The sequence below is a fragment of the Anopheles cruzii genome, chromosome 3 (genome assembly GCF_943734635.1).
Source record: "Anopheles cruzii chromosome 3, idAnoCruzAS_RS32_06, whole genome shotgun sequence".
Classification (NCBI taxonomy): domain Eukaryota; kingdom Metazoa; phylum Arthropoda; class Insecta; order Diptera; family Culicidae; genus Anopheles; species Anopheles cruzii.
The window spans coordinates 71,066,165-71,187,989 of NC_069145.1; the positions used below are offsets into that span (position 1 = coordinate 71,066,165).

Genomic DNA, 121,825 nt, shown 5'->3' on the forward strand with positions numbered 1-121,825 from the left:
CATCACCGTCGTCATCCTCGCTGGAGCTCTAATGTGAAGAGCGATTTTGGAACTGACCGGCACACAGCGAGAATGGGTGTTGAGGATAATTAAGTCAAACGGACACGGTCAGCCGGAAGTTTGCAGTGCCCGTGACCGGGACTTACTTACTTTCCGGCCATTAATTATCGCCCGGATCGTGTTGTTGTCCGTTTTTTGTTCCTCAAACTATTTAGCCGCGTGCGGCCGCCGACGATGTGAAGCTCACTCCCCATGGAGACGCCTGGTGGCTGCATCGGAATTTTATAATCGAGTGACGTTACATAATCGGAGTGCTTTATTAAATCGAAAAGCGGGCGGCTTTATGACTTGCAACATCGAATATTATCGCCCGTAATCTGTGCCTAGACGGAGCTAAAGTAATTATTAATTGACGACCAAGGGGTTCTGAATAATGCCGTAAAGTTAAACTGCCTCGGCCAGACACTGAGCTGCAACTTGATCCATCATGAGACGACGTCCCTGAAGCGGGATGCTGGCCAAGCGAAAGGGCGGTATCGTCCGTCGACCGGGTCACACGTTCAAGCACGTTCGGGTGTCGGAGATTCTGCCAAGGATTAACTATTGAGCGACTTGCAAAGTTAAAGTTCCCGGAAGGGAAGCACACACCGGCAGCGATGGTGACCCGCGCCTGGAATAGACTCGAAGATTCCGGTTCCGGGGTGAATGTCACGAAAATGTTTGTTAATTAATTTCAAATTGATTTTTGACAACCATTTGCATTAGCGCGACATTCGGGTGACAGCCCAACGATGGTGGATGTTGACTTTTCGGATCAAGGCCTGCCTCGAGAGAGGCGCGAATGAATATTTAACGAACTGTGGCGTTCCGACGACGGTGCTGCTGTCCCGAGAAATTTAGTCGCGTAATTCGCTTGGCACAGCGTGGTACGATCACAAATTGCGACCCCGCGTTGAAAGCGACCCCCTGGCAGCCGGCCAAACTTTGGCCCGAAGCCATCATAAGGACGTGCGATCGGGCGCCGAGCAACAGATTTGCAAACTCTTTTTTTTCTTGTTTTTAGGGCCCGCGTCAAACGATGCCAACGGGCGGCAATTAGATGGAACAGTTTCATGACAGACGGACGGCGATCGGTCTGTGCGGCGAAGGATTGCCCGTCTGCGCCAGGGTCAGACAAGGCGATTAACTGTTGATTTATGGTAAATTATGAAAACTGTTTTGCACAACGCCAAGTGTTTTGAGTATTGGCCTGGGAAGGATTGATTGGTGGTGCAATTTGTTTAGAACGATGCGCCTGGCGAAGGTCGGCCAGAGTGTTGGAACAATGCTGGGAATATGAAGCCTCATCCGAGGGATCTGCGCGAAGAATGGATTCCTTTCCGGGTGATTTTACGAAACATTGACAGCGTTGATTACAGCATGGAATAGCGACGCATAAAACAGAGTGACACATAAATAATGCGACAGATGTCGCGACGGTGTTTCACACATATCTTTTCGTAGTGTATCTGTCCTGCGCCCGGAGTTTCACCTTTCCAGCCGTTCCTGGCGAGGGTTTGCCGCTCGATTTATTATTCATTCGCCGCCCACAGCTCTGATGTGGCATAGTTTTTCATCACAGCTGCGACCCGCTTCTCGCCAGTCGGATCAATTGGCCAATGAATGGCCTCGCACAGCCTCGATACTTCCGCCGGACAGATAGGGTTCCCTCGGTGTCATTCAATTTTGGCAGCAGTCCATTAGCTTTTTTATTCCGATGTCCATCAAATTTCCGGCTGATTAGCCTCTTCGAGCGCCACCACACCGCGTGGTTTCACCATTTATTTATGATGCTCTACTTATGCTCTACCACCGGTGGCTGGCCAACCAGCCAGCCAGCCAGCCATCCGTCGCCCAGCGTATCGTTACGATAAATTTATGAACGTCTCCGTTGTGGCGCCCGCTACGGTCGGAGTGCTGGTGGTGGAGCGTGTATTTGGCCAAAATATATTGCTTGCATAAATCTGCCGGCTAAGCCCGTTGCTCCGTGGGTTTTCGGGGAAAAGAAGCGACGCTGAAAGCGAAACCGCCAGTCAAGATGACCGGCGGGGTTTGGGGCACCGAACAAGGACTCGCGAATCGCTCGAGCTCACACAGACAAAGTTTTCCCCAAAAAGTCGCACCGTCCCGTCAGCGTCATCAACGACTTCACACCACGGCCACCGCGGTATTCATCATGGCGTCGCGATGCTTGTTGAGGTTTGTTTTTTTGGTGCGCTATCTTGGCCCGTCACTTTTGGAGGTACTTTTGGGGCTCTTCGGTCTTTCGGGCACCACAGTGAGAAAGAGAGAGGGAGATTGGTCCTTCCTTTTACTGTCGGTCCCAGCGGGGTTTTCCTTCAGTTCGGAAGGACGACGATTAAAATGTTCTCAGGAGCGACCGGGAGGACAGCGGGCGAACAAACAAATCAGATAATGGTTCGGAATTATTGATCGGTGTTAAATCGATCCAGATGAGTGATCCCCGGACCGCGCTCTCTCGGATCACCGGCCCCAAAAACAGGCGTCGCCCGCCAGCGTCTGTGTTCGTTCTGGAGCGCGAGTTTTCGTGGTAATAAAATTACAACTTATTACTTTCCAAAAATTCCCACCATTTCTTGTGAATCACGGGCAGCCAACTTCGGTTACGGGCCCCGCACGATGGAGCAACTTTGGCAAAGTTTTGCTTTTGCGAAATGGATTACAACGCATTTCGGTTGCCAACGACCGGCGGGGCACAGCTTTAGTTGCTTACGGACGTCATGGCAACCGTCCCGACGCTGGAGATTCGTTCCTTCGCTGGCTGGCTGAGATTGAGACGTTGGGAACACCGAATTGTCACTTAAGCGGGAAAATTGATTCAACAAAATTTGATTTTCACTCAAACTCGACGTTCTGGCCTGACATGGAATGGCCTGACCGGGACCGTCACAACTTAAACGCAAGCTCTATTTTTTTTTAACACAAAAACAACGCCAATCCATGCGAAGGACGAAAATGAATTGAGTTTGAATCGGTGGTTGAAAATCACGCAAAAAAACCCAAAACAAAAATGGAGCACAAATTGTTGGCCGACGTGTTAAGCCACATTTTCGATGTGGTCGGAGCCTGCTCTGCTTCGGGGCCGTCCGCCTGAAGCACGATCGGTTTCCCGGGTAATAGTGTTGTCCGTTGAAAATTCGTTTACCGTCCCCGCCGGGTGGCGAACCTCGGACACACGGGGTGGGGCAGATTTGTCCGGCTGTCGGAAGGACTATGCGATGGTTGTCTTTGCAACGAACCGCGGACGAAAGAAAGATTTCTCTCTCTCTCTCTTTCGCTGTTCCCAAAATGGGTTTCGGGCAGACCACCGCCAGTTTGCCACAACGAGAGGTCGAAGAGGTGGTTTCAATTTCCACTTTGCACGGGCCACTTTCCTGTGGGCCACGCCGGTGGGCGAAAGGTTTTGGCCGGGTTAAGCTTCGTGTTATCGATACGAAAGCATTACACGTCGTTCGAAGTAAGATGGAATGGTTTTAAATTCGTTCCGAAATTGGTTCCAATTTTCCAGTCATCCGCACTGTGCATCGTCGTGTCATGCTCGGCTGAATGTGTTTCTAAATTTTATTGATCGGTTTGTTGGAGATCAAATTTTCGTTTGTAATAATCAATTTCTGATGTTGCAAACCAACCGTTTTTACCGCTAAATGCAATTCGTGTTGTTCGAAAATAAATAATTAAATAAACGTTCTATTATTTTTCGGTTATCCGTTTCGGTATCAGCTGCCGTTCGGTGCGGTTTCAGGCCGCTTACCATTGAGTGATCCACTTAGTGGTCCACCACAAGAGCCCCTGCCTGCGCTGTGCCCTACGCGTGTTGCAAAACACGTGTGATGCTGTGATTTGGCTTCAGTGACCGAGAAATCAAGTTCCGGGCTGTTGACATCGTATTCACCTCACACACACACACACACTGACAGGAGCCATTTTGCCTGCCGGCAAGGATTCACAACGATGGCGACGACGACGACGACGACGACCAACAAATCTTGTTACGTCAATCAATATCGGGAAATTCACAGTGGCACCGGTGCGCAGGTTCGTGTCCTCCGTGTGCGATCAAAAACAGATACATTTTTTTCCCAAACGGGTTAGTTTTTAACACAATTTTAACGATTATTAAATTGCTAGCTTTTGATGCAACGTTGTCGGGATGGTAAAATTTAGAATCAAGCAGCTTTCGCAATCGTTTAAATCTTAATTCAATAACAGGGAACGCGCAAATTTAATATTGTTTAAACTCTCTTCAGCACAAAAAATAATGAGAAATAACAATAGCTGGCTTCATTTGGTTACAAAGGGCAACATGAAAAATTCGGAGCCACTCCGTTCCATCCGGTCGATCACATTGGGAAAATTTAATTTACAATTAAGTTCGCTGCGTTCGGGTTATGAATTTTTTGCCCCTGTTTACGAGTGTTTTATTTTTCACGGTCAGCATTTCCCGTGCAATGGCAAGCTGAGTGATTCTCGGGACGCGCCCACCCCTGGAAACCCGATCCCGTAGCGGTGAGCATCGTTTTATTTTGAAGCACATCAGGATTTCGATTGCCATTCGAATGGCCAAACAACATATCCAAGCGCCTGGCCCGAGGGTGGCATTGGGATATTTTTATTGTTCAACCAAGCTAACGGGTTATCGACGCCAAATCCCGAAATCCCACCATTTTCGTTTTTCATCCTCCCGAGCGTGAGACGGCGATTGGTTCGCACCGGTTTCATGGCGCCACATGGTTTATGTTACATTGTAGCGTGTTGCCGAGTAACCGAGATCCAATCCTTCCCCGAACCCGACTGCCGAGCGGAGGTGTTGAGTAACCAAAAAATCTTCTCGTCAAGCGTGTCCCATTTGTCATTTTTGTCTTGTTTTTTTTTGGTTTGGTTTTGCCAATTGCGCTGGCGTACGTAAAACTGAGTTTTATGATTGATGGCTTATCGATCGTCGTGGAGCACTGTACGCGGCATAATGGTTTTCACCATCATTGTACCACGATTACGGTGGAAAATTTAAATTGCTTTTCAATACAAATGGCACTTTTCAACGGTAATTTGGTATAATTTTGGGGTGCGCACAAAAGGCGTGCGCTGTTTTAGAGAGGTGCAACAAATGTGAAGCCATCCCATTGAACGGGGACCCCTTCCAGGGTCCGGCGTAGAATAATTTAAACATTCGAAAGAATCGTCCCAGGGTTTATCGAATTGGTGGTGGCTGTTAAAATGCAACAAACGTTATGGTTTCCTCTGAACGGGCCGCGGTTAATGATGGTCGAAGCATAACCGACGCTGAACCGGACTACGCCGCTTATCGCCTATTTTTGCAGTAATTTATAGCGAGCCACGCCGGGGCGATAATTCGCGCGCCCGGCACGAAGTGGCGGAAACAGCGAAACATCCCGTCAGCCGGAAGTTTACGATGGCGGCGGCCGTGATTGCCGATGCCGTAGTCGATTAACCGCCGACGCATGGGGAACGGAACCGGGATGCGCCCACTCACTCACACGGGCGGGCGTCATCAAATCCGAAGCCGAAGCAAATCAGAGAACAGACGCTACCGAAATTGGTTAAATTTATCGCTGTCATTGTGCATTGCGTTCCCAATCAATAATCCGACTATTATTAATGATTGGCCATTTCTTTTTCTGCTTTATCGCCACACACACACTCACGGGAGGGCCTCGAGGATGGAACGGAACCTCGTGGCCCCGCGAACCACCGACAGCACTTGGGACTTGCTTGGGTGGCTTTTGTCCCGGGCCGGAGCTACTGTACGCCAGGAACACAAACTCCCGATGGTCGTTCGAATCGATAACGGTCACGTTATCGGACACCATCGCGTACCTTATGCTTCCGGTTGGCCGGCCGGCCGGTGGCCACCGCTTCACTGGTGGCCACTGTTTGGGATATGCTGTCGCTGTCAACAGTTATCCTGCCCGATTTACACGCATCGAATGACCGACCGATCGGTCCGGTCCGGACTATTTGAGATGTTTTCTGTTTCTTTGAACGGATCTTCGCGGCGGCAGCGTGGCTGGACCGTTCGACGCACGCCGCCGCCGAGTCATACATATTTATGTTCACTGGCTGTCAGATAATTTCAAAATCTCCGCTCCTTAGACATCCTCCAGCTCCCGCCCGATGGGTCGTTGTTTATGGAAATGTTATGGTTATTGGAATTTCCCAAGTAAATTGCTCGGACCATAGCAACTCCACTCAAATGGAAACTTTCTTCGGATGAAATAGCAAAAACCCAGCGCAAAACGGAGCCAAATCGGTGCCGAAGATTTATCGCGTGCACTTTCGCGAACGCGGATGCTTTCCCTGTTGGTTGTGGTAAAGTGAAAAGGAAATGAAATTTTTTTTTTCAAGGAAATTAAGGATGCAGCACTACAACCGGGCATTGTCGTATGCAAAAGGGTCAGGGACTTATTTGCTTATGTTTCATAGTGTGGGCAAATTAACGGTCTGGTGTTAACAACCATTGTTAAGCGTGAATTGAAAAATACCTGAATGAAAATAAATAATTTAAAATAAAATCAAATTCTTACACCTAAGCTTTACTAGGCATTTGATTGTTTGAATTGTTCACACAGCAGAGTCGAGCAGTTTGATTGAGCTTCATGTCAATTAATTCGATCAGTTATTTTAAAAAGATTCGCGTGGTTACTATGAAGATATTTGTGGGTAAAATGGCCCTAACATTTATCCATGATTTCCCGATAGTAACATCACTTATAGATCACAATTAATTGATCCGCCCACGGGGCCTTAGTTGGTAATAGGTAAGAGTAACGAAAAACATAAATTAGATTATAATAAATAGACTGTTATTTTGTACTTTGCAATTCCTTACCTAACTGTATTCTTAAATGCGTAAAAAAACCGTTAATTTCTGGCAGAGTTAAAACATGAAATCAACAAGCCAATACGCCAACCACTGGAAGAGTCAGGCACAACCAGCATCTCCCAATAAAGGTAGCTATTTTCTGCAAATCAAAAAGCCACACACCTCATCCAGCCCCTAGCCGGCCATAGAATGTTTAGAGAAAGTCTCTCGGGCAACTCACACGCCGACAAGGTGGGTAACCGAGCTTGGACCATCTAAATGCTCTAATGACAACGGTTGATTTGTAATACCCCGAACGGGCCACCGAAAGGATGGTATCCCGTCGGCACAAATTAAGCTACCAGGTTTTGGGTACGGCCGAGAACGCCCGGACCAACTTGTCGTCGACGATGGCACCGAAGCGAAGGATTACTTGTAATCTACATGTAAGCCTTTCTGGGTTAACCCTTCTGTCCTCGCTTTTATGGTGCGCCTCGGATGTCCGTTTAAATCGTGCAAATGGATGCTGGTATGCACAATGGTGCTGCTGCTGCTGGTGCTAGCCCCGATAGTGTCCTCAATGTCAAGTGCAAAAGATGGAAAATGTAAAACGATGCAACGATCAGCCACAGCTACAGGAACCCGCTGGTTATCGTGCCCATTACGCTTCCGGCTGGACGGTGCACACCATCGCTCGGGTAGCATAAGCAGCATAAGGTCGATTTGTGGCAACACAATCTCCGACAGCATCGCACCGGACGGCACACTTTCGCTCCAACGAATGGTGCCGATGGCTATCACCTCTTTGTGCTCCGGAAGGATCGGAGTCCTGGACAGTTGAAGCTGCGACGATTGCACTTTTATGGTACCCCGAACGGACGCATTAACTGATCGACCGTCGACACGTTGGTGCACCGATTGCCGAGAAAAAGAAGGAATGTAACGCATTTGCATCGCATTGCACGACCCTGGCACGGTCGCATCGACCGGCTGCGTCGGTGCAGTAATGCAATTTCGTGTGCAATCTTTGTTTTCATCCCCACGTACCGGGCTGCCGGGTGTAACTTTTAAATGAAATAACTTATCACGGGCACGGCTCTCGAAGGTGTGCAAAAATACACATCCTGTCCGGGATCCGGCACGCCTCGAGCTCGCGCCATGGTGCGTGACACGAGTTGTAACCGAACGATGCCGAACGAAGCTTAAAATGCAACGCAAAGTGTAGATACTTTGCTGATAGTTTTGCGCCCTTTAGGTGTCCTTCCCGCCGTCGGTGGTGTGCACCAGACGATGTTTCCTTTTTTTCCAAGAAAAGCGAACCTTTTTTGCCTCACGAAAAGAGGGATTATTGCGTCTGCGGGACACAATTTGTGGTGTGCACTGGCGTTGGCCGCAACACTCGCAAAGAGTTGCACATGGTCGAGTCGAGACAAATAGAGTTGCACACAGTACAGTAAGCTAAAGTAATTACACTCAAAGCTCATCGGGACAAGTGCCGTCCCTGGATGCCGTGGCTGGATTGAATGGATGAACGGTTGCGGTTTTTAATGAGGTTAACTGTTTCGAATGGTTTTAATGAGATAATGTCTTTAATAAGGAAAAGAGTGAGACTCACGTGCTGCATTCGGTAAAACGAATGAGTTTCTTTATTTTAATAGCAGATTTTTGAGCAGAGAACCATTGACAACGGAATCGGCCCACACTCAGGGTAGCCCGACAGCGGGATGATGCAGAGTGAAAAGAATTACGAGAGTTTTGTGAAAAATAAAAAAAACCTCTAGTATCCAAACGATAATGTGGACAGCTCCAGTGGTTGAGTGACGCCAAGCTAGAATGCATTAAACGAAACTTATCCGACACGTTTGCAGGAAGAGAAGCGATTCCGAACCGCCGGTGCAGCTGGACCATGTTTCGTTCCTGGATAGTGACAAAAATGTCTTACCCGGACACGACATGGTAGCGTTGGAAAAGAGAATTTGATTTGGGTTTTCGCTTGGCTCGAGTGACACAGAATGGGAATTTTAGTTTCTTATACGGTGTTCATATTTCGTGAGCAGTATTTGAGAGGCGAACAAATTCACCATAGAAAACAGCTTCTGTTCTGTTTGCTGATGGATTATTAGTGATACAGGATACTGTTTTGCTTGGCGGAGTAATCTGCAACCTTATAGCAACTAGCCATGCTTAATACTCATTGGCTATTTAATTAATGTTTTAAAAGAAATATGGTACACCGAAAAGTATGCCATCAAATGCTTGGGGAAAAGATGAATATGAAGCCACAAATGTGGGCTGATTAGTTTATCACTAAGTGCGATGCTCGTTTCACTTATGCTACTCATGCCATCAGCTCGATTATAATTTCCTGCATTTCACAAAACCATGTTCCCGATTCGCCTGACTTTAATTAAGAAAGTTTTCCATCCCGACCCACTGATCGCTGACCGAGGAAAAGGCACCCGATGGAGAAGTGTGTTGGCCGCAAAGCTATCACTAGCTCCGTCGAGTGTGCTGCTCGACGTACAAGTGCCTCAAACATCGTTCGCTGACACTTTGCAGATTGTTCTGACGCCCGACCGGGTGCCGACATCCTTGGGTGGTGGAAATTGGCGATACGTGTCGCCGCTCGAGAACCCCGTTCGCAGATGCACTTCCCTGATGCGCCCTGTCTCCGTGACTCTTTTCTCTGACTCGTTGCCGGTCCCACGACACGCAACAAAGAAGAGAAAGATATAGAGAGAGAGCGCGAGAGAGAGAGCGAGGTTTTGATGGAGCGAGGCAAGTGTGCCAAAGTTTTGCTTCGATTTATCAAGGGCCATCATCTAGTGGAACTAACCGGTGATTGGATTTTTCTGTGGCTTGTGGGCTAGTCTGGCGAGAAAAGTAACACATTGTCCTTGGGTGCACGTGGGATGAACGAACGAGTGTACGGAGTGAAGCAGAAACACGGCGACACAAGGAAACCGGAAGTTGTTGGGATTTGTTGCAAACATTGATTACGCAAAGATACACACTGCGCTGTGCAATTGCACGGGAAATGCAATTAGCTCATGGCTCCAACTCACGAAGTCTGGAGAATAGTTTTTTAAAACACGCCACACAATGTTAGGAACTTTGAGCCGATCTCAATCTGGACTGTGTTCATCCGTAAAAAACGTTCGATTTGTTTCTAATGCTAGCCCCGAAAGGCCAGGCGTTATTCTAAAAACGACTCCCACAACAGGATGTGCTTAAGAAAAACTAAAACCTAATTAATTACGGATGATATTATTACTGTGGCCGGTACTTTATGGGCGACGGCCTTGCCAGTTCTTAGTCCTTTCAAAGTGAATGTGCAGATGATTACCCTTTCTCGGTGCTCGTCAAAACTCTGTGCACCCGAATCCTGTGAGCCACAGGCTCCCGATAATGATCAGCTCACCGCATCGGAACCGATGTCGACCACAAATCGTACTCAGTCGTGCCCAGGAGCCCAGGACCCAAACTCTGACGCTCTGCAATCCGTCATAACCGTGACCTCACCGTCAGCAGGATGGCACCATCATCATCCTGGTACAGCGTGACAGCGTGAGGTCAGCTAACGAGTGGTCGTCGGGAGAGACAACGGCACGGACGGACGAGGATGAGGACCACAACAAAAGTTTTTTAATTAAAATTCCTTCCTCCATTCATTAGCCATGCAGGGAGCCCCGGCCCGGAACGCTGCTGGCGTGGCACTGCCAGCGGCACACCACGCAAGGACATCCCCGGGCCAAAGGTTGTGTTGCTTTCCGGATCGTGATAATGAAATTAAAATCAGCTCTGTGGGATGCGGGATGGTATTTGCCTGAAAAATGTACTGCACTTTGAATGTGCGTTTGTCCCCGTGAGCCTGTAAGGCGGGTTTGGCCGCAAATCGCGTTGCGTGAAGCAATAGAACTATTCCTTAAGCCTTGGGCCTTCGAGCAGCGAATCGCTCGTGACGCAGATCGGAAGTCGGATGTTTCGGCATACTTTCCAATGCTGATTTCACTCGTCTCATTATGTTCAAACCATACTTCACGGAACGCTCGTCGACAATTTGGTGGGTGACATAAATTGGGCAATTTTCCGCATGAGGTACCAGGATTGTAGTAAACGTACCTCCTGGGACCATTGTGGGAATTCGCCCAAAACACGCTCATAATTATAATACGCTCGGTGCGTTCAAGCAAATATGTTGCAGTTCGCCAATATTATGCTAATTGTTATGCTAATAGTATCTGGTTGCGACCTGCGAAGAGTAATGAACGGGACTTCCGGCTGCAGTGCAGCACAAAACGCGAACCCAAAAGTTGTTTCATTGTTGTTTCTGCGCCACTACTTCGCCAACCTGCCGTAATTAAGCACTGAGCTTAAATATTGGAGCCTGGCGCTGTGTATTCATCGTTCAGGTAGAACCAATTTGAACTAAACTGCATTAATTCCATTATACCGTTACCGTGGAATGTGTCACCTTTTCGGCTGAAGCACTCTCTCTCTCTCGCTCTCTCTACGACTGTTCATTAAAATATTCAATTTCTCTGCCACGGCGGGCATAAACTTTTTCCCTCGTTTGCATCCCAGCACCGCACAATGTCATTCCCAATGGGCGTAATTTGGCAACGAAGGGGCCGAGGACCGGAAGGTCCCAAAGTAGCGTTGGTAAGGATGGCACGTGCAAAGTAAGACGGCGACCCGACGACGTGAAGGTCGTCCTATTGGGAGGTATTTCCTATTGAGCGTGAGCCACATTCGTTGCGTAAGGAAGAGCAACATTCCTGGCCGAGAACGACACGGAACGTATCGCGCGTATCGTGTATTACGAAATACGTTCCATTTAAATGCTAATTAGAGGGCACGGTACTCTCACCGGGCCAGGCCCGCTGCTGATAATGGGCATCATATTTAAGGGGAGATAAGAGAAAATCAAAAGCTCCACCACCGAGAGAGTGTTCGTTTCCGTTTTTCCAGCATTCATTTCCACTTCATGGGAACGCGGAAATTAAGGTGACATCCGGTAGGATCCGGCTCACCCGATGAGCACGACTCACGTTGCTGGCTGCCACCGGTTTTCGGGGCGATTTTGCAGCCATCAACGTCAGAATACGTTTGCGCTCAATTGTCTCCCAAATTGGCGACCCCAGGATCTCGAAGGGAAGTTTGATTAATTAGCATCATAAATCGCTCGTTTGTTCTAGCATCCGGCGAGCCGGGCCCGCCGTTTTATTCCAACCGCGTTGCAGCGTTTTATGGAGATGACAAGCAGACGGCGACGGCGAACGGCGACGAAAAAAAAGGAAACACCCAATTGTTTCCACCACGTTGTGCAGCTCGGTTTGGTTCGTTTGAAGTGAAGCAATGTGAGAAATAACGGAGCACCGGCGAGTGTTCCGCTTCATTACGGCGTGCGAAACATTAAGACACCAGACCGGCAGAAATATGATCATTATTGTAATGCTGCTCACAGGGCTCTCGCCCTGCCGATTCCTGCGCCGGTTGACGTAAGGTCTTGCTTTTTCTCACTCTTACGTCCACCGTACGGAAACTTACGCCACAAGCACAGCCAGTACGATTCGATGCTGGACGGGCTTTTCTAGGTTTCTACCTAGAAAAGCCCAAGGTATTACGCGAACGGAAGTTTAACTTTGCGCGGCCAACCCGTGGCTGGGAGCGTTTTTCTGTTTTCCTTCTTTAAACAGGAACATCGCGCGGTGCGAGTATTTTTAGCCTTCAACGTAACGTAAATCTGTAGCAGCAGAAGTCGACAGAAAAAGAATGTAACTTAAATTAACAAGAAAGGAAAAAGAAAAAAAACCGTAACACTTTTTACGCTGAAACCTTTGCCGGGTTTGTTAACAGTTTTTATTCCATTACCTTAACACAAACATAAAAGCACAACACTCGAACCTTACGCACGGCTTATGTTTCGGGTAGCGTTCAGGCTGCAATCGCTCGCAAGGGAAAACCGAAGGAAGCTTTCGCTCGGGAAGTACACGAAGTACGGGACAATGCTAAGTCGCAGTATCGCGTTGCCGCTGCCCATTTTGTAATGCCCCCAAGACACGATCCACGCTGAACGCAGCCAAAAGCATGCTGCACTTGCTCACATCATCCTTGAAAGGCGTGCGCGTCGAGGGAGTTCTGACGCGATAGAGCTACTACGACACGGCTGAATGAAGTGTGCAGAAGATGTGCCGGCAAAACTAGGATCGACCAACGGGGGCGAAGCGAACACATCTTCCGTTCGTTATCTGCTAAGCCCGCCACCCGGTGGCAGGTTTTGTGTTTTCGACGCCAGTCTTTGCGTGCAACTTTACCCCGGGAGCCAAATCCGCAATTCCTGTTTTCCATATTCCATCGAGCCGGAATGCAACCGAAGCCGGACCCGGAAAAGGGTACATCCGTATGCGGCCAGGAGCAAGGAAGAAAGAAAAACAAGACAGAACTTTACTTCACTCCATTCTTGGGGGTGGCCATTCTTATTTGTTAGCCAAGCGTTACGTCATGAGAAGCATTTTCTTGTGACTCGATCTACTCAGCCCTAGGTGGTGGTTTGGGGTTAAACTTTTTGCACTCCTTGTGGCGCAAAAACTATGTTTGAGACCCCCTCTCCGTTTTGGCAACATTGCCCAAATAGTTTACGGTGCCGGTTGGCACCGACTACCGTGGCTTCCTGCTAGCATTGCTATTGGCCATCGATAGAAGGAGTGCAAAAACTGTTCCTGAAATGCCCGTGGAAAACTGAATAAAATACCATCGAAAGTAAACAGACAATGGAACCGATAACGTGTCGCCGTGTTTTTGGATGCTCGGACTTGCTGAAAAGAATGTGGGTCAATCGTTTTATTGTTTGGCATCGTCCAACGGGCGTTTATGTTGGATGGCGTTTATCATATGGATGCTGACAAAAAATTGGTCCAGTTCCGTTTTTTTTCTTCGGTGGGCTAACTGAAGGAATAGTTTATCTTCCGAAAATTGTTTTGGCGTCGGAAAAACGGCTCTATCCCGAAGTCGGAGCTGTTTTCGCTATGGCACATCATTTATGCACTTTCTTCTTCCGCCGGCCGTGAAGCACAAGGAAGGAAATTCTGCATGCTGCTGCAAGTGGTTCAAAGGCGCACAAGGACTGCGGACGGTTCGGCCCAAAAGAGCACGCTTATAACACAAGAAGCATTGACAAGTAGGCGAGGTGCAAGGTGTGTGTGGCATGTTAGGCAAAAGTTTTGCCTCCGGTCACAGCAGCATGCGAAGAATGTTGTTGCTCCCAGTGTTCGCCGTTGTGGTGCGAGTGGTTTTTCTAAAAATGTTAAAGTATCTTCCTGCCACACCCGCTCTGTCGCTGTGTTGTGGGCACCCAAGGATCCTAAGTGCAGTCAGAGGACGCAACGATGCAACGCCACGGAGCGTGAGCGGGTCGAGTTTCGCTTCCATTCGACCTTCGACGGTGGCCGGCTGTTGGTTCAACATTTTCCATTCCATGAATTGCATGTTTACGAAGCATTTTGATCCTTGAGCTCGCACGATGCCAACCGTCACCGCTAGCACTAGCTAGCAGCCTACTTCGTCGGACGGGGGCTGCACTTCAAAACCACGAGCTGCCGGAGGCTCTCCGGTGGCCCGGCAGCCCCCGGGCTCAAGTGTGTAATATGGGTAAACATAGCATTACTGTTTGTAGCCTAATACCTGCCAAACATCATTGCATTGGCGCCGGTGTTGGGGCGCCCACGGCACAATAGGACGGTGTATTGTGAAGAGGACGTAAAGAACCACCTTCCGTCAACTTCTTGAAGGCTTCTTCTCGAAGATACACCGTAAAACTTGCCGTGCCGGCTCCTTCAGGCGGACGTGCTCGGCTGCGAGATTTCTTGCGACGTTGATGGGTGCTCGAGTGCCTCGGATGACGAAGCCCTTCATGAATGGTGAGCAAACTAAATTAATATGACGCCGTCCGCCGGTGGTGGGTGGTGGGTGGGTGGTGGGATTTGGTCGTAATTTTCGTAAGGAGCACATAAAGAGCGCCAAAGTTGGCGTGTTGCTGGATGCCTCAATTTTGTTTCCGCTTATTTGAAGGGCACCCGGAGAGGCAATAAGAGAGGCTGCATCTCGCGTTATGTCGCCGCCGAACGAAACTTCCAGCTCTCGGTTCCAGCCAGTGGGGGATTAGTCTAGCCCGAGGACAAAATTGCGCCCAAAATTGATGAACTAAATTAATTCGTTCCAAAGCCCGCGTCTAGCGGCGGGTGGGCGAAGCGAAGTTATTGACGGCGTCCCTATTTTTAGTCATAATTCTTTCCTTTCCCAGACGTTCGTTAACGATCCACCCGCGGTGCCACTCCTGGCACTCAATTACCAGCTAATGGTATGTTGCTGGACAATGGATGATATCGAAAACCATTGTACCGTGCTGATAATGTTGGTGACAGATTTTGTTTAGGCGCAGTCCGTTTGGAGCAATGTCTTTCGCAAGGTCAACAGTATTCTAACGTCAACCATATAATCCATTCTAGTAACAGTATTCGTTCAAGAGTCCTACATACTAAGGAACTCATTGATCTATCGAAAATGTTTTTAAATTTGCTATAAAATTTTATTTTTCTAAACTCCTCTCGCAATTGTACTCCATTTTATCATTTTCGTATATCAAAATCCATCACTTGTGTGAAAGTGAAGTCGAACTTTACTTTTAACAGGTTTTTCGTGCTAATTCATAACCTTTAAACCTTATAAACACCAGCTGAAAAGATTACAATAACCTCCACGGAATACCATCATATCAAATGTACCATCTTAACACACCAAAATAGCTAAAAATATTAACAAAACAGTGTCAGCAACAAATAATGACGATCATGAGGGAAACAGAATAGATCCTAAAATCAACGTAGCTGACCATATAATTGGTTTCCTATTAATAATCTAGTAAAGTACCGTACACAATGAATTCGTCGGTACAAACTAACTCACAGGTGCACAGGACCTTTCGTTCGATGCAGACAATCAACTAATGCATTGCTTTGCGGAAACAGAGAGCTCCCGGAACGCAATATTGTAAAAATAGCATTCCAGCTACTGCAACTGCAACGCTTTGCATGTTGGCAGCAGACTTTTGCTCTCCGGCGAAGCTCCACCGCAGACGCGTAGCTCGATGATTTATCAATGACGACAAGGCAAGTGCACGTAGGAAGCGCCGGGTATGAATCGTCGGATCCCCCCTCTCGGTTCGACTGCACCTGCACCTCCCGCGCACAGGACGGCTTTTGTGGCACAGTTTGTCGCCCACACGGTCGGTGATTTATAAACATGTTTACCAACAAACATTTTGCTGGGTCCGTGCTATCGGAGTGGAACTTTTGCGCAAGTGCGACAACTCAACAACAGGATGCACCGTCCCGGACACCGGGACGGTTCCGCTTCCCGAGAATGATGCTTAAAACTGGACTGGGTAATCCTTCTTCGCTGCCCGGCCTCGACGACGAGCGTCCGCCGGACGTGCGTAGTAACAAATTGCGCGACATTCGATCCGGTTTTCGCGCGAAAAGTCTGCCACTTCCGGTGACACCCACTGGCCGTGACTATGTTCTCTCTCTCTTTCTTTCGTCCTCGTCGGCTGTCTGCCTCGGGCACGGGCTCACTTTGCATACTGATGTTTAATTCATTAAACGATGCGCTTTTTTCAGCCGCCCCTCGGGGGGCTCAACCATTTGCATGGTTATGGTTACTTTTGCGATGGCTTCTTGATTTCCCGTCGCTCGCTGCTGCGCCGATCGGCTGACGCTAATGCCACCATTAGTTTTTCCGGCTTTTCCTCGGCACGCGCGTGACCGTGGCTTTCGGCTGTTCACTCACCGAAGGCGCGATGGCCAGACCGGACTGACCTGTCGGACTTGGTCGGCCGAGTGCGAAGAAAATGCACACAAAGAGAACAGGAAAACGGCTAGGAAATTGTCGGAAAAGCTTACTTTCGCAAATGGCCCATGCAGTTATGTAAACTAAATACCACACGAGAGGGGGCCACTCGAATCGCGACTGGCTGGCTGGCGGGTCCTGGATGGGATTATGTATCAACGCGGCACGCTACATAAAACACAACGACTTTGGTCTGGCCGAACAATGGACTTTGTCCATTTCTACCGCACTTTAATCACCAGCCATTGGCGGACGGTTAGTTTTGGCCCAAAAACCATTGAAAAGCCGTCCCCAGGCCGCAAGAAACGTTATTTCCATTTGGGTGTCGTTGGTTCGTTGTGTTGGCCGTGCTGATAAGTTAGCTGTTAACTATCGTTCGGTTGGCCCAAAGCATGTCCTTGTCAGCTAGCCGCAAGTCCGCCGGTTTGGATTACATTTTGTAAAAATGTATCAACATCGGCACCGTCACTGCCTTGGCCGAGACGTGCCACTTCGAAATCTTGCGCTTGTAATTTAAACATCAAGCTCCCGCAGCCATTTACCCAGCGTGGCGTAAACAATTCGTTTTGCATAAAACTCGGCGAGAAAACAGATTAAATTACTGCGAACCATCGAGGCCATTCTTTGTGTGGCCTGCTCCCGGTGCCGGGACGTTGTTTGACTCACATATCCTGCCCTTTATATCGTTTTATGCCATTCCGACCGGGAAGATGCACCGGGAACCGAAATTTAATGCTGGCTACCCGATGGCTGCAAACGGAGCGGAATCGGGCTACTCGCTCACTGCTGCCCTTTTTCTTCTCCCGGCCAGCACACCCGACCAGCAAACGGCCCCTGGGTGGTCGGTCCGGAATATTGATGTTTTTCGGTTCCAAGCTAATGGTTTGCGAAATAACTTTTATCGTCCGAACGGGAACTATGGAACTATGCGGTTCAATCTGGGACTGTTTGCGAGAGGTACATTTTGATTTAATGAACCCTAACGCGGCAACGGTAACGTTGCTATCTTATCTCGGGTGGTGATGTGAACCGTGTCCGGTAGCTTTGCTGGCTGTTACTATTTATTGTTTTGCATTGAATGTCCTCGAACGCTGCGGCAGCGCGTCACAGTGTGAGGCTTCCTCGGAGAGCCATAGGTGCCGTTAGCGTTTCCCGGCTGAAGGGCCCATTCGGGCGGTTTTGTCATCCATTATCAATTCAAGTAAATTATGTTTCCCTTATCGCTTCCATCGGGACACCTCGCTTCTGTCAAAAGACGCTCGCACCACCTCGTCCAACTGCATTAAAAAGTCTTTAAGAAACAAAAAGTTACAAGAAAAATAGACGTCAATCTTCGGCGTGTCATTTTCAGCGCTTTCCGCCGATTGGCCGAAACTTCTCCGAGGCTCATTCCGTCTCATCGGGGCCGCATAGCAACGGATGATGATTTTGGTTCCGTTTTGTGGTATTTTTGTGTCCAACGAAATTTACGTACGTCACTTCCACTTCGCCGGCTGCGACACCTGGGGCCGCTTGGTCGAGCCGCTAATTTGATGCATCGAAATTTGTTTTTTTTTTATAGCAGCGGGCGCCGTAAATTGAATTTCACACCGGAATGTTTTCGCCCAGTGATAAGTGAAACGGAACGTATTTTCCAGGAACCAGGCGGTGCCTGTTTCGCAAACGCCTAAGCCCGAAACATCCTGCGCGCGCGTTGAAGCCGCGTTATGCTCAACGTTCTGCTGCTCGACGGGATCACTGGTTAGCCTCGTGTCGCTGGTGCCGTTGTGGGCGATGATTTAATGGCGTATGTTTTCAATGGAAAAGTCCGGAAAAAAACCCTGCCAGCGACGTGGCACTTGTCGCCGGTTTCAAAGTGTGTCAAAGAGGATGATTTCAGGAAATTTAAACACAAGCAGTGCTGCGATGCTGAGTGGGCTTGACAGTGGCACAGTGCCGTTTACGAGTCGGCAGCTGCCGGATTGCTACCCACCATCCAAGACCTTGACGCTGCTCATACGCAGCGGTGCAGTGTGCTGCAGTCAATTGCATCTCTTAGATATTCTTTTCCGAACCCCGTCAACCCTGGGTTGAATGGGGTTGTTGGCGCGCAAATCCCGTCCTTCCGCGCAAAATGTACGCATTTTATGCACTCCAGTACTTTGCCAGCGACAGCAACCGCATCTCCGCGCTGGTATGGCGTCATTGGTTATGGGGGCCATTTTTTGATGAAGAAAAAAAGTCTGTAGTATCTTGCGCTCCGAGTCACTGTTAACATAAAGCTGCTGCTGCAGGCGACAGCCTCGCCAGATTCAAGGGTGACTTTTATGAACCGTCTTCCAAGCGTCTCATTGAGTTAGATTTGAATGGAGCATCTTTTGCACATCGATCACTACCGGGGCTCCCATCATCGTTTGATCAAACGTGCACACCCGATTCAGGTGGTTTTCCCCGTTTTTCCGTTCGCTTCCGTTTTCCGTATCGGTTAAATAATCTGTTATTTTTGCGGGCTTCGTAAACGCCCCCCGGTGGTTGTTTTAAAACTGGCTCCCTGAATGCACGTTCGTGACAACTTCACCAACACAAATTATAAAATGGAATACAACACACACAAAAAAACAATTAATTTATGCTGTCCGACGACTAATTTGTCAATAATATCACACCGTTTCCCGGACTGCCCGGTCCTCGCGGTGTGCTGGCGGCGAGTTTGAAGTGTGGCATAAATTTTCCACCGACCGGCCACCAGTCGCAATTAACTTCTCGTTCATCCGAGCCCACCACGGACCCGGACCCGAACCCGGACCGCGGACGCAAATACATGTACACAATCTATATAAATATATTCTTTCACTCACGGCACGCTGTCGCCAGTCGAGAGTGGCGCCCTGTGGCGCCATTTGCATGCAAATGAATTACACGCTACAAGCATTAAATTAACTCGCGGGCAGGCGCGGGCTGTGTTCCCAAACCGCCCCCCCCCCCCCCCCTCGGCACTGTCTGGCGCTGAAGGCGCTGATGGAACTGTCCGCCAAACCCATACTATCGATCGATTTCTCTCAATGCACTTCGCTCCATTCCTCGGTCGGGTCCGGGTCGTCGGAACGGGTGGGCGCGTCGGTATCAATTGCATAACATCCCACCTTAACGCCCTCCATTCTGGCCGGCCGCGAAACAATGTGGAGTGTTGCTGGCCTTTCCACGTGGGAAGGTGTGGTGGCTTTCGGCACCATGTTTTCGGAGTTTTCCCGGTGTATCGGGCAGATGTTGCCACGCGCTTTGAATTTCAAGTGACCGCCGTGAGTGTGAAGCACGGAGCGAATGTAAAGCACGAGGCACAGCTTTCCCCATTATTTGTTTCACACCGGACACTGGAGGGTGTGTGTTCCTGACCTCCCTATCACTACTAACGAGCACCGTTGCGATGCTCGCTCGCCAACAATGATTTAACCCGTGTGAACCCCGTTGATTTTCAATTCACCAAATGGAGGTTAAACTTTGGCCCGGGAGAAGACATCTTCACGGTGGTGGACCTGATTCGAGCAGAAGGCACTTCAGGAGGTCCTATTGTGTTTCGCACGCCAACGGTCAACCGCCGGTGTTTGTTGTTTCGAATTCGCTGCGCTTGACCGGGTCTGGGCAGTAATTTGAATAATTTTCTCATAAAGCTCGCACCTCTACGATGCGATACTGGTCGATAAGTTCCTGGAATAAGCAACCAGTAACTTTCCGAAGCAGCACACACTATGGCTCTGGGCGCTGAACAATAAAACTGGGCGTATTATTTTTTGAACGAACCTTTTTGTGATTGAATTAAACGGTTACCGATGTCGCCATACGCTTACCATAACTTATCCAGCAACCCGGGCCGGCCAACGTGCCCATATTTTATTCCTTTCGTGCAGTGCCTAGAAAAGATATAAATGGATCCGGCCAGTGCGGTACGTATGCATGGGTTATGCTCAGTGATTTGGCGAGAAAATGAAATCGATCTGTAGCTGGGTCGGGAGGTCGTGATAAAGCCAATCACGGGTCGCTCGCTAAGCCGGGGGCCGACAAATGAAAATGGTATGCTGCGCGAGATCATTCGCATTGCAATCAAAATCATCGACCTCATCGGCGTCCCTTGGCGTCCTCCGAATCCTGCCCGCTACCTTCTGATTGGTCGTCGCCGTCGGCCTTTGGCTCTCTCTCTCTCTCTCGCACGTCTACATGTAGGGAACGAGGCACTTTGTTTTACTTTCAAACCGTGAAATCTGACGGTGCGGCTGCAAGTGGCACATTAAATTTTCATGACCCACAAGGCTCCGGTGGAGGCGCCCGGTGAGCTTCGGATGGAGGCGCCTGGTGCGCTTCACTTTTGTGTCACGTCCCGCCCGGGGCCGTTCCGAGGAGCCTTTGCAAAATTCAATAAACGATTTTGATTACCATCAAATCAGCCGTAACAGGAGCCCCGTTACCGTCCTTGCGGCCCGACGACTGGTGTGCCGAACTGGCCGAGCTACGAAGGGTGGTTAAAAGTCGTATGCCCATTGACTGACTTTCGATTAAGCTCTGCGGCGGTTCGTTCCTCTGCTTGTGAGAAGAACGGGCCAACCTGACCTAGGGTGCCCGGTTTAGATTAAAGCTGCAGCACCGTTCAGCAGCCACCAATCTTTTTGATTGGTGCTCCCGTTTACTTCACTAGATACGCTTTTTCATAGCAGCTCGTGCGAAAGTGTTGCTGCCACCTGCTGAGGCCACCTACTGAGAGCTTTTTGGGGTTTACAACGCCTAATGATCCAGTCGCTAACGAAGGCAAGCGATGTTTGGTGGCTACTTCCCGATAGGATCCGAGTTGTGCCAGGACCTAAGTAAAGATAGTCGTAACACGTACTGAGAGAACCGCAAGATTTGAATTCTTCTGCCAATGTAGAACTAATGAGTTGTTAGTTGTGACACATTCAATTAATCCACAATTTGCTACATCATTGAAAGCAAATATCCATCGATCATATCGATGTATGTGATCAATCAATTAGAAGAGAACATTAGAGAGAGCGTGTCTGAAATTGTCTGATGAAGTTTGCTTAAAAGCTCATAATTGTGATTGAACTGAATCCCAAATGCGACAAATGCCTCGTGCCTTGTGGTCAATTTCCCGATGTAATGTATTAAAATCTAACTCAAGGATAAATAGAATCTTAGCACATCGTTGCAATATTGATTAAGCCTTTAATAAATATAAAGTACAGCAAAATCTTCTTCTGCCTTCAAAACCATACCGCTGTACGCGCTGCTTCTAGAGCTTTCATTCCATCGTCCTTCTATTTAGTTCTCAACCTCGAAACGACCAAACCTCCAGAACGGTGGAGCCCGGTCACGGTCCACGATAAAATCGTGCACAAAAATGCATTTCTGTTTCCGTCACATTCCATCAGGGAACTGCCGGAAGCAGCAAACTCGGTCTGCTGCTCGGCCGAACGAACGAAACGACACACAGCACCGGGATCAACCCGTTTTCCCCGTTCAGCCTGATTTGCTCAATGACCCGTACTGCCGCGCGCGTTTGGGAATGGTGCATGGCAAACCGTGCTGAACTCCGCACCCGCCACCCGTATAATCCCTTCCCCCGATTTCCGGCGCACCATCATTGGCATCATCCGGCAAACATCCGGCCGGAAATGAGTTGATCGGCAACCGCTAGGTCTAGCAAACGAGGTTTGAGACCGATCATTACGTTGGCCGGACGAACCGAGTTCGATTTCAGTCCCCCCAGTCGTATCGAGGAATGTTAGTTATGTGACGTTTAATATGGCTCCACGGCATTCGCGGCAAAGATCGTTGAAAGCAGGTGGTCAGATAGTGGAAAATCAAGGCTCGGTAAACTATAAGGAAAAGCAGAAAACATCCATCACACTGTGCGTCACTATTCCCATCTGGTTAGCATTCGTCCCCTCTTCGGTGTGCTTTTATGCGCAGGATGGTTTTTTGCCGGTTTTGAAAAAACCTTATCTTGAACTGATCTGTACACCAAAAATCGCCCACAGTCCGATAAGGCTGTTGTTTGTGGCAAACGATAAACTGAGCACCGCGACGCCACATCGTAACAAACATTATCGACCACAACCGGCCACCAGCACACGCCTTTAAATGGTCGATTTGTAACGCCAAAAAACATCTTTTGTGTCCCCAAACACAGCATCGACGAAAAAAACCAGGTCGGCCACCCAAAGAAGTCCTGTGTTGACTCATCTTATTACACAGTTTTCCGACTGGACAGTTCGCGTTGATCGCGTCTCGAGAGGAATGCGAACACAAAACACGACACAAACAGAGGGCCGGTGTGTTGAGGTCACCACCAAACAGGCCCAAGGGGGGGTGGGCGACCTCCGCCAGTATGTCAATAGCTGCGGTACGTAGACCAAAAACACGGCCGAAAGCAAACAGAAAATTTGTTACTCCAGCGACTTGCCGAAGGACCAAGCAGCTGGGGCGCCTTCCGGAGTGAAGCATAGAACAAACATACGAAGCAAGCGTCTGTTTTTGTTTGCGGACGCTGCTCCCGTCTCGGAGGTCGGGCCCGATCAGACGCACACACACACAGGTCGCTTCCGGTCAGCGGCGGCCGGCGAACGAAATAGACCCAATCGACCCAAGAGAAGATTTTCTTACGACAACGACGCACATTAGCGCGACCGAAATCAATTCCACCGGGACCGGACATTTCGTGACCGTGGTCCGTGACAGAAACAATGGGCCAACATTATGATGGCCACCGTCGCCGATCATAGCCATCATAAAGAAAGAGGAAGTCGAAACGCTAGGGCCCAGCCGGGCGAGTGGTCTCTTTCTTCGGTGGTTGCTTCGTCCTGTCACGGTTTGGCAATCGGCCCGATCCCGGATCGCCGAATAAGCGGTGGCGGCCAAAGGCGATTAATTATGTTTCATAAAAATCATAAAAAAGGAGCAGATCAGTAACAAAAGTTCCGTGGACACCGAAAACGACCGGCGTCATCTTCGGGAATTGGGAGCAGTTCCGGATTCGGACGGACAGGAAAAAACACATATTTCACAATTGAATTCGCTCAACGGGAGGTCGATGATGGATGGTTTAGTTTAGAAGGATCAGGCGAACTTGCTTATGCTTTTCCCAGTTCCAGCAATGGCCTTTTCAATCCCGAACTGTGTAATGAAGTGAATCGGAAGTAAGCTAATAAATCATCGTTTTTTTATTACACAAAAAATATTAATCAACACAATAGTTTGGAATTTCGGAACTGGTAAAAGGGATGGATTGGACAGCAAACTATTTGAACAAAGTCTAATCATACCGAAATTAACCCATCGTGGAACACATCAATCCGCATCCAGCAGCACACAACACACTCGTGCACCGAACTATTGTAGTGAGGATTGGTTACCGAATCCGGACCGCAAACAACGGTGGCCCGAAGCAACAGGTCGCTGGCACCCCTTTTCGGCCCCGGGTGGAAAATTCAATTTCCTCGCAATTAGGTTAATGCGTCCCAGTCGGGCGTAACCAAACGTGGCCGGAGGTGGCTTGCAGCCCCCAGTCCCAGCTACCCATTGCACTGCACGGCCCACTTACGGCACCAGCCAGCCAGCCAGGGGTTTAACGATCGACAAACTGAAAACTTTGTCCATTTGTTACACGCCGTTTTTTTGCTGCCATTATCCTCGCCACCCGAACCGGGCAACGTGCAACTAGACAGCGTGACAGCGAACGAAGGAAAAAAAACGGACTGGGCAGGTGGGAACAAAACTTTCCAATGAATGGATCATCGATTAAGCACAGGATGACAGAGCGCCGATCCGTGCTGCCTTCCCCCCTGGTTCGGCTTCAGTTTCTGGCGCGCACTCGGGTGAAAGCGGGTGAAAATTGGTTGCTGGTGCTGGCAGTTTGAATAATTGCCTGCCCGTTGGTGGCTTCCTTCCTGCAGTAAAAGTTTTGCGTCACAAAGTATTAAAATGGCAGGAAGTGGTGCGACCGATGGCGGATGCACCGAAGGAGGACACCGATGGCGATACCTTTCTTCTCCTTTGTGATGAAAGACGCCGATGAGCTACGGGTAACGGAGCTACGGTTGTTCGGCAAGCTAATATTGTAGCTGGTTCCGTTCCGATCGTCTTCCCCGTAGCTATCAATTCGCTGACTTCAATCGAACTTACAAGAAAGAGCGATCAAGTTGTTTGATGTGCACGGACAATCTCAATCCCGTTTGCTGCTGGTGACAAGATCCTGTAATAAAATGTGATGCCTTCCACGTTTCACTGCAACTCTTGTAGGTTCCACCGTTGCTCTGGCACAAACATAAACTTATGCTCACATTAACTTGCACCGGATTCACTGGTTTTCCAAAATTCCAAAAAGCCCCGAATCAACATTTCAACATCAACAGTCAACATTTCAGCGCACAACCCGTCAATCCGCAATTTCAACTGCAACCGCCCCTTTTACGGGTTACCATCCCAGTGACTCCTGGTCCCACAATTCAACTTTTGTGGCGCAAAAAATGAAGTTACCCAACTCAGTCAAACCCAGCCCGATCGGGGGCCGGTCATCGTAAAACGTCTCCGTACTTTCGACACGCAACGCAACGAAAACATCCCGATCCCGGGATGGTTCGGGGATGGACGGCCAACAATGAAGACCGGGTTATCCTGGGCCCTGCTTTATGCGTTCTGGACGAAAACAAAAGACGCACAAACATTCGCGCGCAACCGAGCGCAACGAACCCTTTTTCTTTTCGACCCGTAACGCGGGCGGGTTTATCACAACTCAAGACGGAAAGGAAACGCCACACACACACACACACACACAGAAGGGCGGTGGGAGTGATCTTTTCCGCCCGTTGTTCCGTACTTTACGGCGAGTTGAAGATAGTTTTTTTTGTCGTCCATTTCCACATTCGCTCCATCGGTGAAGAAAGCGAGGCGACAGTGAAACAGTGGTTTACGACCGATCTTACTGACTCGCCCCGGTGTCGGAGAAGAGGAAACGCTTGGCAGTTTATCCTCCGAGGTTCACCGAGGTTCGGGATTTTACTTCCTTGTGAACCTAACTTTTCGGAATTTTTTTTAGCTAAAATAAATTACTGCAGCCGTTTTGTGTTAACACTGGATAATTTTCCTCTTTAAGGTCTGGTAAAACCTCCGATCAAACACTTGTGTGCTCATCAGCTCAACAGATTTCTTTCAACCTTTTTCGTCCAGCATGTTGACTGACGGCTTTCTGAGTCTTACTGCCAGTGTCCTCCGAACCTTCTTTCTACGTTAAGGGCGTTAACCGAGGCGCTGATTGGGATAAATCATCGTTACGTGCTATCGCCACCATCAATAAATGAACCGTCGACGAACTGACGTTCGAACTGGATCCCTAATCTTTTTGCCCGAATCTAATAATCCGTCCCTTTGCTGGTGGGGAAAATATTTTTACCAAACACAGCGACACCCGTGTCAACAGACATTTGGCCCCCTGGCTGTGGCTGAGGTGTTGCAATTATCGGCCTATCAGCGCCTCCGCGAGAATCCTTCACACCATTTCTTTTTTCTCACGATCTTTACGGCTGATCAATAACTCACCGTATATCGATTTTTCTTCGTCGTTACAGCCACCAAGCGCTCGCCCGAGGGCTGGAAAACTCGTCGCCAAATTGACACGCTCACTGGGACGGCACGCGCTGCAAATTAGTCACAAATTGGAGCGCCCGCATCCGCAGCTACACCGTCGCTGCTCCAGAACCTTGACCTAGTGTCGAGCCCGCCCAAGAGATGCTGGTACTTGACGGTGGCCCAAAGCGGTGCCATTAAATGGGCACCCGCTAAGGGCCTCAACATCCGGGTGGTAGATTGCGCACCGTGAATTGGAAGCCTCCAGGGAGCTCGCTTCAGTCAGTGTCTGACAGCCCAGCGCCAGTGTCGCGCGGATCCAAAGGGTCCAAACGGTCTGAATCGCCTCGGAAGAAGCGTTCTTTTGCACCCCCGGCCCGAAACCCGATGAAATGAGCCGCTATGTGGACCTACATGATGGCAGCGGCCCGAGGTGACCGGGCAATGTCATCGATATCGTCACGTCATCAGAGCAATCGGAATGAGTTTGATTCGCCAAGGTAAGTGCACCCGAGGCGTCGTCGGGCGACCGACCGACCGGAGAGAGTAACGCCTAAACCCAACTCCCCTTCGACAGCATCTACCACTTCAACCGAGTGCAACGACCACTGTACAACACGACGCACCGCGCACCCCAGCTTTCCAATGGCCCCGTCAGCATCAGCACGACCCCGTTCGGGAGCAACACGATCTACCAGAGCTACATGCCGCAGACCGCCTCGCTGGACAGCTTCAACAGTGTGGCCACGAATCCGCCCAGCTTCTCGACCACCGGCGGCACCCCTCCACCACCGGGCGGGGCCCTTGGCCGGAGCGGCGTGCCGACCGGAAGCGGCAGCAGTACGACCGGGGGCGACGCAGCAGCGCCGCCCAGGGTGGCGTCCCACGCGACCACCACGCTACCGTTCACGACGCGCAACCGGCTCGAGGTAGCCACCGACCGTCCGGCCACCCCGAAGAACAACCATCTGAGCCAAGCTGTGATAGAGAGCGAGCGGAGCGACTTTCAGGTGAGTGCCGTATTCATTGCCACTGGCCACACTCTCGTTGTGTAACGTCGGCCCGGTGGCCCAAAGCCCTGACGCTACACGAATTTCGCACAAACGGTCGGCACGGATCGTCACGATCGGCGTGTGGTGGCCGATTAATTAGCAGTCGATTGAGCACCGCACCACGCATGGTCACCGCCGAAGGACTAACCCGAGGGCCGGTCGCGCATCAGCACGAATCAGTGGATTCGCCGATCGTTGCCGATGCACCGCACGGACCGGACTCGAACTCCGTGCGCTCTCGTCCGAAGCGATCCCGACCTTCGCCAACGTGGCATGGCGTGGGCACGTGCGGTCACTCGCCGGGGTCGATCGCGATGCCAGGCTCTGATTAGGTAATTTGCTTACCCATCCGTTCGTTTGTTCGAGTGAGGCCACCGAAAACGATGTGGCGTTCAGTTCGCGGTTAGGGACGTGTTTCGGGTTGGCAAATGGGAGGCCGCTTTCTTCCTGGCCGTGAGCTATGGGCTGGCTGGCGTGGGGTGTTAAATTGCAAAATGTCATTTGCAGCCACAACACGGTCCCGACCCACGAGCGGCCGAGCACCACCAAACCGGCTTTCGGACGAGTTGCAGTTGCAGTTGCATTTCGGTTTGCTTCTCACTGTCTGTATCCCTCACTCTAATTAACGCTCTGTCCGACAGGTAATTTCAAATAATCACAAATGCTGCAAACGAATGAGTGACGCAGCGACACTCCTCCTATCGGGGCCATGAAGCACGATTTAGATAATTTAATTTTAATTGGAATTTCATAATGATGACTGACTCCATAAATTAGCAATTTTTTTTTCTGGGTATGTTTTCAAGCGACTGAACTGACCCCCGGCTTTTCCTAATAACCATTTAAATCGATTTTGTAATAGAATATTCTGTTTCGCGCACCGAATTCAACAAAATGTTTATCGAAGCCTGTAAAATAAAATACTCATTAGGCCAGCGCTTCAACATAATTCCCAACCGTTCTCGAACGCGTGGCCAAACATCGACACACACTCGAGCCACGAACCGTCAGCATAGTTGGTGAAGTTAACATCGAATTGCATGTTGAGCCAGCACGAGCATCCAAATCCCGATAAAGCGTGGTGCTGGACCTTAATGGCCATGCATTTTGTCTACGTAAAGCCCTTAAGTACCTATTCGTTGCCTTTACCGTTTGGTCTCTCTCTCTGTCTCTTTCCCAATCCCTTTTAGTCGATGCCTTTAATGGACAGTGGCCAAACAAAATGCCAACAAAAGTGGTTTGAATGATTCACCTGCACTTATCAGTTGCAGTCGTTTATGATAACCATCAACGGCCATTGCACCATCCATGTCGAAATCGGGCAAAAACAAGAGGCACTGGGTCCTATTGATTGGCGCTGAAATTGAAGCATTTTTACGCATTAAACGGAAATAGTTGCTTTTATCATTTTTTGAAAGATAAAACAGATTAAATGTGGCGAAAGTCACAAAAACGGGTCGTAACGGGTTGCCTTTCGGCTCACCGATCTTCTGACCCCGTTCACGACTCTCCGATGTTTAATGTTTCCCACTCGCTTCGCCAGATGACGTTACGGAGCTTTTTGTCGAATTCTTCGAAGCGGGACGAAAAACGAACCGAATGATGGCTTACGGGCATAAAATTTCCAGTTTCAGTTTTGTGACTCGTATGCGATCTATTAAATTCGATTAAAACGTACGCAGCGTGATAAATAATATAAGGATGTTTTATTTTCACCACATTCAATGATTCAGAAACCGAACGCCCGAGTCAGTTGGTCACGACGGGGCCGTTCGGCAGGGCGGGCGACATCCGACTGGATCACGAGCAAATTTGCTCTTCACTTTTGCAACCCCCGAAAATCCACAGCGCAAATAACAATGGCAGTGGCCGAAAGGGACCAAGAGGGACTTCCGTAACTCGAGGGTCCAAGGCAGGGCGGCCACGCTATGGGTGATGGAAGCAAGATGACAGCTGCCATCAACATTGACGAACTCGTTAGTGTCCATCAGTGGCAATCAGTCGGCAACCCGTAAGGATCGCTTTCAGTAGGAAAGCACGCTGTTTGCTCTGCGTTTTTGTGTCGGAATTCGTCGAGCGAAAAAGAGAACACTCCGAAGCGCAACGATGAAACTTTAACCTCACCAAAGGCTTACCATTTCACTCGTGTCCACTGGTTCTTCGTCGGTAAACCTGATTAAATTCGGTTCATCAGTTGGAGGTCTGGGTTACGTTAGCCCTTATTTTTGGTGGCTAACGGCTTCTTTTTTCTGTGCACCCTGTTCAAGGAGAACACTGACGCAAGTTCAAACAACCCAAAATGGAAGATAATTTCGGGATGAAACATCAACAGCTGCCAGTGAGCTGTTGTGATTCATTATTCATTTCAATTTCGCGATGATAAAACTTACAAAAAGTTGTTTCAAGGACACGGTCAATGAACACGAACATCCGGTCAATGCTATCCTGCCCTTGAGAGGCTTTATTAGATAAATCTAAAAACTATTTCTTTTGGTACTACGTTTATGTACCGCATTGAATGGCTTCGCTTCCTGTAAGTAAGGCGAGCAAAGGCGACGCGAAACGAATGGTTCGAACTGATTGTTAACTACACAAACAATGTGTTCAGTAGATGCTAATCAGCCTGATCGTCGTTGGAGTGCCCTTACGCCTTCTCGTGGGTCCTCCGCTTTCACGCGCACATGCGTCATCACACCTAGGCGGCCTTCCGAAGTACGAGCTGCTCCTCGCTCCTCTGGGAACATGGTGTGATTGGAAATGTTGCGGAAACTGTTACACGGTGTTTCTGTGCCGGTGCCGAAGGCGATTGATTTCCTTGCCCACCCCGACCGCAGTGCCCGTGCCGTCGTTTTCACGGGCCACCAGCGAAAGGGAGCCGAGCCACCAGCATTGTCGTACGGCGCCGACAAGGACAACGGTTTCAATTTATGCTCCATTGACAGTTTCATTCATCATATTGTTGTGGTTTCGCTAAGCCGCTCGGCGAGCAATGCTGGCCATATTGCGAAGCATCCGGGCCATGTTCTACGAATTTGTAACTGTGTCACCATCGAACCAAAGGAACGACTCCAAGGTGCCCGCGGTACCGCGGGGCTTCGGCGACGGATTTGGGGAACGGAACGACAAGCGTCCGGGCATCATGAACGCTATATTAGCTGTCATGTGTTGACGAGCCCGTGACATTCATTTGATGAACATTTTGTGAATCAGAATCTAAATGAGCAGAGGCGCACTGGCCACAGTTATGATTCCTGACCAATGTAAACGTTTAATTAATGTTTAATGTAATTGTTTAACCATTTACGGGCGTGTCTTGTTGCTAGGCATTGTTTGACCCAGCCAATTGGAGCATAAAATTGACCACAAAATCACCTCAGCAGCGCTCCGAGTGCCATTATTCTCCACTGCGGTACAACATGTGGGCCATCTGTCCTCGACTATTAACGGTGAATTATTTCATTGCTTTGAAATGAGCCTTTTGTCTAGGTGCCATCAGCCATCAGCAGCCCGGTTGCAGTGCTCTTAGCAAGTGCGCCTCCTAATCGTCTTTATCTAGCTTCGCACATACTCCGACGTCAGGGCACATCCGGGTCTTGTTGGCATGTTCACTTAGCCCGTTCCGTGCCGTGCCATCGTAATTACCATCATATTCAGATGCCGGGCACCGGGCTTTTGGGCCTTACAAAGGCAGCTTAATTGTGAACTCATAACTTGCGTACACCTAGACATTACAACACCTTGCGCGTTCTTCGAGTCGAGTCGGGTCGTAGCCCATCTTTCGGAAAGGATCCACCATCCCCACCCTTCAATAACGTGTTCATCTTTCGGCAAATGCATTCGTTAGGATGCTGCTGTGCAAGTCGATCTGTGCCGTCGCTTGGTAATGAACCAAATACTCTCTTTCTCACTGGATCTTGTGGTGAAGTTAAATAATATATAGTTCAGCCATGTCCCATGTCAGGAAAGTTTCCTAGCACAGCCTCCGGGCCAAAGCCACGACTTCGAACGTAACGCGCGCAGGTCGTAAAGTGAAATTTCAATGGAGCTCATTTACGATCGACAACATTTTCGTAGGATTAACGCACGGCCGACGACGGTTCCTGTGAAAACGGGTCTGAAATGTTTCCGCACGTCCGTGTAGCGCACGAACGAACGCCATCAGGCGTGACATCAAATTGTGCGTCAAAATCGGGTAAGAAGATTCTCTGGTACTCTCGTGACTCGAGACACCTTAGGAGAATTTTTAACCAATCTATTCACAATTGTTATAAATAATGTTCTCTAGCAGCACATTCTATAAATGCTTTGCTTAAAAGCTTCATCATCAAGAGAGGAAAGCCCCCGAAAAGATCCAAGAACGCCTGAAGTTATGCAATAGTTTCAACAGTTGATCCCCTGTTATTTTGAATCAATTTTCTGCTAAAAACATTTGGTGTTTCGGAAGTTCCTGAAAGCAAATCCAACCCGCGCACAGCCGTTTGGAGCTGGGAATGCGAGCGATTCAGCGGCCGTCAGAGCGTGAAATGTTGTAGGTTTCTAGATAAATGCCATTCAATTAGCGGCGAATCAATCTTTCCTTCAAAGTTTCTACCTTCCAGTCGTCATTGATTCGCCAGTATATCGTATCCGTTTGGCAGCGCGCGATAGATATCCGATTTGCCGCCATCTCTCGAGGTACGGCGGCTAGGTGTCGATTCCATCCCCGTCCATCCGATAATAACATAATTTCACCCACGTCAACCCACCTCGGCAAGGATCCGTCTGCAAATCAGCAGAAAGAACCCCGCTCGTTCGCTCCGAAGCGACCGAGGCACTCGATATGGAAGCCAATGAATGTTCAGCTCCGAAAGTTGTGGCCAACCGGAAGTCTGAGCTTTCTCTCTCTCGTTCGCTGCCACTTCACTACTAATCTCGGCCGAGCCGTACGATCGGTCCGCAACCACCGCTATCGCCGGCGAGCAGACTTTTCATTTTCCCTGGCAGCTTCCTGGCCCGTGCACATACACACATACCTACACACACACGCACACTTAGCAGCCAGCGAAGGAGAGTGTAGCTGATCCTTTCTGATGAAGATTAATGTTCCGCTGTTTGCGACTCGGCTTTGGTGGCACCCCCCAAAGACCCCGTTCCAGTGGGGACACGCGCAGGGACACGACGGGGAGGGACAGTGAACTTTTGCCACCCTCGCACCCACCCACGGGGGGTGGCCACACTCCGGCTGGCGGGCGGGGTGGGTAGGTTGGAAATTATTTCGAGCATCGAGTGCGAGACTTTCGGGCGTCTGAACGTCGCCGTACTCCGGGTCGCCGTGGCTTGTGCTTGGGCCGTGGCCCAAAGCCAAGCCTAGATATAATTCGTCCGCAAACAAGCACCGGGCGGGCGTAGGGAGTGGGCTTTCGTCGCTCGCCGCGAATCGATGAAATCAGTTCGTGCGTTCCGTGCCGAATATTGGTAGGGAAATATTGGTCCAGTCCCGGTTCCAATTATTTGCCCACTCGCTCACCTCTCTCTCTCACTTTCTCTCCCTCTCTCACTCGCGTCATCATTCTATCCGTGTCTCTTCTCATTTGTGTCACCCGGCGGGAAATTTGCGCAAACAAATCGGTTCCAATATGTCGTCCGGCGTTAATTGTGTTCGAGTGGACACGGAGCAAATAGTACCGAAATCGACGGCGATGGTATCGGTGTCGGGCAAAAAAGCTGTGGCCACCACCACCACCGCCCCCACCAGGATGAGCGGATTCACCGGCGGTCCGGAAGGGAAGGACAATTGTTTGCGGTTTGCTCGTCACCGGCGGTTTGTGCCGGCGACTTGCGGTGAATAAACTGCGCGCTTGGAACCGGAAACGCGCTGGTCATCGATTTTTTGGGCGCCAAAACGGCGCCTCGGGAGCGGCGACGATCGTGGCTTGGGGGCGTCCGCTCCACGGGTGGGTGGTTGGCGTTGAGTTGAAAGCCCTAGCCATCGCTGCCACCGGACGGGTGATGAATTGGATCTCGGTCCCGAACGGTCGTCGGGCGCTTCCGTGGCTTTGGTTTACTGCTTTTAATTGAACGTTTTTAACGGGTTTTTTCGCTCGGGTTTTCCATTTGATCGAATTCGAGTGGCGTGCCAGTTTTCATTTGGTAGCTTATTTTGAGTCGACTCTCGACGTTACAACAATTTTCCGCGATGATAAACAAGTGATTAGAAATCTGAACGGAAAAAGCTCTGATATTTGTTTCAAAAACAGAAATGGAGCACCAGGAAGCTTCACGCTAAAAGTGCCATCGATGCGGACTCGAAATCCGGTGAGCAAATAAAGATTTACTTACGCCTCTGCCGCGGTGCGGTGCTCCTGTATCAACTCTAAAATCAATCTCTCGAACTACGGCGGCCGGAATGGTCAACAATTTGCCGAGTGGTTTTCAATTTTTCCCGAATACTCTCCCTTGCACTTATCTCCGGCGGAAAAGCTCTTTGGAAAACAACTTTTTTGCTCCCCTTTTCGCTGTAGTGGCCGATTGGAGAGCTCTCGTCCTTTTGCTGGTGCTATCGGGCCACTTTGGTCGGCCAGTTTGGCATGCTCTCGATCGAGACGCGATGCATGAGTTTTTGTGAGACAACTAAATTCTTTATGTTACGAAGGGTCAAAAAGAAACACATATCACGCGATGCCACCGCCTTCCACGGGCCGATTGGCCGAATGTTTCGAGTGGCCCCCGAAAAACGATCGAGCGGATACAGGCAGAAAAAGAGGGCCTCGAAGAAAACCGGGAACCGCTGGAACCGAACGAAAGTAGAAACTATGGTCCATCTAGGATTGGCCCGCTCCCAGACGAACGGATTGGCCGGGCCAACCGACTGACCGGGAACCGACTGGCTCGCCATAATCGTAAATCATTTCAAATTTAACCAGCTTCGAACAGCGCCAGCGCCACTCGGTGCGCCGCTCATCTCGCTGCACTTAAAAGAGATGTTTTGTTCCGGCATGCCACCGGATTTTGCCACTCCTGCGGATGACCCCTTTTTACCCGGTCCATGGGCGTGTAAAAAGTTTCCCGCAGGACGCCACATTTTACAGTGAATTTACGAATCATGCCTTCGTGCTCGAGGGCGAAAATGTGACAGTAAGGATCCTGAAATCTGCCGCCCAGAACCGATGCCGGAAGTGCTCGGACCGACCGCCTTTCGGACTGTACGCGTGACGGTGGCAGATGAGATGTCAAGTCATCATCAGCGGAATCGGAAGCGGGCGGTGGCTAAAGTATGATCGTTACGGGTCCGAGTCGAGTCGGGTTATGGCAGTCATTGCAGTCACTTCCAGCTGCGCTCTGTCGGGCAATTCATTTCCACCGAAAGGGACGTTCCGCAGTCGTGTCATGATCCCAGCGCCCGGGATTTTATTGTTTCCCCCGATTCGTGCAAATAACATAAACAGCCAACGTGCAACATTTCTAACCTCTGCAGACACCTCTTTTTAGGGGTTATTTCATGCGTCCATTTTTAAAAGCATTCCAACAACTCGCTCTCAAATTAAAAACCGAAAGCCCGTAATCTGGCGTAACCTGGGACCAAAGTTACTCGCATTCATCGCACAGTTCCCACAGTGTTATGATTCTGGCGCAAAATGGGGAAAACTATCCCGGAGCGGTGTTCGAAAAGTTTTCTGATTCAATTAGAAGTTTTGCCTCACCATGGCTCGGGCTAGCTTGTGGCCGGAGTGTGGCGCCCTAGGCGCTCACATATGCTTATGACACGGGCCACGGTTATTGAAATGACAGGCCCTTCGAAACTCCGCGATGCAAATGCGCCCACGGTAATCGAGCGAACGACCATTCTAAGGAAAGGTGGCGTCGACTTTCCATTCGCCGAGTTTCCGCTACGAAGATTCGGGCGACGGACCTAAGGGAAGTGTTCACCGCAATTTGAGCTCCGTGACCTCATGAAACTTTAATGTTAGCTGCGCGTCGATTTAAATTCCTAACCCCCTGTTGGGTTATTACAACAAAAGATGAATGGTACTAAACTCTGATTCCCGTCAAATTAGTTCCTGAAAGTTATGGGATGGTATGCGGGCTTAGTTGCACTCCGTTGCGACTTTAAAACTGCGCAAGCTGCCCCTAGCCAATGGGAGGGACACATTTTTTATCGCCCACCCGACAGGGATTGGTGTCATTTTTCAATTTCAACCATCTCATCCGGCGCGTAAGTCTTCCTTTGTTTTTCCACTCACCCACCGGGTTTTTTTTTTGCTCCATTTTGTGTGTCCCGCGTTTTCCACCGGATACGTGGCAAGATGGTACCATGGTGGTGGCTATAGTGGCTTAAATCAAAAATGAGGAAACGCGAGAGAATGGCCACAAAAAAAAACGGAGAAGGCATCAAAAAGGACCGTGCAGAGGCACTGTTTGTGCCGCGAAGCCACATGATCAGCCGACGGCTGCCGACAGTCAACCACCGGGGCCACCGAGGTTCGCCCTCGACCACCGAAGGACACATCCGGACGGACGGAGCGCACGCAAACATGGGATGGAGGCAAAACTGTTCGCGCCACACTCACTCACTCCGTGCTCCGGGATGCTCCGTGCTCCCATTCTTGGGCGGGCCCCTGATGCGGACCGTTGTTGTTTTTGTGTCCTTCCGACAATTTCTCGCCTTCACGCGCGCACACACACACCGAAGGGGGGCCGTGCAAAGTCAAGGGCTTTATTTGCATTTCCAAAGCCCAGGCCGGGCTCTCGGGAAGCGCGCATTATTTCCATAATAATCGATGAGCACATTTTTCAGCTTCACGCGTAATAGGAATTTTCCGGACGAGGGCTCCGCTTTCGTGGAGGCCATTTTTCTGCTTTTCTTCTGCCGTCGGCATCGAGCGCTTGATCCTTGACGGCGGCCAACAGTCGAGCGGACCCGAGCTGGGGTTGTTGCTTTCGTTTTCGAGAAACTCCAGCATCGAGGGATCGAAATGTTTGTCTTACATGTTTCGCACTTTTTTTCCTGGAGTTTGGTATCATTCGCCTGGTGTGGAAATGTATCTAACTTTGTTTCATTCGCCAGAAAAGACAGTCGCATTTTCAATGAATTTCTGATGTTTTTATTACACTGAGCTCAGAATGGTTGCTCTTAAAAAGATGATCACATTTAAAAGCTAAATCCTTATTAAAGTGAATGAGCTGAATGACATTGGAATGGACGAAAAGGGGTAATCTTTCGTGGTGTGATTGAAAGCGAAACATGGAAGCTCATTAATTCCGAACCAAACCGTCGCCAAGCTGCGGCCCCCGGGAGGGGATGTATAACAAAGCACGATAAGCCGTAACAGTCGTGCGCAAATTATGCACACTTCGTGGCAAATAAAACGGCAAACGGTTTGCATTAACTTGGCAAAGGCCACCGGCGCCGCGTCACGTGTGCAGCGATCAGCATAAATTCAAGAGCTATCGATCGCCTGGCGCTGACCACCTCCGTGGCCGGTGGGCCACCTGTTGTGGCAGCGCGTGTATGCTCGTTATGCTCCGATCGGGTTGTCGCATCGGAAGCGTGCCGTGCCCGCCGTGCAACAATTTGTAATTTATTTTTACGACCTTTCTAGCATTGAAACCAGTCACCACGCTGGGCCCGTCGTCGGTCGGACGGGCCATGCTCTATGGGCGCAAATAACGGCAAACAGCGAGCAAACACACCGAGCTGGTTCCTTCTCTCACTCACTCTCGCACTCTTGACGGCGCAGTGGCCTAGTGTGACCCTCGATTTTGCATGACACTAACAGGTTGTTGTCGTTGATGGTTGATGAATTTATAGTTGATTGCCAATCAGCTACCAGCGCCTCGTTTCTGCTTTTTTCATTTTTCGCGCCTGTCCAGTGACGCCTGTCCGAAGGTCAAGTCCTCGCGCTGGGTCCTCGCGCCGGCCGAAGGTAAATATTGACCGCGCGCCGCGGGAAAACCCTTTTGCGAGGAGTGGCCGATCCGCTTTGCACTGGCGCGAAGCGGCCAGTTCAAGGCTTGGCACTGGTTTCGTTGAACTTCCTTTCCGCGACTCGCCCCGAAGACGCTTCCCCGAAGACGAGAACCGTGTTCCGCGCCCCGGAGGACCAGTAATTAACTTCCTGTTCATCGCTTAACAATTGGTTTTTCCCCCGAGCCCGAGCCGAGCGCCGCCCAACACCTCCCCCCAAAACGATCGTTTGGCCTAATGACCCGACCTCGACCCACAGCGACTGGGTGGGGGGGGGGTCGCTGGGGTTACAAATAAAATGGTCATTTTCCCCCTTGCACCACGAAACCGGCGGTCCTCGATCTGCGGCCGACCGTGCCGTGAGCACAAGGGTTAACGTTCGGTTCGGCTGGGTTTGGGTGTTGATTCAATGGCCGCAGGGAATGCAGAAGGACAACACTGAGGGACCACGGGGCGCGGGGGGGTCAGTGTGCGTTAGACACCCACACCCTGGCCAGTGCCGCCGTTGAAGCCGTTTGTGGCTTAATTACTCCCCGCTCGGTAGCTTTGTTTGTGCGCTGCGCTGTGCGAGGAGTGTCCCGGTGTTCGTGTCTCAGGGACTGCACGATCCGGTGGGACCACCACTACCACCCCCGGTGGGGATGATTGGTAATGGTTGGCGACGTTTCAATGTCGTTCAAAATTGTTCCAACCCTTATTCCTGGTGGAATGTTTCAATGTGGCCGCCATCGGCTCAGCTGATGCCGAGTTATGTGTTGTTCTGAAATTAGGATTAGAAAATTGGGGAAAAACAGAACATAAGCAAATGATTCCTAAATAAATAAATTCTGTTACTAAATAAAGTAAACGAATGAAATTGTAAGCTAAATAAGGGAAATCATCATTAAACAGTGATAAATATTATAAAACAAACGCAACGAGAAGACTGTTTATGATTAAAAAAGGTCAAATGAAACATGTTCAACACAGAAAGCCCACATACGAAGAGATAATAAATTAAAGACCCATCAATGGAGCGTGTGATAAAAATATATGCAAAATGCGACATATTTTCACACCTGCCGTGTAGAACTCGCATCGAACGCCAATGCCAAAGATGCCGATTCGTCGTAAGACAAATTAACTCCCATCACTCCGATGGCTCCATTGCGCTTATGCAAATTGCGCAATTTGTTGGCCCAACATGCTTTTCTATCAAAACACAACATTAAGGGCCCTGCGGCCAGTATCTTCATCGCAACACTCGATACCGGGGTATCGGGGTCCGACTAGGACTAGCTCACCCTCACCGAAATGTACGCGCTCGATCGAAACGGTGTTCCCAGAAGACCCAGGTCCCACTTCCTTCCGCCGCGGGTGTCGACCCGGGTCGTCACAATTTATTGGATAATTACCGCCGCCACCGCTGCCGCCGCCGCTCCGTTCGTTGCCAGTTGCCTGCTTTCTTGGCCACGGCCAGTGGCTGCCGGCTGGTAAACAACCCCCTGGGCGCGCGCGCATCCGTTTCTGGCGTTCGTTCGGCCGGCCGAAGTGTGCGTCGTGCTCGGCGGACGTCACCCACCGCCGTGGCTTGGCTTCTCGCGTGGCTTCCGAAAGTCACGCGCGCCATTTTTGTTTGAATTATTCGTTCGAAGATGGCACGGCTGGAGGACCTGTGTGTCTTCCTGTGGGAGGGGCGGCCGGATCGAATTGGAAGGCCCCCGCCCATCGATTCGCGTGCTAGAAGTGGTGCTCTGAATGCGGAACACACTCAAGAAAGCTTGGCCATGATAGAAGCTTTCAGACGAGTAAACAAAGCTGACTCGAACCTGAAGTCCACCTGATTCTTAATTCAGGAATCTAAGAACCAGGCTGGGCTTTTGTCAAGTAAATTGTAAATTGTTACGCGCGAGTCGCGCCGTTGTGTTCCACATTTAACCTCCCGAGCACCGGTGGCCTCTCCGTTTTTATTATCAATTTGTATTTACATCTTCGACTATCAACCGAAGTGACACTGAAACGAAGTGCGGGTGGGTGGGTCGGCGGGTGGTTATGGGGGTAGTGGCCAAGGGGCTTCCGATTATGAAGCATCGGGGATCGGAGCAACACCAACACGACTGCGAATAGTAGCAGCACCTGCCTGCCTAGGCAGCTTACCTCGCCGGCTTATCGTTGGCCCACCGTCGCCTGCCGACGATCGTGAACCGACCACATCAAGGGCATACCGGCCCTCGCCCCCCCTCGGTGCGGTCACTTCCTCTTGACGGCACGCCGAGCGATGTGCCTTGAAGGCAGGCAGTAAGGCAGGGCGCTCTGCCGCGGCTGAAGACGCACCGCGGATGTGAGTGGTCGGTGGTCGTCGCTGAGAAATGCCGCTCCCCCACCAATTAAGCTGACAAAATTATGGTATGCAAAGTGAGCCGTTGGGCCGTGTTAAAATTAAACAAATTTATGCTAATACCGTGTTCCGATGGATGGATGTTCCGCCCGTGCACGCTCAATGAAAGCTGTTGCTGGACAAAAAACAAAACTGCATCCGATCTGCGCGTTACGGAAGATCCCGTCTGTTCTGTCCATAGTAAATGGCCACCGGTAACCGGTAACCCGAGGTTTGCCACCAGGTTCCCACCATCAGCCCGATCAATAACTGCGAGCTTCAGACTCGGGCTCGGTCCCTTAATGCTTTTAGTGCTTCGGTTTGTATCGGTTGTGTAACTTTTTGTTGTTGTTTCTGTTCGCCAATTTTTGGCCTCCGTCGCTCGAAGAAAGTTTGACCGGGTCGGGAAGTTGCGACTTCCGGAGAAACTTTCTCGCCGATGGAGTTCAACCCGGGTTTCAATTAGCGCACAACTTTTCGCGCCATTCTCGAGAACCATTCTTCAGCTGCTGCTTCTGCTGGTGGCCGAGAAGCTGGTGAGAGACCCGACCACTCCATAATGGAATATGGTGGGTTAATGAAATGTTTATCACACTAAAATCACTTACGCCCGGTTGGATAATGGTGTCCCGTCCCGAAAGGGGGACACTTCAAAGTGAAGAAGTAAAATTACAAAAAAAAAATTGGAAAGGAGGTCCTACCTCGGGTACCGCGCAATCGGCTTCCGAACGCTACCTGTTCCGAACGAATCCGAGGAATCCGTTGGACGATCTTAACTAATGACACTAATGAGGCGCGAGCAACTGCTTCGCTGCCTTTTTTTTCGATCGACTCACTTCGGTAGTCTCGCCAGACGACTCATTCGCAAGCGTCTGGTCTGTCTACTCCGATGGTCCAATGGAACGGCAAGGTAATCAAACGTTATTGAGCGTACCTAATCAAGTGATTGCGATGGCCATTAATTCATTGGAGTATCCACACCTCCGCAGAGTGCTAGGATAGTAAAAGTGTCCGTCCAAAACATGCTAAATATGCTGCTAACTAATATTAAAGCAAACAGTTTTCCTGTTTGAACCCGTTGGCTGTATCAATCACCGACGAGCGCCATTACTCATCGTGAAGATACTGATTCCGGCGCTAATGGAATCATCAATCAAACGTGTGCATTCCTGCAGCATAGTTTGAGTAGCACCGTGACGTGGCTCGTGCATTCCTCTCGCGCCATGCATGCATAAATTCATAAGCTTCGTGTCGGGTCGACCCGACACGGGACCCGCCTATTACTGAGACGAACACTGGCCGATTGCGTTAGCAAGTGAAGCAAGGTGAAGTAATCACCCCCATCGGCATCGTGTTTTAGTTGCCGTCAGGCGACAAACCGAGGTCTTCGCTACCTACGCTCCGATTGAACTTGGTCTCTGGTGCTGGTGACGGATACCGTCGTGGTGTGGTTTTTGAAGTTCAAGACCATTTATTCCGAACACGTCCACATCGATCGCCGCGTGGAGGTCACGAGGCGGGCGAGGCGGCCGAGCCAGGCCGCAAGTGGGACGTGCTGCGTCGGAAGAAATTTATGACAAACCTCAAGCCGAACTTCGGGCCGGTGTCAGTGCCGGCGGTACCCTTTCTGGGGGAGGTATTGACAGGCACCGACAGGTGCTCCGGCCCACCATCTTCGACATGGAATTAAATTATCGATTAATTTTAAACTCAATAACTGGGTTACCCATGGTCCGGCCAGTGGCTTCGATTGGTGTTTCAATATGTTGATCCCTACGGCACTGACCGGAACGGCACTCAATCGAACTTATAACAAAGTTGCTTTGCTATAAGATTAAAGAAAAAACTGAGTCCAATTAAATAAAATTGTTTCCTTTCGGAAAACTTTGCCACGACATTGTCTCAAAACTCCGTAACGGTCAAGAACGGTTTCCACGGGAATTAGTAATCCCCACAGTTGCCCATCGATTAATAATTGATCCACCATCGCTCCACCAAAGTTTCCGTCGCCGGATTTCCCATCCGAAGGCTCCATATTTTATTCACACCGCAACCGGTGGAAAGCAACGAAACAACACACTTTATGATTCAATTGGCCACCGGAAGTGGTGCGGCCACATTGCGGCCATTGTTTGACGATAAATTTTCCACCAACAACCCTGCCCACCGCCTGCGCTCGTTCCTCGGTCGCCGATTAAAAGCCGAACCAACGGCCGCGCCCGGGGTCGGCCCCGGGGGTTACAATTTACTTCGTCACCATTTTCCGTTGACCGGAAGCGCACACTTTCGGTCCCTTTGTTTTCGCTCGCTTCGGATTTTCACTCATTTACTACCGTGTTCTTCCATTCCCAGGAACCGACCGCCGGACGCCGAGGAAAGCTGTCGTCCTTGCGCCGTTCGCTGAACGCGCTCCGCTGTAGGATATCGAAACGGGGCCGCTCGAAGCCGCCCGACCAGTTCCTGGACAAGTTCTCCGCCGCGTCCGCCACCTCCGACACCCGCTTGCATCAGGCCGGCTGCGTCGCCCCGCAGGCCGTCCCGTCCGACGGTGTCTGCAGCCGCCTGTCGGTCGATCCGTCCCTTCCGTCGCACTATCGGGTAAGTAGCTGGGCCCCGTCCCTCTCTTTCTCTTGCTCTCGCCGTGTCTTCGTATCCTTCCGGAGGTCGTATCCTTGCCGACGGGCCGTCGGCTCCGTTGTCCTCAGCGGGTGCACCGGGAAACCCAGTAGGACATGCTGTGGCGCGTTCTTCGCAAATGAGCAGCAGCATCTGGTTGCAGCTTGATTGCGAGCAATTTGAATTTGAAATCGTGGTAATTGGTTTGCCATTCTGCCATTCGGTTGAACTAATTTCGATTAATTGAAGCGGACGGTGGCGCTTTCTCTATCGCCCCTTTGTCGCCCCTTGGTGGGTTTAATATTTTCCGCCCCATTACCACGACGTTCTACGGTTCCAGCCGGTCGGTTAAAGTGTCCATCTTGGCAGAAAGATCGTGAGCATGAATTATGTGTGCGCTCACGCGCTGATAGGAACCGATGTGACAGCGCAATCAGCATTTCTCCGCCGTCCGAAGGCTATCCAATCAAAAACCACGAACCACAGACAGCCGGCTTCCGGTACGTTACATGGCTCCGCACGTCGAGATTTCAAATTCATGCGTCCGCTATGTCAGAGGCCGGGCAATGTAAAACTTTCGGTGGAACACCAAAACCACAAAAAGGCCGGTTATCCGTTTCGTCCTGCTCGGTTAATCCTTTATGAATTTGGGACGCAGATCGCAGCAGATAAAAACAGCGTTCCCCGGTTTTGCCCGTTTGACCCAAACTGGCCATCGAACGTTACGCGTTGCAGTAGTGGTGCGACTCACACATTGTCAGTCACTGTCGATATTAGTAATGTGGAGCCGAGGCGAAAGTATGGCCGCCCGCCAGGTGACGCTATGCGCCGGTGCACGTGTGCTCCATCGTTATATGGCTGCGAGCGGGTTTTAATCGGGAAAACGACAAAACAAACCCAACCCAACCTAACCCCGGAACGTATCACGGCGCGCGCGTGGGCAAAGGACCCTTGGGTGAGCCGCGAGCTTCCGACTTCCGAACCCGTACGGGTTGGTACGGCTCGGTAGCAATCGAATCGATTGACGGCTTTGTCGTATCCATTTCATGCTCGCCTGACTGATGACCCGTTGGTGAGCCGAGACATGTTTTTCAAGGTTCAGAAATCGCGCAATTTCGATCCTTTCGCAAGGAATCTTGACCAGATTTTGAAAAAAAACGTTAAGGACAGCAACAAACCAAGATCGAGATCGCCCAAATGACTAGGGTGCCAAGATCACGGACGGAAGGAACCCAAGGATAGGTACGATAAGGACGAAGATTCATGACGATAACGATATGTGTGTGTGTGTTTGTGTTCTTCTTCTTATTTGGCTCTACAACCGCTGCGCGGTCTTGGCCTGCACCAGAGACAATGTTAATCTCTGGTGCTCTCTCTAACATTTCATTTTTACGGGCGGGATTGTTAGCCCCGCGCCAACCCCCCTGTCACGCCGGTATCGGAAATCGAAACCATGGCCGGTTGAGTGACAACCGATCCCGGGATTCGAAACCCAGGCCAGCTGCGTGACAGCGAAGAGCACTACCGACTGCTCTATCAGCGGGGGTTAAGGGGGTGGGGGTGTGTTTGTGTTACACTATAAATTTTTAATTATGAAGTAATATGTCATCATGTTTCTTGGGATTACATTTTGATTATACTTGTATTTGTAGTCGCTAGGGACGCGGTAGGAATGGACACGCCACAGGGACACGCTTGGAATGAATAGGATTCAATTATATACAAATACGAGCTGCTTCCGGCGTGCCTCATCTCATTCTAAATTTTCCGATGATTTGCGCGATGATCCGGGTCCCATCTGCAGAATTTGGTGAACACGTTCGTGGTCAAATGTGGTGAAGAACCTAGAAAGGCTAGAAAGGATCTAAAGGGTACATGGTGGGATTTGGAAGGAACGATTTATTATGAGTTGCTTCCATGTGTTCGAACACTACATTAAGATCTCTACTGTCAAGAACTGACCCGTTTGATGTTAGCGATTGACCAGAAACGGCCAGAATCAAATGAAGATCGTAGATTGAGATCAAAAGAAGATTGTAAAAATAGCTTGCTAGAGTATTTCGCCAATAACGACCAAGACTTCAACAAGATAGTCATTATGAAGCTAGCCTTTAAAAAGGCAACACATTTTTCGTAATCACTATCACACAGCTTCCATTGTTCGTCGTCGGGTGTTCGACTTTGAGGAATCGCGTCGTGTGTGACATCGTGCTCGATGCTCCTTGAGTTTTTCTTTCATCCATTGACGTAAAATAAGTAAATGTTTGTGATAAATTGAAACGTTGTCGGAAGGAACTAAAAGAAACAAACCGACTCAGAACGGTGCAAATATCGTCTGAAAATTAAACAAAAACTCAAGAAAAACGTTTCCATTTGAGCTTGCAATGTTGCTCACAACCTGAAGCAATCTTACCGAAGCGGTAAAATTTGTTAAACCTAGTACATTGGGCCATGCCAGCCAGTTGAAAGCGATGATTTACCGACATTGAAAACACTTTCCCAACGAACAGCAACAAACTCTGCCAGCAAATTAAATAGAAGCTGCTGAATGGCACACTTACTCGGAGCTGCCCTAATGACGACGATGATGATGATGATGATGATGAGACTTCGCAACGGTTTGTTTTATAATGTTCCGCCGGGGGCCGGGTAGTCAAAACACGGAACGCTCAAACCAGAGCTTCAGGAGTCAGACCTTCGAGCGTGTTCGTTCAATTGCTCAGCCTATGGCGACGGGCCACATGGCGCTGTGATGCCCGCAACACCCAGCAACGACCGGTATCAAGTTCCACGCCGCGTAAGGAGTCCGCTAAAGCAAACACCCGCGGCCTAGAGGTCCTACCGGCCGCCCTGCGCCGGAGAGTCCCGGTGGGCAAATAATGAGCGAATTAAGAGCTGGTCGGGCTTAGCCCGTGCGTTCGTTCGTTGCCTCGCCTTCAGCGTTTCGGTATCGGCCCGTGCTGTGGTCTCGCTCGTTTAATGTGTTGATCCTGCGCTTCCGAGCACCATGCACCGTGAAGCACATCCGTTGTGTGTGTGGTGCCACAAGGCGGAAGTCACGGCAACTCAATGAGCAGTTGCCCACTCGCTCCGGGAAACTCCGGGGCAAAGGAGCACGACGGGCCCATCCGCGTAATAAGATCGAAGACACGTGTGATGGGCGCCAACTTTTGGCGTCCTTCATCGCTCGCTGGCTGGCTGGGTTGCAAGCCCTGAAAGCTCGCGTGGAGTTCCTCGACCCAGGCGCAAATAAGGATTAATGGTAATGCCACCGGTTCGAGCAGCTACGGTGATTCGGGTTTCGCCATATTGATTATTAATATAGCACGGCGTAGCAAGGGCGTCGTTTCAGCGAACGTCCTTCAAGCCCGCGTGCCGAGCGCAGTGACTGATTGGATACGCTGCGGCAGCCATGATTTGACGATAAAACGTCAATATTGACGCTCGTCGAGGGTTTCGTAGTTGAAGCGCTGCTTTTTCGAAAAACCAATAACAAAAACTTTCAACAATGCGGTTTTGTTGACCCCGACACAAATGGAGGCACGACTTTCGAATGCATCCGAAAATTAAGTTTCCATTTAGTTCCAACCTGCGTCGAAAAGGCAACCACCGAGCGGCTTCATTTACATGACGATCCAGTTAAAGGCTGGGAACTTTTCCTACCAGTTTTATGCTCCCGCTGCAAGCGGTTTCGGCCTCGGCATCCGGTTCGGACCGGTTCTCTAACCACTTCACTTCCGACCGGCATCATCTGCGCTGGAACAACGACTACGGCATCGCTCAATCGCAATCGGATGGTCGTTTTAATTACCGCATGTCGTTGCTGCCCGTGCCATCCTGTTCGTGCTGGCCGCCCGTCGGGCCATCGGAATTGGTTCGATGAGCAAACAAGTCGTCTACATCGGCACCTACAGTAGTAACGGGGAAGAGCTGATGCATCCCGCTGGTATCTCAAACTCCGACGCTGGACTCGCTATCATAGCTCAGCGTTTCGGACATTCCGCTCCGTGACACACACGTGTGTGTGTGTGAAGGGTGTCCGATAAGACTGCTGGCGAACCCGGCAGGAACCCTGGGCTCGCAAGACTCGCCGACCCAATTATCTTCTTTCACCGGCCGGCTGGTGGGACGGAAATTTGTAACTGCATTTGATTAACCCTCTATTTTCGCTCTCTCTCTGTCCGTCTTTTTTTGCCATCTCCTTCTGTCGGAATGCTAGAACCCGAACTAACACTTACGCCTTTTTTGCACCCTTTTTTCCAGTGGCTGTCCGTCGTTTCGTTGGCTGTACTGTACAATATCGTATTTGTGATAGGGCGAGCGGTCTTCTGGGAGCTGAACAAGCAAGCCACGGTGCTCTGGTGGGTCCTGGACTATCTGTGTGACTTCATCTACTTGGCCGACACGCTGGTGCACTGTCACGAGGGTAAGTGACGACGCGATGTGTGGTAATTGAAAACTCAAACAGGAAAAAAACGCGAGTGCAATTCGCAAGTCCGGAAAGGACATTGCCTAGCGCTAACGAAGCCGTGTTGCCAATTTACCACTGAATTCTGTTTCATTTTTTAGCGGTCAAACGTATCTTAATGGCCACCGTCTAACTACGGAACGGCAGCTACCGTAGGGCAGGTTCATCGACTAAATCATTCCCAGAGTCCCTATCGGTTCACTGAGATCCTCCATAAACTTCTCCGACTGCGGAGCCGAGCCGAAAACCGAAACCACCGCAAAACGGAGCCATAACTCACAAATTATCCGTAATCTCGGTGCAATCTCTTGCTTTAATTACCCCCACAACCGTTATTGGGGGCGATCCTGCGACACGACCCGGCGATACACATACACGGCGCGGACCGCACGTGCCCCGTGGTCAAGGTCCTTCGCTGGCACGTTGGTTTGGCAGCATTGCGTTACCGGAAACGCATTTGTGGCTTGGCCTGTGTATCCTTGGCCGGTCTTCCGGATTCCGAAAGCCGGCCAAAAGAAGAAGTGCTTGGCTTTGAAAATTACACCCGAAACTTCTCCAATTGCGTTTCCGATAGCCGAATCGCCACGTCCGGCTGACTTCCGGCTGCTGTCCGGCCGCCGCCGGGACGATCGATCGCACGACTGGTTGGAACCGATCCCAAATAGCAGGAAAATTGGGACCTTACGAACTGGGGCCCCTCTTGGGGCCGGGATCTCTTGGCACGCGTTCCTGGAGCTGGATTCTGGTTTGTAGAAGAATTCTGGCCGTCACGCCACGCCGGAGAGCGAGAGAGAGACAGCACCCGGAATGTGGTGCCTCCTGCCAGAAAATAGATTAATCGATTGCTGGGCAGATAATTTATTTCCTGCCCGAGCCGGCCTCTCCTCGTCTATGCCGCTGCTGTGTCGAGTTCCTTGCTGCTTGCTGGCAGTCAGCTGCCGTGTCGGGCTCGCTTCAGCGTCAGGCACCAGGCCCCGGGCGCTGTTGGGGCGCGCTTTCTTCGAAGATTAGGAAAATGAGATTGAGATTGTGGATGAGCCCCGTCCCCGGGAAGCTCCCCGCCGGGCGTGGCACATAAGGCGCACCGGCCACTGTCTAACGGGAGCGAAGCGAGTCGAAGAATTCGTGTTCGCCTCGGGCAAGTGATTCATTAAACGTTGCTCCGGTCAGCTCGTAATGGCCTCCGGGTCGGTGTTTTCTTCTTGGTCCGGGCTTGGTCCGGAGACGCAGCCTGCCTGTCGCCGCGTCAGGCACTCCCCTTGGGTTGCTTTACGCCGACAATCTCTCGGAATCGTTATGATGATTTGGACATAGTTTAGGTAGCTATCGATGGTATTAGGCAGGGGCTCTTTTGGTGAACATCGGTGTGATTTGGTGTAATTGTTTCCAATTGCACCGCTCCGCCAACATTTCCCCCGGGCATGTCCTGCGGGCTTTTCATCGGAAACAAATCCGTTGATTAGGGAACATCAATCATCGGCTTTTCGATTTACATAAAACATCATTATTGATCGACGAACGCAAATGGATCAAAGAAAAGAGTTTTTGACAGTCACCATTGGTGCTCATGACACCGGAAGACACGCCACGGTTGTCTCTCGGATTCGGAAGCCTCGCATAGAATTGATTGATTTGAGATCTCTACTCCGAATGAACTTCAGAGAGCGGTTTTGACGAACTCTTACACATCAATTTGGTAGCTGATCTGGGCCGCTTAAGGAATCACTTTCGACGGGGGGCATACAACTGTTTCCATTTGTCCCGACGAGGCCCGACTGTGGTTTTGTTGCGCCAATCAACCGCAGACGTTAGCTTTGCTTCGCCAAGGCTGTTCCGATGCCAACCGTTAATGTTTTCCATCGGCTTCGCCATCAACGCAACTAAAACCACCGCGTAAAATCATACCCGTAGCACCATGTCAGAGAGAAACGAAAAATTAATCACTTTATCGCCTTCGCCCGGTGACGCACACGAGATGTGCGAGACTTTTTTATTGATTATCCAAGCGAGTTTCTCGAGTCGAAGGCACGTGGGTCAAAGGCACTGAAAATCACTGAATGCATCTCGGAACGCCGAACCCAGCGAACCCGGGCAACATAATCTTCGGTCTACCGTGAGTCATTTCCCGAGCACCGAGCACGCCGTCAAAAATAGCATAAATCAAATCAAACTCCGAAACTCAATTTGGTGGGCCCCGAACCCATGGGGTCCCGTCGAGCCGATTTTGCTCCTTTTTTAGCCCGTCGATGTTTCCGTGGGTTCCGTGAGATGGCACTTCGCTGATTGAAACTCACGGCTTGGTCGTTTTTGGGCGAAGGAAAATTCAAATCACCTGACTGGCTGACTGACTGACTGGTAATTTCCAGCCAACGGTAACTCTGCGATGACGCACTGTACGAAGTATGTCCGGGTGCGGAATCCGATCGTACACGTGTCGATGCACCTTGTTCGCTATTTTTATTTCGAAACATCCGAAGAAGCATAAGCCCATGGCTTTCAGTGACGTCTAATGACCTTCCACACAGCGAACGGAATGTTCTTGATCGGTGACGTTTATAACAGTGGTCAGGATCAGATAGCATTCCGTAGGGGTACTCATTATCGAGCACTAGTCTACAAGTGTAGCTGTGTCAGTTGCAAAGATGCGGTTCAGTTCCATTCAGTCCGGTTCTCAAAGGCACTCCTTCTCCGTTCGGCAGGTTACCTGGAGCAGGGGCTGCTGGTGCGGGATGCGTCGAAGCTGCGGAAGCACTACTTCTCCCGCCAGCGCTGGTGGATCGACGTGGCCTCGATGCTGCCGACCGACCTCGCCTACATCTGGTGGGCGCCGAGTTCCTGTGCCGCCACCCGGCTACCGTGTCCAATTATAGTTAGAATTAATAGGTTACTGCGTCTTCCAAGAATGTGGGAATGGTTCGATCGGACGGAAACGGCCACCGGCTACCCGAACGCCTTTAGGATATGTAAAGTAAGTAGTTGCGCAAAGTTGCCATCGGCACGCGACCTATCTAACCGCACCACGTATTCTCCCCCTGTGTAGGTTGTTTTAGCTATTTTAGTACTCATCCACTGGAACGCGTGTCTGTACTTTGCGATCAGCTACGCGCTCGGTTTCAGCACCGACAACTGGGTGTACAACATAAATGGGCCCAAAAATCTGACCCTCTCGCGCCAGTACATCTACAGCTTCTACTGGTCGACGCTGACGCTGACCACGATCGGTGAAACGCCCACCCCGGAGAACGATGCCGAGTATCTGTTCGTCGTGGCCGACTTCTTGGCGGGTGTGCTCATCTTCGCCACCATCGTCGGTAAGTGGCCTAGCTCGGGCGTAATTCACTTAAGGTTCTATTTTTCATTTGATTGTAAAACAAAAACGAGATACGACCTGGCGCAATCGAAAATGTACTCAAAAATAGGTCCACCGAATGGGCTACTGCCAAGCCGATCTTGGGGAACATTTGACCAAAATTGTATTTTTTACATAAATTTAATGAATGAACCTTTCGAATAAATGTTCAACCATCGAAAAATATTAAGCCATTTTTGTTTAATTCTTCTTCTTCTTATTTGGCTCTACAACCGCTGCGCGGTCTTGGCCTGCACCAGAGACAATGTTAATCTCTGGTGCTCTTTCTAACATTTCATTTTTACGGGCGGGATTGTTAGCCCCGCGCCAACCCCCCTATATCACGCCGGTATCGGAAATCGAAACCATGGCCGGTTGAGTGACAACCGATCCCGGGATTCGAAACCCGGGCCAGCTGCGTGACAGCGAAGAGCACTACCGACTGCTCTATCAGCGGGGGGATTTTTGTTTAATAACCAAATGAAAAAGAGAATCTTAAGTGAATCACCCTGAAATAGTGTACAGCTTCAGAAGTCTGCAACGGCTGAACTGCTTTTCATCAGCCTTTAACCGATAACCGCTTGAGAATGTCACCCTAAACTGTTTGAAACTTAGTGTAACTATTAGTCCGTGATCCTATTTAAGCTTACAAAGTACAATTTGCTGTGCCGCTCGTGGCGCGTGATGCGGTTATCTATTTAAATTGATCCCAGCGCAAAGTGTAAAGAATCGCCCATTCGCCCTGCGCTAGGCTCGAGCGCCGCTCATTTAGCACTAATCTCATGTTTACGGCCCACTTCGCGGCTTCTGATGCATCTCCTTCTGATGGTGGTGGTGGTCCTCTCGTCCGCAGGAAACATCGGCTCGATGATATCGAACATGAACGTGACGCGTGTCGAGTTCCAGAATCGCATGGACGGCGTCAAGCAATATATGGCCTTTCGGAAGGTTGGTGGCGAGCTGGAGGCACGGGTATGTACGGAGGATACGTCCACGCGGCTGGGCACGGCTTCCAATTTCCAACGAACGAACGATGTCGCGTCACTCTCCCTCTCCACCATCGGCAGGTTATTCGGTGGTTTGCCTACACCTGGGCCCAGAGCGGGGCGCTGGATGAGGAGCGTGTCCTGGCGGCGCTACCGGACAAGCTGAAAGCCGAGATTGCGATCCGTGTGCACATGGACACGTTGCGGCAGGTCCGCATCTTCCAGGACTGCGAGCCCGGGCTGCTCGAAGCGCTCGTGCTGAAGCTCAAACTCCAGGTACGGCCACCGCCGACATCGGATCGGTTCCTAGCGCAACATGCTGTGCTCAACCGCCGTCCTCTCGATCTCTTTTCGCTGGAAACAGGTGTTCAGTCCCGGGGACTACATCTGCCGGAAGGGCGACGTCGGGAAGGAGATGTACATCGTCAAACGGGGCAGCCTGTCGGTGGTGGCGGACGACGGGATCACGGTGTTGGCCACCCTCGGCGCCGGCTCGGTGTTTGGTGAGGTTTCGGTCCTGGAAATCGCCGGCAATCGCACCGGCAACCGACGGACGGCGAACGTTCGATCGATCGGTAAGTGGTGGCTTGGTGTTCTCAGCGACTCGTAGACAAGGAAACAGACTTTCAGGAAGATGCGACCTCGTAGACATTTGTTCCAAGTGCTGCTTGCATTTCACCGGGGGCCCCAGGCGGTGCAAAGTCCAGATTCCAGTCGTGTGATAAGATTGTTTTTAGCATAGAAACCATTTCGTCACCAAACTTCATTTCCATCCGCACTGAATTATTTATAAGCCCGTATCTGTCTGGCTCGAAGGCACAGTTTCCATGGACACTTCCAGAACAAAAAAAGCGACAAGAACTCTTCGATCGCCCACAAATAATGCATCCATTTTGTTTGCTCAAAAAGAAGCTTCTTTTGCCGCGGGACTCAAATAGACTTGGAAACGCGGCGAACGGTCACGCGAATTGGCGCGACAGTCCGTTAATTAGCTTTTCAGTTTGTTAGCAATCACAATCGCAGCAACCAGCCCACGTACGGGGTCCTTCCGTGGTCCATTTGCACGGCACTTCATCAGACTCCTGTGCCTTGCCCAGGAGCCCAGCAGTTCGTTCATTGTACTTTTGGCTACCAGATCGGCCAGTCTGGCCAATTTAAGCCCAATGGAGGCTCGGATCGATCGGCTTGTGTCTAAATGGCGCCGCTCCGCGTTAAGCTCCACTTCCACCTCTACCGCCTTCCTTTCCGCAGGCTACTCCGATCTGTTCTGTCTGGCCAAACGTGACCTCTGGGAGACGCTGGCCGACTATCCGGAGGCGAGGGCGTCACTGACCGAGCGTGGGTGTCAATTACTGCGAAAAGATGGTCTGCTGGATGAGGCGGTATTTGCCAGTAAGTGTTCCGCCGCTCGTCGGCGTCGTCTTTCAGCAAATAACGCGTCCAATTGCGACCGAACCACTCCACAGATGCCCAGCAGACGCAGGATTCGCTCGAGAGTGGCGTCGCCCGGTTGGAGCAGACGGTGGAGAATTTGAACCTCCGGCTGGCCCGCCTGCTGGCCGAGTACTCCGCCAGCCAGTCGAAGCTGAAACAGCGCATTTCCAAGCTCGAGGACAGGTGAGTTATTTCATTCGCCCAACAGAAACTTAGACGAAAAAGACCGGAAATGACGGGGCCGGCGGGACACGGAAGCAGGCCGAACGATGGCCGGCATGAAGTGTTCGTGTCAAGGTTGAATTTAGAACGAAACCGGCCATCATCGTAACGAGATCTTCAAGGCGTTTTTTTTTTTCAAATTCCAAGGCCAGCGTTTGTGAAAGTTCAACGGTCACTCGGGGAGGCCTGTGGAATCTGTGACGAAAACGACACATAGTAACAGGAGACCGACCGGAGAGATGGATTCTGATCTTCCGGCTTATTGCATACTTTCAGGCGTAATTTATAGAGTGTAGCTTTTTAGTACATTGTACATTTAAAAGTGCGCTAATCGGTTCTAATGCTATCGGTACGTTTGTATGAAACTTCCAACATCAAACCAGCAAATCAAAATGGAGATGTTCCAGGGTGTCTGAGATTAGCCAACTCCGGCGAATGATCCATTAGAGGTCAATCCTTGAACCCTGCTAGAACCCTGCTTGAACCCTCGGTCGATGATCCCGGATTTTGTAAGGGTTTAATGCCTCGAGATGGCCCAGGTTATGGTGAATCTTCCCACCCGCCCAACGAAGTGTCTGTTAATGAGAATGGCCGCCATTAGTTTTATATTGCACCGGATTGGAGGACCTTTCGTTTATTGAGGATCGTGACACGCCGCCCAACACCGGCAGTCACTTACCACCCTTGCGAGAGCATGGAGCAAAGTGCAGTAAAAGTGGGACACCCATCCCGGTAGCCCGGTCAAGGATAGGTGGTGCCCCGTCACACCAGGCAACCCTATCGAGGAGAGGTTAGAGACATCATAAAAGTTTTTATAAAGAACGAATCAAATCCCGACCCGAGCTGCTCGCAGTTGTGGTGTACGTGATTTTGGATGCTTTTAGAAGCTCGTGCTCAAATCCGCAACTTGGAAGCACTTGGAGAGCAAATAGAGTTGGAGTAACTTTGTCAGATCGAAACATCCGTCCATTCGGGCGTCCCGGCGTTCGGAAGCGGCCAATGCGAGCTCGCTGGGCAGTGCTCGTGCGTCCTGCTTCTGCTCGTGTGTCACGGTAATCGGTGGGTTCTTCTTCCCCGGCGGTAGTATTGTCCCGGAAGCCAGCGCCGGCCTTCGAGTGACAGTGGGCTGATGGGGTTACGTGTTCTTAAGGCACTCGTGTGCAGGAGAGCAGCACACCGGCGCACTTGAGGTAGAGTTTTCCCGAGACAAGTCGAACGCAATAATCCACTCGCCGTTCGCCCGCCGGAACGCTTCGAAGTGGAACGCTCGCTTCGGTTATTGGGCTTGGACCGGGCTCGGAGCTTTTGCATCCTGGTCACGTTCCAAGCCAAGCCGCAGCCGCACGGGGAAGAGGTGCAAGATGTTGGCAGTGTTTTTACGAGTGCATTCCACCAAAATGTAATCGCTTTCAAAACTCGAATCCAAAGTATTCTGCTAACGACACCAATCCCGCACCGTCCCCCCGCTAGGGTCCACCGCCAACTCCAGTGTCTTATGGCCGTGCTTATGCGCCCAGCTCGCAAGCCGCGGCCCTCAAGGATGTTGGCTCCTCCCGTTGTTGGCCGTGCAGCAGTTGCTTGCATCCATGTGACACATTTTGCTGCCCGAACACTGTGCTGCCCTGGGATGCACAGTGGCCCGGTTCCGGTCGAAAACAAGCATCTTACATAAACTCTTAAACGATTGTTTCCATTCTCTTGCGCGCCACATCACATTTAACACGGTGCGCGCCACGCCACGCGCGCACCAAGATCCGTTTGGTGTGGTTTTCGAGAAGACCAGGGCCACCGGGTACGCGGAACGGCAAGGACCGAAGGGGGAACCGAAGTTTTCGGGCTCCGAGCACCACGCTGACAATGTTTTTTATGGGAATTGTCATGCACTTTTCACGTTATTACCGACAGACCAACAGACCGGCGCGAGAGTGGATTGAATTGGGGCCCGTTCTACGCCGTTGACTGGCTGCTGGCGGCACCCAAATGCAATCGTGCCGTAACTGCAGTTCGGTGTTTTTGACGTGTACTTGTTGATTTCTGGTGCAACTATTTGTGGTGCGAATCTTCTCGTTTCGAGCCGCGGAAATTGTTTTCAAGAGTGTTTTCATCTTAACCAGGCACGCGGAGGATGTTTCGTCAACTTCTAGTTATTTAACTCAAGCATGTGCACTCCGTCAGTAGCTGCACTTGAAAGTAACAGGAGAGCATAAGCAAGGCAATCCAACGGCAATATTGTGTGAAATATTTCAAACCTCGCGAAATATTTCTTGGAAAGTGGGTTAGTGAAGATTTTGTTTCGTCTTTTTCATCACACAATGAACTTTTGGACAGATTTTATTAACGCCAGTCCAATGTTCTCCCCGAACTTTGTTTATCACTTCACAAATGAAAACTCCCAGTTTGTATCCAATAAACGGTGGATTCCTTTCAGCAAGAAATTCCCACTTCCGTCGCCCCACGTTGGATGGGAAAACTTTGCCCGTTCGCATTTTCCCATCAATTACAAAATTATGAACATAAATTAAAAACGAAAATACCGGGACGATCCAGTCGCAAACGTTAAAACGGTGCCAAAGCTCGACCTCGACTTTTGGGCCTCGGAAACTGAATGTGAACAAAAAAATCAAAAGAACTTTGCATTCCTTAATTGCGTCATCCATCGGAACGGTCCGCTCCCCCTTATCGGCTCGCTGAGCAAATTCCGCCGTGAAAACGTGATCCACGCAGCGCAAGCACAAAAATCAGTGCGCGATTCCAAAAGCGGGAAACGGACGGAACGTTGATTAGGTACCTCCAAGGATTCCGCCCAACGAACGGAATGGATGCCCACCATCGCCAATAGCCAGTTTTGCTGAATAAAGTGCTCTCTGATTACACACCGGGTTTCGTGACGACGTTTCCGTTGTCCCGGAGGTGGTCCGAAGGACGACTCTCGCCGATAAGACCGCGACCATCCTCGCCACGTCCCAAAATTTATTCGTTTCCGGTCGCAGCTTTAAACACCGACTGGGCACTAAATTAAGACAATCCCTTTGCGGCCAGCCACGCCATTTTGGGAGGGCGGGAAACTCGAAACATAAAACATGGCCACGCGACGAAGTGCTTGCGTGGCACTTCGCGCGAAAGGAGCCGGTCGTGCTGGGCAGAAAAACTCTTGAAAACTGGGAATCGGAACTGGCTTTTCTCGTAGAATTTTCAATCACCCACGGCCACGGAGATCGCAGGCCGAAACCCCGGAAGGAGCGGAGCAGGATCATCTTAGGTTGGCAATATTTTATCCGTTCCAGTCGGCGCACCCGACAGGCAACAGTGTCGCGTAGGTTCGAATGAAAGAAGCAAGATTAAATCGGAAGACGCGCTCCGAATTTTGAATGTTGGCGGACCGAAAGCTTCCGGTTTCTGGTTATTTTTGCCCAGAACCTGGCGAAGTACTCGAAGAGTCGGAGTTTCTTCGGTGGGTCTCACCGCCAGCGTAATGGCTTCATTACACTCGATTGGAATATGTTTGTACAGGGAGTATGTAAATGGGATAACAAGTTCCTAAAGTTCGCTTTGTAGGGGTTCTGTTTGACTAAAGTACCGTTCGGATGGTCTTACGCAAACCAAATCCATCCGAAGTCCTGGACTCTTCCTTCGTCGCATTCCAGTAAGGTGAAGCCATCAATACTCTGAATTCCAAATTCTTCCCGCAAACGAACGGGCTCGAGTGAAACAATGCCGGCCGTCGCCGCCGGATGCCTCACCGCCCCGTTTCGGTTGCGTCCTTGCGTGGCCGAACGTGCGAACCGCACGTTTCCCGCTTTTGCATAACGAGCACACCATATTGCTTCACTTTGCATCGGGAGCTGCATCCGAATGGTCGGATTTGTGGTGCACCGGAAGTAAATTGTGCCCCTTTCCCGGCGTGACGCGTTGCATCTGGGCACGAAATGGGGAAATAAAAGTTAGGACAAAATACTGGCACCGCCACGCGCCATATTGCGCTGGTGACCCGCTGACCTGCTGCTGGGGGGTGACAGAGGGGAACGTGAGTGAAATGCGAATTCCGCAGCAGCGCGGGACACGCGGAAAAAAATGAACGTCCGCCCAAACGGATCACGCCGCGCGCTAACCTAGTTCCCGGGGCCCGTATCCTCGCGTTGCGTTCTGCGACTCCCGTTCTCGGTTGGTGTTTTATTTTATGTTATGTTTCCTATTGTTTCGCCCTCCTTCGACCCGGATGCTGTTGCTGCATCGTCGCCACCGGCCAACACGTGAATATCTTTCATCATGGCGCACCCATCAACCACCCACGGAAAAATTAATCCAAAACATGGTCCGGGCCCGGGCGTGCAGAGTGCAAAAGTCACCGACGAGTCGAACCCATCAACAACAACAGCAGCAGCAGCAGCAGCAACTCCAGCAACCCTCGGGTTCATCAGCGATGACGGCGTCCGGAAGGCTTCGATCGCATCGACGCAAATCGCACTCGGCAGCAACGACGACGACGGGGGCAGAGGCGGCGGCGTCGGTGGCCGACGGCATGACGGCTACGGCGGAAGAGTCACCGGCGGTGTCCCCACCGGCCACCGGAGGTTCCGGGAGCGGCACGAGCGGGCGGCAGAATACGTTATGAATATGCATTCGCTATTTGCTCCGTCTCCAGTGGCGCTACCCGACGTGTCCTTGGTGGGAGGAAATTATAATCGAAAGAAGCGGCAAGGGCGCTGCGAGCAAAAGGGAACCGCTCTAATCCGATTCCTTCTCCGCGGCGGAAGAAATATGCGACTGAAGTGCACACGGTCCGGAAGTCGGAAGCGCGCAGCGGGACACCATCCGAAGGATATCATGCCCGACGTGCCCGGATCACGCCCGACCCAACTCCTCCTCTGTCCGGTCCGGGTTGGGTCGTACCCGGTGAATGGTTACGTTTTTTTTTTATTTTTTGCGAGGCAGGAAACCGGAGTCCGGACTCATCTGGCCCGCGGTGCTGAGAGAGAGTGTGCAACTGGACATTGCATTCCTGCCGCGTTTTCTCCGACCCGAACCGGAACCCGGTGAACGTTTCCCACTTCTTTGACGTGACAGAAAGGCAAGATTACCATTTTATCTCTTTACGCTGGCATAACCTATTTCGTTCGATTCGATCGTTCCGGAGAGTTGCGGAAAGGTTTATGAAGTGTTCGAAAAGGTTCGAAACGGAGCGACAAAGGCCACTACGTTGAAGGACAATACGTTTTGTTTTGATTTTATTGGTAGTTCCAGGGAGGTTTCCCCACTTTCATTTTACAATTATATTTAGTTATAGCAATGGCCACTATTTTGTTGTTGTGGTAATCATATAAACCAATCCACGGAATCTCCACGTAAAATGACCAAACGTGCGCGCTAGCGGTGCTAGGATTAATGTCAATTCTGTCCCAAAATCTCACTTCTAGCTTTACCGAGTAACCGAATAGAAAGCCGGCGAACCGGCAGCTCGTTGGCAACTACGTGGCAGGTAACCTAATTGTTGCGTGTCGCTACTGAAATCTCGATGAAACAGAACAAGTGAAGACGAAGGAAAACTAAGGAATTTACCAACACTATGTAGGAAGAAACAACCAAACTGATGAGTCTTGATGAGGCGTGTTGAGGCTACAGTTTTCCGCCCCACGAGCGGGGCGTGCAAATGCGGGACAAATGAGTGGATAATTCCCCCAAACACGTGAAAGGGTAGGTATTAGAATGAAGTAGTAGTAAACAGCAACAACCACCACAAAAAGACGCGGAAAACAGAACATTGAACGTGCCTCGAAAAGAAAAAATATTTCCTTTTTTACTTAATCATTGTGATAAGAAGTGAAAACATAAATGCTACAGAAACCAACAAATGACGGGAAAACATAGTATAATGTGTGCAGACGGCTGCTGCGTATGTGTGTGTGTGTGTGGCACAAATAGGGATGGCAGCCGTTGGCAGACTAACCGCACACGACTTTGAGACTAATTCGGAAATTAAAAGCAAAGCCAACGGTTAAGCCAAACAGCAGCTGCACTGCGAGGGGGACAGAGAAAGCACATAATTTGGGGACACCCAGCGTAGAGTAAGAGAGAACTTTATACCCATCAACCTATGTAATGTTAATCAACATTAATGGTGAATCTAACCAACGGTGTTAAACTGAAGGAAACCTAAAAACATAGTATTTTCTAGAGGTGGAGGGAGAGAGGCAGAGAGTGCTAGAGAGACAGAGAGAGAAAAAGAGGCATAAAGAGAATGGAAGGAAGTAATGAGTGGGCCTTGACATAATTAGAAACTTTTTGCAAGGCAAAACGGTATGAAAAGGGAATGAATTCATACTTTTCTCATCAATCATTTTTCCTTTCTAGTTTCAATATGATTAACGCTGCAAAGTTCGTCCGATTTCTCTCCCTCTCTCTCTCTCTCTCTCTCTCTCTCCTTCGCTTTCTATCTCTCTCTCTCTTGATCTTTCTATCTTTCTCTCCTTCTTTGTCTCTCGCTCTCACTTTCTTACCATCTATTGCTCTAGTTGCAATCGTTTAAGCTATACTATAACCAAAACCCAATCTAAACGTTCGAAAGAGTGTAACACTTTTTCACCAAACAAACCTAAAACACTGTAAGAACAAACATCAAACAACAGCTCGCACGTCGGCAGCAGTGCTCCACGATGCACGCTGACCGACGAAATGGCCTAAGTGGTTAGACTGTTAGGACAACGCGACAACAGCAATGACCTGCGCGCTCCTGGTGAGCTCATAACGTGCACCCTGAGAAGAAAGCATTTCCAAAACACAAAAAACAGACGTTTTAGCTTTTCCGGCCAATCACTCACACGTACCTGGCAAATTCTTTAAATCCGCTGCAAAGATGAAAACTCACTCCCAGACGGAGGCGACGGACCCAACAAAGCTTTCCATAATCATTCAACGTTTAACATCCTTCCCGTGCGTCACAGTATCCAGCCGGTGCAACGACAACAATGATGATGTTGCACGAAATGGGAAAATATTTCAACAACACGGGTCCTTCGCGATGAGTCTGACATTTCCCTTCTTGCGCTCGATTACATTGACCCATCGCTCACCGGTGAAAAGCCCAAACGTTACTCGGTCATTTTGGGAAAGGAAAACTTGTACACATTACACCGCGCCCTGGCCGATCATGTTGTGTGGGACGGAGCATGAATAACGACGGCTCGAACGGCTCGTATTCACCGGGAGATGATTAAAGTCTCGTATTCCGCCATTGTCGTGCTGCCGGGGCACAAATCCTTCAAGCCGTTGGAAAAGCAGGCCAAAGAAAGGGCCCAATCGTGCAGTTATTCCTAGCCAAGGAGCAGCGCCGGTGATTGCTGTTGTTGCCTTTTTTTCGTTGATCACAATGGAAACACTATCAGTTAAGGTATCCCCTAGGGATGATAGATTAGGTTTTCTTCTTCAAAACTGAACGGATGTAAGCTTTACGACGCCGCCGTTACGCCGGCGCTCGGTTTGAAGAATGGTTTATCCTTCGTATCGCTAGTGAGGTGTTCGACCTTCGGCGGTTTGATTTTCCCCTTTAGTCAGGCATCGAAGCTTTTGGAAGTGGTAAAATAAAACACTAAAACATATCTGTTAACTGTAAACGGTAAAGTGTGATGTGATGCGTGATATTATTTCATTCCGTTACGCCTCAAATACTTTGGTTTATAGTATCTTAAACTGCTGTAGCGCCTTTCGGTTTCACGCGTCTTGATTTGAATGTCTAGTTCCATAGGATCCTAAACTAACCAGCTAAACCCTAACGGAATGACTCAATCGCAGGCATTCGAAAGCGAATACTTAAACTCTACACTTTTAATAAACTGAAAGGCGTGGTAAGGATCGTTGCGACGAGTACTTAAAAACAAGAAACAAACTAAACAAACTTAAACCTTCACTACAAAATAGGAACTCTTTACAAGCGTACGCTGTTAGTGATTAGGGCGGCAGAGATTGGCGACCAACACAAAACCAAACCGTAAGGAAAGTGGATTAAATGTAATCCGAAACCAATGCTAGCGTCTAACAGGAAGCAACAGTTAAGAAACGGTAACAAAACAGAAACCCTATTTCCTAACCTTTAAGCCAAAACGATAATAATCGCGATACGAATAGTGAACAGATGAATTAAAATGTTGAAAACGTTACACTCTACTCTACATATTTAAACTCATGCCCCACTTAAGCAGTAGAAACAGTGGTTTTTACAACAACTCAGTTCGGTTTCCATTTCTCGTGGCTCACGTTCCCGCTCGTAGTTTCATTCCGGCTGGACGGACCTTAGTTAACACACGGATACGCAAGGAATGAGCCGATGTGGCTGATGGAGGTGATTTTTTAAACATGTCTCTGAGAGAAACCGACAAGTCTTAACACTGATTGTAGGATCTAATTACAGTGAACCCTATTGGTAGAAGTTTAAAATCAACCACACACACACAAAGTCCTTTCGCGTCTGATAGGAACGGTGTCAGACACGGGTACGGGTGTGCCGATACTATTCAAAAGATGAGAGGAAAATTTAAATAAAATACAAACTAGCACAGCAGTACGGGTTGAAGGGTAACAATTATGTATTAGGAATTGTGATGAGCCCGCATTATACACGAATGCTCTACGGGCACACTACGGGCGGAGGTTAAGCAAGGGTTTGACGCAGAAAAACGTTGAAAGTGCCGCATTTGCGGCCAGTAGTTATGGTTTTTTTTAAACGTAAAACACACATTTGTGCTCCGAAAGGGGAGATGATTTCATTTGTGAAAAAACTGGTGGCGTGCAAGCGGCGCCCAAGAAGCCGGTGGAGGGGAGATTGAGATCGATAAACATGTTAAACTCGTATTAGAAAGTTTAGAAGGAGCGAGACGGGCCGGTAACTTAGACCGTGGCAAAGGCGCACATTTAAAAATTAAATTACAAACGGTTAACTTAACGAAGCAGAGCAGCAGAAGAGGTATGAAATGTGAAGTGACCGGAGAGCAACAAAACAAAGACGATGAAAACCAACTGTTGGAAAACAGTATCAAACGAACGAGAGGAAGAAAATGTTAGCAAACTGTTTGTTGGGAAATAAAAGTCGTGTTATCGAAGAAAGTACTAATTGGAATGAATGTTTGTTTAATTTTTTTAATTGACGTAATTCGATCCTTTGACATCATTTCAGGAAGCAGTCCGATTGCGGATTATTGTTGTCACTCAATCGGTTCCATAAACCATTAGGTTAATTGTGTCGATTGTTACGAAAGCCTCATCATTACTGTGCAGTAATTGTCATGCAATACGTCATGTGTTCTGGGGCAACGGGTATTTTCTCTGTTGCCATCGTAGTAACCATCGTTGAGCCTAACGCACTTTCAACAAAGTATCGCTGTGCTCGTGTGTGTTGGCGGAAATTTGGTTCACTCGCTCACTACGGTGGAGCATGGATTGCCCGCGTTTCGTAGCATGAGCCTTATTGCAACGTGTACCGTCTGCCAAAGTAATCTATCGTGTGATCGTTCAAACACCGCCATATTGATACAACACCTTCAAAGTATGCACCGTTCCGAGGCAACAATTGTGGAGCTGGCCGAAAAATCTACCCAAACAACGCCTTCGGATTTGAAGCCAAGTAGAAACTCGCGATCCACAGCGGCGAAAAAGACGAGCTCTGTCAAACGGAAACATTCTTCTAATTCTTCCGGAAGGAAGCCAACGGTCAGCAGAGCAGAAATTAGCTACAAAACTACAGGTACGATACGGGCAGTAAATGACACTTTGCAATATGATTCTCCAAACGATTGTTGATTTCCCCATTTACAGTTGCTGAATGGCGCCCGGCAGAGCTCAGGGTAAAATGTCCCCAGTGCGGCGGACGGTATTTTCCGACCGTTCGTTTTGTTACCAGCCGTATTTCAAGGAGTGCTATTGGCGCCTACTGTTTGTTATGCTGTTGGCCATTATGCTTTCTGTCGTGCATTTTCAACAGACCCACTAAACAGCATCTCCATTGCTCGAACTGCAATGCATTTCTCGGATTGTACGAGGATTACATGGGTAAAAAGTCCCGTTCGAAATCTCGAGGACGAAGCACGGCAGAAGCGAATCGGTTCCATCAACCGATTCAACCGTAAGGTTTGTAACTAGGCTATTGATAGCACTACCAGCGACACCTAGTGGATCTTGCGTGCAAGTTGTATGTTGCCTGTTTTGAAACGGCAGTTTTAAATATATACTTCGAACCGAAGAAAGGCTTGATGGTTTAAACCAAAATTATGTACTTTATAAGCTTTTCAATACTTTCCCACCTGAAACATCTTTATTCTATACTAGATCTTTTTTTTTCAATCTTAGAAAAACGGACCGGGCCGTATTTATTATATTGGAGCATTGTATGATGGAGAATTGAATCCCTTCGCGTTTTTTGAGAGTTTCTCAACTTCTTATTTCAGCTTGTTCCAATAAAGCACCAGCATCATCTCGCTAATTTATTCTTTATTTCACAACTTTCAATCACTCAATTGTTTTTAAAGGTTTTATGCTCCCTTAAAAGCAATATACTGAAACCCAATGATACTCTACAATCTTTAAACACTCTCATAAGTTAAACGTATTCTTTTATATTAAGTACAATCCTAACAGTTGAGCAGAGTTAGGTTACGATAAAAATATACATTCACTTGCGGCAACCAGTCCCATCACGAAGCTACGATATGCGCCCTGGTAAGTCAAATTCTCATCCGGTCCCGGACCACTTATCCGCTTTTCTGAATGCAGAACTAGTTCTTGCCTTAATTCGGCACAAGGCTGGTCATTGCTCAGGTGCGCGCGCCGCTCAGCAAATGTAAACCATCGCCATTAGAATGGCAACCATCGATGCCTTTCGCCGGGCCCGCAAAACGAGTGACTGCGACGCTGCCGAACGTAACGAACCTACCATTTACCGTTCGAGGCACGGATGTGTCGTTTCGTTCTTGAAGCCGCGATAGCCGAGAACGAATGCTGCTGCTAGAATTTTACGGCCATTTGGGTATCCCGCAAGTTTATCCCTTGATTCTAACATAAGTGAGATTTACCTTGCATAACACCGATGCTTGGATTTTATTATCAGTTTGTTAGCAGAGTGCGACACTGCGAGAGGTGATAAATCTAAAAATAAAAATGCATGCATTTAAATGTCTATAAAAGGTGGAATCGTTAAGCGTGCTGTCAATCTTCTGCGTCGTATCCGCACCATTCCAACGACGGATGGATTACGACCGACACTGGTCTTCCTGTGGCGAAGAAATCGAGAGTGCAAGTGCAAATTTTGACCGACCGACCAACCGACCGAGCAAACAACTTATCGAGACCGCTTAGAAGACACAAAACCGGTCTACTGCACCGGCCGATTGGATTCCGAACCGTAACGGCCTAGTGGTGAAGCTACCTCCGATCAGAGCGGCTACGAGCTACGGCTCCCCTGTAAACATGAGCATCACGCCTAGACCCACGTCAAGCGATTGACCTCGAGAGGCAAAGGCACGAACTGGCTGACTGGCTGGCTGGCTGGGATGCACCTGCACTATGCACGATTATGCAACTCCGCGACAGTGCAGCGCGTCAAGATCAATTCGTTGCCGTAATATGACCGGAGCTTGGCGCCGCTGTCACGGTCAGCTGTTGCAGGTTCATTTAGCTTGGCGCGATCTGCGATCACCTGGTGGCGTGTGAAAGGTGAATAGGAATGCATTTTCACTCCGATTCGCGACGAGCCTTCTAGAAAGCGGTGCACCGTGGAACTGATGAGAACAGTGAGACAGGGCAATCAAGCAGATGTATCTGGATTAACATCGACTAATGTTACCCTCGGTCGAGCCTTCAACATGGACGGCGAGGCCAATAGAAATGCAAATCGTTGAATTCACATAACAATGATTTTTTTTGCTCGATCGATGATATTGATACGATCAACACAAATGGGGCCACACGTGCCGAGTTATTTTATATGATTGTGAAAGCAAAGGCGAAACCACATTTGGATAATAAAATAAGATCTATACAAGAATCAGATTTTGCAAAACATTTTTACTGTCACTTTTAACTAAAATGTTTGATACGTTGCTACAATTACACAATTTTCTAAATTAAAGTTGAAAAATTTAAGGCTCATTTTGACTCACTAACTCGTGACTTGCTTCCATCGGATTATCCGCCGGGTATTTCCATACTTCAATGCTCAAACAATCAAATATTTTACGTACAATAATCGACAATGGCGCCATATGCTCGTTCGGAAAAAACCCGAATTTTCCTAAATTTACCACCTTCAAATATCACAGCCAGCGTAACGATCCGTAAACAATTTCGCGTTTAACAAAATTTCACCATCATCGTGCCTCATGGCCGGCACACTTGGCGGTTCCTTCCACAGAGACCGTACAATAGGGCAGCAAATTAGTTGAAGTTGTTTTTTCTGCGCACGTAAAAAACACTTCCTACATGTGTTTGGCTTGGGCGCAAAAACTCTGCTCTGTTCTGTGGCGTCACGAAGCGTTGAACGTTTGACAAATTGTTGGCCACCCGCTTTTGAAACCGGTACTGAACATTCGCCCGTCGAAAAGATCATTACGCCAAACGAAACACTGTATGACGGACAAAATGCAAAACCCTTCCAGCAAATGGTTCTAACAACGGAATTAACTGGCGAGGCGCAACCGTTGCGCCGCGTTTAATGCGCTTAGCACGATCGACAAGCGTATCAACGCAAGTTGACCGCGCCGCGAACCGTTTCTGTTCTGTGGGGCGGTGTTACGAAAGAACCGATAATAACTGGAGTCCGATAGGGAGATGAGTAATGGGAGCCACGATCGTGGATCGGCAGCGCGTAACACTTTGGCCAACGATGCGCACTTGAAATTACACTGCACGTCAATGACGTCAATGGAGAAGCGAACGGTGGAACTAAAGCCGGTGCGTCTTCAGCGTGGAACATTACTTCGATGCCGTAAAACAAATGCGTCATCGCGAAAACAATTCCCTCATCTGTATTTACACTTTTCCCACCCTGAGCATGATTCATGCGTTGACACGAATGTCCGTTATCAAGACGAATGTTATATTGCCTGCCGGACATGGTGGCACCCGAAAGATAAGGCTAACATCGGGCAACATCTTGCTAGCGCACTAATTCAGTGTATCATCCGTGAGGCTATTGTCGGATGATTACAACCTTGGCCCGATAGACTACATTTTACAGCAACCCTAGCGAGGATTAGGCTAAATGTGTTAGAGGCCAAACAGGACAATTCTTTCGGAACAAGGTTGTTTACAGTTTAGCATGAAAATAATTAGTTATTTAAAAGTATGTTCGTAATGTACAGAAATTTACCTTAAATAAATATTCTTCAAATCAAAATTCTTTCGAATCTTTTCCAAAGCATTCAATCATTTTATTTCGCAGTACCGGGGAATCATACACATACACCACTACTGTCCCGTACTGGGTTTTATCAACCTGGGCTCGTGGAAAACACAAAAATGGTATGTGAGGGAGGTGATAAGATCAGCACTTCAGATGTCATGTCGCCCGATCGGCCGAGATTGTCGCGGCCCCAACAACAGAACCGAGCGACACTCGAAGGGTGTAATTTTCGTGCAACACACACCGGCGCTACCCCCACGGGTCGCGCCCCGGAAGAAAATATCGATTTTCACTGGCACCGGCGACCGAAATGGAGAAGGAAACACGCGCCATCGCGGTGAACACTTTCCTTTTTGGCGCTTCGACGTGTCTTCGGCGCCTTTCTCTGCCGGGCCGGCAACCTGTAGATGCTTCGGTTTTGGGATGCGCCGGCCAGGCAACAACTGTCCGGGAGCCCCAGTTTGGCAGACCCGATGGACCGCAGCGAAATTTATGACGAAACTCTGCGGGCACCGGTTTCGTTATTGCTCATTAAAAATGCATTATGCCGCTCGAGTTTTGCAGTCAGCCGAGGTGTTTATTGGCAGATGTTTTGTATCATCTGCCGGAAATTGTATTTTAATTTTGAATTGAATTTTATAGTTCAATAACTTCATGTCACATAATCAAATTAGATCATTATACAGAACAATCGAAAATACTCAACACATTTGCGTTCGCTCGGTTCCACCATTTTTGAGTCGATATACGCGAACCAATTATGCAAATTTCGGACTTTCGGACATCTTCGCACCGTTCACACGGTTTCGGTGGTTCGCATTCTGTGTCCGGCACCAGTGCCCAGTTCCAGTTTACGTGTCTAAGGCGCTAACGATCTCAACCGGGCCCCGGGACAGCGTGTTTCGCTAAAACCTGTTCACGCCCTTGTTCCCGTCATTTCACGCCGCTCGATACCCGGGAACCCATAGTGAGGGAAATTTCGACCACCGCGGTAGCGTTAACGGACCGCTGTGCGGTCGGTTGTTGCTTCAACACTACACACCACCTTACACACCGCCATACGGCCACTTCTGCTTCACGACTTTATCGCGCCAGTGTTCAGTGAACGACGAACTCCCGAACGGATCGCAGCGGACAAAGTGTGGGCCGGCCCGAAGCGAAAAAGTGACCAAGTGAAAAGGTCTTCGAACCGATTATCGTGATCCTGTTTTTCTTTTCTGGTAGGTTTCCGGGGTGCCTTAGCACAGCATACTACGACTGACACGAAAGAGGCGAAGTGAATCCCAAAATGGGGTCGCCCCATTCGCGTACGGAAGTCCGTGTTCGGTGCATCGGAAAGGAAAAGGGAAAGTGGTTCCAGTTTTTTGCACGCAAACTGTCTGAACCGGTTCACGAACTGTCCGAAGCGTGCCAATTTTCCGGCTCAGCCTCGAACTTTTTTCGTTGAGAGTGAAAGTGTGCGCTTCAAGAACTTAATCGCGGTGTCGGTTTGGGTAGATCTTCGTACATTCTGAGTCCATTTTTGTGTTGTATCGTTACAGACCGTACAGAGGGAGGACAGCGTAACGCCCCCAGTCGGACGATAAATCCCCAAAAGAAGTAAAAAATGAACAGCAGTGGCAAAGGAGCGGGCCCGGACCAGGTGCAACCGCTCAACCAACCGCCGTACCCCACCGCACAGACCGGCGCTTACATGCCGAATATGCCGGGGACGAACGCATACCCTCACCCACCGACAGACGCACCCAGCTACATGCACCCACCACCTCCACCGCCGTACGATGCCAATTCCAACGTGATCTCGTCCCCGCAGCAAGCGTCCACCACCTACGTGCAAGGTTCGTACACTCGACACTCGTAGGACTTCCGCCAAGGGATGTGTAGTGTTTCAAACGGGATCCATTGTTTTTTACCCTCCCCCCTCCACAGTTGTGAGCAGGCCACAGGTTGGACCGGATCCGTCCTCGATGATCTGCCCGTCCTGCGCCAAGCACGTCATCACCCGGCTAGACTACGAAACGTCCACCAAGACGCATATTGCCGCCGGTTTGCTGTGTCTGTTCATGTGAGTAGTGATCCTCTTCCGATTAAATAATCTTTACGGCCGTTGGCCTCAGTGCGTGCGTGAGTAACTTGTACTACTTCCGACCCTTGATCGCTCGTTACGCCGGGAAGTCTTCTCCGGGACAGTAGATGAAGCTGTTATCAACGCTTTAAACCGAAGCTTTGTTTCCGATATCGTGTTCAGTGTTGGCAGGCCGATTGTTTCGGTCACACACGTCACACAAGTGATTATCTGATAAGCCGCGTTGACAGTAAAACAATCAGTTTTTGCATCGGAACGGGCTCAACGAAACCAGTGAGGTCTTTGTACCGGGCAGATAAACATTCTTCGAGTCCATGAATGGAAGCATAGGCGGCAGTTGTAGAATTTCGATCCCCGTGAAGTGATCACACCTCCCAGAACCGGATTTAGGAGAATGTTGTCCAAACAGGCGAATCATCGGCGAACGGCATCGTTCGATCGTTCGTGTAGACGTAACAGCCAGTGTCCAGTGGAGGGGGTTCGTTTCTTGTCGCCAAACTATACGGGTCAAGGCACGCCTGTGGCACAACCCACCCCAGCCGCGGAAGGGCTCGTCTTAAGAACCAGATCTCCACGAACCGGTTCGTGCGGTACCGGGAACGCTTTCGCTATTTTGGGACCCGTTCCGTAACGTTATTTGATCACCTCAAGTCCCCAACTGGTTATTAGTTTTAAAAGATTCTTTAATTTATTTTGCTTCTCGGAGCGCTCAACATGGGGCGCCCGGGCCGTTCTGAACACTTTCCGCAGTTTCGCTTTATCACCTCCAGGAGCAACGATAAAATATGGTCATTTGGTAAACATTTGCCCAGAGCGACATCTGCGCGGTTGGCCAAATAGAAGTGCAATTAAGTGTTCGCCTGGTTCGCCGCATCGCCGTATGCTGAAAGTGGCTGAGTCAAGACAAACAGTCCTCCCAACACTGTATCACCTCATTGTTGCGGGACACACGATAAGCGCCTTTCCTTGGCAGATGATTACAGGTACACCACTTCAACGTGCCTATTGTGGTGCAAATTGTGAATGCCACCTTATGGTTGCTATCAAAACACACGGAAGTGTTGCACACGTTACTTCGGGCCCCTAGTTGCGCAAGTTCTCGAAGTGCATCGCCAGAAACGACAAGCGCTGCTTCCGGGACGATCGCTGACTGTGCCCAAAACGCACATGCATCCTGCAAATGGCGTGCCGCATTGGCGTGCCATTTGAAAGTTGTCCTCAAAAACCGGTGCCGTTCGAAGCGGAGTCCAATACGGTTGGCCACCCTGTATCTTATCTTATCGGCCACCCTGGAATTTAGGTGTTCCGAGTGGCGCATTGCACGACGTAGCGTGGCAGTAAAAAAGGGTAGACAGCACGACACGGTTCTAGAGCGACCCCAATGTTTGCCGCCGGTAATGGGAGGGTGTCCCATAATGTTGGGAAACCGTTCCTTCATTGTCTAGAGAAATATGGGGGTGCCCCAATCAGTCATATTTCACCACCGCCATTACCACCGCCATTGATTGACACGAGCGACACGTGGAGACTGGGGTGGCGAATCCGGACCTACCCGGAGACGGGCAGACATAATCGATCGAGAACCGTATGAGTCACGGCGAAGATTACTGTTGGTGAATGCAACACATTTTGGGCCATGCATTGTGTTATCGATTAATTTGGTTACTGTTTCGGAAATGAAATGCCTCCATTGCCACATCGCTTGTGGGCCACTTCGACACTTTGTACGGAATGAATGCACTAATTATGTTATGTGGCCCCCTTCGAGAACTTACTGCGCTAACTACGCAATTCGAGGATCAAACTTTGGGCCTCTGTGTGAACAAAACAACTCCCAGCAGCGTCACAGCTTGATAAGTTTGGCCTATTTTCGGCGTTTCAAACTATGTCGTCCTTGTGTACATATGTGGCTTTTTTGTCTTGTTTGTTGCCGTTATCAGTTGTTGTTCTAAACATAGAGTTGAGATGTAAATAACATGCCCTTCAGTTGGTAATTATTGTCCGTAAACCTAATCCCACTATCGTCGTTTCATTGCAGCTGCTGGCCATGCTTCTGGATCCCGTACGTGATCGATTCGTGCAAAAATGCCAACCACTACTGCCCGAACTGTGGCGCGTACATCGGAACGTACCGCGGCTAAGCTAAGCCACCGCGGCCAACTTCAACCAAACCAGGTTTATGATCCTGCTGGCTGGCTGGCGGAGGAAGCTGGGGCCATGTCGAGTATTGTGATGTAATCCGATCCCACCGTCGGCCGGCTCGTGCCCCGGGGGCGCGATTCTGCACGCCTCGGTGACCCATTTCACCACCGAACACACGAGACCATCGCGGCCACGGAGCGGAATATGATTTTTTGTTGTTATTAAAAACGAAAGTGCCTAACATTGTGTGCGAGTGTTTACGGATGAACGCGGACTGAATGGAACCGTACGTGTGTGTGTGTGTGTGTTTGTGCCTTGACGTCGACTGTTATTATCGTGTAGTGAATGAGTTTTCTGTTGATTGCGCCAAACGTAATAATTGCATAATAAATATATATTTACCATTCCTTACTCTTGAGAAACCCGCCGAGGATCGAGTGGTCGTTTATTGACTCAAGCATCTCTTCAGAGTTTGATGACGTTTCGGTATTGTTAATTCGTAACTCATATTCCCTAAGAGGGTGCATCGAGCATTGGTATATGAACCTCCGACGGGTTAATTGTTTATACTACAACAGCGATATAAGTTCTTAGTGTTGACTTACGCCAACAGCAATGATGCAAACACTTATCGTCATCCCACGGGAAATGCTTTTTATGCTTATTCTGCAGAACTCAGCACCGTCTTGTGAGGTTTGCACAAAGTGAAGATCATTAAATATAAACTCCCTCAGCTTTCTACCGTAAATAATGGCGACTGTGAACATGATACCGAATGTACGGATCGGATGGCAAGTAGCCAGACCAATGGGTTAAGAGCTGAGGAAAGCATATTAATGTCTTAGTGGACGATCTAAAAAGAATTTGCGGGCTGGTTCGTCGTTCGCCATTCTCATGACATGACCAGCCCAGTTTTTGAGTCTTGGACAGGGTCTCAGATGCTTATGTGAGTACTGCTAATAAGTAGGCTCTGTATTATTCCAGCTCCTCGACACGAGATGTGAGTGAAAAAGTTTCTCACCGAAACATGCAATCTTTTTGATTTGCTGCTGAGGCTGATTAAATGATTGCTACTAACAATTAATGTAAGCCACAATCAACGGAATCACCAACCAAGCGATACAGTAGAAAATGCTCAAATGCTTGCCTTTATTAAACTCTCATCGTTACATTCACGGAACAGTTTAGCATTGCCGGTAGACGAAATCGAACCCTCGTTCGAACCGCGATTCCTGATCGATCAAATCAATCAACTGTAACCTCGATAACGGCCCTTTCGCTCCGATAAAATGGTACACTATCTAATCAGACAAACACGGCCCGGATAACGAGCTCGAGTTGATTCCTTTTTGCTTCAACTACGCTCGTCGTTTTGGTCTACTTGGTCTAACTTCACTGAAACCTGGAAACTCGGGAGGCTTGGGGTCGTGGAGCTACGGTGGTCGGACATTCACACTTATGGGTACACACACATTCAGTCACAGGCGGCTACTTCCGGTAGGACCCGATGAAAGAGCCACAGTTCGGGCAGTAATGGTTCGCATCTCGGCACGCCGTCGAGCAGTACGGTATGAAGGCGCACGGCCAGCACAGGAACAGGCACAGCAGCCCCGCACACAGATGCGTCTTCGTGGTGGTCTCGTACTCCATCCGCGTAACAACCGTTGCCCGGCACGAAGGACAGATGATAGTGGTCGGATCCGGACCAACTTGTGGGCTCGTCACGATCACTGTAGTCTCTGGTGGCGGACACGAGAAGGAAAGCAAAGCGAAAGGAGAGGGTGTAAACAGAGCGGGAGATTGGTTTGAGGAACTAGGCAGTGTGGCGTCTATTGAGGATGAACTACACCAGGGAACTATAGCTAGACAAGGGGACAACGCGAGCGCCAACGGAACTTACGCAACAAGGGCGGTTCCTGTGACTTGATCGGATCTGTGTCGACCACCATTGGTGGCGCATGATGAGGATAGGCACCCGGCACACCGTGATCGATCTGTTCATAGGACGGCAGTTCGGACTTCGTGGGTTCTGGGAGGTTCACCGGTGGTTAGCGATGGCGGGCGCAATGTGAGTGGGTGAGCCACGAGCCATACTCACCCATTTTTGGCGCTTTCTTTCCCTTTCCGGCCTAAGGTGCAAGGTGGCGAAAAAACTCCAGCACGCTGTCCAGTGGTCACCTAGTTTGAGATTTGCCGTAACGGCGTCTGCATTGGGCGGATCCCGCACGTCAACTCACGGTCGGGTTTGGCGGGTTAAAAAGCGAGATCGTCGAAGCTGCCAAAGTTCGTCCGCGCTCGCCACGATACGGTGCGATAAAATATTTGCTACACGCTCTGCGTGCTGATAAGAGGGTCGATAAGATTACAGCAGGCTCGTGGTACGAAGGTCTAAGCTTTCGGGAAGCATCCGACAGGTTTTCCCACAATTTTCGGGTTAAACTGTTCGATTGGCAAACACAACGGACCTTGTGATTCACTTGGGCTGGTGCTAAAGTGATTTCTCAATAGACGATAACGGTTCCCGAGAGACTGATAATTGGCACGTGGATGGTTCACTGTTCGAAGCTTCCGTTTCCAGATCCAATGCTGCCAATAATCCAGATCCAATGCTGCATAATTAAAAGAAGAACTTATGTGAGACCTACGTTTCGATTATCCGTAATACATTCTGCAAAAGACGTTACTTGAAACTATCTTTATAATTGATTCGTTAGACAATAAACTTGTAACCCATTCCAATCCTTCCTTCCGAACTGTCCTTCAATAAGTCCTACAAGAATCACTCAATTTGATACTAGGATTTTTCCGATTTTTGTGGCCATTCCTATTTATTGCCAATTCCCATTTAACATATTTTAGGTGCTCGACTATCACTCATCTCCGGTGTTTGTAAACAATTAATTTCTTTTTCAAAGCACATCCGATATGAAGCCATCCAATAAATGAATCACCGTTGTTGGGATTGTGACTAATGCCAACGACGCCCAATGGACAAGATGGACAGCCATTTGAGCTGCTAGTTGACAAATCATTTTATGTTTCCTCCCATGAGTGTGTCGGTGCATTGTGCAGTGCTTTTGATAGCTCTTATCATGGGCTCCAGTCAAAACAACGACCAGTAAAAGGTGAATCATTGTATGTTGTTCGTCTTACAGTCCAGACCTGTGTTGGTTATCGTAGATAGGAGGACACTTACGGTTGCTAAAGCCAGATAGAAAACTGTATTTTGTATTGTGATCATTTAGCATAAGTTGGCAACTAAGCACTCATCAACAACAAATATTGTAAGTAATGCAATGCAAAGTAATAATAAAAAAAAACTTTAAAAAAATCAAAAATAAATAATAGTTGGTTGAGGAAAATTCTAATGAAAATGTAGAAAATCGCTCAACCAATCCTTAGTAGCATAACATTACTAACTAGCGATCGATACTGATCAAAATCCAAACGTTGGAAATTAGTAAACCTACTGCCCATTAGTAAATGTTGCGTGTCCCTCAAGGGTTGTTGCACCCAAATCACGCCAACGGCCCTTCTGCCATATAACCGGTGCGGCTCGCACCGAGGCAAGTTAGTCAAACCAGAGCATCTTTTGCAAGCGCACTACCGTCGAGCCGTACAGAATGAGTAAGTACGCTGGCCAATGTTTGGTTCAGTCGATTGAGCTGCGTAAAGTACACGTTGTGACTCCATTTCGTCCCTCCCTTTTCCGCAGCTACCGTGATCGTCACAAACCCGCAAGTCGGCCCCGACCCCGTCACGATCACCTGCCCATCGTGCCGTGCAACTGTCCGCACGAAGGTGAAGCACCACTCTACCACCTCCACGCACGCGTGCGCGTTTCTGCTGTGGATCTTCTGCTGGCCGTGCCTCTGCCTGCCGTACTGCTGCGGTTCTTGCCGGGATGCCAATCATTACTGTCCCAACTGTAACGCCTTCATCGGAACATACAAGCACTAAAAACTGTGCCCCGGCTGAGATTTGGCGGGCCAGCCGATGGAGCGAAACACTAGGCCAAATTTAGTATTATTTATACTGTCCACCATTTTCACGGACAACCGTACGCATCAGGGTTAGTTTTTAGTGCACTGCCGGTCTTCCCGGTCCACTTCAAGGGTGTGAATGTTACCTCTATCAATAAAACGACTTCAATGGTTAAAGTAATAAGTTTCAAATTGTCTTTTTACAAACGTTCAACAGGATGGTGAGCACTGGCCGAATTTCGCTTCTCAATTTCTGTCTATTTCTATTGCTGCAGTAGAAGACCGTTTATCTTTCTGGTGACGATGTTGTTTGACCAACAGTAAAGCAAACATTCCTTATCGTCTACACCAGACGAACGTTAAACATACACCAACCCCTTTGGTGCCAATACTACTAGCACCACCTAAGCTCGGTAAATATTTCCACGAAAAGAATTGCGATGATTACTTAATATTTGGAATATCTTTGTAACATTGACCCGCGATAAGGTAGTCGACGAAACCGATTTGAAGATAAAAACGCATGATTGATTATTTACTCCATATCGCTGAATAGTATTATTAACAGATAGATGCCACCTAATTTACATTTCCTTCACTAGAATGTGAAATTATTGAAGCTCCTCAATGATTTGTAGTTGATAGCAAATTAATCGTTAAACATGCGACACAGTTGGTTTTGTTTTTGGTAATTTTTCACACATAATGGACATTGTTGAAATATGATTATTGATTATCATGATTTGTAACATGAGTGTTATAATTATTGCAGTCCTTAATTGGTAACAATAAAATGTTGTGGAAGGGCGTCAAGTATAAAATATGTGTAAAAGCCATTTTCTAAAAGTAAGTAAGTAGTTTATTAAGTTATTTATTTATGCATTTTTCATTGTTCCTGGCCACAAACACTACACGCAAGTCGACTATGGCGTTTTGCGGATCGTTTCTGGCGCGAAGAAAGTGAACCGCCTTTTTAATTAATTGCGTTATTCGATGAAGTGCGGGGAAAAAGCACGCACTTTGAGACGGGACCCTTATTGAAAGAACACTTTATAGAGAACACGGAGAAAACACTTCAATTTAACGCACACACACCCATACACAAGCAACTATGTAGCTGGGGCCCACACATTACACTTTTCGGGAGTATCTGGTAATAGGTACATTCTACCAATTGCTCAAGTGCAGCAGAAAGGGAGAGTGTACGAGAGGGAAAGTCTTCAGCAAATTTATTTATTGCACTTTTTAGTCTCCGAGAAAGTTTTTGCAATCAGCAGGAAAGTGCCCACACTCTGTGTTTGGCAGATTTACACACGCATACACACAAATAAACGGGCTCGTAATTTCTTTGGCGTCTAGCAAAGCGCACTCTGCACCGGATATCACTGAAAAGCAACAAAGTCCGAACGGCTCCGTAGGGCTAGGAAACAAAAGACTTCCGGTCTGCGCTCGATCGCGTGCTCCAGAATGTGGTACCAGACTGTGAGAGCCAAAAGCCGTAGGGCGAGAAACAAAGGAACTTTGTGTGGTCGACCACAGGCGGTTTTCGGCGAACTAGATGAAGACGGACGTTATTCGATGAAGTTCCGAGAAAAGCGCGCATTTTACACTTTATAGGTGAAACCGAAACCAACGAACTGCTGCCTGCTTCAAGCGCAGCAGAGAGAGAGAGTGCACGAGAGGGAAAGTCTTAAGGAGATTTATTATTTGCACTTTTTAGTTGCCAAGAAAGATTTTACAAACCGCAGGTAAGTACCCAACACTCTGAATTTGGTTATGCTGCCAATAGACTTTGCATGGCGTAGAGTAGAATCGACCCATATTACAAATTTAATCACGTACAACCACGCGAAACGATGTATGTTTTGCCAAGCAGTGGCCCTGTTTCGAACGCACGATTGAACAAAATTAATATCCATCATCATTCGTCGTGGTCGTCTTTCTGTCGGACTATTGAAATTTATTCTACACATATTAGACTAACAATAAAAATGAGTTGCATGCCGAATGTTTCACCCTTACGCCTACTAAACGAGTTAACAGTGGCGGACCGTTAACCGACACACTCGGTGTCTAAGATGAGCTGTAGAAATTTAAGGAAAAAATGCACTACGAAAAAAACATCGTGAATCAGTAAAGGCTAAAAATGGAAACTGCCCCGCGTAACGGAACTCGAACTAGTTTACACAGCAGCATCATAACAATCATCTGACTAGTTTGTGCTTTATAATAAAAAAAACGTGGACCACCGACGAGAGCGAAATCGAAACGCAAACCATTCTCGGAGTGTTTGGTTTGTTCACAGATTCTTCCACTCCAAAGCGGCATCGTCAGCACAACTCCGCTCACCCATACACGGAGTTAGCGTTAGTGTTAGTGTCTGGGTGTTAGTCACCGCGGACGCTGAACAGACCAACAGAACGACGCGCCTCAGTAACCGGCAAGTGCGTCCACAGTTCGGGCGAACGTTTCGTGGTGGCCGACATTCGACGACAACGATTACAAAACCGCTCCAGATGAGTAAGTACGGCCATCAAGGCATCGGAGACCACCAGTGATTGGCATGGCGAACCTTTTTCCAGCTACCGTTATCATATCGCCGGCCGTCGGTCCTGAGTCGACCCAGCTCGTGTGCCCTACCTGCCAGGCGCTGGTGCGTACGGCGACGGAACATCGGGCCAACACCCGGACACACATCTACGCACTGCTGCTGTGCCTGTTCCTGTGCTGGCCATGCATTTGCCTGCCATACTGCTGTGGTTCGTGCCGTGACACCGTTCATCGGTGTCCTCGATGCAAGGCGTACATCGGCGTTTACCAGCGATAAGTCGAAGGACGCAATCACGTGCACCGAAAACATTACACTACGACGACGCTATGCCCAGACCCGTCAATGATGACATCTCCGAAGGAAGCTCAGAAAGTAATGCCACTTGTTGTGGCACTGCAATCCCGTATTTTCGAGAATCTCTAGCAACAAAGATCTGTCGCTACGGTCCATGCACTCCGTAGCACCACAGTAACTCGAACGGCTTGAATTGAGATGTGAAATAAAATAAACATTTACAAAGACTAAACAGCGGGTGTGATTTATGCGCAATGCCCCGAGTGAAGTGTGTTTATCTCGCTTTCCTTGCAAGAGAAATATCTACAGGGTTCAGTTGAGCAATCTTTGGCCTCCGACGTACGATAAGCGATTCAATGCAGCCGCTGGAGCCGCTTTTCGTTGAGCTTCGGAGCGGCTCGAAAGCTCCCTCCGAACGAAGAGCTTTCAAGTCCAGCGAAAAGCTTTCGATAGCAGCCGTCTACTGGAAATAAAATCAACAAAGCAACTCAGGCACACCGAAAAACGGTGGTCACTTTGATGGGCAAAGTTTTCAAAATTAATATATTCAGCAAAGTAAGATTACAATTCTCCTTCACTTACTTAATGGAGATCCAAAATGTAATAGGTTATTGTTTAGGTATCCAAACTTTTCTTATTTTTTTCAGTAAAACTTCCTCTACTGTAAATCCTGTTTCCATGCATTTTCTCTTCGGCATAAAAAACTAAAGCCTTTCGACATTTTAAAAGCTATTTCAGCATTCATTTTTGCTGTTTCTGATATTTTTGCTGGTTCATTCTCAAACAATTTCAGAAGCATTTCAAAACAAACGCCAGTCAGGCAGTTTCAAACCTTTCCAACGAGTCCAACATTTGATAAAACCGTAGCAGTGTATGGCAGAAATATAGATTTCGCTACCGTCCTCAAAGCATCGCTCATTCCCCAAGGTCCATCTCACTGAGCATAAAAAGTGCTGGAATCAATTTGCCGACTGATCCAGCGCGAATGGATTTGATTCGAACATTGGCATATATCTTGCGCTCTTCAGTAAAAAAACCACACCCGTTCCAGCAGCACTCGAAAACGAAAGGACACAAAATAGTAAATACAATTACTTGGCAGTGGAAAAGTGGAAACGAATTCGCACGACGGCAAAACATGAAAGTATTAGCCGGAATCCGGCACTCCGCTCCACAGCCGGACGCTGGATCACTGGGCGTCTCCATTGGAAGTTTTCTTTCGATTTCGAGTTTTCCCACCTTTTCTTTCGCCCCGCGCCATCGGTGGCGTGCCCGTGCGATGTTTTTCACCTTCACAGCTCCTGGAGCACAGAGTCGCTCCATTCCACCACGAATGCGCCGCCGTGTAGTGGGACAGTAAATTTTAATAAAACAACAAGCTGATAAAAAATTGAAGATAACATCGGTCGGGCCGGAGGAGCGAAGCAAGAAAGAGCCATCCGCCAGGCACATAATCAAGTTTTCTAATGTCATTTCGTTTCGTGTCACACCCGCGCCCAACCCGGGGACGCAGGGACGGCGAATGTAGAATTCTTTTCTGATTTGTCATGCTCCAGCCGAACATCTTCTGCGGCACACCAACACACCAGCACCAGCACCAGCTATCGGGGTCCGCACTGACGGTGGTGTTGGTAAGCGGCTATCTGGGCGGGTGGATCAATAAATTGAAATGCTTCTTTCGCTGCCGTTTGCTTAGTTTTCCTTCTGCTCCACTGCTTTTCCACGGCACGGTGCACCGGTGTGTGTGCGTGTGCGCTACGGCCAATTCTTGCGAAGCTCGGTACGTGGTGTGAAGTTGTTGCTAACCGGTGGAAAAATCGTTCGCCACACCGCGGACACCGGATGTTCTGGTTTCTATCGCTGCTCCGGAAAACTCGGTCACAGCGTGCGCGGGCGCACGCGCTCTTGAGGGTTTCCATCGCGTTCCCGCGAGGATGCTCCCGACCACCACCGGGTGGCACGTTGCACGTTGTCGCTGGTGTTGGTGAGAGCGGTCGTTGCGCAACCAGATGGCGGTGTCGTTGTGCGTGTGTGTCCGTGTCCGGAATGTCCTTCCACGGTAATCGAAAATCGACCGAGCCTTCGAACGAGCCTCTCGTTTGCCTCGGCGGTGACAGTATGGGGGATCCGAAGAGCTTTCACCATCACAAGCGCGTCGCGTGTCGTGACAAGCTTTTTATGTAATCGATCGATTGTCCCTCTCTAGTGCTCGAGCTTTGCCGTTTCGTACCGCTCATACGGCTGATGGCCTCTATGTAAAACCCCCGTGGCCTGTGGCGGCCCCACGGCGGGAAACGGCCTCAGCCCACCCCAAGTTCCCCAGGTGACCTACTTTTCGAACCGCGCACGCCGCATTCTGTTTCTGGCTCTCACCAACACCAGCACCGCCCAGAGGCGCCCAACCGCGCTGGTGGATCCTTCGGCGACGAAAAAGGGGGCCACGAAATGGGAACGGAATGTCGTCCTGGTTTACACGGCGACATTCCGGGCGGCGGGAGGCCCATTCGTCCCAACCGGGGCGACGGAGCGTCCTGCTTCGCCCAGCGACGGTTTTCCACGGTTTCTTGTGGAAAACGGAGAGAAAAATGACAGCACCCCCGGTATGGGCCTCATGTGGCCGCCCGAGGCCATTACTTTGGTACTTTTTGTTCCATTTTATTGTCCTTCCATTGCCCCACACACACACACCTAGCGCTCCGGTCCTTTTTTGTGGAAAATTAAGCGCCAACACCGACGACTGACGGCGATCTCGGTTCGATCGCAATTGAATCTCGGTTCGATGTGTGTCACGAAAGCGAACAATAAATTACTGATTTGTCGTGGCGTGGCGTGGCGAAAGGAACATCGAGCATAATTCATACCTCGCTTGTTACGTGCCCCGTTACTGTGACCGAATTATGAGCATCTGGAGCCCTCAGTTCCGGAACAGTAGGTGGCATCAATTTTGAGTGACGGTTTGTTTTGCCGACATTGTTAACACGAAACGAAATCCATCATTTCAAGCCAGTTTTGATTCGCTTCCCCCAAAACGTTAGCTTAAGCTTCCCAATTCTCATAAATTCCAATTTGCAGTCAAAGACAGAATAAATATTTGATCCAGAGTTTTGGCACAAGGGACTAGACTAGGTTTGGTTCCAGGAATGGCAGGCGCCGGTGGGCCAGTGTAACGTACCGTACCGTACATTTTACACAAATTAAATACTAAATTTGCTCCGAACCTTTGCTCCTTTGCTCTGGCTTGGCCCGGCTCCACTCCAAATTGCATTTCAGCTTTCATCAGCTTTCATCGGCGATTTCGTTGTCCCATTTTTGCTCTGCTCTAACAATGAAGAAAGTACGGAACATACCGATTTGCCTTATGCGCTGCCCTTCACGGCCCAATTCACAGGGCGTCGGCATGACAGGCGCAGAGCAGCGCAGGGCACACGGCCCACCCTGGCACAGGGTTTGCAGCGTAATGTCCTTCCACGTCAACCTTTAACCTGGAGTGAAGGACGAACAAAAAACGGAAAAGTAATCTTGGATCGCGTCACAAGAATTTTTGCCGAGCACATGTTTAACCGCCGACGGTGGAGCAGCGGACTGCTCCCAGCGGACCCAGGCCACAAATAATGGCCATATGTGCGTCAGGGAGTGTGCTAAGTCCCCCCCCTCCCCTTAGTCACCCCAAGCGGTGGCCGGTGCTCGAGCACGTTTTTCACGCATCATTATTCCCGCGCAAACTCACGGCCGCTCGCGCGAGGCACTAATTAACCGAAACTTCTGGCGAAAGCCTGATCGGTGTGTCTGTATGTGTGTGGTGTCCCTTTTTTAATGACAACCCTCCAGGGTGGAGTGGAGTTTCGTGATAAGATGTCTCATTATAGGCCACGGTAGGATTTTAATATACTTCGGCCCATCGACCATCGGGCGGCCGGTGAAGGATCGTTGAGCGTAATCTCTTTCCATCTCTTTTCCCAGTGGCCAGCGAAGCGTGAAATTGAAATAGTGTTTGTCGAAGAAAATGCGAGAACATAAATTGGCATCTTTGTCAAAGCAATAACCATCAGTAACGCGTTTACTTCTGAAGGTTTTATTTTGTTTCAGGTTCTTGTGATTTATTGTGACGGTAAAATAATACTTTCTCAAATTCTAGCGCTCAAATTCTAGCGCCATGTTACTCAATTTATTTTCTTTCGTTCATGTTCGCCTCTGCGGTTCCGTTTCGGTACAAATGAGGAACATCGAAAACGAGGCCACCACACTCGAAGACGACGACGGGGCGTGGTGGCGAAAAGCGCAAACCATGCTTTCCGATGTTTTCCATCATAATATGCTTCGCGGCTGCGCACCGCGCACTGGCACCGGCTTCCGTTTTGCTTCCGGTGGATGTTGTGTAAGGATCGTGTTTCCAGTCCGTCCGCCCCACAAAGAAGGGCGTACGGCCGTCGAGAGGCCGGCCGGATGCAAAGCCAGAATGCCAGGATGTGTTTCCATTTTCCTCTGCCAATTCTTCGCTTCGGCCCCATTTCAATTTTCCATTTCTGGCCCACTCCTGCCCCACAGATGTTCGAAATGAATGTTGTTTCTTTCTTGTTTTTGTTTGCGTTTTTTCCCATACCGAACGGAAGTGGTGAGTACAGAAAAAAAAGGATCGACCCCAACCGGGGGGTGTGAAAATCCTTCCCAACCCCAAGGCTCATTGCAGGCCCCCATTTTTTTCTTTAGCTGTTAGTAAAATAACCAAAGCGGAACTGGTACACGCAAAAAGCAGCTTCCTCTGTTCGTTCCGCTGCCACTAAGCTCGGTGCAAAGCTCCACCGAAAAGAGGATTTAGGTACCGAGGCCGGCGGCATCGGTGCGTGTGCCAGCCCCGAAGGATGAAGACGGATCAATGAACGACGGACCACACGGTCACAGTTTTTATGTCGCATAAAACGGTGCAGATCCCAAACAATGCGCGCTGTCTCTATTGTGGCTGACAGCCGGACATGGTTCAATATTTGCAAAGTAAAGGGAGAAGAGTGGCCACACTAGTGGCCCCTTCAACACCACCAGGATATTCAGAGCAACCCGACCCGAAAAAACGCTGCCGGCAACAGTAATATCCGGTCTTATGCATCCTTTGCATATTTCACCCGGCACACCGGGTTTGTATCAAACGGAAGGGGTTCCGTTTACAGCACGGTTCACAAAGATGGCGGAAGAAGTTAAGCATTAGAAAAAGCGACCACTCTCCTGAGCAACACAAACACACGAAAGTCATCCTTTCAAAGTCCGGACGGAAAACTTCCAGCCCAGCCGAAACGGGGCACGGCACCGGTCGGGCCAAGTATTGATTTTCCATAATCTTTTCTCCTGTCACTGTGCTTGTTTTGGGGCGCCGCTATCCTCGATGTTATTTCCGGTGATTTTGTGGGGCGCTCACTGGTGGCCCTGGGCCTGGGAGGCATTTTCAGGCAGCCTGGTTAAACGAAGAAATCCTGCAGAATTGTATTTAACTGTCTTTTTTTATGATCCACGACCGGTGAAAGATACCATGCGTCTCCATTCGGGGGAAATTTTTTGTGCCCCCAAAAACGAAACATTTCAGAAAAGTGTCCTAACAGTGCGAAGTGCATTTAAAGTTGTTTCAACTTGGGTTGCGACAGTCCTCAGGATGATGCATTGAAGCTGACGGAGCATAATCTATTAGATCAAGCAAATAAACTCATACGCAGCATTCTACCAGAAACACGATGATTAAAGGACCACGTTTTATTATTTTGCCTATGACACCTATCATTAACTGGTTGGTTTGGTGTGTGAGAATACTGCTCGCGCCCACCCTTAGAGGGCAACTGGCTCGACGCCCCCATCCCGGGAAGCCCTTCGGCGAACGGGGTAAATATAATCATCAGATAATTAATGCTCGTGACGCGGCCACCTTCAAAGAATGGTTGTGTAACACTTGCAATTAGTGCAACGCCGCTCACAGAGCGAGAGAGAGAGAGAGAGCGAGACAGAGCCCCAAAGTGCCCCACGATACTGCGAGAGGTTATGTTCCGTTGACACCAAGGTATCATCACCCGGACCCGACCGACGCCTGGCCCCCCGGCCGCCCATTGCGCGGTGCGTCGTTTCGCGCGCGCCGTTGGTGAGCGCAACTTAACGAGTCGATTTTACAAGTCGCTACTAATTAGGCGATGCAATGCGCGGCCGACAACTAATCGCACCGTGACAGCACTGTGTGTGTGCAACGACGTGTGACTTATTTTGCATTCAAAAAGGGGGAAAAATAACAGCCTCAACCGACTATTTGAATGACTCAAAAGATATGAAAAATTATTTTGAAATGTTTTCATTTCCAAACATTGGCGCAATCTGCAGTTGCAGTTGCAACCCGGCCGAGCAGTGCAAACGCAGGATGACATCAGCCGCAGATGCAACCCGGAAGTGCCACACCATCGGTAGGTGCATTTCCGTAAACAACAGCGCAGCGAGCGAAAAACATACGAGATTGTTCTCGTGCGCCGTTGCTGGCTGACGTCAGCGCGGAGCGCATTTCATTGCAGCGTTACATGAACTGCGCGTAACAAACCCGTATCCAGACGCCTTGGCACGCAAATCAAAGCGTCCCTTTCATCCGCTTGCAAGGGTTAATTAGCATGTGTTATGCGTCAAATCGATGCCAGGAATTGAATAGAAACAATCGAAAACAAAACACATTTTTATGAAACAAGCAAACTGAAAATTCACCTTCAAATTACACGAGGCTGAAAAGGGTGATATAACAAAGCATACAATGTTTTTGGCAAATCTGTAGGTGTTTTTGTTAAATTTTAAATAGAAACAACAGTACATTTTCGAATGGTTTTTAATAGTTGTGCATACAAAATGTGCTCAAAAATGACACATTACTTCGAACCCGCTAGATGTGTTCAAGCGGGCATCGCAGGAGGCTTCGCATCGCAACTACAACCAATGGATGTCACCATCAGTAACTAAACCGAGTAGACAGCACGAGAAGAAGAGCGGGAGTGTCAAGAAACAAGTCATTCTGAGGTCTTTTAAATAGACAAAAATTTCAAACAACCTGGTTATGACTGAGGATGAGAGGTAATTTATGAGAAAATCGATGAACCAGATGTTGATGATGTAGCTGCGATCTTTAACTACCGATACTCTGAGTGGCTCTGCGAAAGAGTTTCGTGGCTACTATGATGGAAAGAAGAAGCCATTTGGAGCATTATTTGCGCATATTTTGATGAAAAATTTAAGCTGCGAGTTTTATACAGGAGCAACTTCTAGTACAGGGATAACGCACAATGCGGTAATAATGGCTATTAATCAATACGAACCATTCATCGTTCAGCCGACCGAAAGAAAATGATTCAAAACGAAGAATTTCCATTCTGCTCCACGAAATGGCTTGTATGGGTACGGCAAGAATAGATCCATTGAAATTATAACCAACGACGGACCGATCGCATCGATCGATCGCATAACATTCCACTCGCGGACGCACCACCCTTCCGGAGTACGTGCTCAAACACCCCTAGTGCCCGCCCGTGTGTGTGTGAATGGTCTGAAAGTGTGCATCTGTTTGGCCTCGCGGGACCGGATTCCGAGACCGATCGCGGAACGTTCGCGAGTTCGGAATCGGAATGTGTGACCCATCACACCACCGCGGCTTTGGCATGTGTGTTTGTTCGGGCGGCGGCCCGATCACATGCGTGCTAAAGGTCACCCACGAAGGGGTGGCACGATTCGGTGCGGTGATGCTGGGGATTCGGTGAATGGCAGGAATTAAACGTGGCTGCTTGTCCTCGCGACGATCGCGTCCGCGCCGCGCGGTACAACACGTGTCGCCGACGCTCGTTGCGCGTTCAGAATCGTTACGAATCGTTGACTCGTTTCGAATGGAATTAGAATTAAAGAGGTTGAACGCAATTGGACGGTAAGGCAGTAGAAATCTGGTCGAGCATGAGTGTCATTTGCTGAAGGAAGTGAATAACGCGAAACGCCAGATTGGCAGGTTGTCTGGCGGAAGCGGCTGATAAATTTCACAATCACCAAACACAGGTCAATGAACCACATTTCGCGCACAAACAGTCACACACATACACGGCAGCAGAAACACGCGGTAGTGTTGTTGGTGAGATCTCTTTTTCTATGTCGTTGTCGGCCGCGAACCCGCATCTTCCGCAACCGCGAAACAGGGTCCGGGTCGGTCTCTTTCTCGCCCGTAGCCCCCCGGGCCGTCTCACACGCCCTGCCGCCTCTCTCACCAGCCTGTGTCCTGTGTCCGCGAACAGCGAACTTATCTAAAATTAAACTCCACCCGAAGGCGGCGGGAGTCATCATCGCGAGCGGCGCGCAAATATTCTTATCTATTCTAACAAACAACTAATGTGGTGTGCCCTCCGGTCCCCCCTTTCCGGGCCCATTACGAGTGCGAGCCGTGCACAGTGCCGGGCATTATTATAGGCCCACCAGGCAGACTGTTAATCTTCCGAGTCGGCTCGATTTACGTTGGCCGAGTGGCTGCCAATCGGGGTGCCGGGCAGTGTAGACACGGTCTCCGCCGCCGGTTTGGCCATCGTGCCAGTTAAGCGAACAAATTTCAGCATCCGGCCGCTCGACGAAGGGGCCGCGATTGGCCAACTGGCGGCAGCCAACTCGTTACCAGTTATCTAATCGCCGGGTAGCTTCATTTGTGCAGCAATATATTACAACCGTACTGTATGTGTGTGTGTGGCCACTCGGGCGAACTCCGAGTGATAGTGAGCCGAGTGAGCCGAGTGAGCACGATACAATCCCCACAATCTTTAATCACGCATCGCGCCACAAACCGGGGACCATCTGGCCTTTGGACTTTGGTGCTTCCGCGGGCGGCGAAGGCGGCATTCTAATGTCACGCGGCAGCAAGTGTCCCGAAGTAACGATGATGATGAAGTGAAGCGAACAGTTCACATTCCGATCGCGCGTTATGGATCCATCGCACACGCAACGCAAGAGGGCGAATCTAATTATACCCGTCCGTCCGTCGAAGGGCCAGGGCTGATCCTGCACCAGCCGGTGTGAGTGAAGCACATCAGGCGGTTCCACAATACGCCGACGGCGAGATAACGACGGAAATGGAACCCTCGTTGGCGACGCGACATGTCATCGAAGGCCACAAAAAATGGGCCGTTTCGCTGACCTACTTTCCGCTCGTCGTCGACGTTAGACCGCCGGTAACTTGTTTTGTTTTCGTAGGCAGCGTTTTACAATACGCCCCAAACCCACCGACACAACGCCCACACGTGCACGCGTGTGGGTCACCGGACAATGGTTGACCGCGCCTGGTTCAATTTACACTCCTTTCAGATTGAGCCACCACCAGCACCAGCTATCGTGAGGCTTTCGGGTCCCCAGATCATCCCAAGTCACTGACAGCACTTTGCTGCGGCCCTAATGGACCAGGTTACGGGGACATCCGACCCAAAGCCCACCCCGCCACTTAAAGGTGGACAAAACAGGAAATTGGCTCCATCAACGGGGCGAAAGTCATCGCGCTCGTCATCGATCGTGTCCGGGCGCGCGCGCGTCCTCCGATAATCCAATTGGTGACGGCCATAATTTGGAAATGGATTCGATTGTTGCCGTTGTAGCGTTAGAAAGTGTGTGTGTGCGTAACCTGGGTGCGGCCCGCTAACGTGGCATGATTCAATTATTGGCCCATTGGAGTACGAACGCCCTTCCGCCGGCCGACGTTATTTATCCCGGCCACACCCAGCACCCGTTGCCCGACTTAATTGCTGTTCTCGCTATGCTCCGGTGTGGCATATTTGTTTCTTTCGTTTTGGTGCGATATTTTGCTTACTAAAATATGTTTTGCTAATCAAATGGTGGGCACCACCCGGCATAGAAACATCACAACTCGTGTCGCGGGCCGCGAAAATATGATTTTATTTCTGCTCGCCTCGCCGCGTGTGCGTGTAATGGCATTAATTTTATTGCGCCCGACCCGAGTGTACTTCAGAATCCTTTCCGACGACGGGCAGCTGCGGGCGGGCCATTAATTCCGCACTTTCGGTGCTTTCGGCCATTCCGCACTTTCGGTGCTGGATTGATCGTATTGAAGCCATACAACGCAAGTTTACGAGGATCGCTGTCCGTAGACTTGGTTGGTATGCTGCGGATCGACTTCCACCATACAAAACGCGCTGCCTTCTACTCGGGCTACGTTCACTCGAGCATAGGAGACGGTCAGCACAGGCTCTGTTTGCTTTTAAGATTTTGACTTTTCGTATTGACTCGCCAACACTCCTGTCTCGTATAAATTTGTCTGTCCCTTTCCGATGCTTGAGACGACGACCCAACCTGGAACTTAGAGTTGACGCGCGGTCTTCCCTATCGGGGCATAATGATCCATTGCTTTCTCTGTGTCGTACTTACAACAACTACTCGTCGCTTCTCGATGTTAATATGTCCCTCGATCAGTGTCGTGATGTGTTTGCTTTCATGTCTTCTTGGTAAATGTTTCGTCCTCGTTATTGTCTCCGGTGTCTTGCACAAATATCGGTTACCAGCTTCGTCGTTGCGTTTCGCCAGTTTGGTTAGTGCTAGTTTAAGTGATAGGTTAAGTCTTTTTTGTCAATTAGGCTAAGCTGCCCGTTGACTTATATAAACAAATAAATAAATAAATAAATAAATTAAGATAAAAGATATCCTGATCAAATAAGGTGCGGCAACCGTGCCTGACATCTCGAAGCCCCGGCCGCGGCCTGAGCGTGATGATGGCTTTTTACGATGTGTGACAATAAAGGAGACACCGAAACGAAGATTGAGTTTGAGAAGCACGCACCGCCCAGCCCAGCACCGGCAGTTCGGTTCCGTTCTGGTCGTCGTCGTAAAACCGTTCATACGTCCAAATGACATTCTTCCATTAGGTCCGATTGCTGCCGAACCCAACATTGTTAATGGAGACTTTGGAGCGGCCGGTTCATGTTGTACAAATCACCGGTGCCGGCTGGCAAATAATGTTCCCGAAAAGCGCGAACGAACCAAGCTAACATTATACCAATGTTCGGAGCCTTCGAACACTCCAGGGTTGAGGTGTCCACGTAGGAAAGTTTTCGGGTTAGTTTCGTAATCTACATCTCGCAAAGGTTCGATGTTTCCCACCTTTCTAATGGAGCTGATCCTTAATTAACACCGAACTATAATGCGTTCCGTGCGAAAAGACGTGGTCCGGATGAAAACAAATTTATCGCGCAACTTTTCCGGGGGAGGGCGCTTTGCAGCAACGCAGAGTGCAGAATTAAAGACCCCCAAAACCGTTGACCTTCACAACTTCTTGCTCCCTTCTAAACCAATCTGGGTCGGTCGGAGATTGAGGTGTCGAATTACACCGCTAATGAAATTTCAAAACTTATTCAAACGCCCGACAAACACTCTTCAATGGCTTCATTTATCAGCCCAGCATCCCCCGCGCCCGAAGTCCAAAGGGCCTCACCGAAGGGCCCTATGAATGCGCGCAAGAAGTAAGGCCTTCGGGCCCAAAAGATCACACGCTCTAACGAAATAATTGAAATCACCTCCGGGAAAACCCCGGGACCGTAAAACTTCATCAAAAGTTGGGCTAGCGGGGGCGAGAGTTTGCTCCGTTTGAACGTCAGCAGAAGAGCAATAAATTTTAAATAGCCCAAATTTGTTTAAATCACCGATCAATGCGGTGGAAGCGGAGCGAGCCCGCTAAGGAGAAAACAAACAAAGTCAGAAACCAGCCAGAAGGAACTGGATGGAAAACTAGGGCCCAGCAAGAAAAACGGGCACAGCAAGCCGTGCAGAGACAGACAGACGGATCCATCTGCAGACGGGGCCCAACAATGAGGCCGAAGGAGATAAAAACCCACGCGGCAACATCGCGCCCATCGTACCCGTACCCCTTTCGAAATCTAGCCTCCGAAAGTATCCGCGTCCAGCGAATGACAAATGGCCGACCGCTGTGGCCGACGCTGGCCGCGCACAATTAGGTCACGCGTAGAATTGACCTACTTCGGCGCCAACCGCGGCGAAAGATGGGTCACGCTGGACGTGGATGGGGGAAAGTAGCTTCAAAAGAACGCACGGAACGGACGGAACGCTAGGCAATCGGTGACGGGCGATCTGAAAACTTCGGTACATCGAGAAGTTCGATCGGAACCAATCTGGCAGGTTGCGGCGTAGTTCAGTGAGCATCTACGAGGTTTGTTCAAAAAAATTATTGATAATTTTGCATTTACGCGGGCTTCGTATGTTCGATTTTTCATTTTTTTTGTGGCGCTATGTTGCTACAAATGTCAGTAACTTATGGTGAGAAGTTCGGCGATTTTAAGTAATCTGTCAACTTTTGACAGCTGTTTTGCTTGGACAACATTTGGCTCATCTTCGATTTTTGTCTCCTCCAAAAAATGAACGGCCAAGAATCTTTATCAAATTTTGTGTTAAAACGAAATTAAGAGCTTGGACGCAATCTAAACGGTGACTGTGGCTTATGATGAAGCTACTAAGACCAAAAGCAGCGCTTATCGGTGGTTCAAAATGTTTTCAGAGGACCGAGAAGATGTGAACGACGAAGAGCCAAGTTTGGTCGAATGTGAACAGTTTTGCGCACAGTTTTCTTCGATTGCAGGGACGTGGTGCATGATGAGTTGTTGCCAAACGATAGAACGGTTAATTAAAAATATGTCTTGCAAGTTATGCGCAATTCGCCCAAAGCAATCCGTCACAAATGCCTGGATTTGTTGGAAACCCAACATTGGCTGTTGCGCTCCTGCTCACACATTGTGGTTTCTACGCGAATTTTTGGCCAAAACAGCACACTAATGATGCCAAAGCTATCGTATTCTCCAGATCTGGCCCCTGTGACTTTTTCTTGCTCCGTAAACTGAAGGAGGCCATCAAAGGATGACGCTACGATTGAGGAGATAAGGACGGCATCGAAGATGAGCAAAATCTTGTCCAAGCCAAACGACTGTAAAAAATTGACCGCTTATTCAAAATGTCCGAACTTGTCACCATAGGTGAGCGACATGTACAGCAACCTAACGTCACAAAATCGAACATATGTAGCCCGCGTAAATGCAAAATCATCAGTACTTTTAGAACACACCTCGTATACGCAGATTAGATGGGCTTTTACACGTTATCTGGGCGTTAGCGACACCTTCCAACCGATTCTCGCCTGTTCCAGTATCATCATTGGCCCCATTTGGAGCACCGAAGGACTGTCAACAGTACGCCCTTCGTGGCGTACGCGAAACTTATACGCCTCTGCCATGCTCGGTACAGAGGGCAGAAACAAACAATTTCACGCTTATCGCACAACACCAAGCGGCTTAACCAACACAGCGCCGTTGCCACTGCGCCTTGCTGGTGTGGCCTTGCTAATGGCGGCCACGGAGGCGGCTGGTGGACTGGACCATGACGCCTACGCAAGTGTCTCCGTTTTTTGGGGCCATCCCCAAACAACGGCAACGTGCGTTGTTTACCCCACACACAGACGTGTAGGGGTGAACAAATTTGAATTCCATATCGATGGCCACCCCCCGGAGCGGGAGGGGGGGGGGGGGGTCTCAAAACGGGACGGGTAACATTGACACAGCAATCGACCGGCAGTAAGCAACCACAAAAACGAACCCCTTTCGAGTGGATCGGGCTAGTCGAAAGCCCCGACAACCCACCACCTCGCTAACCCGTCCAAAATGCCGTTGACACAGATGCCAACAACGAGCGGCCTGGCGGCCTGGCGGTCGGTCCGCGCGCGGGTGATAGAGCCACGGCGGAAACGAAATAATAAGCGATTAACCTAATTCGTTGCCGTGACAACCGGTTGAGCCGCCGGAGAGAGGTCTACAGACCGAAAGGGGCCCGACGGAGGGAGGACACAGCGAGAGCGGTCACGTTGTGTTTTTAACCTGAAACGACAAAACCCGCCACCCGTTTTCCGGCCCGGCCCCGGCCTAACAATTTGACAGATAACAATTTGTCACCCTTTCGTTCGGAAGCTCGGGACTGTCGGAAGCTTGAGGAGAAGCATTTATTTTCGGTTCGGTTTCGCTCAAGCTCGATCGCCCAAACCGGGACGGGAGCGATAGTTTTTTTTTTTTGAGGGTCCTCAAACCACAAACTAATGCTGTTTTGTTGTCAGGAAAAACACATTTTTCTCTCGACGGGCCCCCGCTAATTTATCATCCTTCGCGAAGCGCGCATCACAGCAGGCCAGAGCAGGTTGCCAGAGCGATCCCTGGTCCCGGAATCCCGGTCCCGGCTGCCGAGGCTTTTTTTTATTTTGCAAAACAACCCACACACGGACAGACAGACAGAGAGACAGAAGAGAGAGAGAGATTCGCAATAAAACTCCAGTCGAGCGCCAGTGTCGGGGAAACAAATCTTCCGATTGTATCTTTTTTTCATGTTTATAGGCCATTCCGTTCCGGCCGCCATCGGACCACTCGACCTGCAAAACACTGACAATGTTGGAGACCACAACCGAGCGGACAGAGCGGGCGGAGGATCGTAAAGAAAAGTCGCTTTTCTTTTTTCGCCCCGACGGCCACGACGCACGAAGATACAATCGACTTACTTTGTGTGCCGCATGTTGGACGTTGAAATTGAAATTGGTCCTGGGCTGGGTGGGCTGGGTGGTTCCCCCTTAATTTTGCCAGCCTGCCATCCCCGGGAGGGGGCAAGAAAAAGACACCCCGAGAGAAGACCCATTGCCATTGCATTAGCCTAATTCTAACGCACCACCGTTTCAACGGACCGATCCCGATTCCAATCGGATGCAGTGATCCACAAATTTCGTACCCAAATCCGACCGAGACAATGCTCGCCGGGAGGTGCGCATCACTTACCGAAAAATTTTCCCTACAAATTAACAAACATTTATTGCGACGGCTCAACGGCCGGAGCCGGCTTCTTCTGGGGGATCGCCGTTATCATTGGCCGGCGGCGGCGACTTAGCATATCGCATTACCCTTCCAAATGAGGTCCCATGTGGCCTGCTGAGCGCTTCCGTTTCGTCCGACCGAATTTGATCTCCACTTGGCCTGGGGCCTGGGGCCTGGGGAGAGTGAATGCATTTGACACCATCCGCCGCGGGATGGGCTTGGAAGTCAACGCCCGGATGCGGTCCAGATTTTATTATTGAACATCTGTGTATCCCGTACCCCTTGCAGCGCGCGCGACTGACACACACACACGAGTGCGTATACATAAAACATTATGTAAAGTGTCACCCGTGACTGCCTGGCCACCAGGTCCCGGGGGGAGATCGACTAACGCCGATCGCCCCAAGCGGCCGGGTGGATCGAATTTGACGCATTTGATTTGACCACAGACTTGGTGGTGCGATCCGTGTCACCCCACTGTTCCCACCGGGGGCCGCCACTCAAAAGGCCACAAAGATCCTCATGGTGGAATGCGTCTTGGCGTCCGGACTCGGGATGCTCCAATTACGGTCCGCGATGCTAGGGCCCCTCGGCTGGGTTAGAACATCTGGAACGGCGGCCGGCAATGAGCGAAACGCACCGCATTGATGAGCTGGCTCTTCATTTGCTATTTATAGAGCAACGCGGACGTTAGCACGTTTTTGATTTCCTGGACTCGACTCTCTCTCTGTCTTAGTTCTGCTAACTCCCGTGGCGTCCCAGGCGAATGTATCACATTCACCGCCAGAGTCAGGTCCCAGACAAAGGCCCCCGAAGGCCCGCGCGATGTTTGATGTTCACCGTAGCATGCAATAATATTGTCTAATTTCATGAATTATGACCGCGTAGCTTCATTAAACTTGCATTAGGACGGCAGGCAGGCAGGCAGGCTGTCAGTGAGACGCGGGGCAGCAAAAAAGGCTCCGAGCTATACCCGAAGCTCAGCGCAGTCCGCGTGGCGCGTTCCGAGACAGATACCAAAAGTTGGGTTGGAACTGAAATGGGCCTCCCACAGAACCTGCTCCGAACGGAAAGCACATAATGCCGGCAAGCGAGTTGGCGAGTGGCGAACTCATGTTTTATTCATCGCCATGCTTTTGGAGTGGTTCTGTCGGGGTCCGTTTTTGTGTCCTGTACGACAGACCGAACCGAGGGAGTGTCGAAAGGACTGGCACGAACTGGCCGGGATTGCTCTAAATGTTAAATTCCTTGTGAGTTGTGCTATGAGCTCCAAAGGGGCGCCAGCGAGGATCTCCAGTGTGCGTTATTAAGTCCAGACCAGGCCCGGCACGCCACACCGAACACCTGAGATAATTTGGCCGCGTTTGGCCAACTTTATCAGGTCCCAGCACACATACGCTCCTTTAGCCTAGCGCCTCGCACGTGCAGAGCCACACGCGATACGAAAGTAATGTGATACAGCCAAAAGAAATGTTATTTGTTCAAATAAAGATGGCGGTCCTAATACGCTGCTCGTCCACCAATCTTCCGGCCGCCAACCTTCCGGAGTAAATAAACTCACGATTGTTTAATGGCCACGTGTAAACAATCTGCCTCGCCAAATTGGAGTATTTCCCAACCCCGCAAAGGTTCCCCAAAAGAACCCCTACTTTAAATCGGAAATTCTGAAGCCGCCGCCTGGACGCAGTCACAGTGCGGCACGCAAGCATCTAGGTTAATGTGCCAAATCTTCGCCGTTTCGATCGCCGTGATTCGAAAGCGACCAGCGTCTCTCGGGCGTCCGAGTGAAGCGCGATCGTCATCAGAACGCAATCGCCACTGGTCCCTCTGGTAGCCGCCGAGCGGTTTTAATGATGCAATAAATAATCGTGAAAATAGATCGCCGCCAAGACGAGTGGTGCACTACTTCTTCTGCCTGCCTGCCTGCCTGCCTGCCGGCTGACGCTGACCGAGTGGCCTTTGGCGGGCGATGCCACCGAACCGAAATGCCAGAAGTCTCTCCCTATTTCTAACCGCCAGAATGCCATCGACTCATGCCGGTTCATGTCGGTTTCGACGAAATATGAAACTCTTGCTCGGCTCGCTCGCTCGCTGTTACTCACTGGGTGGCTTGAGCTTTTTATTTAAATTTAAACACAACTATTTCGATTACATTCGCCGCCGGGTGCGAAGAATTTTCACCATTTTCCACGCCCCACAACCCCGGGGACGGGGTTTTCTGTTTTTAAACAGACCACACTCTGGCGTCGTTCAATGACGTGGCGCGGACCACCACGTTGCACTTCTCTCAGCGATGGCGTCTTGACCAGGCCAGATAACACTTTACTTTTAATCCGTTTTTCGCGGAGCAGCTCCCAGACCGGACCTACGGTTGACCAGCATTTGGAGCGACGTTTGCCAGGAAAAAAAACACGATCGTTGGGCGGCTGGCTGGCTGGCTGGCTGGCTGGCGTGGCGACTAGGGTGACCTCGTTCCGCCACCGAGCTTCCTGATAAATGATGGCCCAAAGGCACGCTGCCAAATCGAAACGCTGATTGCTTCGGAGATAGAACAACGCCACCAGTGGGCGAAACGGGGATGAATTATTGTGTCTGTGGCCATTTTTTCTAAGCCCAACTTTCTCGACCCTCGCAGCTGTGGAATCGATCTCGAGTTCCGAACGGGGTCGCACTAAATATGGCGTGAAATTGTAGGGTGCCCCGTATTTTGGGGTAGTTTCCACATGTTTTGAACCGTTCAACTCGTGTCGTGCCGTTGTCTTCAATCTTTCTTATAAAAATGCTGCACTGAAGTATTCTATTCCAGAACATAACTCAAATGGGTAGTGCAGATCCCTTGCCGCAGCACTATAAAACGTTTTGCTCCGTATTTCAACGCACACAGTGCCATCCTGTACCGGGCTAGCGAAAGACGGCGAAAATCTGTTTACCCCCGGAGGGCATTGCGAAAGGGGCAGAGATATACGTATATTTTCCGCTTCACCTCGGGGTCGTGTGTGGTGCGGATTGTGCTCGGAAATTGTTTAGAACTAGATTCCGGTTCGCTCCAGGCGAAAAACTGTGGCAAACTGTTGGTTGCGATAGGTTTGTGGTTTGTGTTGCGTTCGTGCTGCCCCTACTTGCTTTGGCCCTGCAGTCAGTTGTGTCAGGTTCCAATCTAAACGTCAACGGTTCAGATTTCGAAGGAATGTTAATGAACATTTTAATTGAAATCGTACTCGGTCCGGCTGCCGAAAGATGATTATTCTGTAGCGAAATTGTCAAAACTTTCATCCGGAGCCCACTAAAAACGACAGAGTCCCCAGTACGAGGAGCGATACATTTAATCCGCTTCGTGTGTTGCCCCACCTACATATCCGAAGTGACCCACGCAGGGACTCGTTGCTCAACGACCCACTGCAAATGAATGAAGATTAATGAAGATTTATAATGATAGGACCGGGTGCACCTCATCGAGATCCAGCCAGCAGAAAAGCGGTTTTCAAACATGCTACCTCCAAACCATTTTCCTCCGCATTTTCCCAGCATTTTCCATCCCAGGGCTTAGGTGTGAACGCGTTTAAAGAATCCAAAGTTGCGTTGCCAATTAGGCTTGTTGGTTTGGCCGACAGGTTCGCGTATCGATGTCCTTTTCGTTGGCACTTCATTTTCACCGTAATTAGCAAAGATCCACAAAAAAAGGAATCCCGCGGAGCGTGACAAATTATGTCACAGTTCGCTTTCCCTTCGCTGTTTGGCTTTATAATTTACAGCGACACATTTGTCGTCCGTCCGTTTGTCGTCTGCACGCTATCGGGGTCTCCAGGCGTTCCGAGCTTTCTTTTGGCGTAATTAAATTAATGGTTCCACGTAATGGCAACAAAATGCTGAACAGGATCTGCTCCGTAAATGTCCTGACTAATTAGGTTCCGTCTGTTCTGTTCGTTGTACGCGCTTGGCTTTGATTGTTTTTGTTGGTGTTGAAATGTAATTAAGTTGAATGATTTCATATGATTAAATGTGAAACACCAGATATTATGAAACTTATCAAAAATCAACCGCCCCTTTCATCTACTGCCAAAAGTTTTTGAGCCCCTTTTTTGGCAGTTACGTCATTCCCGTGAGCAGGAGTAGAAAACTTAAGCCATAAAAGGGCTGCATCGTGCAACGACGTGGATGGATCGAAACTACTGCTTGGGATTCTTAAACTTATTAACCCGCAAAGTAGCAAAAAATCTGTGGACCCCACAAAAGCCCAAAAGGTTCAGTGGGCGATGAAATTGCCGGCCCTGGAAAAGGAAAACCCAAGCACTCCTGAACAGGATTCGGCCAGTCGAAAAGTTAGACTATGTGGAAAGATTTCGTTCTCCGGGAGAGCTCGGGAAACCTCGCAAGACCACGACCGGGGACGAAGACGACGACGACGACGAAGGCGGCGATGATGAGGGTGCTGATGGCGGTACGGTAGGGCGAACCGTTTGACCTACATTCGCCTCGTATCTCTAGCGCTGATTATGCGTGCGCATTAAATCAATACCCCAAAGTGGACGGAATTAATTCGAGACGAAAAGTTCGTCTCGCAAAGCCTAGAAGCCAGCGGTCGGAGCAGGAACCCAAGGGGACAACGTTTCGGGAACCGTAGTTTGGAGGCGCGTAGATCTGGAGTGATTTGACTTATTGAGAGCGTGGAGCGTTTTGTGAAGATGGTTCCGAGATGGAAACCGGACCACTATGCTACTTTCCTCGTTCGTTTCCAGGGAATTCCAGGGAAAATTCCGTAAATCCGGAAGTATTTTTCCACAAAAGGCCCCCAGAAGACGCCGGTATGCTATTAAACATTGAACGACCCGTTCCAGCTGGGCAACGATTAATCTTCGCCATCGTGTAAGACCGGTGTCCAGTTCCCGGTACTCCGGTGTAATCCCCGACAGTATCCCGGTAATCGAGTGGATTAGATTTAAAGCGCTCAACGCTTCCTCCTTCCGGCTTGGCGTGTGTGGCCACCACTTTCCGAGCACCCCACGAAGCGGGACCACTCCGGGACCACTTGGTGAACGATTACTTTTATCGATTCGGCTCGGGAGAAAGAACACCTCGGGTCAGGTGTCCGGGGGTCGGCTACGTTTAATGCGAACCCGCGACGGGTTTATAATGGACTAGTACGTGCGGCGGGAGGCAGAGAATCAATTTGAGCTAATGGATTTTACGTTGACAGAAGTGTATTAGCAGGGGCCAGATAAAATTCCATTTCGATCCAGGGATCCAGGGCCAACCCCGGAGGTAATCCTCGCCCTCGAGACCGTCTTTGCGAAGACCATTAACGAAATGGGGCTCCTTCAAACCGAACAGCTTGCGGCGTGCGCTGTGAACCTGGCTCAAGAACATGGTTCGGGTCTTCTTGGGCGGACGCTTTGTTTTCCCAAGCAATTTTCATCAAAACACAGCCGACTCACACATGTGGCCGACAGCCGAACCCGACCGAGTTCTCGCTCAACAAACGTCTCAATTAAGATTAATGCTCGATGTGGCCTGTATTGCTGTGTGGTGTGCGTGCCAGAAGTGGGTCCAGTTTCCCCGGGGTTGTTCCTCGAGTTGATTACGGGTCCAGTGAGACGTCCAGCGCGCGTCAAGTGTCATCCGATAGATTTTGAAACCGCAGCACTTCTTCTGCTTCGAAGGTTCCGACCCATCGTTCAACGCCCGTGAAGATGTCAAGTGGACAGTGGTGTGCTGAGACCATCGAGCTCTACACTCAGCCGTTATTTGAAAAACCAGTTCGACCAAGATTGCTTCGCCTCAAAGAAGTCGTGTCCCCTTTCCGGGGTACCGCTTCGCTGGACAAAGAGTCCAATATTTTCCACCACCAAGCTGTCTTTGTTCTCGGAGCTGGTTTTCCCGGAGCTGCACGCACGCACGCACTGAACTGCGCAGCAGAACCGCACAAAGAAAAAAGGAACGCAGTGCGCCAGACCCTCGATATTCGTGCGTTTGATCCGTTTGATGGACACGTTGGTTTGGTGTGTCGCCGTGCAGCGCCGTGCTGCGTGTCGTAACCGTGAAGTGGAAGCGGTTTATGGGTCAATCGTTGTTTGTCCCTTCAAACGTGCGACGTGCGGTCCGCTCGAAAAGACCCGTTATTGCGTAATAAACCATCTTCCAGCCAGCCAGCCGACCAGCATCTTCCATCATCCTTCCCGGCGACGACTTCCTTTTAGGTTTGGTTCTTTTCGCTGGCCCAGCTACGCACCTGCCAAATTCGACAATCGACCCTTTGGCTAGAGCCACAGAGGTGAGGTGCTGGTGCCCGCCCGGCCCCGGCTTTCCAAGGGTGCGGTTCCCTTCGCGTGCGCGGTTTGTTGTTTGCAATGCACGGAGTTAAAAATAGCTGCGCAACTACACACACCGCACCGCGCAATACCTGGGCGCGGGCAATCCGAACCGGGTGAAGTGAAGAAACGGTGAGGTAGTTAAAACCAAAACCACATTCCGTAGCTACAACGCAAGGCCCGGTTCCAGCCGCTCGACACAGTTCGGTTACAGTAAATCATACAGGGCCTAAGCCATTGCGTGCGACTAATCGTTGGTTCGACCATTGGAATGTCCAAATCGTAATTTGTTGGATGCCAATGTTGATTGCAATGCTGTTTTAAAAGACTTTATCAGTTCGGAGGCCCACTAAACAGTATATTTTGATTTATCTAAATTAAACGCCTTAAAGATGCGTGTGTCAATCATGCGTCGAGTGGTCATACTTTGTTTTCATAGGCCTCGCTCCGATCGGGCCCTGTTTATCAGCTTGTCCCATGTTCGGGCAGCATCCGTTGCCACAGAACAAGAGCGGGAGTGTGTGTCGGGGACCCACGAGGGGTCACGAGGCGAGGAGGTAAGCCTATCAAGAGCTGAACACACAGCTGAAGATACGGATCGCGTCTAATACGCACCAAACAAGACGCCCGGCCGTAAACTAAACGCACCGAGGAGGAGGTCTTTGAACTTTTGACAGAAAGAGAGGACCGACCGGGTAAGGCGGCGCGTGAGGCAACATAACAAACGCCGCACGCACTTACGCACCCGCGCGCGCTGCGTAACGCACGCGTCTTGCGCAAGTCGCGTTTGAAAACTGTTTTCTTTCCATTTTTTTCCTTTTCTTCTCCAGCGTCCAGCGCGCGGTCCGTGGGTATGTTTGGAGATTTACTGTGGATAATATGGGCCGCGGGCGTAAGCATCGGGGGAATAAAAAAGCGGTTGAAAGACGCTCGACGCAACGCTTGGCAGAGATGTGTATCGTCGTTTTTTCTTCGAATTCGTTAGGTGCGCAATTGAATCGCGGGATCTGCCCGGAAAACGACGCGCTTCAACCCACGGACTGTGCGAGGTCGAATGATGGATCGCATCGGTTTTCTCGTGATTCAAACATTGGTAGCTTAGCAGCTTAGCTGGCCAATTCCGGGCGGGGGGGCTGTGATTCCGGCGATCGTCGACTGTTTGGGTGCTGCCCTGGAAGGAAAAAAAACAACAAACACACTGGAAGAATCGTGAGAAACCGTTACTCTTGGCTTAGGATGCCGTATTCAAAGCATTGTGTCGCTTCAAAAGGTTCCGCGTCGCTAGTTCATCGCCGTAATCCTACCGAGGCACACTCTTCCTGGAAGGTGTGCCCTTTGAATCTCCATCTTTCGACGGCTACGGGAGCTGCTGCCATCACTTTCGGGTCAACCCCTTTTTTCCGAAAACTTACCACGAAGTACACAAACCAACAAACGGAAATTGACACCAAGTAACGGGCGAGTGAATTGATAAGAGCCAAGCAAATAATCACGTAACAGGAAGCTAATACCGCGATAGGATTATCGGCCCCTACTAGCCACAATTTGTAGTATTCTGTAACATTGTCTCGGTGGAAGTCAAATCGCCTCTTGGTCTATTTTGCGCTGTGGTCACGTGCCTTGCGAGGGGGGTTCAGGTCCCCTCTCCAAGAAAGACCACTTGCCTTGCCAACTGCACCGGTGTGTGCCAATAGTTAGATGAAGCTGCCAAGTTGCCTCCGTAAACGAGTCAACGAATCAATCGGTACCGCGAAACGGTGCCAGAAACCGGGTTGCCGAAAAGGGTTCCTTTTGGTGTATTTAAATTAGGGTCATATGTCAAAATGCATAGCGCGGGGCACAGAGAGGTCGAAGCAGGCGCGCAAGAAATGCGTATTCCTTTTTCGACAAAATCGAATCCGCGTGTGTTGGAATGCTTCGCACCGTTCTCGCTCTCTCGCTCTCCCCATCTCCCTCACACGAATGCTGCGCCACAAAGCGAACAAAGAAACCCCGCCTTTCTGTGTGTGTGTGTCCCGATGGTGGTGTGATGCACACGTGCGTTCCTAGCAACCAACATATTACAGGTTAAGCGACGAGGACTAGATAATCAACTCGTTTCTTCACCCAACCACCCGCCGATCCCCGCGTCCCGTTAAGGGCTCCGTGCCCTTTATGCTGTGTGTCGTATGTGTGTGCACGTGTGTGTGCTACTAAACAATGAACCGTTGAACGGTTTAGTAGTTCCCGTTTTCGATGCGATGTCGAAACGCGAAGTGCGCTGTGAGCGAAAGGAAGAAAGAGAGAGTGAGAGTGAGACAGAATTAGAAGAAAAGGGGGACAAGCGTTTAGAGTTGTGTGTGTTTGTGTGCGTCCGTTCGCTCTCTTGCCACAGCCCAACGAAATATTGATCTTTCAGTCCCCCCTCCCATCTTTCGCTATATACACACAAACACACACATAGCGCCACTCACGAGCTTTAAATGAGTGCCGCTGCCGCGTTGTCACATTTCGGCGAAGAGAAAGACGGGAAAAAACGAACAACCCAAAAGTAGGTTATACACAACCAGCCCCCCTATTACCCCCCCTGGCCATGTACAACATGCGGTCCCACGATCCGGGGAGTAACTTGGGGCGTTCATTGTTTCTTGGTTTTTTTCCTTCTCCCTTCGTTTCAACTGATAAAATATTGAGCACACTGCGACGCGCACTGCTGCAGTGGCCCGATTCTTTCTGTCTCTTTCCGACGCGCGAGTGGCCATCGGCCGCGCAGAGAATATGGTTTCGGAAGTGCGGTCCTTTCTCTCGCTCTCTGCCATGCGGGGTAAGTGGGCTTTGCGCGTTTCGGTGGTGGCTTGCTGTGATTGAAAATTGCGTTTTCTTCATCAGTTGAGTTCGACTTTCCGCCGCGAACGGGTTTTCCAGTCCCAGTCATCGGATCCTTTGATCCCTTCTTCGGGCGCACCAAGTGGTCTCGGGACACTACAAAATTTCGCTCCAATCAGTGTTTGCACGAAAAAGCGAAACGAAGAGTGACGTGATGATGAAACTGTGCGGTCCTGGCCCTAAACTCTGCTACTTTTGGGCCCTTTCCGGAACACGCGAGTGAAGTGTGATATTAATTATTCAGATTATACGACCCGCACGCATATCCTGCTGGCCATAACGCGCGACTTTCTGGCACCCGCAGCCCCCGGCCAGGCGCAGAAAAGAGAGGGCAAAGTGTGTCTTTCGCTTTCTCGCACACGGCGCCGTTTCCAATACTGGTCAGCCTTGAGAGCGGCACTCACAACCGCGCAGTCCGTACTCTCGGGAGACTCGGGACGATGGTGATGAAAATCTTCGCACAAAATCGCCGAGATTTGGTTGGCCAAAAAAAGCACGGGAAGAAACGGCTTCGTTGTGAAACGTTGTCGGTGAAGAAACGGTGGCGCAAAGAAAAGTAAAAACAGGATGGACGCGCGCACACGCGGGGCATGCGAGTGAGAAAGACCACAAATATATTACGTAATTTTGTAAGTAGACCGAACCATCACACACGGGAAAACGTGCTGCACACCACCAACACCACCACTACGGTGGGGTGTGTGAGGAATATGGGGTTTTTGCTTCGAATCTGCGATCGCTCGCCATCGTTGAAAAGGGGTTCTGTGCGGTTTCGCATTTTCACAAGCATTTTTCAGTGCAACCGAATTACGAACTCCGATTCCCGTAATGGGGCGCAATAATTGAAAGCAAATAATTAAATGCTTCTGTGTGTGGGGAAAAAAAGCAAAAGGGGGGTTCGACAACGGGGAAGAGGGGTGTGTGGCGCTGCCCTGTTTGACACACATTTCGCGTACAGAGCGGCCACTCCGACGACTATCGGACGGGAGAGCGCACGCGCGCCTGCAGCAGTCACCAATACAACCAAAACGACGCAACTGAGTGACCAGTGTGAGTATATAGAGGGCGGGGGGGGGTGCGGGGTGCTCTCAGAAGCGAGTACATAACGGCGGCGGTGCGGTGTGTATTGGAACGCGCACTAACGGGGCGATGCGACACAATTGAGAGCGTGTGTTTGCGCGCGCATTTCTCGCACACCAACACAACACCAAGCTCGCTCTCGCGGTGTGTGTGCCCCAACCCCGCTGCTCAATCCTTTGTGTCACGCTTGTGTCGACGGCTGCGACGGCTTGCTCCAAAAGTCGGCCACCAATGGACGCTCAGTTTTCAGCGCGCCGTCCGCGCGAAAGGTTGTTCAGCATTCAGCAAGGGTTCAGCAAAGTTTCTCAATCTTTCCTCCTCTGTTCGGGATTTTCGTAACTTAAATCGGGTTTTTTCGGGTTGAATCGTGTAAGTTCGTCATCGAGTCGTGTTCCCTCGGTCGACGTTCTCCGTTCTCCGTTCTGCTGCCTTTTGACTATTTTTTGGAGTGTGTGCAAATCACGTGTTTTCTGTGAGCTGCCGGACATTTGGAAGAAATATCGTTGCTTGTTTGAGAAGTAAAAGGCGTGTCGAACAATAACTGCCGTGGTGTATGTGTGAGTGTATGTGTGCCGCCAAGTGACAATAGAGTGTGCCGCGCATGTGTTCCCGAAAGATGCTGATTGTGTGACGAAGCGGAAAAACCCGGAAAATCGCAACTTGCAGCGAGAGGAATGTCTACGTCATCGTGCAGCGTGCTCTGGACAATACGCGGAATCCATTTTGTGCTGGCTGACTCATAACTCACAGTGTGTTCTTCTTCATGGCCTGCCTAGCCCTGCGGTGACGTGTGTGTTGGTTTTTTTCCCTGCACATGCCGATGAGCCAAAAATGTCTTCCGTGTATGATGATCCTTCGTGCTTCATTTGTCTACCACTTTTTATTTCCTGGCATCTGGCCACCGGTACGCCGTCGGTTCGTGGCCAACCGAAATATTGGCTACTTGATGTGATGATGCTCTGTCTCGCTCTCTCTCCCTCTCGGTAGAGTGATGCTAGTTAGTTAAAGACTAAATTTAGCATATCGTGTGGAAGAGAAGCGCGCGAGCACATTACACGTCATCGCGCACTTTTCGGCATTTTATCTCCAAGCGTCCATCTTTTTTGCGCATTCGCTGATGCCATTGCGGTCAAGAATTATTCTAATTCGAAATAGCTGTGCAAGAAGAGTGGGATTGCGTCATTCTTTTGATGATTTTTTTAGCCGCGATCACACGTTGGTTTCCACCACCGGGAACGTAGCAAGCCAGGAGCGAAGATGTCACACGAATGGATTCCGGTGTTAGTGATTTTTACCACTCAGAAATCAGTGAGCAATTGAGGATATGGAACGGAGATCTTTGACGCTGCCTTCGAAAAAGGATATAAGCCGACGCTACTTCCACTACTGGTCATCGATATATTCTCACACTCGCCCGATAATCCTGTGGGAGCGAGATTAAGGCTTGCTGGTTATTACATTGAACATTAGTCAGTCTTTTTCTCTCTCCTATCGGTACAACGGTGCTTCATCGTGAAAATATCTACAAGAAAACGGATACCGTGCCTGCGGACATTCGCATCTCGGCGTTAACCAGCGAAACAAGCATCCAAAATGAACACTCTTCTAAGGGATGGATACCATAGCAACAAGGCCCTCCAAAATCAATGTCCGTCTTTTTCGTAGTTCGACAAATATACCATTGTCAGTCGGTCAGAGGCCAAATTGACAGTCGATAACAAAATTTAAATTGCCGCGAAAATAATCCGGGTTCTGCCACGTACAGCAATAACTTTTTATCTCCACATCCACGATCCACTGTACTTTTCTACCCTGATGACGACGATTTCCCCTTCACTATCTTCCAATCTCAGTACGCCCAACTCTCGGTACCGTAGCTTCAGTTTCCCACCGCCAGAGACCGCTAGTTACGCGTACTGGTGCTACTTGCGCATGCTCCACCATACGTTTCTCCGTCTATCGAACGAGATGAGAAGTGGCACCCCCCCATCACGCCTCTCTCTCTCGCTCACTATCGCACTTTCTGACCGTGTCCTTTTTTTAACCTTTTTAGCGTCATGTGCAGAGCGTGGCGGCGGCTGCTGCTGCTGCTGCTGACCGCCATTAGAAGCAATTTAAAATAGAATGTGTTTTTGACCGCCGCTGCTGCTTCTCGGTGGTGGTTGGGCATCCATATTGTTTTATTTATTTTCAAAAAACCAAAGAGAAGCATAAAAAGCGCGCACGTCAGTTATCTAATTCGCTCTCTCTCTCTCTCTGCCATTGCCACATCAAAAAAACAGTCCATTCCAATTAAGAAACATCAATTGCAGCGCCCTTTCTTGCAATTACCCTCGCGGCCTTCTCCGTGCCTGTGTCGCGTGTTTCGAATTCATCGTTGCTACGCCCCGCGCTCCGACGACGCTTTTACTACGAGCCAAAGACGCGCGCTCCGTTTTTTTCTTTTTCTTCCCGTAGCTTGACCGACTGACTGACTAACTTACTGTTCCGTCCGAGGTGGCGACGACGGCGGCGGCGGTGCTGCTGCGTTGCTGTGTGTTCGCCAATCACCACCACCATCACCATCATCATCATCATCATCATTAGCAACGGCAATATTTGCGGGACACACTACGGAGGAATCAGGCTGATTGTGCGCCACTCCTTGTGTCCGCCACTTGTGGCCGCGGCCCCTACCCCTTTCCAACAGCCCCAACATGATGATGTGCACACAAACACAGCACAGCAAAAAAGCTCTCCACCGTCGAAGAGAGCGAGAGAGAGAGAGAGAGCACCTAGTGAGCTCCTGTTTCGCTCCAACTTGAGGAACGGGTTGCTTGGGTGTTCCACTTCGCGCAAGCGGCTCCCCCCCGCCCCCCGCGTATTCTAACCGTACTGTGACCTCGATCACGCGTCTCTCTGGTGTGTTAGCATCTCCCCCTGCTCCATCTCTCTCTCTCTTGCATTCTCCTGTTTTCATATTCGTTCTCTTTCTTTAGCTTCTCCACACACTTTTTATGCTGCCCGGCCCCGGAAGAGAGAGAGGTTGCTGCTGTGTGCACGATTCAAATGCCGAGAAAATAACAACAGGGGCACATCATCATCATCATCATCATGCCCACCAACACCACACACACACACGCACTCGCGACTGACGACGGATGCGAGCTCACGCCATGGAAAGTTTTAAGTTTCGTTGGCGGCAGCAGCAAATATTGTTTGCGATGGTGGCGGCGGCGGTGGCGGATTCTCAGAAAAGCAAACACATTCCGGGCTCTCGACGAGAACAAACCAGAGAGATAATTAAAAGGGTTGTGTAGCGCTGGCGATCATCATCAACGCGAGCGCGAGGGGGAAAATCAGCAACACTCCGGCGACTGGCGGCTCCACTGGGTTTGTGGGGCAGAGGTTGGGTGGAACACCATAAACCTACTTTCCGGGGCAAGCAAACCAACACACACGTACCGCACAAATCATCGCGCATGGCGTCATCATCTTGCTTGGTTGGTCGCTGAACGATCGTTTTGAAATGATGATAAAAGTTGGCCACGACGTCGAGAGGTGGAGAAACAACCTCACGAGCGAACGAGAGGGAATGAGATAAAATGCGAACGTGCAAAAGGATAGCCAACTATGAGCGCGATCGCGCGTTGCCAAACGAAAAAGGCAGGCAACGGAGGCGGCGGCGGTTGCTAGATCGCTTCCATTTTGTGTTTTGCCCACCACGCTCCGCGTCGCGTCGCGTTTAGAGGTTTAGAGCGTTTGTGGCGTTTTAAATTTGAATTTCTAAAGGCACACGTGGTGTACGGCTGAAGGGGGTGGCAAGGGCCAACACTACGGAGCTAAGTGCGTCGACATGAACCGCAGCAGCGCAGCAGCGCCTGGGCGTGGAGCAATATTTTTCACAGTCATTCTTCAAACACGCAAACAACGTGACAGGGCACAGAGGAGATAGCACAAAATGGTGGCCACTCGCTGCACCACACCCCTATCGTCACACTACTATTGCTGTGTGCGTGTGTGTGGGAGCAGCTTTCTATTGACACAATCATCACCGAGTGTGTGACGCCGCCGGATGTCAATCATTCGGCTGACCTCGATTAGGATTCTATTAAACGATGGCGGCGGCGTGCTTACGTTATTAATTTACCCTTTTATGGTGCAAACACTTCGAGAGAGAGCACCGCATACAACCCTTAACAAGCACAATGTGTGACTTTAATAAAAAACAACACGATTAAACGACAGCCCGCAGCATACGTGGCAGAAGGCGAAAGAAGGCTAAAAACTACATCATTTCATCAAGCACGCCTTTGAGAGACAGAGAGCGAAAGAGGGGCCGGATAGCGAAAAGACCTTGATATCGGGGGGGTGGTCCGAAGTGCGTACGCCGAGGCGCGCACACAGAAATCGCTCTAACGCAAAACAAATATAGCCCCACGAACGAAGTTGTGCGCCGCGCGGCGGTTGTATTTGCGCAACACCCACCACGCAAATCGAAACAGTGCACTGCGCACACACGCACACTCTGGGTGGTGGTAGATCGTGGGATCGGGAAGATTGCGACATGCCACCATGTGTGAGAAAGAATTAGAAAATTGTTAGAAAAAGAATTAATAAAAAATAAATTAAATCGCGCCAGAGAGAGCACGCGAAAGATGGAAGCAGATAGGAAGCGAGTGAAAATGAGAGAGAGGGCGATCGATAAACAGAGTGGGCCACGGAATTAGGTTACGTAAAGTCGACGCAAGCGCACACCAAGACCTGAAAACCGACTCACCTAAATAAAACGGACGAACCATATATGAAGCCCTTCTGGCGCTCCAGGCTTCGTGGTCTTCGTAGGTTTTTGGCGCGCATTTCTTGTCCCGCGCGTTGTGACAGATCAACGGACGCATCGATTGAATCGGGACTGAGGCTGTAGAAAGGAGCGCTTCATTTTCTTCCAGGTCCCACGAGTCCCTTGCCTTTTAACGACGCGCTCCTTAATCACGTCGTATCGCGTTTAGCGCCGTTTTTAGGTCACGTTGCGCGCGCGCGCCCGAGGTTCGTCGGCGATCCAGCGATCTCGCGGTCTGGGGTGGGGTTGGTGGCCCACCAACACCAACCAAATGATGATGCGATGCGCCGCTGATGAGTCGAAGGCGTTGTTGACGGGGGAAGGGTGACGGGGCCGCCCCACTCACCCCTACCAGGGGCCGCACATAAAGATCATTCTATTTGAAAGACCCACATCTAAACTGTGAAACGCACACAACACCATTGTACGCACATCCACATCCCCCCCGACAGGGCCAGTCAAAGTTGGCGCGGCTGGAAACATCCCCCAAGTCAGCGAGAGAGAGAGAGAAAGGCGGTGACGGCGATGGTTCGATAGAAACGCCCAAGTGAGAGCGGGACAGGATTACACTTGACTTGGAGCGCAACGTGTGCATGGATTGGTAAGGGGAGCTAGAAGTGGGTCGCAGATGGATCGTCTCTCCTGCTCTATCTCTCTCTTTTTTTCTCTGTTTCGCAAGATTAGATAGAAGAGTTACCACCATCGGGCTCCAGCATAGCTTCGTCTCTCGTCATGTCATGTTGGCTCCGCCGTCACTAGCCTACTTCCTGAACGGAGGAAAAAAAGCTCTCCCCATCACACACACCCCAGATGCTCTAAGCAATCGAAGTAGCGTTTGCTTAACGCAATCCCCGCTTGCTGGTGTTGGTGTGCTTTGTTCGTCGTTTTTTGCTTGTGTTTGAAGCGCGTAATCATCGTGTGCCGTGCTGAGAGGCTGTGCTGGGATTCGAAGGGTGGTTTGATAGTTTCTTCGCTTAAAAGCACCATCGAAACGATCAACGAGGAGGCGACAAAACCACAATCAACTTCGTGGTTCCGAGGGCGTTATATAACGTTTCATCCCCTGCCGCTGTTGGGGTGCAACTCTGGTTTGCGTGCCGGATGAAAAATGGAAAAATACCCAGAAATAAATGCTTAAAAAAATGAATTTCTTTTGCCTTCTTTATTCACTACGAACCCAATATCAAGCTCTGGCGAGCCACACCAATAAAATCGGGCGTTGTTCCAGCATTCTAGAAACTTTTCAGTCCAAAAGCTTCGCAGCATGAAAAGTTTCTGGCGAAGTGTCTAGCAATCGCACTTGGCAGTGGAACGACAGGGACCGAAAGCTCGCCCCACCAGAAAGGGAGAGAAAGAGATGTACGTTATGGTGTGTGTCTGTGTGTGCGTAGAAGAGCATTAGATTGTCAGAGTTGATGATGGAATCCGATGGAGCACACGAAGCAGCAACGTGGGGCGCGGTGGGGGGATACTGATTCAATCATGCGCAGTGTGCAAACGATGACGATTTCATCCCCCACCGCAACAGCCACCTCCCATTTTTCCACCACCCCCAGGTCTCCATCTATCTTCTGTTCGCGCTCTCTCTCTCCCTCTCGCTCTCTATTCTCTCTGGGTCCTTCTGGCTCGCTCACTCGCGGGTTGCTTCGTTTGGGGTGCAACTTTCAAAATCATCAAACATCAAACTGCTTTTTTCGGTGTGTGTTTTTATCATCTCCCGTGTCCGCCACCCGCGTCACCACCACAGCCCTTACCGGATCGATCCGGTTGGTGTTTTTGGAGAGTTTCAATTTCTACGGCCCAAGCTTGCAACACCGATTATTGGCTCATAGAAAACCCGTTACGAAGTCTCGAGTCTCGAGATTGGCATTAAAGAAAACTGTTTAAAAACACGAGAGAAAAAGTTTATGTTGCAACGGTGTGGTGATGTTTGAGGCGAGTTTTCAATGTCATTCCCGAAGCTTCGTCTTCGAAGCTTCGAACTTTCTTCAAACTTCTCCCAGGCTCCCACAGAGGTAGAAGAATGTACAGAGCAGTCGCTTCCTTACATAATCCGGGCTCACAAATAAAGTTGGAAACTTACTGCCACCCAACGACGTAAGGTTTCCTCCTAAAGGAAAACTCCCAGCATTTAGGGTGGTGATGGTGCTAAAATTACAAAACCCAGTGCCTCCGGGGCCGGAAAAATTTCTCCACACCAAACGAAAGTAAAAGTGAACCGGGTGAGGGCCTCGACCGATGCTCGTGGCGCCAGCGGCAGGCCCACCACCCACCACTACGTAATGGGCCAGCGCGCAATGTTGCAGCACACGCACAGCGTGGGCTTTTTTTTCGTTCACAACGAAATAAAAAGGAATTCAAAATGGTCCTTCGCAGTACGCACAGCTTCATTCGTTGCTCCTATCGTGTTTCCGCTGCGATCTCGCGCCGTTTGATCATTGGGTGTGTTTTGTCCGCGGAATTAAGTGCCCGGAAACAACTAGCCCGGAGACTTGCATTAAAAGGAATTTGTTAAAATAGGATAAGTCGGCCGCATCGATTGGGGTGTTTGCCAGCATTGCCAGAGATGCTCAAAATTCTCTGTTCGCTATCGCGCAGCATCTTGATTCGTGCCAGAAAAAAAAACCCGGCATCTTATCTTAGAGAGAAGAGGACTTATCGAACGGAACGGTTTACGGGCATTCCACGGAGCACGGAGCTGGGTGGAACATAACGCCAAACGTGCTCTGGTGCGGATTCTAAAGCCTCGCTAACAGCAAAAGAGCAGGAAAAAAGCAAACCAACTGGGACAAGCCTGTTAAAAAGCCACCACCGTTTCTCGGCCTTCGGGGGTTTCTTTTTCTCTTAACACGTGGGGCCACTTCAAACCCGGAAGCTGCGGCATTTAGTATCGAGACCGCGAACCGTCCATGGCATAGTTATTTGGAGTTCTAAATAATGACTGTTACAGTAAATTTAAGTGATTTTCTTAAGCGAAAAGGTGAATTTATAAAAATAAATTCAATAAACAATTCGGGTTGCATTAACTGGAGGTCCAATTTCCGCTCGAAAATGTTACTCACAGCTCGTTGTCGTTAGCCAGCCGAGGTGAGCGAGGTACTGAGATATGGTTACTAACTTTTAGTGTCTCAGTGGGGCCAGCCATTAATATCGCAGAAATGTGGTTTTCAGACAGGTCGCAGGGGCTCCACAAAGCCGGCCTCTAATGCTAACGTATTCGAAGAATGATTACCATCACGATACGGACACCCGTTAACCGGGAACCACCGTCCGACCACCGTAGATTACTATTGCGGCTTTGGAAGCCGCATTATTATTCGATTACTCTCTAGACAGCGATGGATAGTCCTAATTGCACATTTTAATGGAAATTGCATCAATTCATTGCATTGTATATTGTCAGTTCATAGTCTTCGATCAGTTCTTCCCCCTGAAACCACTTGTTACAAATGCCACTCAATTTTGCCTGCTAATCTGTGCCCCGTGTTAGGGTCCTTTAAAAATGGGAAAAATAAGTCTCATCGAAATCGAGTTGGCAGCAAAAATTGGGTGAGATCATCGAAAGCGCTTTACTGAACAGCATCGATGCCGACTTTCAGTTCCCTGATTAAGTTTCAAAAACATAGTTTTCCTTGAAACCACCATCGGCCGTTGTGGCGAATCCGAAATACTCCTAACATTTCAGGCAAAACGTGCACTTTGAAACGAAACCGCGGCCCCGGCGACAAGAACTAATAAACGACGCCCGACGATAATGCCCGACAGTTTTGGCCACCACCGGTACTACTCCACACTGGCTTGGCTGGTGCACACGGTAATTACGAAATGTCGGAATGCAAAACTGGGCCACAAAGCTATTTAGGTTCGGCGGCAGATGCAACTCCGCGCCCTGGTTGGGTTCGACTTGATATTTGCCGGCCAGTTGGGAGGCACACATAATTTAATGTGTGCACTGTGTGTGCCAAAAATAGGAAAACGATCTTCGGATCGATCGGAAGCGATTGGTGTGCTGGGAGTAATGGACCCCTTCTAGTGCCCTTCGGCGCCCAATAAAGGGATCCCGAAGAGGCTTTGGAAAGTGGAAACACGCCATTTCAATTGCACACCTTAAATCGGATTTAGTTTGTTACGTTTGGATCAAACTGGGTCACACCCGAACCAGTGTCCTTTTTTATGGCACTCGAATTGGGCACGCGTGCACCCGTTGGGAGCTTGGTGGTCACTGCACTTCTGTTCATTGTGGGGCCATCGAACCAACCGCCAATTGCGCCACCGATTATGGGCGGCCGGAATCCGGGTTCAATTGAACCGCACCAACATAAAACCATAAAACGACGCCACATTGCGTGCCGATGCCACCGGCTGCCTCTGCGGCTAACGGTAAGCAGACCACCCGATAGCAAACAATATAAAATGTGTGATTCAACCACTCGGCGGCCCGCCCACAGGAAAAAACGCAAGCCAGCGAGTTCGAGTTCTAAATCGGAGTCGGTTTTGAATGTGGGCTCATTTTCTTGTAAACAAAAAAAACTGGAGTGAAACGCGCAAACCACCGCGGCGCGGGGCTGCATTCGCGTTTGTGGTTTTTGGTGAGATTTTTAGTTTTACGCCACGCCGCGGTTCGGCGGCTTCCGGGCTGACTCATTGCGACGTTCCCGCGGGTGGGCCTAAGTGGAGTTTGCAAGCTACACCCCGCTCTTTCCAACCCGGCATCGTTTGCATCGTCCACCATTAGTGGAACTGTGGAAGGTCAGCGCGATCGGAGAACGCAAACAACGTTTTGCTGTGGGACGAATTCCCGCCCCGTAGCGGATCATGATTTTTTTCCCAACTCGGGGGCCCGGTTTAGATAGCCAAAGTTACTATTAGTAAAGAGGAAATCCAAAGAGTGTGTTGGTCGACCAGAAGCTTCCGGGTCAACTGCAGCAGGTTTGTATGCAATTGCCCCTTACCCGTGGCTTGACTTACGGCCCTAACCTTCTACGGTCCCTGCCGCGGCTGCACTTTAGCGGGCCGCTCCTTTGCAAACTACAAACACCTGCATCTCCTGCGTGCCGCGCAACGTGAGACCTGCGCCTCTAAGTCTTGGACCCCGACGTGTTTAAGTTGCCGCTGCCGCTGCTGCTGATGCCGATAAAGATAAAACAACAGCAATCTTACCTCCCTCTAAGGCCCGCTCTGTGTGCGTGTTTGTGTTTGTGGCTAGAGTCGTTAAGCCGTTTGTGCCGTTTGTGTTTAGTTCAAGGTGAGCCAGATTAATGCAACGCGAAGCAGCCGCACCGCCATCGCCGTCGTCGTCGTCGTCGTCGTCGTTTGCATATTATTTTTAAATTGCACCACCATCGGCCATTTAGTTTCCGAGAGCCGTTGAGAGTGTGTTTTTGTTGTTGCTGTCTTGTTCCACGTTCTAAACACGACGCTGCTGCTGCTTCGGTGGCCGGATTTGTGCTCACCTCACAACGGTTTGTAGCTTTGTGTTTTAGCGGCCCGAGGAAGTCCGCGAAACCGTCCATCTTGGCTGTGGTCGGTGCTTTTTGATTTACGACTCGCGCGCGCGCTGAGTGGCATTAGAACGGTCGCCCGCGTGGCATTCGCGGATGCACCGTGGACGTGAAGGTTACACGGGACTGGGACGTACCAGGGGGAGGGCTGCTGGTTTTCCCCACCCCGTTCCCAGGGCATCCCAGTTCCGGACGCAGCCGCATTACGTAACGTGAGTTACGGTCCGCTGTGTGGCACCGGAGGGCCGTTGTCATCTGGTGCCAGTCAAGACGAGCGTAATGTTCGCGTATTCCGCGATTGATGGATGACTGGGGGTGGGCGATGTGACCACCCCTTCTTGACCGCAGGTTTTCTGGTTTTGTCCTCCGAAGCGGCAAATTAGCATTCTCCATGTTAATTTGGATAAAATAAATTAACCACCCAGTTCCAGTCAGTCGGCCTCAGTCGATCCGGAGTCGAATCTGGATCGGCGATGAAGTTGCATCGGTTCGGGGTCGGGAAGAATTAGCATACAATAGTGCACAACCGGCCAGCACTTTGGGGCTATTGGGAAAGATTAACATCTAGAGCCTCGAGGCGTCGCATTGAACAGTACACGTGCGCTCGGGCCTAGAGTTTTATGGAATTTTGTAAATGCGCAATTTACACAATCGCTTACACGACTAACTAGCACCGTGTGAGCCGGGAAAGGTGTAATTTTACTGGAAGCGGTCATTTGACTCATGTAATGCCCGTCATCTGCTAATGCTAGTAATGAGAAACTCTGATTGGACACTCCATTGGTCAGCCAGATCCAACAGATTCCCAATCATTCTCGATTGTGCGATGTTTCGGGGCCAATATTGGTGGGTTCGGTGGCTTTGTCACCGAACTTTATCCCGTTGCAACGACACCACGTAAGTGCTGGCCTCTGACAAGCTTACAAAAAAATTACTGGATTCTTAGATATATTAAATTAGGAACCCTAATAAGTCCTTGTTCCACGATAAGAACGATAGCTGACTCGCAGGAGCATCGTGACGACGGATACGTTCATTCGAATTTTACTTTTGTCTATTATCGCCTCTGAGAGCGTCCTGGTAACGTCCTCTACCGGTTCTCAATTGCTTCCAATGCAGCTACCGATCGTAGGTTAAAATACGACACTAATTCTTAATGTTGAATTGCAACATTTCCAGCATTTTGTTTATGGTAACAAAATATACCCCATCGAAAGGAGGTTTAAATATTGTGCGATCAAAAAGCACCAGAATGGCGCCTGCTAATGGATGGTTGTGGCAAAATAAACAATTGTTCCCGAACGCCACAAACATGTGTATTTAGATCAAACAGATTCGGTTCGGTGGCAAAGGACCATCGTGGAAAGGAGCTTTCCGTAATGATGCTGCCCGACTCCAATTCGATTTAATAGACAACATTCGCTAATTGCCAGTGTCCGTTACTACATATTTTTAAGTGCACGACACCAACGCGACATTGAATTATTAGGATCGATCACACGCACACACACACTTGAACGCTCTGCCGACTTCATGACACGGCCCCCAACAAAGCCCAGCGATGGCGTGGCAACACCACGGGGACGCACCGAACCTGACGCCGGTCCGCTGCTGTCGTGACATAACGCGCCGCCAACCGTTGGAGCGTCCGCGGGATGGATGGAATTAATGCATTTGATGACAACATTTCCTACCTAACGCCGCACGCGTGCGTGTGTGTTTGTGTTCGTTTCCTCTCTCCCGGCCCACACTCCGGGGGGGTGGGCCAAGGGCCCCCAGGGCCGACCGCCATATGCTAATGGGTGGGGTGGGCCCCCGTATGACCCGCACTTTCAACGGGCGGCCCCGGCCATCGTGTGTCCATCATCGCCACCGACTGAAATTTGTGTTTGGTCCGGCAGCGGCCTCTGTGACTCCAACGGACTGGCCTTTCATTCGTTGGTTCCCTCTCGTTCTCTCTTCCTCGCCTATCTGTTTGCGTCCCATTTGCGTGGCATTACTCACGCGAAATGAACAATTTAAAGCTTAATGTCCATCATTTGCACGACCCTCGGCCGGCCGTGACTCAACGTCAATACGGGTGGCCCGTACCAGCGGAGATGAGCCGATGGGTGTTGAATTATCAGCCCGTAAATAGGGAAAGAGCCCGACACCCCAACACACAGCGTCCGCCGGAAGTAGATCCCGCCGAGCCAAAGGACTCCAACCGACCGGCAGCGGATCGATTGGGCAGAAAAAAAGGACACGCAAATGCACGTCCCGCTGTCGATTGACATTTTATTCAGATTTAACCAACACGTACACATTATTTGCAGCACTGCGAGGACACCGGAAGCTTCGACAGATGGACATTAGGTTCCGGTGGTGGGGACACCGTAAAATGCATGGCGGCAAATGGCAGGGGTTTTGCATCATTTCCGAATCGGCAACACGTAAGCAAATTTTTTGTTATTTTTTCCGGATGGCCCCGCATGGCACAGGTCGTTGTCCTTTCGTCAAACGGACACGCGGACAATTGACCAACCGGAGGTGCACACGGCGGCAATCGATTTTTATCGCTGAGTCCTTGGACTTGGGCAGAGCATTGAGTGCACGGATGATAATGATTGTTGACTGACGACACTGAGAATCGTTCTTTGGTATGAAGATGAGTGATAAGGATTCTATAAATGACTAAAACTCGATGCAGAACCCAACAGGAACCACTAAGGCCTTAGTTCAGCTGCGGTACGTTTGGGGGGCGCACTGAGCCGAACTAATCCCGGTGGGCGGCGGTAATTTAAAAGCAGACCACAAAAGCTCGTTTTTCATCATCAAACCGTATAATTTCAATTATTGCTAGCCCCTTAAACACAATCTTTCAGCAACAACAACGCGGCCAGCAAAAAACGGTCCCCGTTTCGTATCGTGAACTGCTGGCCTCCGGACGTGGGCCACAAAGCTTGCGCCGCATGCTTGTCCCTCCAGGCGACAAGGTACGGAAAACGCGCGTTAATTAGATTCTCGTCATTGTTGACCCAAATTAAATTTGGAAAAGTTCGCCGAAACAGCGCAACGTGGGCTAACAAATGAACCCGCGCCGCTGCCGCTGTCGTTGGCACAGGCAGGAGCGGGAGTGGCGCTAGAAAACGGGGGACATTAAAAATGGTTTGATACACACCCACCGGAGGAGCAAAAAAAAGGACGCTAAAACGAATCTTCTGTTCTTGTGGCGCAGAGTCCCGCCGCGAGTGATCTTTCGTTTGCGTTCGGGTCGCAGCATCACTCGATGATCACCATCTCGATGGGCGCGTTCGCGTTTCGAAACCGCCTGAGAGCTAGGAGAGAAAATTGGTCAAAATGTTGCCGAATCGCTGTGGCCAAAAAGTGAATGCCTCAAAAAAGCTGTCCCCCAGAAGAAAAAACCGAACCGAAAGCCGCTGCCGGAACGGAAAGGTTCGAAAGGTAAAAGAGGCACAAACAGGGCCGGGGTAGGTCCGGGGAGGTAGGCGACGAGAGGAACCTTTTGGGGCCCTGCCGGACCCACACACTTCCGCCCGATCCTCCCGAGCTCCCCGGAGAGCCTCGCCACACGAGAGAGTCAAAATAAATAAATTTTATTTAGAAAACTTTCACATCGCAAGCCCCGCCGAAATGGCCCCGAAACGCACACACACACACGAACGGGCGGTGGCGCAGCGGTGATGGTGGCCAAAAACGACGGAGCGGGTACGACGGCGAGCCGTTCGCAGGTCTCACGGCGCACGGTGCCGCGGCGCACGATGCCGTAGGGGTGGAAAAGCGAAAAGCATCGGGAAAAAACACACACACAGCGGGCTAAACATTGGGCTCTCTAAACCCGATCCGGCGGGGCAAGGGAGGAAACTGGGGCCGGCTGGAGTCACGCGAAAGGGATCTTACGAAACCACGGAAACGGTCGAAAGTGCCCCGACGGGCGCCGAAAACCAAAAAAAACGGTCCGTAGGGAGCACGTTTTTTCGTTCCTTCGCTTGACTCCTTTCCTGACGCTGTTTTACAAAAAGATGGCATCATCAAACAGCATGAAATGATCATCGGAGAAAACAAATTTTGAACCGCAATAAAAAGTACGGCTTATGCTTGGGAACCGGCCGCGATGGGGGAGGGGCGCGATTTAATAAATAAGATTGTCTATATTTTTCATATCAAAACGGTGGCCCCTAAATGGTCAGACCAAGCGAGCGGTCGCAGGGGTCTGCATTCGGCCGTCAATTTCTACCAAGCACTGGGCCTCGTTTTGGCTCCTTGACTGAACTTCAATAAAATGTGCGAATGTAAGGTTATTGGGGCTTCTACATAATCCGTAACTTAATTTAATCATTTTAATAAAATAAGAAACAAATTGTGGCCACAATCCTATGAGACAATCGAACTAAATTATGCTTATGCCCGGTGGTCGGCGGTCGGCCGATGAATTATGACCCCAAAAACTGCAAAATCTACCTTCTCCAATCCATAAAACACGCTTGATCCATCCACACACACCAACCCGGTCAGCGAGTTCCGATCTCAGCTGTTCGCTTTCTCGTTCGATCGCGGTGTCTGTTTGGGGCTGTTTCGGTTTCTTTTTCCCACCACCCATCGTTCTTCGTTCGAACCGTATTTATGCTGCTGCTACATTCCGCATTCCACCCGACAGCTGGTCGCCACCGCCGCCGCTGCTGCTCCGGTCACCGTGTGCCAATTTATTACCATTCGCCGTCGCTGGCCAGTGCCGTGATTCAATTGAACCGAAATGACAGCACAAACCTAGATTTTAAAATGCAGTTGCATAAATTTCCCGCCGATCCGTGCGGGGACGGACCTGTGGACCCAGAAACACACGGACCACGTGAAGCACCGCAGCGCGAACTAAGTCACGAACGGTGCCGGAGACATGGTTTTGGAGTCGACTCACTGCGGTCACTGATGTGGCGAATGAGCATAGTCAGCATATATCGCATCGCGTCAAAGGTTGAGAAATCGTTGGCGTGTGGCCTCTTCTTCTAATGGACAAGGCGCACGGGTCGGATGGTCAACTTTCCAAGAGATACCAGATACCAAAAGATGGTGAAGCTCTTCTCAACAACAGGACCGTTCCAATTTGCAGCGTGTTGATATTATTATATTGTACAAACAAATCTCTGAGGCGCACTTAAAACACAGTTAGAAACACAAACACAAATAAAACTTAATACGCAAACTATTTACGCAAAGTTGCAGTTTGGAAACAAACGTTCCTTGAAATGTGAAACGAAATGAACGTTGATTACTGCGTTTGACAAAGTAGCCTTTGCTCTCTTAACGACGGACGGATCTGTGCCAAGATCGACGAAAGTGGGATGTTCATTATGCGATTCACAATGCATCGGCATTATTTATCAGACTAATTTCAGTTTATGCATTTGACGCCATCTGCTGGTAGGTTCTGACCACGGTTACGTTCGAATTAGGTGCGGCTGACCGTTTTAAAATGTTCGATGCATTATTTGATCGATGAACGATTTGTCGTTTAAGAATCGAACACACTAAATGAATATTTCACTAAACCTGTACATGAGAGTGTGTGACCAAAGAGCGATCGATCAGCCGGCCATCTCAAAATGGCGATCACGAAGAAGTCAAGTTCCCAGCCAGCCGCCGTAGAGTCGGAAACGGATGGAACGGCGAACGGAAGGGAATGGAAACCAGATACGTTTCTCACTAACCCACTTTCGGATGGGTCACGTTAAATCGAATCAACCCGCCTCGAAACAGAACCGCTTAGACGTCGTCGAATGGTCACCGCACGGTCTCGATGCTGCCTTTACTTGATCCCCGTTTTATGCTAATCGAAAGCTTTCGAAATCGTTTGTCCGTTTGACGACGATGTGTGGCCCCGAACCCTTTCCGTCTTTATGTGGGGCCCATTTAAAGCTAACCTATTCGGAAGATGGACGACGATATGCTAAAATGGAACGCATTACTATTTGCGGTGCACTCTGTTAATGTTGAATCATAATGCAGTTTTGTGGGGCACACCGTCGTTGCGTCGTGGCTAAGCATTAGCGTTTTGTGTTCTGTTTTATGTTCTACGATGCTTGCAAAATGGGGTTTGCGTTTTGGTTCACGTTTCAGCATTATGTTGCGTGGTTGGGCCATCAAATAAGAAGCTCCGGTTTCAAAAGCAGTTATACGGACGGAGTTAACCGTTTGCTCCGAAACGCTGACTTGCCAAACACATGGTCTCGGCGTTGTTGGAAGCATCTAAGACCATGCGCACTAGAAAAGGCTGTTTTCATCGCTCATATTAGCTGCCACAGTCCGCTGTGGCCGTCCTGCGGCCTTTCACAAACTTTCGATCAATATGCCCATCAAACGGCGGCGGACCGTAGATCGATCGCGAGCGATCGCTTTCCAAATACGTTTCCCGTGCAGCAGTGTCCCCGAAAGAACAATGGCCCCCAACGTGGCATCTAACCTTTCGCCGATGCTCTCCCAGCTCCCCTTGGTTGCTGCTGGTCAGACTGCTGCTGGTTGGTGATGGCGGTGATAATGAGCAAGTCGTGTTTTCTGTCCGTCTTTACGATAAAATATGGTCACGTACGTGGTCGCACGTGTGAGTGTGTGCGTCGAGGAAAGCCAACCCGTTGGGGTCCCCTGCCAGCCAACTGACCCCCTGAGCTGCGGCCTTTCTGGTGCTTTCTTCAATTTAAATTTTGTGAGCGGCGGCGATGGCGTCGGCAGCTAACCCCCTTTCTGCGGTGAAAACATGACGAACACGAAGGCTGCTTGTGGCCGCGGTTGGCGTTTCTTTCGACGGGAACCCGCAACCCTTCGTTTACGGGATGACCTGCTTAATGATGGCCAGAGATGTGTGCTTCGACGAAGGAAGAGGGCTTGGCTCGGTGACGGGCAGAGATGTGGCGCAGATTGTCACACGTCACGTGCGGGAGATCCCTTCCTTTTAGCATCGGTAATAAGTTTGCCACCTACGAACGAATCTGCGGTAATGTTTTTTGCTGCTTTGCGTCCTTTTGCGGGTGGGTGTTGTTACGGTGATTTAACGATCACAGTGGTGACGAATGGTTCATCGTTGTTTGCATGATCGACCACCGGGGTCTCTGTGAGGCGGACCATTGCTTTCGCTGGAGGGTCAGGGCGTGTGTCACTTGGAATCGCTTTAAATAATAAATATGGTTAGCAATAATAATCTTCAAACAACGATATCGACCTACATACACCCAATACGATACTTGGGCGACTCAGTGGCAACGACCCAAATACTCCACTTGCTCCCTGTGTCATGCTGTTGATTTATGATTTATGCAAAATATAATCAAACCCAGTCGCTCGGAGTTCTGCATCCCCAGCATCCCGAGGCACAGTCTCTCTCTCTTGACACAGGGTTTACATGATTTCATACATAAATGATAAATATCGAACAGTACAGTGGGTGGAACACGAAACACCCGCTCCAGTTGACCAAGACGAACCGCATTCAAACGATGTTCCAAGACTTGCTGCAAAACACACACTGAAAGGCGACGTAATTTTTCGACCATCGCCAACCACTTCACAGAATTGTTCGGAGAAGAGAATAACCACAAGCAATACGATGCTGCTGCTGCTGCTCTTGCTGCGGTCCCTTTGAAGTGTTCGCACTAACGCACCGAGCCTTTCTTTTAAAGACTGAAGATAGACATAAAATAATTATCATTCTGAAACCCTTGTTCTGGGGTGTTTTGAAAAGGCTGAAAACAGCCTTCGGCGTTTGTTGCCCCATTGCTCCAAATGAGTAAACAACCTGGAACGTTGGCGTGAGTTGGGAAATGCAGAGTGTCCCCAACAGTGTCCCCTTGTGGTGGAAAGGTCTGTTTCGCTTGCATTAGCGCGTTTTGCCAGCAAACCAGCGAACCCAACAAGAAGACCATCATTAAAATCTACTCCATCACGTGAGCTGGGTGACCTGCCTGAAAGGGAGCAGTCAGCAAGAAGCATCCGACTCCGTGCCACCGATCCGCCTGCCATGGTCACTCGTCTCGCCCCTAATGTTGACGACGACGACGAAAAGAAATCCGGCTGACAGAAATTAATGCTGGCCGATGCCGTTGACGGCGGCCTAACAAACGGTGTTCTAGGTCTGTCTAGGTCTTTGGGTCGTCGCGCGGAGTGAATATTCCATTTGCGCCGCGCGGTCGCTGATGATGGATTCCGTTTGCGAAGTTTTTCGCCTACATAGAGAGGGGGAGAGTTTTTTGTGTTCTAACCATTCGCATTAACAACCATGGATCGAAAGTTTATGTTGCAAAAAAACAAGATTCTCCGCGATAGAAAAACCTTCTACCGATGCAGAGTATTCAAAAAAAGGAGTTGGTTGAAAATGTACGAAAATGTCTCATGATGAAACGAAAATCCCTTTCAGTTGATTCAATCTGTTATTGGAACCCTTCTTCGCTGTTCCCGGAAAAGGTGGGAATATTGTTGAATCAGCTCATTACGTATGTAAATTACACTCAATTAGCGAGCGGGGAATCGCCTGACAAAGCTGTCAGACGATCCGAGCTGACGATTATCGATGCGCTGAGCGTATCATATCCGCGTGCCACGTACGTGGAATTCTAATTAATATTAAACACCCGCAAGTGTTTGTCTTCGATGAAGCGCTACCTTAAGACGAATCCGAGGGAACCCCGCGGCCGTGCGGTTCGTTGTTTAAATTCTTGCTGCGATTTAACACGTCGTGCAATTAGCAACCCCCGTTTCGATTATTTCACCATTTAAGTTGTTGAGGACATCCCGGCCATTCATGCAGAGAAAAATGGCTATCAAGTGTTTATCACTTCATTAAACTTTCGGCCCGTATTTCAATAAAAAACCCATTATTTGAACACCATCTAAAGAGGTCGATTAACGAACGATCTCTTCATTTAAATTTCAATTTGGTTGTTCAATGTGCAGTGAAGACCTTCACTCCATCGAATCCAGAGCACACAAAGACAAATGCGCCTCAGCGTCGGCCAGCATGATTCATCAATCGAGGCCCGGTCCTTGGCATTCGTTGTGATGCAGCCGTGATTCGCGTACGGCGCAATAGAAGACTGCTGGCCATATCCCCTCGGAACGCATCGCAACATTGATGACGCGACGGATTGCATTA

The 121,825-nt window shown here is 49.8% G+C and overlaps 7 protein-coding genes across 7 annotated transcripts in view; 5 read left to right on the top strand and 2 right to left on the bottom strand.

The window, feature by feature from the left end:
* Positions 1 to 26,779: 26,779 nt before the first annotated feature.
* Positions 26,780 to 57,415, top strand: LOC128270905 (cyclic nucleotide-gated cation channel subunit A). The gene is made up of 12 exons (XM_053008330.1): positions 26,780 to 26,877; positions 26,955 to 27,387; positions 42,081 to 42,326; positions 46,608 to 46,770; positions 49,512 to 49,780; positions 49,853 to 50,123; positions 51,015 to 51,133; positions 51,229 to 51,423; positions 51,512 to 51,722; positions 52,399 to 52,539; positions 52,614 to 52,764; positions 57,136 to 57,415. The coding sequence occupies exons 1-12, from the start codon at positions 26,780 to 26,782 to the stop codon at positions 57,413 to 57,415; spliced, it is 2,577 nt and encodes an 858-aa protein (XP_052864290.1).
* A 4,832-nt stretch (positions 57,416 to 62,247) lies between these two features.
* Positions 62,248 to 62,915, top strand: LOC128270906 (uncharacterized). Its single transcript, XM_053008331.1, has 2 exons — positions 62,248 to 62,533; positions 62,605 to 62,915. The coding sequence occupies exons 1-2, from the start codon at positions 62,248 to 62,250 to the stop codon at positions 62,913 to 62,915; spliced, it is 597 nt and encodes a 198-aa protein (XP_052864291.1).
* A 4,376-nt stretch (positions 62,916 to 67,291) lies between these two features.
* Positions 67,292 to 70,776, top strand: LOC128272417 (lipopolysaccharide-induced tumor necrosis factor-alpha factor homolog). The gene is made up of 4 exons (XM_053010221.1): positions 67,292 to 67,404; positions 67,726 to 68,022; positions 68,114 to 68,249; positions 70,309 to 70,776. The coding sequence occupies exons 2-4, from the start codon at positions 67,791 to 67,793 to the stop codon at positions 70,409 to 70,411; spliced, it is 471 nt and encodes a 156-aa protein (XP_052866181.1). The 5' UTR covers positions 67,292 to 67,404; positions 67,726 to 67,790; the 3' UTR covers positions 70,412 to 70,776.
* Positions 70,777 to 71,545: 769 nt separating this feature from the next.
* LOC128273095 (lipopolysaccharide-induced tumor necrosis factor-alpha factor homolog) lies at positions 71,546 to 72,834 on the bottom strand. The gene is made up of 3 exons (XM_053011013.1): positions 72,511 to 72,834; positions 72,313 to 72,441; positions 71,546 to 72,151 (listed from the first exon to the last, which is right to left on the bottom strand). The coding sequence occupies exons 1-3, from the start codon at positions 72,512 to 72,514 to the stop codon at positions 71,901 to 71,903; spliced, it is 384 nt and encodes a 127-aa protein (XP_052866973.1). The 5' UTR covers positions 72,515 to 72,834; the 3' UTR covers positions 71,546 to 71,900.
* A 1,162-nt stretch (positions 72,835 to 73,996) lies between these two features.
* Positions 73,997 to 74,568, top strand: LOC128273091 (lipopolysaccharide-induced tumor necrosis factor-alpha factor homolog). Its single transcript, XM_053011007.1, has 2 exons — positions 73,997 to 74,039; positions 74,128 to 74,568. Exons 1-2 carry the CDS (start codon positions 74,036 to 74,038, stop codon positions 74,370 to 74,372), a joined length of 249 nt encoding a protein of 82 aa, XP_052866967.1. The 5' UTR covers positions 73,997 to 74,035; the 3' UTR covers positions 74,373 to 74,568.
* A 2,254-nt stretch (positions 74,569 to 76,822) lies between these two features.
* LOC128273600 (lipopolysaccharide-induced tumor necrosis factor-alpha factor homolog) lies at positions 76,823 to 77,460 on the top strand. The gene is made up of 2 exons (XM_053011603.1): positions 76,823 to 76,915; positions 76,978 to 77,460. The coding sequence occupies exons 1-2, from the start codon at positions 76,912 to 76,914 to the stop codon at positions 77,220 to 77,222; spliced, it is 249 nt and encodes an 82-aa protein (XP_052867563.1). The 5' UTR covers positions 76,823 to 76,911; the 3' UTR covers positions 77,223 to 77,460.
* Positions 77,461 to 118,230: 40,770 nt separating this feature from the next.
* Positions 118,231 to 121,825, bottom strand: part of LOC128270907 (CCR4-NOT transcription complex subunit 1) — an 8,406-nt gene continuing 4,811 nt past the window's right edge. The window contains exon 7 of the mRNA XM_053008332.1: positions 118,231 to 118,236. Within this exon, the coding sequence (XP_052864292.1) occupies positions 118,231 to 118,236 (6 nt within the window). The remainder of the gene's footprint in view (positions 118,237 to 121,825) is intronic.

Bases quoted from the DNA above. Each gene is read 5' to 3' on its own strand.
- LOC128270905 (XM_053008330.1), top strand. From the start codon at position 26,780: ATGTGGACCTACATGATGGCAGCGGCCCGAGGTGACCGGGCAATGTCA. The intron at 42,327-46,607 runs GTAAGTAGCTGG...CCTTTTTTCCAG, and splicing joins CCCTTCCGTCGCACTATCGG to TGGCTGTCCGTCGTTTCGTT. The intron at 51,424-51,511 runs GTACGGCCACCG...CGCTGGAAACAG, and splicing joins TGCTGAAGCTCAAACTCCAG to GTGTTCAGTCCCGGGGACTA.
- LOC128270906 (XM_053008331.1), top strand. From the start codon at position 62,248: ATGAGCCTTATTGCAACGTGTACCGTCTGCCAAAGTAATCTATCGTGT. The intron at 62,534-62,604 runs GTACGATACGGG...CCCCATTTACAG, and splicing joins AATTAGCTACAAAACTACAG to TTGCTGAATGGCGCCCGGCA.
- LOC128272417 (XM_053010221.1), top strand. From the start codon at position 67,791: ATGAACAGCAGTGGCAAAGGAGCGGGCCCGGACCAGGTGCAACCGCTC. The intron at 68,023-68,113 runs GTTCGTACACTC...CCCCCTCCACAG, and splicing joins GTCCACCACCTACGTGCAAG to TTGTGAGCAGGCCACAGGTT. The intron at 68,250-70,308 runs GTGAGTAGTGAT...GTTTCATTGCAG, and splicing joins GGTTTGCTGTGTCTGTTCAT to CTGCTGGCCATGCTTCTGGA.
- LOC128273095 (XM_053011013.1), bottom strand. The intron at 72,152-72,312 runs GTAAGTTCCGTT...GTCCGCCACCAG, and splicing joins ACAGGAACCGCCCTTGTTGC to AGACTACAGTGATCGTGACG.